Here is a 144,179-nt window from a genome sequence, read left to right as displayed (position 1 = left end):
TAGTCATAATTTTTTCTAGGTAGTCCTAATGAATTCAACAAATATTAAATAATGAGTACAGTGCTCTACTCATGGTCATATATATTATCTCCCCACACTTGAAAACTAATGGTATTTTTGAAGAATGAGCAACTTAAAATATTAAATTAGACAGGATCCCCCTTAATTATAAATTAATCTTTACTATGGGATGAGAATTACAGCCACTTATATCATGGCTACAACATAGATAAAATGAAAATGCAACATAAGTGTGGGGCACAGTTAGGGAAATACTGTGAAATACCTAGCTATTATCACTAATTATTTCAGGTGAAGTGGAAACTGAAATTTACATTTATATAGTTGTCTAAAAGGCAGGGGGCTTCAGGATTTTTTTTTCTTTTGCCATTTTCAGCAGTTTCCTGAAAATGTATTGAAGCAAATAGGAGAAAAGGCTCAAGGATACAGGCAAGGATGTGAGGGGCTGGAGTTTTGCCTTACATTGTATAGTGGATACCATGAAAGTCAGTTCAGATGCCCTCAGACCTAAGTCCTTACTATAAAGGTAAAAACACAGGAAGCGTATTTCTGTCTGTGTTTTACACCCAAATTGCTCCTACTTAGCTGCATTAACTGACACTTGCAGTTCAAGAAATTAGACTGTAAGAGAAGTTTAAGCCAGAACCCTCCCTGAGTGTCTGTAGCCAGGATCCCAGCAATCCACAGAAAGCATGATTGCCATTTTTGTGGGTGAGTCATCCCTGTTAACTGCTCACTACATAACAGCAATCCAAATTTGATGGCTTAAATGGCAGCCATATCTCTTTTGCAGTGGGTTGCCTGGTCATCTTTTGTACAAGCCATCTGGAATACATGAGTAGATCAGCTTATCAGAGAGATTAGAGGCCCAGTTATGCGGGGAATGACCTAAAATCCAAGCATGACTGATTCCTGATCCCCTGACAGTGAGCACTGAGTATGGCCACTGAGACCCAGCAACACCGTTATTCCAGCTCCACTGGTCAAGACAACTCCTAAAGTCAGCCCAGGTTTTAGAGTATAAGAGTGGGAGAGAAAACAGATTCTACATCTTTTCAAACATTTTACATCTTTGTTGTATTTATTTATATATTTGTGCATGTGTATGGAGGCAGATGAAGTATGTGTGCCACAGTGTGCATGTACAGGTCAGAGGACAACATTCAGGAGTCAGGTCTCTGCTTCTACCATGTGATGGCAAGTGCCTTTGTGGGCTGAGTCGTCTTTGCTGGTGGTAGGTTCTAACAACAAAGGTTATAGAAGAACTTGGGGAGTTGGCTAGTGTTGTGCAGTGCAAATCCTTTAGCATCTCTAGACTCAAGGGGTAAGAGTAGCAAGAATGTTACCAGAGCCCTATGAACCCTGGCACATCATGAAAGCTAGAGCTGAGAAAGAAAAGGCTGCCGGTGTCAAACAGGGATGCCTACTGTTTGCTGGTCTCAGGACAGCCCTTTGTCAGCACATCTTTCCAGCCACATGAGTGTAAGCAGAGGCAGAGAAAGCCTGAGAATGTCACCGTGAGGGTTAGGTTTCCAGGACACTGAATAAGATAGAGACTGGGTCTGCTGGGGGAATGAAAGGTATTCTGCTCAATCATATCATTTACCTGGTAGAAACACAGGGGTCTCTTTTCAAACATGGTTCCAGGGTTGAATACTCTTTTTAATTTCAAAAGACTTGCACTTGGAAGTATTTAGTGACAAAACACTCACTACTTTCACACCAGCTCTTTAGTCTTTGAGTTTCAGTGGCTGCTATAACATTCTTCTTTATACTTAGACAAAATCTTCCTTCAGCAAGCTTTCTAATTGCCGCTTTTCATTTTATTTCACCAGAATGACATAGAACATGTTCACTCTGGTTTCTAGGCTGGCTTTTCAAGTACTAGAAAGGTAGCTGTGTCACAGGCTAGGAATTTTTTTTCTCCACATGAAACAGCACAACAGCATTTGTTCAGAGAACAGTCTGATTTAGCCTGGCCCTTTCCTTCACCACCTGCTAGTTTGACAATCCTTCTAAACTAAGTTAGCCCTTAGGTGCACTCTGAACAGTAAAGCAGGTTACATTTATTTTCTTGCTTTTGGAAGGTCTACTTCTAACCAAGGACAGGGTTTTTCTCCCCCCCCCCCAAAAAAAAGTCACTTCATGTTGTTATCTGTAGCTCTCTACATCCCCTGTATCCCTTATTCTGTAAGGTTCTTCATTAAGATTTATTAGAATTCTCAAATAATTGCCGAGTGAAGAGTAAGCAAATGTACAGACAGAAAGATGGATCAATTGATAATAAATTGATAAATGGGTTTTGAGTGCAGCCAAAACAATATAAACAAACCACCAAAAAAAAATAAACCCTTTTAATGTGTTGTCACAGTTCAGGAACTTCCACAACAGCAAGGACATTTATTTAAAAAAAAAAGATTTATTTATTTATTATGTATACAACATTCTGCCTCGATGTATGCACTCACGCCAGAGCAGGGCACCAGATCTCAGTACAGATGGTTGTGAGCCACCATGTGGTTGCTGGGAATTGAACTCAGGACATCTGGAAGAGCAGCCAGTGCTCTTAAGCTCTGAGCCATCTCTCCAGCCAGCAAGGGCATTTCTAAAAAACTGGAAAAGTCTAAAGATCATGTTTACTAAGTTAAAGTAGTAAAAATAAAATACTTTGATTTAGAAAAATAGCAACAACTCCACTCAAAGCTGCGTGGGCCTTTTCATTTCTAATCAACTCTAACTAGCTATGGATGGCATATTTATTTTCCTATTTTATTTATTTAATTAATTAATTTTATTTATCTGTTTTTTCAAGACAGGGTTTCTCTATGTAGCACTGACTATCAGGAAATCAGAGATTTGACTGCTTCTGCTTTTCAAGCACCGAGATTAAAGGTGTATGCCAACACCACCTGGCTGAATGATCTTTAAATGTTTTTTGATATAAAATTTTTGGAAAATAGTATCAGTTTTATTTGATTTATGGTGTGAGATTTTTGAGAAGTCTCCTGAAAAGAGATTTTATTTTATCCATTGAATAAAAAGACATCACTAAGACACACACAAATCTGTCTTTATAATGAGAAAACATAGAAAGGAGCTATGAAGCAGACATATGTTATGCTTTTCATTTTCCTTCAGATTTATAAAAGAAAATGGAAGATTTGAGTCTAGGTAGACAAAAGAAAGCTGACCAACTGAAACAACTGGAAAATCCAAGTTATCACCATTAAAAATGAAATTGTCGAGAAGAAAAGAAATAAGCCACCAGCTGTAATTAGGCAAAGTCCAGGTGCAAAAGTCTGTTCCTGTTTTTCTAGCTTCTTAAGCACAAACCTGAGAGCTGTGGTGAACTGGTGGAACACGAAGGTCCGCCACTTCACCGCCTGCACTGATGCTGGCTACTCACCTGGGCTGCTGTGTGTCTGGAGGAAGGAACTCAGAGCATAGTCATAGCAACACCACTCATGAGCAAGGAAACAAGGAGTGAGGTTGCTTCAGGCTTCAAAAGCCTTCCCTCTCTGCCTTTTCTTTTCCATAACTTAAAACAACCGGTTCATCTGCCAGGTAAAAATCTAAGTAAATTCTCTACTCAACAATAACTATTGACATTAAGTGAACATAACATTAAGTAATTATTTCTAATGCTAGAAAGGAATATGTATGATGGCATGAGCTGGGTCATCTAATCATTTGGATTTGCTTTTTGCTATTAAAACTTTAATCAAAATACAACGTATGAAACTCAAAATGTAACTCACATCACACTTCCCTATTCACTCATTCTCTCAACAAGAGGATTCATTTTCCCAAAAGGGCCTGGAACAATGTTTTAAAAACATAAATACTGAACTATTTTTCATAATTCTTCTATAGCACTTTTTGCTATAAAATCTTCTGCTTTAAAAGAAAAGCTTAGCAATCATGTTCTTATTGTTTAGTATAAAAGATTGAACTGTCTCATGCTCAGCAAGTCTATAATTTCACAATCTCCATGTTTTTTGTTGTCTGTTTGCTGTTGTTGTTGCTGTTTTGTATGTAGGATTTGTAACAGAGCACACCACTTCCGTGTGGGAATGCAGTCCTTCAGTGGGATTGTCTACGACAGTTTGGCTTCACATTAATATGTGCCCACGTAGACATAGAAAGGAAGACAACTGGAGTCATTTCTCCTAAGGACTGACTCATAAAAGTGGGACTTAAAAATTCAACAAATGGTTTTGATGCTAAAAATAACTATGAAAATTGTTAGAATGTAGGTGACTAAGGGAAACTGCAGAATCTGTTTTTCTGTGGCTCCTACAGAACCGATGAAAACTTCTCTACAACAAGGACTATCCAGAAATTTCTTACCAGGTATACAGTCGTAGAACTTTGCTATGCAACAATTGGACCTACAAGCCTACACTGAAAGATGTAGAAAAAAAATGACTCAGAAAGTCAAAAATTATGACTGCCATGAAGTTCCACCTCTGTGTGTGTGTGTGTGTGTGTTTGTCTTAGTTAGGCTTGCTGTGATGAAATATGACCAAAAGCAAGTTGGGGAGGAAAGAGTTTATTTGACTTATGCTTCCTTATCACTACTAATCATCAATGAAAAGCAGGACAGGAACTCAAACCAGGTAGGAACCACAATACTTCTTCCTTTTGTCTAAATAAGAAGGTTCTAAACCGAATACAAAACTATATACAAAAAGAACAAATATCAAGTATTGACCAAGAGAAAGAAAGAGTAATAACATATACAAAAATAAAACTACAACCAACAGGAACATTAAGCAAAAAACACATACTAAACATGCGGGTTATAGGTAATTGGCAAAAAAAAAAACAAAAAAAAAACAGATTATTCCAACAGCTGTCCTATCCTGAGGGTCTTGTACCTAAAATGCCTTAGGTAAGATTTGAGAGGATAGTAACCATGACTATTTATCTAGTCTTCAACCCCATCAAAGACCTGAGAAGGAAAATAATATTACCCAAGAAAGCAAGAAGTGCAAGCAAGCAACTTCCAAAAGGTGTAAGAAATTACAGAAACAGCTGGCTACCTAAACAGTTACCCAAAGTCTCTCTGCAACGTTGGGGCAACCATCTTTGGCTGTAGGCCTAGAGTATCTGACAGACCATTATCAAAAGCAGGAAAATTCAAACATGTCCTACCCTGTCTTGGCAAGGTTTAGCAGTTGCTTCTCCTTGTACCCTGCTTGTCCAGATTGGACACCGTGCTTACTGTCAGCAGTCAAGGCAAGGACAGTTCTTTTCCTGATAGCCCAGTTTGTCAAGAGGAAAAAAAAAAACTCCACGAGGAGTGTCTTCAGTGCCCATCATTCTCTCGGGAGTAGATTGGTGTTGGTAGGAGCATTCTTGTCTCATGCCAACAGAATTCTAAATTGTTGAAACATTTAAATGTCATATTCTGAAGTCTTTGAAATGTTTGAAGATTACCTGTCTATGTGTAGTATCTCCGTGCATCTGGAGAACCTAATTAAAATAGCTGTAAGTATGACAAACATTATTAATTTGTAATTCGTAATAACCTATTTAGCTTAAAGACTAAAGTTTCACATTATAAAAATAAACAACCTATAAACAGATGTGCGTCATGAGGACAATGACCTTGAAATTGTAATAATTTATAGAAATATCTTGATCAGAGGTAGGAATATGCAATAGTGCAACCTGACAAAAATATCTTTAAATTATATCAATATTCAAAATATCTTAAGCAGAAGTAGAAACATACATACATACAGTACGGCAAAAACAATTTTACATTTGTGTACAAAGATACTGTAAAAAGAAATAGGAACACATACAACAAATAAAATTTTGAATTTGTATCAACATACAAATTATCTTAGATAATACAAAAATAATTTTACATATGCACTAATATACAAGAATCTATACCAGTGCAAATTGTCTATAACTAATTGCTAAAATAGTTTACAAGTAGATACATTAATCTACCTTATTATCTCATCCCATTCATTCCCCCTTTTTCTTTTCCAAAAGAGGCTTCCAAGTCTAAACTTCATGTTCCACTTCAAACCCTTGACAGATGACAATTATCCATAAGCCTGAAAAAGCAAAATCTGTTGGGTGAGGGAACATCGTTTTCTTAGAATTGCTTCCTGCTTTTTAGAGGGCAAAAATATCTCTATGGGATCCGTAAAAAACTAAAACAATGATTAAATCTCAAGAGGACTATATGTAATATTTGTAGACAGTCTCTGAGTAGTGGATAAGTTCTGGCTAGAGTATTGGAAGAAGGTGGACCATCCCTGGAACAGTTTTTAGCCAACCCTTTAGTAGTGTTTATCAGTTCGATGACATCATTATGAACCAGGTAGAATCATTATTGTGATGTGTAGGGATCAAGCTCAGTCCTCATATTTGCATGACAAGCACATTTTACTGACTGAAATGTTGCCCCAAAACCAGCCCAAATCCTGAGCTTCTGCAGGTTCTACAAACATACAGAAGATTCTCACAGTACAAGGATGGTCTAGGTTTCTTCCACATTTCTCTTTGAGTGAATGCAGCCAGCTGTGATAACTCAGCAGGGGTTTTTGGTGCATAATTACACAGGGGTCAAGTCACTCTCTCTTGTTGAGTCTTTTATAGTCTGATCTTCCCAAGCAGATCAGCCTTCTTTGGCAAAAAGCAAGACTGTGGAGAAGAAAACACATTTGTTCTCTTTACCAGTCAGAGCCACATCTTCATGAGTCTCTTTGGGGCATTAGGGGCCTCAAGTCCTCCTCAGCCCAGTGCAACAGTCCTGTCTTCCCTGCTTCAGTGGATGGAGGACCAACAAATCCTGTCCCTGACCTTGTGACTTGCATTTCCTTCAGCTGGAAAATTCTACCTTTCACATCTAGTCCCCTTCCCAGATAATTCATGTGATAGGATTGGGGAGAATGAGGATCCTGGAAATCCTCAGTCCTCGTGACTATTACATTGTTAAACTCACTCCCAGAGCAGGAGCCTCTCGGATAGGATTGTTCTTGTAGTCTATCTCTCTATCTCTCCAGCCTAATGAACCTGCCTCACAGAAAAAGCCCTGGAGAACCCCAGCCACTACATTCAATAGCTCAACTAGAGCCTCTAAACCTCTCCATTGTCAGCTGCCTGATGTGCCTTATCTGGGTTAGCAGATAGTAAGTTCCAGCACAACACAGGCCGTGTGTTCAGTCACGTTTTCTTTGTCCCCCACAGAAGTTAGCCTAGCACAGAGTATTCTCAAGCAATGGTAATCACTTTGAGAAATTGGCCTCAAATTGATGCAGCCAGGCTCAGACCATCAATGAACAAAAATACGTTCAATTGTCACAAGAAACTGGTTTGTCACATGATCCAGGGCTCTAACAGTTTACACCAAAAACTATTAAGATCTTTATCGCAGCATTCAGAGACAGTGTGTCAAATGGGAACGAATATGTGCTTAAGACAAAAAAAAAAATCCTCACCTCAATAACTAGAATTCCTTATAACAAAATTCTTAAGCTGTTTGCCTTCATGACCCTTGTGTCAAAGAAATTTTTACACAACCCTAGGAATATAGCTCTATAAAATAGTTATAAAAATTAAACATTTACTGATAATAAATCTTAAAAGTTCAAATTAAAAAAATTTCATATACATATCATTTTACTATTTATTAGAGATAAAAGACAAATTTGTACACTAACAAAATTGCATAAAGAATTAAATGGGAGCTCGAGGGATAGTTTAGTGGTTAAAGTACTAGCCACTCAGGCTTGACAGAACCAGTTTGGATCTGCAGAATCCACAAAGAAATCTAACCATAGCAATGTAAGCATTTACAACTTAAGCACACCCTGTCATGAGGACTCAGCTAGCCTGGTGAACACAGCAATGAACAAGAGAGGCCCTGTCTCAAACAAGGTGGAAGGTGAGAATGTCCTCTGATCTCTGCGTATGCACTGTGGCAAATGCACACCAACACACATGCCACATACACTTACACACATATCCATACACAAGAAAAATGCTGAATGCTGGCTGGGCATTTGCTACTACAGGGTATAGAAAATCATCAACATTTTTCGGAGTTGATCAGTATTTTTATTTATAATCATCAATGTTGAAAACATCACTTTTCACAAATTCATAGTATAAAAATGACAAGTGTGTGATTAAAAACATTTCAAAATTATTGCAAATTCCGTCTTGATCCTCAAGCCAAAATTCAGTTAAAGACATTCTGTAAAATCTAAGGCAGCAAATCAAATAGCAATTGATAAAATCAAATATTCTAAGAAATACAATTCAAATATGAACAAGTCAATATTCACATGCTAAAGAGTGAGTAACGAAAATGGCAAAGGTCTTTATTTCTATAATTAAACCATTATGTTTCTTTAAGGATGAAAGATTTATGCATGGGGCTGTGGAGGTGGCTCAGCCTGTAAAGCTGCCAAGCTTGACTACCTGAGTTGGACCCCTGGATCCCACATGGTAGCAAAAGAGAACTGAATTGTAAAAACTGTCTTTTGACCTCCACATGTGTGCTGTAGCATGAATGTTAATATGTCACACATAAATATATGTGAGAAAATCTGTACATATAGAAAAAAACAACAAACACTGCAATTTGAGATGCGCATCAATCTGCACTCTATCAAGGTTTTCCAGGGAGCATTCCTTGACCTTGCAGAGTGTGACCAAGTGCAGTGTAAACTGCGTCTGCTGCATATTCAGAACAAGCCTGCAGTGATGGCAACATTCAGTTACATGACCTATATATGGTTGAAACCCACAATTTAAGAAGCTATGACTTATAGAAGCCATAAAAATCTTCTCTTTTAGGGCTCAGAATATAGCTCATTTCTCTAGCACCAGCCTTCGGTTCAGCTCCCAGCACTGCAAAAATAAAGAGAAGGTAGGTAGGTAGATGGATGGATGGATGGATAGAGATAGATAGATAGATAGATAGATAGATAGATGAGAGAGAGAGAGAGAGAGAGAGAGAGAGAGAGAGAGAGAGAGAGAGAGAGAGAAAATTTGAAAATATCCTTTCTCTTGGCTGGAGACGTAACTCAGTGCATTGCCCAGAATGTGCAGGTCCTAGGCTCGATGCATACAACCGTGCATATACTATACACAGCACAATGATGATGTTGACGTGATAACTGCAGTGGTTTTTCTTGAAACTCCCCTAGTTTATCAACCAAGTACACACAACTCCCCACTCTTGCTCTTTTTTTTCCTTTTGCCTCCCAGATCTAACTTCTTCCCTTAGCACTGAATCATCCTCCAGAGCTCAGCATGTTAAGTTAAACACACTGTTGCTATTTTCCAGTTCACTTGACCATAAATTAGGGTGAGTTGTCCCTGAGGAAGGTCATGGCCTCAGACAGGCACCAGCTGTATTTCCTGGGTTGAGTTTATTGAGCCGAAAGGATAGATAGCTTTTCCTTCCCATCCCAGTAGCTTCCATCCAAAAGCAGATTGCCCCAATGTGGCTAAGCAAAAGAAAATTACAGAACATATATAAAGGCATGTACTTACATTTGCATGTACTTGTAAGATTTTCTTAAAGTTGCTAATTTCTTTATGTAAATGACAAATGTTGTAAGTTAAATATTTTGAACATATGAGGAATTTAGCAGAAAGTAATTATATTATAATTTAAATTATTTGCATGTGTGCATGCGTGTGCATGTGTGTACCCACAGAGGTTAGAAGAGGACACTGAATACCCCGGAACTGAAGTTATAGGTGTTTGTGAGACACCTGACATGGCAGCTGGAAACCAAACCCAGTTCCTCTGAAGAGCAGCAAACACTCTTTACCACTGAGACATCTCTCCAGCTCCCACAGTAAGTAATTCTCAAAAAAAGAAAAATAGCACATCAGTTAACCAAATAGAAATGCTTTATTTTTGAAGTGTAATTGAATAAAATTGTATAGTCTTTTGAGATCAGTATGTCTTTTGTGAATAGGCAGCTGAGCAAATATACATACAGTTTAAGCTATTAAATACATTTGATGAAATTATTTTAAGATTCCTCAAAACATTCCATGATGTTTTAAAAAATGGGCTTCCATTTAAAAATAATGAAGAGAGCAAAATTACAGGTATCAAATTTTATGTTACAGAATATAATGATTCAATAAACTATTTGATTTTGCAGGAAAACTATGCACACACACATTTACACACGCATGATTACAAGAAAGACACTTGGTTTATAACAGTGATGTTGTAAGAGGCCACTTGTTTATTTCTGGCTTCCCAGACTGGAAATAATCACACAGAAACTGTATTATTTAAATCACTGCTTGGTCTATTAGCTCTAAATCTTTATTGGCTAGCTCTTACATCTAGAATTAATCCATTTCCATTATTTTATATTTTACCATGAGGTTCGTGGCCTACTGGCAAAGTTCCGGCTGACAGCTCATGTCTTTTTCCTCTGGGACTCCATGGTGTCTCTCTGACTCTGCCTACTTATATATATCTTTTCCAGCCTGGCTATATTCTGTTAAGCCATTGGCCAAAAGCAGCTTCTTTATTCATTAAGCAATAAACACAACACATATACAGAAGGACTTTCCACACCACAGTGACTCAAGGTGGGCAAGGTGGTGCATGCCTTTACTCCCAGCACTCAGGAGGCAGAGGCAGGCAAATCTCTGTGAGTTTGAGGCCAGCATGGTCTACAAAACAAGTTTCAGGGCAGCCAGAGCCACATAGAGAAATCCTATTTTGAAAAACAAGCAAGCAAACAAGCAAACAGAAAAGACAGTAGCTCTGTATCATATACCACAAGTCTCTAGGACTTTTCAAAAACCCAAACAGGAGTCCAGATTATGACTCTGTGAAAGAATCTAACTCTTGAGCCTCAGTTTAGTGAGCCAACTAAAGATAACCCTTTCTTGTGAACTTTCTGGAAAGAATTAGAAATAGAAATTACATGGGAGCCTGTAAATCTGACAAAGCCAGTGTTTGGGAATTCCAGAGATTCACGCTGTGGGAAAAACCTCAAAGCTTAGGGAAGCTGTATAAACATTCTGTATCTAGAGATAAACAGATGGGGATCTTTATGACGTCCAGGTTCAGCGCCTTGCTGCACTGTGACTCATTTAAAGACGGCAAAGCATGAATGGAAAAGATGGAGTAGTCAGGACTAACAATACAGCTGCTTTCACTGGGAACAGGAAGCTAACATTGCTCATAAGTCAGTATTAGAATGTTGTGGAGACCCAAAAATGTGAGCCTATTTCCACGTTGACCAAAGGTCAGAGAGTTGGAACTTACCTCTAATCCTTCAAGGTTATTGTGTTTTTACCTCAAGCAAAGGTTCCACCTAAATCTAGGTCAGAGAGTTCTGCTCTCTCAAGGTTATCGTCAACAGGTGTGGCTAATAGCCAGACCTTGTATTTCAGGAATAGAGAGTAGACGTGTGTTTACCTCAAACAAAAGTCTAAGGACCCAACTAACATTCTGGTTCCTCTAAGAAGATATCATTGGCTTCCACCCCCCAAAAAAGGGGGGGTCAGTGGTATTTTAAGCATTTGGAAATTAAACATGGGTGGTTTTGGTATTCACTGGAACTCCCTCCTGGTACTATTCTGTTTTTCTGTCTTATTATTTTCATGTCTTTGTATTCTTTACTAATATTTCTAAATCCCAATGCCCCTACTGTGATGAGCGGTATTTTTGTAGAGGCTGTCCCCGGCAGAATATCAATCTCTTTAGATATTCTAATTAGCATAGTTTGGGTGTTTTATGTGTATATATGCTTTGTTATGTTGGGGATTGAAACCAATGCCTAATGTATGCCAAGCAAGTGTTCTATCACTGAGTTACATCACTAGCCCCAGATAATTAGAATAATTATGTTTAGAGAAACAGCTTGGCTGTATTCTTCTACTGTTCACATGGTTATAGAGCAAATGTATAAAAATGTATAGATGTTTCTAAACGCTATTTCCTTAAGAAAACAGAAAATCTATTAACCTACTTTGGGGAGCAATAGTAATATACAAACAATATGAAAGATCTGAATATACATTAACACATTTCTTGAGCAGGAGAAAAACCTGTCTCTGCTCTAAACAAAATTTTCTATATTTTGACTGTGTTGGGAGCAAGAAGGTGCATAGTTAGTATAACAAAAGTTGTATTTTATTATGCGAAGGGTCATCACACAAGGTTCACACTCTAAATTCCTAACTATAGTACTAAGTCTATAACCTCAAGACTGCTCACCTGTGCAATATACCTTAGCTGAAGGTCAGGTCTAGTCTCTAACAGTCTCTGATTCAAGGGTCTCTTCACAGCAATAGAAACTCTAAAGACACCGCGAATGGTTGTTTTTATTCCACTATGAATTAAGGATTTTCCACAATTGGAAGCTGTTTCTCCTCTTAAAGAAACAGGTTTCATAATTCCAGGTAACTGTTAACTATAGTATTACTTGGTTATTTTATATGAGTCCTTAGGGATAGATATTTTGTATTATTTCCCGTTTTTCTGCACTGAAATAATATTGTATGCATAATCTGGTGCATTTTCCTAATCAGATCTGGAGTATTTAAAATTAATATGCATTTCAGATTGTCTTCCAGAGAAGCATAGTTTAATCTTGTTGATAACTGTTTACACTATTGTCCTCGTGTACCTTGGTACAGATAGAGCAGCTAATGCCTGGGGACATTAACTTATCATTGAACTGTCAACACTTGAGCTCTAATTGGGTTACTTCTCAGTAGCCTTCACAGAGATTATACTTCCTTCATTACAGTACCTTTGTCACTGTACAAATTTATGATGAATTCAGAGTTTATACATTAGTATTCCACACATCTAAATCAGAGCAAACTACTCATCTTTTGTATATCCTACTACAAAAAGTGAATATGCTCTATGCATTTTAAAGGTGTTCATGTGTATTGCACATGATGTATTCTGGTGAAAGACTCATCTGCCAATGACTTCTCCAAAAGCTCAGGGGGTATAGTCCCAGTTATTGAGTTCCTCGCCCTGAATGGTCTCAACAATTACCTGATGAACATTTGTCAGATACGCATATATACTGGCAATTCTAAGATGTTCCCAGAGCACTTAAAATATAACAGAAAAACAGTATTCAAACAATTCTTGTTAAGTTAGCGGACACTCACTGCACAGTTATAGTGTGCCGTGCTCTGCACTAGTGCCGGAGACACAACAGTGAGAACCAGAGGTTACGATGACTGGGTTTGTGGTTCATCTATTCTAGAACTGTCCAGAAAGTTTCTCTCCACTTAGCATGTGACCAAGTCCTTACTTCAGGGTAGGACTGAAAAGGTTCTACATGTGGACAGCCACCAGTGCTAAACTGGCTGTGTAATAAGGAAAAACAGGCTTGGCAAGAAAGAAGGCTGATAGAGGGAGAATGTATCAGATTTCAATGGCCCAAATACTGATAAAGGAGTCTAAACTTTGTACTGTTTCACAGATAAGAAAACTGAGGCATGTGGATGTGAGGACGCTTCTCATGAATGACTGGTGCATTTGAATTCCATGGGCCTTTGGATTTGTATTTCAAAGAAAGAACTGCAGCTTAGCACTTTCTTCAAAGTATAACAAATATTTTACTTCAAAACAAACTTTCTCGTTAGAATTTTCCTCTGATTTTACCAGTTCAGACAAGCACATTCTCCTTGCTTAAAAACAAAAATACAGAGTCAGAAGAACAGGAACCTGCTTGCCTTCTGAACCACCCCCCTCATTAGGTTCCCAAAGACCCATTCCACCCACCCCACTTCACCTCACTGTTCACCTGACTACCAGACCCCTGCCCTCTTCTTGGGTGGTTTTCCTTTGCTCAGGTGCAGACCACAGCAGTCAGAAGAACAGGTGCAGGCCAATCAACCAGAAAAACAGGTGAACTTCAGAGACTCCCTGTGGAACCAGAGACCACACCTGCCACCAGAACCACAGATAGGCAGCACACAGTGCCCACAATCCCCACTTCCCTCCTCATCACTGTATCCTATCCCCAACTCTGGTAGAGAACCCCTGCTATACCAAAGGTTGAGCTAGCTGCCACAAGTTCAGCCCCCAAATTGGACAAAGACTTCCTACTGGATCAGAGGTAATGCCAGTCTCCAGAAATCCAGGCCACAGAACCAGAAACTAAGGAGCAATATGCCCATCCATCAAAGACAAACTCAGAAATCAGCATCTAGACCTATAATCACTCCAAACCCAGATGCCTAAATGGCAGTGTAAAAAGAATACAAAATTGGTACCACCAGAGTCCAGCTACCCTACAACAGTAAGACCTGAATATTCCAATGCAACTGAAGCAGAAGAAAACAACCTTTAAAAAGAACTTTATGAAGATGATAGAGGTCCTTAAACAGGAAATAAAAGAAGAAAATCTCTTAAAGAAATTGAGGAAGAGATGATCAAAAAATTGGAGGAAATTGCCAGGCGATTGTGGTGCACACTTTTAATCCCAGCAGTGGGAGGTGGATTTCTTTGAGTTCAAGGCCAGCCTGGTCTACAGAGCTAATTCCAGGACAGTGAGGTGAGGGCTGTTAAGCAAAAAAGCTGTCTCAAAACAAAATCAAAACAAAACAACAACAACAAATGAGGAAATCAATAAATCCCTTAAAGAATGCCAAGAAAAAAACAAACAGACAAAAGAAACTGTTCAAGACATGAAAATGGAAGTAGAAGCAATAAAAAAAAACCACAGAGAATTCTGGAAAAGGAAAATCTAGGTAAGCAAACAAGAACTATAGATGCAAACATCCAACAGACTACAAGAAATGGAGAAGAGAATATCAGGTGTTGAAGATTTGATAGAAAAATAGATTCATCTGTCAAAAAATTATTAAATATAAAAATTTCTATCACAAAACATCCAAGCAATCTGGGCCACTGTGAAAAGACCAAACCTAGAAACCCAGAAAATATGTTTAACAAAAAGCAGAAGAAAATTTTGTAGCCTAAAGAAGGGCATGTGTATAAAGGTACAAGAAGCTTAGAGAGCACCAAATAGATCAGAAAGGAAAATCCCTTTGCCACATAACACTTAACACGCAGAACAAAGAAAGAATATTATAAGTGGCAAGGGAAAAAAGTCAAGTAGCATATAAATGCAGACCTATTAGAATCACACCTATCTTCTCAATAAAGACTCAAATCCAAAAGGGTCTCTACACATATATCCTGCAGACTCTAAAGAGACCACAAAAGCCAGCCCAGACTACTCTACCCAGCAAAACTTTCAATCACTATAGATGAAGAGAACAAGATATTTAATGACAAACTCAAATTTAAACAATATCTACAAATCCAGTACTACAGAAGGTACTAGAAAGAAACCCCAACCCAAAGAAATTAACTATACCCAAGAAAACACAGGAAATAATCTCACATCAGCAAAACCCAAAGAAGGGAAACCACACACACACAAACAAAACAAAACAAAACAATAACAACCACCAATAATGACAACTAAATAACTGGAATTAACAATCACTGGTGCAAGAAACATACTTCAACATCAAAGACAGACGTTATGTCAGAGCAGAGGGCTGGAAAAAGATATTCCAAACAAATGAACCCAAGAAGTAGCTATTCTAACAGTCAAGAAAATAAATTTCAAACTAAAATTAATCAAAAGAGATGAGTAAAAATACTTCATACTCATCAAGGAAAAAATCCACAAAGACGACATTTCAATTCTTAACATCAATGCCCCAAAAGCAAGGGCACCCACATTTGTAAAAGAAGCATTTACCCATTGAAACTCACACATTAATAGTGGGAGACTTCAATATCCCACTCTCACCAACGGACAGGTCATCCAGACAAAAACCAAACAGAAAAATAATGGAGTTAACAGACATCATGAATTAAATGGACCTAGCATATCTATAGAACATTTCACCTAAACTCAACAGAATATACCTTCTTCTCAGCACCTCATGGAACATTTTCCAAAATTGACCACAAACTCAGTCACAAAGCAAGTCTCAACAGACACAAGAAAACTGAAATAACCCGTTGTATCCTATTAAACCACCATGAATTAAAGCTGGATTTCAACAACAGAAAGCCAGAAACTCATGGAAACTAAACAACTCCATATTAAATGATCACAGGGCCAGGGAGCAAATAAAGAAATTAAAGACTTCCTAGAATCCAGTGAAAATGAATGCACAACATACCCAGTCTTATGGGACACAACGAAAGCTGTGGTAAGAGGAAGTTCATAGCACTTAAGTGTCTTCACAAAGAATTCGGAGAGATCTCATACTAGCAACTTAACAGCACACCTGAAAGAAAGCTCTAGAACAAAAAGAAGCAAACACTCTTGTTGTGCAATGTTTTATTCTTTTTGTTTTTTTGGGAGGGGGACTCCTAAATAAATCACACACGGAGGCTTATTGTTAGTTATGAATGCCCAGCCTTAGCTTGACTTGTTTCTTACCAGCTTTTCTTAAATTATCCTTTCTACCCTTTCTACCCTTTGCTTCTGGGCTTTTATCTTTCTCTATCTTTGTATAACTTTTGTAACTTCTTTCTCCGTGGCTTGCTGTATAGCTGTGTGCTGGCCCCTGATGTCCTCCTCTCCTTGTTCTCTTGTTCTCTTTCTATTTATACTCTCTGCCTGCCAGCCCCACCTATCCTTACTCCTGCCTTGCTATTGGAAGTTCAACTCTTTATTATACTATCAGGTGTTTTAGACAGGAACAGTAACACAGCCTCACAGAGTTAAACAAATGCAGCGCAAACAGAAGTCACACACCTGAAAATAATATTCCCAACATTTGCCTTTTTTTCTAAACAAAAAATGAAAACTGTTAACTTGAACATAGTAAAACTTAGTAAGAAAATAATATTACCCAACACACACTCAGGAGCAGTAGACAGCAGGCAATAATCAATCTGAGGCCTGAAATCAATAAACAAAGAGAAAAAAACAAAGAATCAATGAAACAAAAAGTTGGTTCTTTGAGAAAATCAACAAGATAGACAAACCCTTATCCAAACTAACTAAAAGACTGAAAATATCCAAATTAACTAAATCCAAAACTAAAGAGGGACATAACAACAGATACCATGGAAATCTAAAAAATCATAAGGTCATACTTCAAAAACCTATAGTCCACAAAATTAGAAAATCTAAAAGAAATGGAAATTTTTTCCCATAGGTACCACTTACCAAAGTTAAATCAGGATCAGATCAAGAATTTAAATAACCGAGCAGTGGTGGCACATGCCTTTAATCCCAGCACTTGGGAGGCAGAGACAGGTGGATCTCTATGAATTTGAGTCCAGCCTGGTCTACTGAGCGAGTTCCAGGACAGGGTGCAAAGCAACACAGAAAAACCCTGTTTCAGAAAGAAGGAGAGAGAGAGAGAGAGAGAGAGAGAGAGAGAGAGAGAGAGAAAGAAAGAATTTAAATAGCCCCAGAGGAAATAGAAATAGATATAAAAACTCTCCCAACTAATAAAAGCCCAGGGCCAGATAGTTTCAGCACAGAGTTCTACCAGAATTTCAAAGAGCTAATACCAATACTCCTCAAATTGTTTTACATGATAGAAACAGAATAAACATTGTCAAATTCATTTTATGAGGCCACAGTCACCCTGATACCCAAATCATACAAATATTCAACAAAGAAAGATTACAGACCAATTTACCACATGAACATTAAAGCAAAAATACTCAATAAAATACTCAAAAACCAAATCCAAGAACACATGAAAAAGATCAGTCACCATGATCATATAGGCTTCATCCCAGAGATTTGGGGATTGCTTAACATATGAAAATCTGTCAATGTAATCCAACATATAAACAATCTAAAAGAAGAAAAACCCATGTCATCTCAGTAGATTCTGGAAAATCCTTTGACAATACCCCTTTATGATAAAAGTCTTGGGTATCAGGGATACAAGGGACATATCTAACATAATAAAGGCAATATACATCAAGGCAACAGCTAACATCAATTTAAAGAGAGAGAAACTCAAAGCAATTCTACTAAATCATGAACAAGACAAGGCTGTCCACACTTTCCATATTTATTCAATATAGTACTTAAAATTATAGCTAAAGCAATAAGACAACTGACGGAAACCAAGAAGATACAAATTGAAAAGAAGTCTAAGTATCGCTTTTTGCAGATGATATGATAGTATACATAAGTGAACTCAAAAATTCTACCAGAGAACTCTTTACACCTGATAAACATCTTCAGCAAGGTGACTAGATACAAGATTAACTAAAAAAGAATCAGTAGTTCTATATACAAATGACAAATGAGCTGAGAAAGAAACCAAGAAACCAACACCCTTCATAATAGCCACAAATAATATAAAATATGTTGAGGTAACTCTAACCAAGTATGGTACCTTAAGTGTAATTTCCCCCTATAAGTTCATAGGGAGAGGCACTAATTGGATGTGTGGCCTTGTTGAAGCAGGTATGGCCTTGTTGGAGGAAATGAGTCACTGTGGGACAGACTCTGATGTCTCCTATGCTCAAGTTACACTAAGTGAGATACTCAAACCACTTTCTGTTGCCTGTAGGTCAAGATATAGGACTCTCGGCTCTTTCTACAGCACCTGCATGCCACCATGTTGTATCATGATAAGAAACTAAACCTCTAAAAATGCAAGCCACCCCAAATTAAATGTTTTTCCTTTATAAGAGTTGCCATAGTCACGGTGTCTTTTCACAGCAATAAAAACCCTAAGACACCAAGCAAGTGAAAGATCTGTGATACAAACTTCAAATCTTTGAAGAAAGAAATTGAAGAAGTATCAGGAATTAGAAATACATTCCACCCTCATAAATTGGTAGGATTAACATAGCAAAAATGGTCATCCTACCAAAAGCAATCTACACATTCATTACGTATACTTATGTATACTAATGTAATTCCTACCAAAATTCCAACACAATTCTCTACAGAACTTGAAAGAACAATACTCAACTTCATATAGAAAAACAAAAAACCCAGAATAGCTAAAACAATCTTATATGCTAAAAGAATGTCTGGAGTGGAGGTTTCACCATCCCCGATTTCAAGCTGTGCTATAGAGCTGCAGTAATTAAAATCACATGGTACTGGCATAAAAACAGACACGTTGATTAATGGAATTGAATTGAAGACCCAGACATAAATTCGCACACATATGGATATCTGATTTTTGGTAGAGAAGCCAGAAATATACAATGGAAAAAAGAAAGCATCTTCAACAAATGGTGCTGGTCTAACTGGATGCCAACATGTAGAAGAATGCAAATGGATCCATATCTATTACCCTGCAGAAAACTCAAGTCCAAGAGTATTAAAGACCTCAACATAAAACCAGAATTAATAAAAGGGACCTAAAACTGAGAAGTTTTCTGTAAGGCAAAGGACATGGTAAATAAGACAAACAGAATCCTACAAAATGGGAAAATATCTTCACCACCCCCACATCTGGCAGAGGGATTATTTCCAAAATATATGAAGAACTCAAGAAATTAGACATCAAAATACCAAATAATCCAGTTTAAAAATGGGATACATATCTAAACAGAGAATTCTCAACAAAAGAATCTCAACTAGTTGAGAAACAAATGTTCAACATCCTTATCTATCAGGGAAATGCAAATAAAACAACTCTGAGATTCCATCTTACACCTGTCAGAATGGCTAAGATCAAAAACACAAGCAATAGCTCATGCTGGCAAGGATGTGGAACACTCCTCTACTGCTGGTAGGAATGCAAACTTGTACAGTCACTTTGGAAATCAATAAAGTTAAGTAGTCTAACTCAAGACCCAGCTATACAACTCCTGAGCATATACTCAGAGGTTTCTCCACCCTATCACAAGGACACTTGCTCAACTATGTTCAAAGCTGCTTTATTCATACTAGTCAGAAACCGGGGAGCTGGAGAGATGACTTAGCAGCTAAGAGCACTGATTGCTCTTTCAGAGGAACTGGGTTCAATTCCCAGTACCCACATAGTATCTAACAACTATATGTAACTCCTATATATAGATATATACACAGGCAAAAACAAAAATGCATATAAAAATTTTTAAATTTTTCTTAAAAGTCAGAAATCAGAAATAATCTAGATGTCCTCAGCTGAACAATGGATAAATAAAATGTACATTTACACAATGGAATATTTCTCAGCTGTTAAAAAACAATTACAACATGAAATTTTCCAGGCAAATGGATGGAACTAGAAAAAAAAATCATTCTGAGTGAGGTAATCCAGACTCAGAAAAGACAAACATGGTATGTACTCACTTATAAATGGATATTAGTTAAAGATAACCATGCTATGGTCCACAGACCTGGGGAGGCTAAGTAACAAGAAGTGTTTAAGGAGGAACTCAAGGATCTCCGTAGGAAGGGGAAATAGAATAGATATTGCAGGGGAACTGGGGGAGGATGGGGTTGGAAAAAGGAGGGATCTGATAAGTGGGAGAAAATATAGGGAGAAATGACTGGAATTAGGGGGCAATTCAAGGGCAAGGTGGAAACCTCCTCCAATGGAAACTCGTAATCCTAGCAAAGACTCCTAGTAATATTGGACACAGAGTCTGAAAAGGCCATCTTCTGTGAACAGTCAAGGTCTCAAGTGGAGGGACTGGAACACCAACCCAGCCACAGAATGTTCAGCCTACAGTTTTTCCTATCCTCGGGGTGTTCTGGGACCCTAAACTAGTAGAATCATCATAGAAAAGATCAGAGTCTTGCTGTGGGATGTCTTTCTGTACACTGTTAATATGTGATGCTCTCATTGGTTGATAAATAAAGCTTTTTTGGCCTATGACAAGGCAGGATAGAGTCAGGCAGGAAATCCAAGCAAAGATACAGGAGAAGAAGGGCAGAGTCTGGAAGATAGCAGCCAGCCACCTAGGAAGCAAGTCATGTAGAAAATGAGATAACATCATGGCTGTTATTCTTTTGGCCCTTTAAGGGGAAAGCCATGCCCACTCCCCCGGCGACCCCCCACCCCACCCCTGCCTCGCCATCTTGGATTCTCTCTCTTACTGGCCCCTCTTGGCGTGTGCACGTGTGTCTCTCTGTGTCTCCTCTCTCTCTCTCTCTCTCTCTCTCTCTCTCTCTCTCTCCTTTAAGTAATAAATGTTTAGTTTTATGCCTATTTACTGTGTCTATGTGCCTTTTACCTGCCGCCTGTTCACACCTGCCAGCTTGGGTGGCTCTCCCGGCCGCATGGCAGGACCAGCCCGCCCAGAATGAGCCATTACTCGTAAACCACCAGGGATCTTGCAGCTCCCAGAGCCTGCTGCCTGCCTACTGCTGCCTGGGACTTGTAAGCATTCTTTAAAAACCATAAAAAAAATGGCCCATGGCAATATACAGATTAATAGAAAGGGGTTAATTTTAATGTAAGAGTTAGCTAGTAATAACCCTGAGCCATCAACCAAATATTTATAAGTAATATTAAGACTCTGAATGGTTGTTTAGAAACAGCTGTGGGGATGGGCAGGACAGAAAAACTTCCAGTTATAGAGAGTCTTCATCTAGCAAGTGATGGGAACAGATGCAGAATCCCATAGACAAAAACATTGGGCAGAGCTTGGGGAATCCTACAGAGGAAAGAGAGGAAGGCTAGGAGAAACAGACGGGCCAAGGACACCATGAGGCCACAGTCCACAGAATCAACTGATAGGAACTCTAGGAGGCTCTCAGAGATCAGAGAGCCTGGATGGGTCTGACTTAGGTCCTCTGCATATATATGTTATGGCTAAGTAGCTTGGTGTTCTTGTGGGATTCCTAAAATTTAAAGCAAGTGTGTCTCTAACTCTTTTGTCTACTTGTGGGATCCTTTTCTTCCTACTGGGTCACTTTGTCCAATCCTCATGTAATGGTTTGTGTCTGGTGTTATTGTAGCATATTATGCCATGTTTGGTTGATGTTCCTGGAAGGCCTGCTCTTTTCTGAGAGGAGAGAGGGTATATCTCAGGGAGAGGGGATGGATGGGGGAGGAAGAATCTGGTGGGGAAATTGTGATCACGATGTAATGTATGAGAGAAGAATAAAAAATAAGAAAAATTTAAAAACAGGCGAAGCATAATCATTTTTCTCTTTTATTATCGTGTATTAATATAAATATATATTTCATTTTTAGAAATAGAAGGGACATGTCATTTACTAGTAGTGTCTTTGCCTAATGTGCACAAAATCCTACATTTTAACTGCACCATTGGAAAAATGGCTTTCTCGTCATCTTAAATTGAATTGTTGTTTATTTTGGCAATAATATATACACCAATGTAGGTCTGGTCTTTCTTGGCCACTGAGCAATTTCTTCAGTCAATCTGATCTTCCTTATAAGTAGACCATTTGTCACTGTGTGCGATGTTTAGCATATAAAGGGCTATGAAAAAATGACTACTGAGGAATGATAGCTGTGGCACTGGTGGACTTACGGTAACTAACCAGGTAGGCAGAGCATCCAAAGCTAAAGGTCAGCCAAATAGAAGTAACATCACCACTAGTGCAAAGTACTTCTTTGTAGATGACTGGATTATAGGCATTGTTTACCTGGAATCTCCAGCTCAGCCCCATTTCTCTTTCTCCACACCCCACCCTCTCAGAAAAACAGCCAGAAAGTCCAGTTCTGCATTCTTGGTGATGGGGAGGGGGCAGCTCCTTCCCTAAAGCTGCCAGTTGCCCAATCCCTGCCTAAAGTATTATAATTGGGCAAAAACCCAGTTTGTGGCAGATACATCATCACCCTGTGCCTACACGGTATTTAAGCTCCCTCCTTTAGATCAGCCATGTGATTTTTTTTCTACTCCTTTCCCAGGCTCCATCTCTGGGGGCTGGAGGAGTCACCTGGGAGTTGCTTTGCTCAGAATAATCCTGGCCTCTTACTTTTTAATTTGGCTTGATCTGGCTTACTGAGTCAGCAGAGAAACCTACTATTGGGCATCACACTTAATAGACATCCTACCTCATGATATCTAAACAGGACTAGTTAGAATCATGGAGTCTTAGACCCTCACTGGAGTGGAGGCATTTTCTTAACTAAGGTGAAAAGAACCAGCATTCCCTCGATCATCCTGGGTTAGAAGAAGGCCAATATTTATACAGCACCTAATTCTGGAGTGAGACATAGGCGTGGCTGTTTTCTAATGTGATAAAAATGGACCACTGGGCTCAGGGTAGACTAGCCTCCCACCTCGATCTGATTAGCAGTCTGAGCAGGAACCAGAAGGGCATCTGTGATAAAATAAATGCTCTTTCCAGAGCAAGAGCCCTTTCTTTCAAGTGAACTATGGTTAGAGTCTTAACTCACCTGGAAGGCCAAAGGCATTATGGTGAAGGTGGGACAGGACTGTCGATGCCTAAGAAAAGGACATAGCTTCTTCTAACATTGCCATCATTTCAGAAACACACTCAGGGCAAAGATCTTGTTTTTCCAGGGAACAAGTACTGGACTGGGAATTAGAATCTGTTCTGCTATAAGCTGCAAATAGTTAGCAGAGTGTTCAGCTTGCTAATGAAACCCAGTTCCTGAATGGCCCCAGGTAATAATTAACGACCCAGAACTCTATGGCAGTTTTATCTACAAACCTGTCACTTTTAGTCTCTGGTACAAAGGCATGCCCTGAACCCAACTAGTTTAAACCAATGGTTTTTGTTTTTCTTTTTAAAGTCTGTTTGCATTCCTTAAGACTCACCCTGTGCACTTGGGGCTGTAGGGAGTGATAGGAGAATTCAGGTGCTCGTGGAAAACCTGGCTTTGACCTTTCAAATAATGACAGAGTCTGGATTTAAAAAAAAAAAAAAAAAAAAAGTAAAAAATTAAAACTGTACGTATGGGAATAAGGACAGTTGGCACTTTATCCTCTGGCTTTTATGGGTTTTAGAATCTTACAGACTGGTAAAGGCTGGTCCCATCAACCCAAATTAAACTTTTGGAATCTACCTTTAAAAATAAAAATTTAGGTGGGTTGTTTTAAAAGAGAAGCCACTAAACTTCATTTTAAGTTGCTTTCCTCTGTAAAACTAAGCATTCACCACAGAGCTAATACTCAGCTGCGCTCGTTCAATCTTCTAAGGGTGCTTTTCAGTAAACATGGTGAGTCACTTATGAATAAAAGCAAAGATAGAATTCAGAGAACATGAAGCTGGGGTTGATGGCTATAGTCATATCTTAAGTGTTTAGCTGGCTCTATTTATGTTAATCCTTATGAATCTACTTTTTAAATTTTCCTTAAAAAAGCTTCCTACAGCTATCTAGCCCCACTTCAAGCATCAGTCTCTATGACTTGTTTTTAAAGAACCAACTGAGCAACCAGGTGCCCAAATCCATAAACAAACAGTAAACAGTGAACTCTTCCAGAGGACCCAGTCTCTATTGACTCTGCCCCTCCTCGTCTGAGTTCTCAGTTAGGTCATTCTGCCTAACTTTATCCTGTCTACCTTTTGGTCAAACAGCTTTTATTATTAACCAATAAGAGAAATACATACTCTCGGGGTACAGAAAGATCTTCCCACAACACACATTCACTCACACAGATGCACCAATCAATTGATCTGAAAAGAAAAGAAAAAAATCAAGTTACTCCCAACTGGATCTTGTCATCTTCATGGGAAGTGAAATGCAATGGGATGTGCAGATTTGTGAAAGCCTAAAAAGCTTTGATAATATCTAAATATCCACTTCAATGACTGCCTTAAAGCATTCTATTACAAACTTGGGGGCTCTCAATTGAGAAACCTCTTTTGTAATGCTCTGTGGATGGATAGCCATTTGTAAGGAAATGTTAATAAAGGCTTGACAGCTTCAGACAGTATAAACTGTGCTTCGCTGCAGTAAAAGAATTTATTCCTCACTCATGCTACACATCCAAAAATACTAACCAGCTGAAGGAAGAATCTGACTTCAGGTACAACCTCATCAAGACACCTCAAGGTAGACCTTAAGATACACCTTCTGGTGTTTGGGGAAGTGGCTCAGCAGTTAAGAGAATTGACTACTCTTCCAGAGGACCCAGGTTCAATTCACAACACCCACATGGCAGCTCACATCTGTCTGTAACCCTAGTTCCAGAGGATCCAATACCCTCACACAGATATACATGCAGGCCAAACACCAATGCACATAAAAGATAAATAAATATTTTTCTTAGGAAAGAAGATATACCTTCTGCTGTCTTCATTGTTCACTAAGCTCAAGGAGTTTTCATCATTGCAGGCTAGCAGCTATAAAACTCTAAGTTATGGGAACTAAGAGAGAACTTCTTCCTAGGAGTTCACACAAACAAAATCTCAGAGTTACTGTATCTGGAAAACGTGAGTTTCACAACCATGCCTGAACCAATCCCTGGAAGAATGGAGAGGGTAATGACTAAACACCATTGTAACATCTGGGCCGAAACGAAGAGGACTAATTTCTCAAGGCAACCTAAGAGAAGTTACCAGAGGAAGAGAGACTTTAGCAAAAAAAAAAAAAAAAAAAAAAAAAAAAAAACAAAACCACAAGCACACATGACAACTTCTATTATAAAGTTTGAGGCGCTGAGTGCCAATGACTCCTGTCTACACTTTCTGTATGTTGGAGGATGACAGTAATGTCCCTGTGTGATCTCTAAACAGTGAAAGAAAGGCTATTCAATTTATTTATTCATCCAACAAATGATATTCAATATCTATAATATTCTAGAAACCCTTCCTTGATGGGAATACAGTGTTGAACAAAATAGAGACTCTGCCTTCAAAGAGTTCCTAGAGACAAGGCCATTTTGTAAAAACAGGGGAGTAATGATCTGCATGGTATAATGGGGACATAGTAGTCACTGTTCTGTTGCTGTGATAAAATACCATTGCCAAGGCAACCTACAGAAGAAAGGGCTTATTTTGGCTTAGGATTCCAGAGGAATAAGAGTATGTCATGACGCGAGAGTATGTAACAAATATAGACAACACATTAGGAGCAGGAAGCTGAGAGATCCCACCTTCATAACCAATCAGAAAGCAGAGAGAGGGAACTGGAAATGGGCTATGAAATCTCTAGTGACATATTTCCTCCAGCAAGGCCATACTTCCTAAACCTCCCCAAACTCTGCTATCAACTGGGGACCAAATATCCAAATACTTAAGCCTATGGAAGACATTCTCATTCAAAACACCTCAAGGGGTATACACAAAGAAGGGCTATGCACAAAGGGATCTGGGACATCTGACTGTTGCCCCCCCCAAACCTGTAACATGTTTAGAAACCAAGAAACTTGTAAGAACCACAATATGCAAGAAGAATTGGTTTGTATATGAAATTTTGGATTCCTGAAATTAACTAAGTCAGGCGGTGTCAGTTATTTTTCTCCTTAACCAAAGAAGTGTGATTGTTCATATTTTTTCTCAAAGCAGACACAAAAGACCTAAGAACTTTTGTGTGTGTGAAAGAGACATCATTTCTGAATCTCTAGAAATACAGTCCAATCTAATTTTAAAAGCAGTAAAAAATATCTAATTTTTTTTTTCTGGAGAACAAGCTTATGTAAATAGTTAGTTTTCTGATCTAAAGATCAAAGTCTTGAATGCAAAGTCCTTGATGCCTCACTGTTAATCAGAATGTAAGATGAAACACATACTTGGCATTTAAATACTGTGAGATGAAGATGACCTTGAAAATGATTTTTGGCGGAAGTTTTTCAAGTGGAAATAATAAATGCCTCCAGGAGGTAACTGTCCCATATTCTTGGAGACAAATAGCCAACAATTTGCAATCCCACTTGCCATTCCAAATCAGAGAGCTCTCCAGGGATGGGGGCAGGTGAGTGTGAGTGAATGTGTTGCCATCTAGAATAAAGTCCTGAGCAGGCATACTAACAAGTCCACTCCTCCTGAAATCAAGGAAGTTGTATAAAATATAATGAGCTGCAAGAATTTGTTCATGTGTAAAATTTGGAAATATTCATAACACAAATTCAAGTGGGCAGTGATATTTTCTGCCTAGAAACAAATTCATAGTAGGAAACTAGAAAGTAGACATATATGAATTAAGGAAGTTTTTAAAACAGACTATTCTTCATTTTGATTAAAAAAAAACTGTATAGTGAGCATCTGTGATGGGCCTGGTGGTATGCTAGACAGTGTGTGTGTCGGGGGCTGTTTTACTTGTCCTTGCCTCATTGTCTCCCGGGAGAGATAAGCACATAAGCACAAAGTTACAGCACTGTATCACATATGCTGCATCAGACATAGTGCTGGAAGAGGGAACGGGTGTGTAAAAAGCTCTGTGGAAATGCAGCAAAGTCACTACAGAGGTCCCCTAAATGGAGTCATCAAGATATGCTCTATAGCTTTTGAAGAAGAGAATAATATGAGCAAGGCTGTACCTCTGAAGACTCCTGTGAGTACTGGGAGGAGCTGACTGGAGAGGATCTGGAAATAAGAACAGCACCAAGGGGGACATGGCAGCTAACAGCTAGAAAAATCATAGCAGGACCTCACAATTGGGCCAAAGGAGAGGGTGAGCGAAGGAGATGTGTCCACGACTGAAAGCTGGGCTGGCTTCGTTAACATGTGATTTATACAGCTGCATTCAGGAGAGCCCTGTGCTCTGCTGTCACTGTCCTTATTAGTAATAAAGGAATTACAAGTTGGTGCCCTGCTGGTCATGCCTGGGCTTCTGTCTAGAGGCAAGAGGTGAACCACATAGCACAGATGATCCAAAGGAGAAATAACTTATCTTGTTCTTGAAGGGTGGGTGGAGAGATGAGCTCAGTTTTGCACTTATATTTTTATTTGCCAGTAAAGGAACAACTTTGTGGCCTGTTAGAAACTAGGTGCAAATTCTGAACCAGATACTGGGGACAGATGTAAATTCGGGAAGAGAGGGGTGAGGTGGAGTCCCTGGATATGGATGAACGTGCGTGGAGAAAAGAAATGATGAAGATACAACCTTTAGGAGCATTGACGGTTAAGGGGTCAGAGATGGCCAAGAGAAATGGAAAAGTGTCAAATCCAGTAAGAAACATTCAGATTGTGTCCTAGAGTTAGGATCAGTGAGCTTCAGACTTAACGAGAGACTGTCTCAATAAATATGGAGAACAAGAGAACAACTGAGAAAGAAACCAGACCTCAACAGTCGTCCCCCATGCTGTACATGCACCATGTGCAAACGAGGTGGTCAGGAGAGCAGTCTTTTGAAGAGTGCTGAAGGCGGGACAAATCCTTTGCAAATGCTTTGCACACTAAGCAGGGGCAGGTGACCAGGAGGACTTGTCTGCTACTGCAGGAAAGACCAGTCTCAGAAAAGAGGAGCGGAATGGGATGGCAGTTGTAACTGGGGTAGATGAAAAGCTAATATAAACCTTTGGTCCAGAGCCCTGTAAGTTGATCAAGGAGAAAAAAGGTTTGCACTACTTTTCTGTTAATGTCTATAGATCTCCTTTCAATAGTACGGTACACTCTCGGTGCCCTGCAGGCTGTGTGTGCAGCCAGCCCTAGAAGATCTCAAGCATTGGAGAGGTTGGAGAAACTGCAGTTGGGTAAGTGCTAATTTGGTGAATAATTAATGCACATTTCTAAACTTGAAAAACGGCTTATTCTATGGTCTAATAATTATAAACTTCCCCAGGCCCAATCTAATTGCAGCTAAGCTAAAAACTGACCAGTAAACCACTTATTCCCTTCTTGAGATGGCTGGAAAACAATCAAGTCTGCCTGGCCTAACAACTGACTTATGCTCCCCTCATTCCAGGAACACTTATCCAGGGCAGTACTAAAGACAATTTTAAGGCAACTGAATTGGGATCTTAGGAAAATTTGGAAAAATCTCTTTCCCAATCTTTTTCCTTTCAAATCCTCAGTAATGCGAACCTTCTGTTTACCCTCCACTTAACCGTACAGTGCTATGGGACGTTTCCTGACAGCCCTCCTGGCAACTCGCCTTTTCCAAACGGTGAAGTTACTAGCAGGATTCTGTTTTGTAGTATGGGAGAAGGGCGTCTCATCAAAAACCTCCAGCTTCCTGACTGTATCAACCTTTCTACCCTGAAGTGGGAAAAGGAAATCAAGAACTTACCTGGGTTCAGGTAAGATGCGGGCTATTAACCTTGTGTATATTTGAACAGATAATTTAGAGCCAGGACTCCCTGGGTAACAAAGATTGTAGGTATGTCCTGAATAAATTCGTACGCAAAAAATGAGCAGCTAATGATGTCCTTCCTATGAAATATGAAGACACCACACATGAAGCACCCACGCAAAGCTCTAGCTGTTTCATCCTGAGATATCGGGTGATAATGCTCATGGGAGTTCAAGTTCCTAAAAACCAGGCAGGCAGACCCTCTTTCTAAAGGCTTAACCCAACTCACATTCCTCCCAGCGTTCGGTGCGAGAGTTCTTAGCCTTGGGCTCACTTAGTGACTCACTTCTTACAAATGTAAATGTAGGAGTCCGCGGTAGGTCCCACAGGCCCCCTTTGCTTTACTCTGCACACCTACTTCTAGAACCAGCCCCGACGCATCCCTCCCGAACGCGCACTGCTGGGGAAGCGCGCCCAGGAGTGGACCCGCCAGCCCACGCTAGGAACTGGAAGCGCCGAAGCCCTACTGCGACCGCAGACGCTGCCTTAAAACAAAAGAGGCGCCTAGGGAGGTGGGACCCGGACCTCAGCCCCCACCCCTTTACCACCACCCCCCCCCCCCCCCCCCCGCCTACTTGCTGCCTCCCGCCCCTCCGCCCCCCCAACCCACCCCCCCGCTCTCTGTGTGCGCATGAGCAGAGGCGCCTCCCCCGGTTCCTCCCAAGACGAAACTTTGTAATTCCCTTCTTTGGGCCGGTGGGCGGCCAGGAGCCGCTAGAGCACTCGCCCCGCTGGTCGAGGAGAACAAAGTAGCTGAACGACTTGACCCCTTCCTGGGCCCAGCACCCCGCTTCCGTGGGAGCTGCAGAAAATGGACGAACCCCTCTCCTCTCTCTCAACATTTGCCTTTCTCCCCCTCTACCTCTCCAGAAAGGAAGACACGAAAAAAAGGCAGGCAGCTTCCCTACTGCGCCCTCCCTCCCCGGCTGTGTCCCCTCGGCTGCAGGGACTGGACATGGGGCTGCTCCAGGTGTTCGCCTTCGGTGTTCTAGGTAACACAGGAGAAGGGCTTGTGGGGGCGGGGAGGGCCGGTGTGCTCGGGCATTGGGGAAGAAACCTTTAAACCGGTTTGCTCCTGCTTTGAAGGGGTTCGGGAGAGAGGGACTGGTTGGAAATGACGCCCCTGGGATCAATCGCCACAGCTCTCGCCGGGGTGGTGGTCAAGGACGCGCACGCGGAGGTCCGCGGACCCGCATCTCCGGGTTCTGCTCACAGAAACCGCGGTCCTGCGGACTTCCGAGGCAATCACTCCGGGGTTTTGCACCCTCTACCAGTTTGTGCTGTTTCCCCACCGCCGAAGGCTGGCTCCTTGGCTTGGCTGAGGATCCTCGAGAAACCCATTCCCCACAAAAGTGTCAGAACCCAGAACAGGCTTCGTCTTGGAAACAGTTTGGGGGCCATGTGGCTTCAATTAACTATCGCTGTTTGTCTCGGGGTGGCACCATGAAGAGCTGGGCCGGGTGCCTTGCTGGAATGGCAAAACGTTGAAGCCACTACCGAACTAGAGAGACACCAACCGCCTCTAAGCTCAGGGAATCGGCTTCTATGGCAAACGCTGTGCCTCAGCCGGGCGCGATCGCCGGTGACCCTGGCGCGTGCATGAGTACTTGTTCTTGTGTCCCCACGCCCACAGATCTCCCACACTGGCACCGAGGATGCGGGCACTGCCATGTGCACTAGAGTTCTCACAAGCGGGGGTGCAACGCTTGGCGGGGTCAGCCTCACGGCGCCCTGGCCCAAGTACGTCGAAGTGGCCGGTTCACAAGGTCCACCTTTAGCGGAGGGGCTGCTTGGCTGGGGCAGATCAGAGTAGACAAAAGAGTCGGGTGGATTTCCTAGGTGATGCACTCAGCTGACTAATGGTCAAACCTAATGACGTGTCTGGTTTTCTTTTCTCGTCCTTCTCTACTTGTCCTGACTTTCCTGGTCTCTCCTGCGCTCATTTCTCTTCTGTGTTTTTCTATGTATTCTCCTTTCTTTTGAATCCTCTCTCTCTCCCTGCCCCTCCTGCTGTTTTTCTTTTGCTCTGGCTTGTCCCTTGTTTTCTTCCTCCTTCTCCCTATTATAGCCCTGTGGGGTACCCGAGTGTGTGCTCAGGAACCAGAGTTCAGTTACGGCTGTGCAGAAGGCAGCTGCTACCCTGCCACTGGCGACCTTCTCATCGGCCGAGCTCAAAAGCTCACAGTGACCTCGACATGCGGACTGCACAAACCAGAGCCCTACTGTATTGTCAGCCATCTGCAGGTAAGGCGGGTCTGACCGTGGACTGAATCTCCTCCTCCTGGCCGACCAAAGAGGCATGCCCAGGAGACTTCACATCCTGCTGTCATTCAGATTGGAATTCAGCCAGCAGAGGAGCCCTGGGCTTATGCTGGTAGCTCACCCAGTCTTCCCAGTCTCAGTTTGCAAAGTCGAATCTGCCAAACATTTCCTGCCACCACCGCCATCAATCAGTAGGGGAAGCCCGGGCTGCAGAGAAACTTAGCCTCTGTGCCCTGTAGGGTCTTGCGTGTTTGATGTTGCTGCTGCTGTTTTTTCAATCCTTTTGAAAGTGTGTTGAAGATGGGTCAATCATCATCTTTGTGTACTGATCATTGGTGTTGGGTTTTCCATCTTTCACTTGAGTATAAGGATGTTCCATACTGAAGCCTTGTGAGGTGATTCAGTCAGGATCAGACACATTTCCTTACTGAAAAATGCCCTGGTTGTCATGGCATCGTGATGGTGAAAGACCAAAATGAAATTTCTGGGTGGGACATGCTTCTAAATGTGGACTCAGGTTTAGATTTCAGAAGCCATACTTATGTAAGAGCTAATATAAAAGAAAGAACATCATAAAATATCTTGAAACAGAATCTTTTTGCTTATTCTTTCCCCCAACCCCCAACCCCTGGGAAAAATTAAAACAGAGACTGGAAATGGAATGGAACTTCTGACAATAACAGAAGGTTATGGAGTGACTGTGGTTCATCAGGACAGTGACCTGGGATTGCTTAGCACGTTTAGTGAGGTGGGGTCACAATGTGGCAAAGTGGATTCCACTCGTACGCTTCAAGGTTTGTACAGAGCCGTCTAGACTGCTTCCTCCTGATTAGAAGAGAGGCTATAATTAAACTTTTTTTTTTTAAGTTCTGGTAATTGTTCTTCAGTACTAGTTTCCTTGACTACAAGTTAATGAAGGCAATTAATGTTAGCTTTTCTAATAATAGCATTTCAATTTCACCTAAGCTGTCTTGCTAACGTTTCCTTCAGAGGTCAGGGCGCTTTATCAATGGATCACCACACTCTGAAATCAGTTTGGGCTACAGTGAAAAGTGCACTTAAAAGCAAGTAGAGCCAGACTCCCTGGTTTGTATGATTAGCTGTAACACTGTAGAGTGCTTCTCACAGATCCCAAGGTCTTCTCTGTTTCTGAAATGACTGGGTATAAAATGAAAGCAGGGAACTGTAGTTCCTGATCCCTTTGCATCCGTGCCCTGATCGTTCCAGGGTTCCTATCCCCCACCCCACCCCCAATCTTCAAATCATTTTTGACAAGAATTTAATTAAATAAATACAACTGTAAAGATATAGTCTGTCTTGACTTTATACCACCCTTGACCAAATTCTGTTTTATATATACATTAACCTGTAGATATTTCAGCCTTAACACAATTTTTAGATGTAAAAATAATCTGTATTCCAGAAAAGAAAGGCACAGAGCCAAGCTCCATATGGGAAAGGAATCTTTAAACTGTTCTGTTTCTGGTTCACCACAATGTATTGTGACGAGTAGAGATCTGGTGCCAGGGTAGCTGTGTTTATGTGGATCCCAGCACAGACCTTCCTCCTCAGGACCTCTCCCCTTATTCTGAGGAACTTTGTGTTAGCCTGCTCACCACCAACCTCAGATGAAGTAAGAATCTGGCTGTCTGGACCCCAAGGACTCGATACTTTTGCCTCATATATGATCTGTGCTTCATGTATGTTTTGGAAAATTAGGCCAACTGAATTGGGTTTTGTTCTCTTTTCCCCCCTAATTTTCGGTTTGCATCATGTCAGCAAAGACTCTCTAATACCTGTTCTTACTACTGAGTAAGCTATTTACTGAGATTAAGATTTAAGCCTAGAAATTTAAGTTTGATTAAATTGGTAGCTTATGGAAACAATGCCCCCTTTTTTTACTCCTGATCTTAAGTTTGCAAGAAAGGAGGAGATAATTTTCCAGAGCATTTCAGACAATTCAATAAGTTTAAAAGTGAAAAATATGACATACATTTGCATAATTTTTCCACATTGACCTTTCTTGAAGGTGGTTGGTCATTTTTTTTTTTGTATTGTGGATTTAATGATTTTTTTTTTAATGAGATTGTTTCATAGACTCATGAAAATGTTGTGTTTTTAGGAGGACAAGAAATGCTTCATATGTGATTCCCGGGATCCTTATCATGAGACCCTCAATCCTGACAGCCATCTCATTGAAAATGTGGTCACCACATTTGCTCCAAACCGCCTTAAGATTTGGTGGCAATCTGAAAATGGTACGTGATTGGTGTGAGAACAAGTTCCATGGAGTGTGACTGACTGTTAACTGGGAAGCAAGTTCCCATGGGTATTTGTGACAGATTATAGTCTTGGCCCTGTGATTAGAGCCACTGGCAGAATACTGTTTGGAGCATTCAACTTGCTTGGTCAAATCTGACCCTCCTTCCTGAAGTTTGTGTCTTGTCAGAAGCAGTGTTTGATATTAGACCAAAGGAGTGTTCATAGGCCTCACCCTGAGGGGGCTTCTGGGGAGTGGGTGTGTGCTAAGGGGAGTGGGGAGAGAGCAAAGGAAGACTGCATACTCGATCTTACACAGAACACAGCAGTTTTTGTTACCAGCCCCCAAGAAAAGGCAAACGCATGACCCCTCCCCCACCTTCTAGCTACAGAAGATTCATGAAACAAATGATCATCCCATAAAATAAGTAATGTGATATGATTGTACAGTTTGTCAATGTGCCTCTTTGCTAGCAGTGATGGGAATTCAGCCTTTTTTTTCCTTCTTTGTTGGTCATTTGGCTTAATCAATCAATCTGTTAATGTTGTTATAAAACCAAATTTAGGGAATACAGGAGGAGTTGCTATATTGGCTAGTTAACCATGTAATACTAGATTTTAGATGTGTGTTTTGAACAACCTTGTTGCTTTATATGAAGCACAGGATGGCTCCTACTTCAGTCTTCAAGTTACTGGGATTACAGGTGTGTGCTACTGTGCACACTTGAGTTCATTTTTTTTTTTTTAATATTGGAAGAAGCCCTTGCAGAAGTGAACCTAAGCTTGGTTGTAAACAATGTGGAAACAACTAGATCTTCACTACAGATCCTATCTCAGGAGTTCTAAGGGGCCTGCAGGCGCCTGTCATTCATCTCATTATGAGGAGGAATTCTTTTATGGCTGTCAGTAATTGGCTATGAATTGTGTGTTTTCTAGAAGGACTTGGTTTCTAGGGAAAGTTGCATGTTCATTGATCATGAATCCTATTGGTTCCAAACTTGCTTGAGAGAGATGAACCCTCAAGAAAGCATATAGATTACTCTTTAGAATGGATTGTTTTTACAAGGAAATACACTGGTTGGTAGTCCAGTGTGAAAAAAGATTCAACCAATGAGTCCCAGAGGACTGCATAAACAGCATAAACCTTCTTATGAGCAGGGTCTGGGAGCTCTTCCTGACTACCCACATTCTGCAGTGACCCTGCAGTGAAGAGGAAACTGGGAGACAAGGATGGCCCCATTTTAGTTAAGAAATGGTAACATAGTTTTAAATGTAATTAGAGGTTTTTCTTTATGATGTCAGGAGTTCATTTGTTTCAATAGCTTCGAGGGGAACAAAAGATCCCAGATGCCAGATGCCAGAAAGATTTGCAAACAGTGAGGCCTGAGCTCTGTCACAGAGGGTAGATAAGATTAGACAGATGGGGCTTGGCGCCCAGAAATCACTGATTGTCCCTGTACCTTGTCATCTCTGTTGTCTGATAGTTCACAATTGCAGACTCTCTGTGATTGTGACTTTATCTCCTTTCTGTGTGTTCTCAGGTGCTGAGTGGTCAAAGGGTGAGGTTGAATCTAAGTGCTCAGATTCAGGGACTGGCGGGAGATGACTGGGACTTTTCTCACTCTTCAGAGGGATATGTTCTTGAATCTAAAGAAAATAGTTATGTTCTCCACAGATTTTTTTCTTCCCATATTAAGAGAAAGAAGAGCAAACCATCCTGCTTTATCAGCCTGGACTCTAAATGGAATGTGCTTTAGGGACACACATTGCTGAGACAGTCCCTTTGTTACAGGAATGGTGCTAGTCTTGCGTTGTGCTTTACATTATCTCTAAAGCCTAGAAAAGCAGAAATGTATAGTTGCTTAGCTAATGTTTCACTCAGAAAGAAATGTTTAGAGTAGTTTTGTACGATAGTTCTTTTTAGTAAATTAGATAAGGCTCATGGCTATGATTATGGTGTTTTTCTTTAACATTCCAACTAACTCACATCCGTTCCAGTGACCACTTTTCCCCCTCGGTCGACTTGGCCGTTTTCCAGCAGGCGTGTTTATTTCAAAAGGTCCTACTGACTTCCTGAAAATATACCAGCTGTAACATGATTCATTCTGACACATTCCCATCTTCCTGCATTCAAGACTTAATTTGCTTGAGAAGATGAATCCTAAAGGCATCTTCTTACAGGGACAACTGAACAGTCCTCCTAACCCCGGGGGCATCTTAGAGGTCCTTAGGGCCTTGGGGGAGGTGCTTTTTATCCCTGGAATTCCAATGACTTTGTGTGTGTGTGTGTGTGTGTGTGTGTGTGTGTGTGTGTTCAAGTGGGTCTCTTATCCTCAGGGCACCATGCACTGTGCAAAGGCTTGTTTGTTCAGGCTTTCCCCCTGAAAGGGAAGAAGTTTTTGTTTTTTGGGAGACAGGTTTATTTTCCTGGCTTGTTCTCCGCCTCCTTGGTAAGGAAAATGTTTTTCAAATGTAGAAGTGTAACCAAAGGTTGCTCCTATCAAGGATGCGTTTCCCTGAGTTGACATGTACTACCACACATGATACTCACCTGCTTTCGTTCCCATCATTTAGGGGAAAAAAAAGAATATTTGTGTTCCTACTGTACTTCTACAAACTGATCCCCTACTGTGCACTAGACGTGTGCCCCCTCCCCCATTTGGCTTAGAGGATTGGGGCAGTGGTTATGGCCACTAAGCAGACAGCACTGAGAGATCTTCTGCCAGATGTCTTGCAGCAGTGAGTAAATTCAGTAAGCTGAACTCTGGAATAATATATGGAAAACTAAAGAATCATTCTGGCTCATGCCTCACCTCTAAAATAAGTACAAAGGGCCCCCGTTAATAGCTTCAACTCCAGCTTTAAGACACAAGAGGGATTTGTATGAGGAGCTTACAAGTCATTTAGGAAGAAAGTCAGCTCTTCACAGACATCCCTCATTAGTCTTACCATCTCCTTTATTGCTTTAAAAATCTATAGGTGTGGAGAATGTAACTATCCAACTGGATCTAGAAGCAGAATTCCATTTCACTCATCTCATAATGACTTTTAAGGTAAGGAATCCCTCCCTTTCTCAAGAGCACTGTGATTTCTACATTCAGAAAAAACAATGTTTATTATGTGTTGGCATAATTGGGAACTTAAATGTTACTGTTGTCATGTATTGGGATAATTGAGGGGCTTTCAAACAGGGACATGGAAAACTGTCCTTCCTGCATTCTATTTTCATGTCAATAACTTCTCTAACCCAAGGTAATTCATCTATAAACTTTTAATTAGAGATCTCTTTATTTTTCCCATAGAGAAAAATAGTGTTTGGCTCCCTCCCAAATCTCATTTGCATAGTATATATCTGGTCCTTCAGGTTTATATTTTAAATGCTGAATTTGGTAACGCAAAAGAAAGTGTGTTATCTTAGGTTCCAAGATTTTGCAAAAGTGTGGGAAGAGTTTCTCAGTCCCTAAAAAAAATGCATACCTTCTTAAATTCAGATTTTTTTTCTCTCCATTTTTCTTTTCAAGATGTAAAATGACTCTAGGATCAGGGAGTGTCTCTGTACAAAGTGCCTTTGTTTCTTAAGCAGCTGCCTGGAAATGACAGACTTCACTTGGCTTAAAGTACATGTCAGTACACACAAAACTCATAATTTACTTACTCTCTCCAGATTAATATCACTCTTGAATAATTTTCTATTGGAGTTGGGGACCTTACTGGCATCTTCTGAGGTTAGGTAAAAAGGTTGGGGATCAATTCACCTCATTGGCAAGGAGGCACAGAACTTTTGTTTCTGTCTGACCCTCAAGCCTGAGGAGCCAAGGAACAAGGGCAGGCATGGGAATCAGAATGTGAGTAGGAGGGCGTCAAACTCCATGGTTCCCAGTCTGTGCACCTCACTCCCTGTTGTCCCTCAAATTAGCCACAGTGACAACTACTGGGGCAGGAATGTTAATAGTGACATCTAATACTGAAAGTGGCTGGATAAGGGCTGTCACTAGCTTATCAGGGACTCCTTGCAATATTTTTTTTGCTTTCATTAACCACACTCAACCTTAGTGGTTAAATTCAAGCTCAACCCCACATGAGGGTGTCATCTTCATGTTATGAGACTCTTTAAAATAGTCGTGATATTCTTTATTGATGTCTGTGGCCCTATCTTACTTTGGAGAAAGCATCTGCCTGACATACACAGATGGCTGAGTTCTTTTACATTCAGAGTCCTTTGAATGCATATTCTGTGGTTGAATTCAAGGGGGCCAGAGATGAAATTCTGTTCTATACCTAAAGGCTAGGTATAGTGCTAAAGGTTAGGCTGAGGAGCCAGTGCCAAATGAACCGTGGGTACATGGTACCAACTTCTGCACACTGGAGGAGGTTTGTCCTTCAGGTTCCAAGCTTCTGTGAGAAAACAGAACCTCTGGGGTACGGCAGACCTGGAAATTTGTGTTCTGCCTTTCCTGGCACATGTGGCCAGAGCTGTGACTTCTTTACTGTAAAATGGGAAGGAAAATGCCTGTATCAAAAGGTTGTCTGGCATGCCCCTGTACTCTGGGAACAGGGGCAAGCTTTCTTGACACCTTTTTTAAATGGTGATATTAATGTTAGCTTGTGTTATGACAAAACTTTTCCTGGGCAGACAAAATGTGCTCTTCTACTTAACCCAGATAGGGAACCCATGACAGACCAAAGTTCAGATGCCACCTAAGTCCAACTTAGTGAACCAGTAAATTTTATTGGAGTTACTTACAGGAGTATGTGTTGAGGGTTACTTTGGAGCAGAAATGACTCAAGGATAGTTGCATCACCAAGGACTGCAGCATAGATGGCAGCTCACAAAAGCTGGGAACCTGCAGCACGCTGCACAGTTTGCAGGCAACTCAACAGGGTGGCGAGTCCTTCCTAAGTGTCTCAATTGGTCCAAACCTCTTCTAGGCAGCTCAGCTGATTTCTGCTTGTCTCATAGCTGGTCTTGTCTGAGAGTTTTCTTTGCAGCTTGACTTCTTCCCTGGAAAAGGGACTCTTAGCTTTTATTGGGGCCTAGAGACTCTGATCAGTTTCAGGGACATCCTGAAGCTATTTTGAGTTGTTTATCTTCCTGCTAATAGAGCTTCCTGCGGGATGGATGTTTTTATCTTAGAGGAAACTATTACACAACAACCTGGCATAAGGAAAAATCTTCAGGGATGAGAAGGATTTCAGAGGGAAGAGACAGAAAAACTGCTCTTTGTGGATGAGTCTGAGAGCAGTGTACCTTTGTATGATCATTGGGCAGACTTACTCACTAGTACTTGCACTTACATGCTTCAAGCTCAGGGTGATGAGGGAAGTAAGAATGGAGAAGCAGGTCTAAGGAGCCTGACTCTTTGCTGAGGAATGTAAACTGTATAGGAAGTAGGGAACCACTGACCCAGAGGTCAGAGAAAAAGCTCACCAAGGAAATCAGGCATAGTGACACAAACCCAGCACTCTAACAGTTGGGTCTCTGTGGGTTCTAGGCCTGTCTGAGCTATATAGAAAGTTCCAGGCTAGCCTAGGCTACATAGTCAGACCTTGTCTTTTAAAATAGTTTTGGATTATAGAGCATTTTAAATTCCAGAAGCTCACCTTTTCTTTTTTTTAATTTTTAATTTTTTAATGATTTACTTAACTTTATTTTATGTGCATTGGTGTGAAGGTGTCAGATCTCATGGAACTGCATTTTCAGACAGTTGTGAGCTGCCATGTGGGTGCTGGGAATTGAACCCGGGTCCTCTGGAAGAGCAGTCAGTGCTCTTAACCGCTGAGCCATCTCTCCAGCCCCCTCACTTTTTCTTAAACATTTTTGAAATTTACTTGCTTCTACACTCTGCCACTCTTGCTGCTTTGGGAACAACTGTAGAGAGGAGGATCCTCTGCTTCCTGAGACGTCACTTGGATGCTTGAGAATCAAAGGTTGATCTTGAAGTTGAGAAGGATTGGAGGCAGGACAGGGGAAGGAAAGGGCTGTGTCCAAAATAGCCTAGAAGTACAAGTCCTTAGGAAGATGCGAGTCCCTAAAAGCATTGTAAATGGAAAAGAAGAGGAAGCAGGACAGAGATGAAAAACTTATGTTTATTCTCCCACAGGCTGGCTCGGGATGGATGGTTGCTAGATGGATTGGGTTTTCTTAGACTAGAAAAACTCACTCATGTGTTGTATACCCAGTGTTTTTGTTATAGACAGATGTTTCCAGTCCTTTCTGTTTATTATGTGTTCAGCAGCCCCTGTGTAGCAATAAGGGGCCTGAGAAGCTTGATGACTAAGCAGAGTGGGGGGAAGGTTTTCATCCTTTAGTTGAAGTGAGCTGTTCCGGTTCCCGCAGCTTCATAACTCCACAGGAAATTGGATGACTGGTCAATGTCACTTGGGATTTAGGAGTTTTCAGAAGTGAGAGAAAAGGAAGCATAGTTGGGACAGGCTTCTGTGTGTTACTTCCCTGCTGCCTTTTGATACTGGGACATCAGACCAGGTGTGTCCCTTCCAAGCCTGCTCTTGTGGTCCCAGCCTGATCTCATGGGATTGGCTGTACCTGTGTCATACCAGGTTCAGATAATCAAAGGTGCTTCTTATTCCCTTTTCAAAAATTCTTAGTCTACAATTCTCTTCAGTTTGATAAAGCATTGTTTTCTTCTATGCCTGGATACATAGAAAAGTAACTTCATCTGTTAATCAGATTAGATTATTTAGGAAGGTAGAAGGTAGGTTAGTGAATTTTTGTTAATTTCCAAGATCAGCACTCTGCAAAGGATTCGGTCAAATGATGATCTTATTTTACTTCTTTTACTTTGTTTCTTTTCCCAAGTGATGATTTTAATTCATCTTTATTTAAGTTTTGTTTCCTAGGTTGGCTAAATTTTCCTTTGATTTTTTTTCCGCCATGGTAATCTGACTTCCCCTTCGTAAAATGCACACAGCATACTCTTGGGTGTGAGGCATCTGCCTGTGCACACAGCATGCTCATGAGTGTAGGCATCTGCCTGTGCACACAGCATCTCATGAGTGTAGGCATCTACCTGTGCACATAGCATGCTCAAGGGTGTGAGGCATCTACCTGTGCACACAGCATGCTCATGGGTGTGAGGCATCTACCTGTGCACACAGCATGCTCATGAGTGTAGGCATCTACCTGTGCACACAGCATGCTCATGAGTGTAGGCATCTACCTGTGCACACAGCATGCTCAAGGGTGTGAGGCATCTACCTGTGCACACAGCATGCTCATGGGTGTGAGCCATCTGCCTGTGAACACAGCATGCTCATGGGTGTGAGCCATCTGCCTGTGCCTATTTTAGAGTTCTGTCTGCTTTCTCTCCTATTTCCACTTGAACTTTTTCCTCACACCCTCCTGAAATCTTCAACCTGTTCTGAGTATTTGTTTTTTTTTTTTTTCCTATTCCTCTGGCACCTGCTTTTCACCCGTGAGCACACAGAGCTCCTGTGCTCGGCCTCTTAGGCACTTTTCTAGAGTACTGACCTGTTTTCCCTTACCATCCATTCGCTTTGTTGGAGAGATTCAAGTATTAAGTGAGTGCAGTAACTTCCAAATTCTGTTTGCAAAACTGAGCACCATGCCCATGTATCTGGCCCCAAAGGAGCATTCATATAATTTTCAACGCAGCCACCCATGCCTTAGGGCCTTGTGTTTCTTTCCTGTCTTCTTTTTCACTACAGTCTAATTGACCAAATGTAATTTGATACATTATACTGTCATTAGTTATACAGAATAGTTGACTTTATATCTCTCTGTCCATGTTATAACTGTGGAGTTAACAGCCTTCACCTTTCTTTGGTTTCTCTGCTTCTTTTCATCTTCCATGTTTAATGACAATGCTATCATAGTTGTTTTTCTAAGTATAATCTTCATTTATTGAAGAAATCCAGCCTTTGAGATCCCAATTTGACATTGTCTTTTCTGTGAAATGGTCTCTAATTTTTCTATTATTTAAAAATGTTTCCTTTTGTGGTAAAGTATGCATAACAGATTTCCCCATTTTTACATGCATAACTCAATGATGTTAGACATATTCAAGATGTCATACTGTTGTCAATTTCCAGGACTTTGTCGTCACCCCAGATAGGGCCTCTAACTAGTCACTGAGCACTAATCCCTCATTGTCCTACTCCTCTTTCCTGTGACCTCGTTTCTGCCTCCATTTATTATCCTAGGTATTTCACATAAATGGAATCATAATATTTGAGATTTTGCATAGCTTATTTCACTTAGCACAGTGCCTTTAAAGTCCATCTGTGTTACAGTGAGTATGGCGTTCCCCTCCTTTTGCAGCTGAATTAATTATATTCTATTGTGTTATCACATTTTGTTCTTCCTTTACCAGTTTATAGGCACTTGGGATGTTGCCACTCTGGCTATTGTGAATAATTCTGCTTGTTTTCTTGACTGTACTGTGGTGTTTGACATATTGCACTATGATATTTTATGGTCATATGTATTCCTTATTAGACTATGCAGCATATGGATGGCATTCATTACATCTATTGAATGATTAAATGAAGAAGTGAAAGAGCAAGCATTCAAATTCAGTTCTGTCATGGGAACAGTGGCTAAATATACCAAAATATGCTAGTTACAAAGGCCTGTTTATAATCAGCTTCCAAAGAGAAGCAGCTTGTTGATCTACTAGGGTGGGAGAAGTGTTTCCTTGCAAGAACACTCTCCACAGAATAGTGTGTAGTGTTCAAAAGTGAGCTAAATCTGATATACCAACCACATGAAGTTGGGCTTTTGGCACACAATGCGTGACATTTTTGAAAAGGACAGATCAGCGATCAGAAGCACCAAACGAGACTTTTCTCCTGCTTTCAGACATTCCGTCCAGCTGCTATGCTGATAGAGCGGTCTTCTGACTTTGGGAAGACTTGGGGTGTCTACAGATACTTCGCCTATGACTGTGAGAGCTCATTCCCAGGCATTTCGACTGGCCCCATGAAGAAAGTGGATGACATCATCTGTGACTCTCGATATTCTGATATTGAGCCCTCAACAGAAGGAGAGGTTTGTATGTCTCTTTGTTTTAATTCTACTTGCTAGTCTACTTTTTGATCATTGCAAAAATACTAACCCTCTTATCTATTTTTAGGTGATATTTCGTGCTTTAGACCCTGCTTTTAAGATAGAAGATCCTTATAGCCCAAGGATACAGAGTAAGCTTGTTTTCAAATAAATGCTTAGGTGGGAAACAGTCGTCATGGAACAAGTATCTTCCTTCCCAGTGCCCTGCTACCAATATACTGATGCCCAGTCCTAAATTCACCTACATTTTCTTCATTTTTTATAGTCTTCAGAAGCTCTTCAAATTAACAGTAATCAGTCTTCACTGATAGGGAACACATTTTGATTATGTCAGCAGAATACTGACCATGCCACCTTATACTTTTTGTTGCTCAGCGTATTAGAGTATAAATTGAGTTGCTATAGTAAACCTCCCCCAAATACAGTTGCTCAAATAAAACAGGTGTTTCTTTTGTAAGTATGAAACTAGCAGGAGTGATTTTACATTTTAATTTTATGCGTATGGGTGTTTTGCCTGCATGTATGTGCACCATGTTCATTCCTGGTGATCTAGGAGGCCAAAAGAGGATGTCAGATCCCCTGGAAGTAGAGTTACAGACAATTGTGAGCCAACCATACTTGCTGGAAATCAAGCCCGAGTCCACTGAAAGAGTAGCCAGTGTTTTTAACCACTGAGCAATCTCTCTAGCACTGGAGGGATTCTCTAAGAAATACAGCTCAGTTGCCACAATTAGTTTTACTATATAAAATGCAAGATGATACCCAGTTAAATTTAAGTGACTGATAAATAACAAGTTCTTTTTCAAGATCACATGTAACATTTGTAGTTGGTACAAATGTGTCCCATCCGATATTAATGGTTAACATAATTTGCATCACTTGCTATTGGGGACCTACTTAAACTGTAAATGCGTTTTTATTATCCATTCAAATTTAACTGAGTATCCTTTATTATTTGCTAAATCTGGTAATCATAGCTATAAGACTATCTCTTTCCCTAGGATTATCCACACCAGCAGAATTAGAACACTATCACTGTTTTCTCATTGTAGAAGTCAAGTACAAAGATAAGACATGGATGTTGTGCATATCACATTTGCTCATTGCTATAATTAGTCTTGTAGCTAGAGCACAAAAGATACTGAGAAATATGTCTGCCTATGTGGCCTGTGCTCTGCTAAAACTCTTGGCAAGGGCTCTTATCCATAAGCAATAGGAAGTAAGAACACTGAGAAATATCAGAAATGCCAGTCATGGCCAGTATATGTAGTAAGGTGAGGATTGTATAGCCTTTTGATAGATGAATGACCCAAGTGTAGAGTTGGATAACAAGCATAAGGTGATGGGGCAGTGAAATGGCAGCTGGATCTTGAGTTCATATGATACAGTCCTTAGTTCAGAGCTCTTGCCACTATTTAACAGTTGTTTATATTACAGGACTGCATATTGATGTTCAATAATTAAACTCATTGGCTTCCATACCATTCTGTCATATTGTAGCAACATGATCTGGTAACATACTTAAAACTTTACCTTTCCCATCTTTGAGTGGAAATAGAAATACCAACCTGAGGGTTGTTTGAGAGAAAATGAGTCGTATATAAGTGACCAGCCCAGAGCCAGAGAGGAAGAAAGTTTTCAGATGATTGAAGCTGCGGCTGGTAGTGATGTTAACCTTATTGTCAGCAACAGCAGTTTGTCTTGCATAGAGCTCATACCTGTCAGAGTAAAAGAGGGAGATACCCTCCTCCCTTATTCTGCCTTGCTATGAGGTTACAATCAGTCAAGTAACTGTTCTTGTTGGTCTTTGCCCCTGTGCACAGCCCTCTTTATAACCAAAGTTTCATGGATTTCCAAGCTTGCAACATGAGAATAGAGTAGAAGATATCCAGGGGATGTTGACAGAAAAGTCTGCTTTCCAACTTAACTTAATTTGACATGTGTTCCAGACTGTTTTGGGTCTGTAGTTTACTCATTCATTCTATTGTAAAACAAGTATTTAATGACATATCCATGCAATCTCTGAGCAAGTCATGAGGCTATTGTTATAGGTCTCAACATCTGGTCATGACAAACAGCTCTGGAGTCCCAAGAAATACTTATGTTCTGCTTTGCAGGTTAAGTGTATGGGACTTGAAGAATGTATTAAATTTATGACTCAGTTCTCTTGACTACACTTGTTGTCCAGTGGCATCTGGACGTATTTCTAGGAAGTACCCATGTTAACTGTTGGTGCCTTTGATTTATGTAGTAATCAAGGGAACAGAATTTCTTTCTATCATTGAGACCTTGAAGACTCCCTTCAAAGTGATGTTCCTCTTAGAAATGCAGGCAGCTGGAGGCTCTGTTGTTCCTCCATATGGCAGGAGAGAGTGGAGGGCTGTTTGCTCTTCTGAAGGATTCTAATGAAGTTCAAGGGTTTCTAAATAGTCCAGCTGCCCTTCATGTTTGTTTTCCGGCCTCTTGTCAATAGTGCTCACTGTGTGCATGAGCATTTTGCAGATGTTGCCATTCAGCGCAAGATTGTGAGTTCTCTGTTTTGTATTTAATTTTTACAAAGAGCCTAAGTTTAATGCATGGACTTTCTCTTTCCAGCCTCAGCTATTTCTGTCTTCACTGTGTTATAACTATTTAAAATTGCATTTGGTCTCTTTGGCCATTCAGAAAAACCACCTGAGTAACAGGTTGACTGGCCCGTGGTCTATCTAGTCATATAGAATGTCACTGACAGCCCAGCTTCTGGAATAAGCTTAGGCTTATAGACCCAGGAAGAAAGAGGAGAGATAAAAGAAGACAAGTTGATTTATAAGAAACTTTTGTGTAGGAAAAACAATTTGCCTGACCACCTAGAGCTAAACCTTTTGTCCTCATGTCACAATACTGAATTAAAAAAAATATAAAAATGTTTTTCAAAAAAAAATGTAGACTACAGTGTTGCTTAAAACTTGATTGAAAGAGGTCATAAATTTGTGAGGGAGTTGAGGGGACTATGGAGGAGTTGGAGGAAGGAAAGGGAGGGGTAATAGAAATACAGTGCACATATATAAGTTTTAAAATACTAGTTTAAGAAAAGCTTGGTTGAGACATTATTCCCCTAGAGAGGGAGTTTTCTCTAGTCTTATTACTTGGATTTAAGAGGCAGTAAATTTCAGATAGTGTTTTCTCATTCAAAAATAAATACATATCTGTTTCTATTGTAGTTAGAATTGGCACCCAGGATAAACCCATTTCTACCTGAAAGGAAATACTGACTTTGACAGCAGTGGCTATGGGAACCAGGGGCATTGCAGTATTTTTAGGTTAAGTGACAGTGGGTTTGGAACTCCAAGACTGTAACAGACATGACATTTTTACTAATCGGGGGCTATTGCACTGTATTAACTATGGTAAGGGTTACGCCATCATCTCGTTCATTCAGGAGGAGTAAAGTTTACTTAGACTGTTGTCATCTGCCCAGTCTGTCCCTAAAGAGAAATAATGTAGAATTGCCACAGCATGCTTATCTGTCTGATGAGACCTTTCATCTTGGTGACCTTTGTAGATCTATTAAAAATCACCAACTTGAGAATAAAGTTTGTGAAACTGCACACTTTGGGAGATAATCTCTTGGACTCTAGAATGGAAATCAGAGAGAAATACTATTATGCTGTTTATGATATGGTGGTTCGTGGGAACTGCTTCTGCTATGGCCATGCCAGCGAATGTGCCCCTGTGGATGGGATTGATGAAGAGGTGGAAGGAATGGTAAGTGTCCTGTGGATGCTTGTTCAGTGATCTGAAAGGCAAAACCTGTCTTTAAGTCTGTCACATTTTTTAGCAGTTTTAAATTCCCAAAATAGACTTCGATTTTTGAGTCACATTAGGGGCTGATTACTGATTCCCTGTCTTGGAGAGTTGCTTAGGTTATGAGAATGTGAGCAAAAACTACTAGTTTCATAGACCCTTAATTGGCTTTTGAAATCTATTGCTTTAGGCTGTTGCTGAAGTATTTTAGTTACCAAGGATTAAAAAGTTGTGTAAATAACAATCCAGATTGATTTTCCATTAAGAAGATTAAGAAACCACAAGCCTCCAGGCTTTATGCTGGTAAGAACGAGGTGGCCTCAGCTCAGAGAGACTGGCAATTATAACCCAGGACCAACCACAGATACCTCTTAGAGATCAAGTGATATTTTCTCTTTGTCCTCTCCTTTAACTTTCCTTTCTTTGCCAACTTTATATTGTGTTCGCAAACTGAATACTTGAAATTTTAGATTTCATTTCTTTGACAAATGGTTAATATGCTGGTTAGTTTTTGTCTGGTTGACACAGGCTAGAGTACCCTGGAAAGAATGAACAATTGAGAAATTGCCTCCATCAGACTGACCTGTAGAAATATGTGGGGCATTTTCTTGCTCAGTGATTGATGTGGGAGGGCCCAGCTCACTATGGTGGTGAAACAAGCTGAATGAGCCATAGGGGATCAAGCAGCATTCTTCCAAGGATTCTACTTCAGTTACTGCCACCAGGTTCCTTCAGTGATAATAGACTGTGACTTGTGACTTGGAAGTGTAAGCCAAATAAACCCTTTTTCTCTCCCAAGACAGCAGCAAACTACAGCAGTTAGGCTGGAGTACTGTACTTTAATCCACTTAAGTGGTTTCCCAAAAAATTCTTCAAACCCTTAGGAGTTTAATACCACACGGAGACTCTGCCGTCCTTGAGAGATCTATCCCAGGCACCTCCCATAGTCTCTGGCCCTCCCTTGACGACAGGCATATGTTGCTTATTTTCTCTCTGTCTCTTTAAAACTAGTTAGTCTTTGTACAAAGGGTGCAGAATCTGCGTGCTCTGCCCTTCTAAAACCTCTACCTTCCCTTTACTCCAGTTGGAAGTCTTCATGAGTAAACAAGTTAGCTTTTTAACAGCCCGAAGGCAGGGATATGCTTCTAATCAGTACATCTTTCTGAGAATTCAAGACAGACTTCGCTTTGCAGCACAGAAATCTTTGTGACTTTATGTCCAGTCATTCTTGTGGCCTCAGAATATGCATATTCAGGCACTGAGTGTCTTGTGATGTGGACTGGCCCACTGCTTTTCAGTTCAGTGCAAGCCCTGGGAACGAGAGGGGCTTAAACAATCTCTACCTAACTGCCCTCTGTCAAAACAGAGAGGAGAGACCTGTCTGTCCTGTTCCCAAATTCCAGGCAGTAGACATCAGGGTTACGGCAAAGGGCTTATACCTGCTTGGTAGAAAGGATCTATTTATCCTTTGCAGGCTACAAGGGTCTTAAGAATGCGTTGGCGTAAAATGACATTCAGTAGTACATCCTGAATCTCTTAGAAAAATTAATTTGTGTCTTTCTGATAGTTTTCTTGCTTGAAATAAAACATGGTAAATGGTTGAAAATGGTTTTTTTTATGGTTAAGAAAAATTAAGTGCTTTGTTTAAAGGGAGGAAATTGTCACCTGGCACAATGTAAAATGCACAGTGGTTAGATCCGGTTCTTGGAGACCAGTGCATATGGCATTCTACACTTATTTTTATAGGTTTCTATTACAGTAGCTTTAAAGAAATTATTCTTAGATAACTAGTTCGAAAATATATTGCATTTAAAAATTCATTTAGTGTGTATGTGTGTCCCCTCACTCATGACCCACTGAGTTCATATGGAGGTCAGGCACAACTTGAGGAAGTCAGTTTCTCTATCCATGTGGATACTGGGGATAAAATTTAGGTATTCAGGTTTGGTAGCAAAGGCCTTTACCCACCAAACCATCTCACAGACTCTAGGTTAATTTTGTTGCTGTTATTTTAATTCTTAAATAATTACTTAAAAATAATTTACTTTACATTATAATTACATCATTTTCTTCATCCCTTTCCTTCCTCTCAAACCATCCTATACACACACACACACACCTCCTTGCTCTCTTTTAAACTTGTGGCTTCTTTTTTCATTAATTGTTGTTACATATATGAACATGTGTATGTATGTAGACATACATAAGACATACGTACATATCCCTGAATACATAAATACAACCTATTCAGTCTTTAAGTTACTTATATGTGTGTTTTCAGGGATAATCATTTGGTATTGGATAACCAGTTGGTGTGTTCTTCCCTGAGGAAAACCATTTCTCCTGCTGTAAGCATTCCTCAGTTGCCTGCAGTCCCTTAAAAAAAATTTCTTAGGTTGTTAATTTTTCTCATCTGAATCCTTTGTGTAGATATTCAGTTCACTGTCTGTTGTACCATAGAAACTATTCCAGAAACAAGGATAATTGCTATTATCTTACATGGATAGAAATTGCTTAGTTGAGGAAAGAAAATAAAAGAAGCCCTCAATGGTAGGAGCTAGAGGTGTGTGTGAAAGATTCTATCTTCTGCTGACTGTGGAAAAAGTGTGGCCGATTGTGTGTTTCTGACTTTGCTTCTCCTGGTTTGTAACTTCCCAGGTTCATGGACACTGCATGTGCAGGCACAACACCAAAGGCTTGAACTGTGAGCTGTGCATGGATTTCTACCATGATTTGCCATGGAGACCTGCTGAAGGTCGAAACAGCAATGCCTGCAAAAGTAAGTGTCAGTGGGAAGGGCAGTTGGGATCCACTTCTACAATGAATGTGTTTGCAGAGGGGAGGAAGATAGGGCCATTCTCCTGACTGTGAGTGTTCCAGAGCAATAATATGTATGCATTGAGTTAAATTAATAATAATTAGTATGTCTGACATTGACTTGGGAAAACAGCAATGGTGTCCATGACATTGCATCTGCTTTTAAGACAAGAGGATAACAAGACAAATGAAAGGCAAATATTGTATATTTCTGGTGTGGGTTTGAGGTGTCCCCCAAAGGATCATGTGTTGAGTGCTTGGTGCCCAGTTGGTGGCACTGTTGAGAAGTAATTGGGTTCCCAGGCCACTAAGTTGATCAATGGATCAGTCCCTTGATGCATTCCTTGCTGAACCTAGGTTTACTAGGTTAGGTCCTGGAGAAGGAGGTAGGTCTCAGAGGTATGCCTCTGATGATGTTTCTTGCTCCCAACCTTGTCTGGTTTGTTCTGCTTCCTGACTGTCTTGAAGTGAGCAGCTCTGCTATTCCATGCCTTTCTGCCATATCACAGAGCCAGCAGCACCAGAATGAGCCAGCTGTAGAGTATAACCCCCAAAACTATTAGCCAAAGTAAAGCCTTCCTCCTTTAAGTTGTTTTCACAGTAATCAAAGAAGTCTGCCTTGTTGATGGACTGCCCATGTGCTAGAATTACAGGCTGCACCATGTCTACCACTGTCATCCCCCACACCTCCTGCCATATTCTTCAAATATGAAACCCAAAAAGATTTCCTAGGAATGCATTGTCCAGCATGTCCTTCAGAATAGTAGAAAGTACTGCAATCAATTCTACCTAGTAGGGTGGTGCCAAAGGTACCTTCAGTGGAACAGCACCCTTCTCCTGTGTTGATCTCACTGAGAAAACAGCCAAGTAAATCAACTAGGTTGATCTCAAACTCAGAGATCCTCCTGCCTCTGCCACCACAGTGCTAGGATTAAAGGTGTTTGTCACCACGACCTGGCCTAGCAATCTTAAAGTTGCTAACTTGATTTGTGGTTTCCACTAGGATCAACAAGGGGCTATATCCTTTTTCATGACCAGAGCCTTCTCACTGATTGCTGTTCTACTCAAACTCAGTCCCCACTTTGTTAAACTTCCTTCCTGTTACCTCCATCTTCAATGGGTAAACAGATTTAAAAGTTTTGTTCTTGCCAGGCAGTGGTGGCACATGCTCTTAATCCCAGCACCTGGGAGGCAGAGGAAGGCAGATCTCTGTGAGTTTGAGGCCAGCTTGGTCTACAAGAGCTAGTTCCAGGACAGGCTCAAAAAAAAAAAAAAAAAAAAAAAGTTTTGTTCTTGACATTGGTCTTGTCATACAGAATGCAACTGCAACGAACATTCCAGCTCATGTCACTTTGACATGGCGGTTTTCCGGGCCACTGGGAATGTCAGCGGGGGAGTGTGTGATGACTGTCAGCACAACACCATGGGACGCAACTGTGAACAGTGCAAACCATTCTACTACCAGCACCCCGAGAGGGACATCCGAGACCCCAGTCTTTGTGAACGTACGTTGGGAAATGTCATTTATAGGGCCTGTTTTGTTTATTTGTTTTAATAATTTTTCATGCAGAATAATTGTTGTCAATATCCTCCTCTTGGAGCTCAGACTCTGAGCAGCATAGCCAGCATTGCTAATCAATTGCTGTCTAGGATACAGGGAGAAGCATTTACGCTAATCAAACCTTCTTAAGTTCTCTTTGGCTGGATTTGGAGAGTGGAAGAAAATATATGTGCTTACAAAAAACCATGGCCTAATTCCTGATGTCTTTAACTTGGAGTTGTTCTTCTCAGCATGTACCTGTGACCCAGCTGGTTCTGAAAATGGAGGAATCTGTGACAGTTACACTGATTTTTCTGTGGGTCTCATTGCTGGTCAGTGTCGGTGCAAATTGCATGTGGAAGGAGAGCGCTGTGACGTTTGTAAAGAAGGCTTCTATGATTTAAGCGCTGAAGACCCGTTTGGTTGTAAATGTAAGTTTGTTTGGGGCGTTCTCCAGGGATATAGTTCCATTTTACACTGAAATTGTAAAACTAAACAATAGCTTTGGACTCACTTGGTTTGTGCTTCTTTGTTCATTTTGTCTTTTATAAAGCATGTGCTTGCAATCCTCTGGGGACAATTCCTGGCGGGAATCCTTGTGATTCTGAGACTGGGTACTGCTACTGTAAGCGGCTGGTGACAGGACAGCGCTGTGACCAATGTCTGGTAAGTAAACCTTAATCTCTCAATAAGAAGTTAGTGAATATGGCATGGTTGTTTTGTTTTTTTTTTTTCTTTGGTTTTTCGAGACAGGGTTTCTCTGTCGCTTTGGAGCCTGTCCTGGAACTAGCTCTGTAGACCAGGCTGGTCTCGAACTCACAGAGATCCACCTGCCTCTGCCTCCCGAGTGCTGGGATTAAAGGCGTGCGCCACCATCGCCCAGCAATGGTTTTTTTTTTTTTTTTTTTGGTTGTTTTGTTTTTGAGGTAGAGTCTCAGTATATACTCAAGGCTGGCTTTGAACCCACAGTCCTCTCAACCTGCCACCCATGTCCTTGTATGGTATGTGTGTACCTGGAAAATAAGGAATGTGTCTCCTGTTATGAATTTTACCATCATCCATACAAGTTAATGCTAAGAGACCAATGAGAAAAGTCAAAATGAGGATGCAGAGTGAGTTATTTGACAAAGCACAACAAATAACGCTTATGAAGACAAGTGAACAGTTTTTAAAAGTGGCAATGCTAATTGCTAGTGAGGACATGATGAGCTAAGACTTGTTAGTTGCTAACAGAAATGCAGGTTGACTCATACTGTAAAAAGTGTTTCAGAGAAATGTCTCAGGAGCTAGTAAAAATGTACGTATTCCTAACCTAGTAACCTTACTCCCCGAGGCTCCCAGTGAGATCCTCAGAGAATTGGACAAAGGTGTATCCCTCTCAAGATTCATTCTGTCCTTATTAATTATGTCAGAAGGCTTGGAATCAACAGTGGGAAAGTAGTTACATGAACTTGGGGATTTCCATACAAAGTGATATCAGTTCCTGTGGAAAATGGCACAAATGCAAGGAAATGTTTGTGTTGTTGTACTAACAAACAAACCAGAGTAAGACAGAGACTTCATGTAGGAAAAAATTCATCAAGACTGAGAAAATCTGGAGGAAGTACACCAATAGCAGTTCAGTGGAATAGTATTTTGGGGGGAAGTGGGTGCTGGGCATTGAACCCTCTATTTTGCACATGTTGGGCTTTAACAATGAACCTCAGCTCTCGCCCTGAGTAGAAGATTATGAGGGTAGTTAACATAGATTATCTTATAGCTTCTGTGGCATTTTAATGCTGTTTTTATTTAGTTTTGCTTAGAGGATCCACTTGCCCCACACATACATGTATTTGCAACCCCTAAATGTGTTTGCTTGTGTACAATCCTGAGATGCTTAATAAATGTCTTGAAGTCTGGTTTAAATTAGTACATCTGAGCAGATGAACCTCTGTTTGCTTTTGAGATACAGGGGAATCTCTGTTGTAAGGAGGCCACTTGTTCATTTCCTGGCTGCCCAGACTCCCGAAATAACCACACAGAAACTCTATTAATTAAATCACTGCTTGACGAATTACTTTACTTAACTGTATTGCTAGCTAGCTCTTACATCTAGAATTAACCCATCTCCATTATTTTCTATTTTACCATGAGGTCCGTGGCCTACCTGCAAGGTTTCAGCGTGTCTGTCGCTGGCAGTGGCTCCACGGCTTCTTCTTGACTCTGCCCTTCTTTCTCCCAGCAGTCAGTTTAGTTTTCCCCACCTAGCTCTGTTCTACCCTATGAGACCAAGCCAGTTTCTTTATTAACCAATGGTATTCACAGCATACAGAGGGAAATCCCACATCAGATCTCTGTATGAAGAGACCTGGTATTTGCCTTTCTTTTTCTTAGAGAAGAAGCTCTCATTTTTTCCTGCTTTGCCCATGAACACAAATCCTAAAACCTTTCCTTGTGGGTCTTGTGACAGACTGAGCTGAAGGAAATGTAAAGACATGCCAAATACTTTCCATAACTGTTCTTACTGCCAGAGCCATTTGCATGAAGAAAACTGATCTCTGTACTGCTTGCTCAGAGCAGGACAGCACTTTCCCTCAAATGACTCAAAGATGAGTGTGTGTGTGTGGGGGGGGGAGGTTAACTAAGAATATTTCTACCCTCTGTCTGTTTTCATGGTTGAAAGCAATGCTTGGAATAACCAAGCATGCTGGAGCTTGTTCTTTGCTGAGTCTCTTGTACAGTCAAAGGAACCCATCTTTACATGTTTGATCTTTTGTTCTGTAGCCACAACACTGGGGCTTAAGTAACGATTTGGATGGATGTCGACCTTGTGACTGTGACCTAGGAGGAGCACTGAACAATAGGTAAGTGGAATCTTATTTGTACTCTGACCCAGGTGCCAAGGAAACTCATGACTTCTGGAAATCTGAGGTTTTGTTGCCTCTTAAGAAAGTTTGTAAAGTATGTTCATCCTTGGTTTGAGTACCTGCTAATCATTTGTACTGTGGTCTCAGTGAGTTCAAGGGTTGTTGTCATGCTAGGAGTTATTGTGTTGGCCTAGAGGTGGCTTAATGTTTGCAGAGGAGCCAAGTTTGATTCACCCGTGTGACTAAAAATGCATGGAATTCAAGCTCCAGGCTCTAACACTCTATTCTGGCCTCCACATGCACCTGAACTCACACACACACACACACACACACACACACACAGACACACACACACACAGACATAGTATACATGTGCATAATTAAACACTTTTAAAAAGAATAATTTTTTTGAATCTAGGAAATTTATGTCTTGATTTTTTAAATAATGCTGTTATTCAGTTTTGTACTTTTATTTATCCATACCTTTTAAATTATCGAAGCCATGCATGCCCATAGTTTATAAAGAAAACAAAAGAGTTCAAACAGTTCAAAGAACTATAAACTGAAATGCAAAGGCATTTTTTCTCCTGTTTTCTGTTTTAAGTTTCTCCTAGGTAATGCTAGATGTATCATTATTAGCAACTTCTTGTTGCTCGCTAAAAAGTTAATAACAGGCAGTTATGAGTTCAGTATGCCTGCTGAAAGTCGGTGTTATTTTCTTCTCTGTTTTAAAATGATGTTAGGTTTTATGTGTTCGGCTTTTTTTTTCTTTTTTCTTTCTGTGTATATATTGTATGCATACGTGTGGGAGGCAGCCTGCAGTTTGACATTGGGAGTTTCCTTTGAGTGCTCTCCATCTTCATTCTTTTTAGGCAGGGTCTCTCAGTTAAGCCCAAAGCTCACCTATATGGCTAGTCCCCTTAGCCAGCTTGCTCTGCAATCCCCAGGCTAGGATTCCAGGTGGATTGCCAAGCACTTACACGGGTTCTGATCCTCTTGCATACTGAGCCCTCTCCCCAGACCCCTATTTATATTTTAATAGACAACATCAAAGAGAAAAACCAGTCCATAATTTCCCACTTGCCTTTATCTTCATTTATCTGTATCCACGAGTGTGCACACACCACAGCACACATGTGGAGGTCAGAAGACAATGTGAGAGAATTGGTTCTCATTCTGGTGTGTTGGTTAGGTCATCAGGCTTAATAGCAAGTACCTTAGCCCACTGAATGAATCGTCCAGCCAGTCCTAAACGTGTTATCCTGAAACTTGCAAATTTTCCACTTGTAGAACTTTGTCTTACACTCATCCACATCTTTATTTTTAATAACGTTTTTATCTATCAGGTGAAAATGCATAATCAGTTTGGTTACTTTTATCTCTGTTTTTTAAATGTGTTGTGGTGAAGCTTTTTGAAGACATGTCTTGATAAATGCCTGCATCTCTGTAGATCAGGTTTCAGTGATGAAACTGCTAAGCCAGAGACCATACATATTTTCATTTTCAGAGAATGCCATATTGTTCGAGGTGGATTAAACCAGCTGGTTTCCTTTCTGTCTGTCACAGAAGTGCTGGCTCCCCTGGCCCCAGCCTCAGCTGGTAGCAGCAATTTCTTTTTCACTGATTTTTGTTGGCTTTTTGTTTTGTTATGTTATGCTATGTTTTGTTTTTCCAGAGACAGGCTTTCTTTGTGTAGCCTTGGCTGTCCTAGAAAACTCGCTTTGTAGACTAGGCTGACCTCAAATTCACAGAAGTCTACCTGTCTCTGTCTCCCGAGTGCTGGGGTTAAATGCTTGTGCCACCACTGCCTGGCTCTTTTTCACTAACTTAACAGATAGAAAATAGATTCTCATTTGGTTAGGAGAATCTTTTCATTTCTTTTCTTTGTAACTTTTAAACTATTAATAAAGTTCACTTATCATTTTAAGTTACTGAAATATGCTAGTTTCCTTTGAATTGACATAACATGTGAATCTCTACAGAAATATATAATATGTTTAGCCAGTTCTTTTTATGGGAGTTGAGTTAACCACAGTTGAGTACGAAAAGAACTTTGGTCTCTATCCCTGGACCCAACTCAGAACATCTGGCAGGGAGAGTGTAAGTGACTGCGAGGACAGATGTTTCCTTGTCTCCTCAGTCCTCCCTCAGAGAACATGCTGAATTCATTGAGCAAGCTTCGTGTGCTCAAAACTTGACTCTCTGACAACTTTATTTCCCAACTGCACAATCTGCTGGCAAGGTCTGAGAATGTGTTCCCTTTGGCCTTTTATTTGGGTTTGTTCTGTTCCAGAATACTCTGGGATACAATACAGCAGATGAATTCTCCCTCCAGAAGAACTCTGTTCTTAGAAACTCCTGAGGGGAGGCAGCTGGGATGCTCCCATAGATGCAGGGAGACTCCGGTCTGCCACGTATGCACTCCTGATTCCTCCATTGATAGCTGTCACCAACCCCCACCCACCCAGTTCTTCCTGAGCAGATAAAAGTGACCATCATAATTCAGGAATGTCTGGGGTTCCTTTACCCTACAAGGTCTCTATTCATTTCCTTTTCTCCATTGCACACTTGGTCTCCATTCCAACCTGTCTTCTAATTCCTCCTGAAAACTTCCAGCACCAGAATATGTTCATCCAAAGAGTCTGTGAAACAAAAAGTTTTAGTGAGAATTTTAAAACAGGTAGTCCTCTGTTGGGAGCTGTGAACCTCCCAGATCCTGAATTTCTGGTAAACAACTTGTAATGCTTGCAGCTGCTCTGAGCACAAGACCCTCAGGAATTCCTGATGGCAGGGGAGTGGTTTCTGGTGGGTTTGGCTGGGGCGTTGCTATCAGTTAAGGATCTCTATATAAGCGACAGTGGCGGGGGGGGGGGGGGGGGGGCATTCCTGTTTCAAGGATTCTGGCATCGAGGATGACCTGTGTGTCTGTCTGTCTGTCTTTGTGTGTTTCAATCTCCAGCCCCGTGCCCGGTGCACAAACTGTATGGTAGTGCATAGAGCGCAGACAGGTGTGGTGCATTCCAGTCCTCCAATCTAGCATGACTGATGAGACCCCCGTTTTCATGGGGGAAAGGAAGCCTTAATAGATACTTGCCACCCCGAAAGCCCTACAGAGTCCTCCAAGAGATGTTTCTGAAAGATTTTCTTAGACTTGTCCCTTAACCACTATTTCAACTAGGACACTTGCCCATGCAAGGCACCCTGGGAACACTTGCTGTATGGTTGACCTGTAGCACAGGAGTATATTTTAAACTTTATATTTCTTTACTTCTCTTTTAAAAACTGTTTTTACACTTTATGTGTGGGGGAGGGAGTAAGAGTACAGTCCTCAGTAAGTTGATTCTCTCCCACTACCATCGATCTCTGGGTTATCCCAAGCTTGGCACCAGGCACTCCTACACTCACCAGCCCTTTTCTGTGGACACATATTAATAATGCTAGATAAGTGTTGATTGAGTAAGAGAACTTGATAAACAAAAGATTTCAAGGTGTAGTAACTGCATACATACTTCTTAGGTGAAGCGGTTTCTAAATATGATATCAAACACCTTTTGGTTACTTTTAGCTAGGGACAAAATCTAGTACAAAAGTATTTAAAGTGAAAAACACTTCAAAACATTGTGTAGAACTAGCCAAATGGAATTTGAGTTGTACAGTAAAGGCTTTGTCCACCACTTCTAGTATGTTTTAAATATTTAAAGAACTCAGACCTAATAGTTTTAAGTAAAAGAACTAAACCCAAGATAATGAATTTTTGTCCAGATTGCTTACTTTAATGAATAAATAAGAATTAATGGCAGTGGCTGGTAGATAAACAGTACTTTAAATCAACATCTTTGCAGCATCCATCCAAATGTTCTCACTTAAATGTAGACCCTTGGGCCAGCTCTGGGCATCTAACCTGTAGCCCACCATGTCTTGGTAAGAGCTTTGAGCTCAGTCTTCCCTCTTAGAAGTACATCAGGAGGTGCATACTACCTTCTCGGAAGTTTCCAACACTCTCTTAAGATGTGAGGTCTCAAGAATGTGTTCTCTTTGACCTCTTTATTTGGATTTGTTCTGTTCCAGAGTATACTAGAATGCAATATAGCCTGTGGCCTCTTCCTCTGGAGAACTCTGTTCTTAGAAACTCCTGAGAGGAGCAGCTGGGATGCTCCCATAGATGCGGGGAGGCTCCCATAGATGCGGGGAGGCTCCCATAGATGCGGGGAGGCTCTGGCCTGCCACATTTGCACCCCTGATTCCTCCATTCACACTGTCAGCCCCCACCCCGCCCAGTCCTTCCTGAGCAGATAAAAGTTCTCTGAAGTTCCCAGCATTCGCCTGATGTTTGTTTAGCACTTGTTTACTCTGTATTTCCTTTAGCACCAGACTGAGGCTTGCAGCTGCTCCATCTGCAAGGGTCTGAAATTTACCAACGGTGAACCCAGAAGACAGGTTCCTAGACACTTTCATCAGCTCTCCGAATAATTGTGATTTATCTAGCTTTTTGTTAGTTGCTACAAGGGATGGACATTAAGGGGTTCCTTCTTGTTTGGAAGTGTAGTTGGGGGTGGTGGTGATACTACCCAGAAAGAATGGGTGGTGCTGGTCTTCAAGGTAAAGTAGTTCTTACTTGGAATCAATTATGGATGAGATGACTGTGCTGAGTACAACAGCTGGCCCTAATGCATGGTACTTTTTACACTTTAGAAATTTTCATTGTTAATAGAGAAAAGCTGAACTTACACTTGTCCTGCTCATTCATGTGTAACTAAAAGTAATTATATTCCACTAGAACTTTTAATTGTTTGTATTTGTGAGAAATCTGGGCTAAATCATCTTAACCTTGACCTATTGGGAAACCTAGAGCCTGTATTGACTTTTGATTGCTGCCAGACAAATTACCACACTTTAGTGGCTGAAAACAATATAAACTTAATATCTTGCAGTTTGGTAGGGCAGCTGTCTCTGTCTCTGTCTCTGTGGATTACAGACAGATGTTGGTGCAGGGTCCTTTGCTTTCAATGGACAATAGGGGAAAGAGAGTGTTCTCTGTTTATTCAAGTGTCAGGTAGTTTCCTTGAAGCTGTAGGGTGATCCTGTTTGCTGCTGGCTGTTACCTATAGGCTGCTCCCATTCCTTGATTTCACAACCTACTTCCTCTTTCCTCAAAGCTGTAGTAAGTCCTTGTGATACCATAGCTCTCTAACCCACTTCTCTGCTTACCTCTCCCACTTTTGAGAGCTCCTGGGAGTGGATTAAGTCCACCTAGATAATCCATGATCATGTCACCCATTCTGGGATTCCTGCCCTTCATCACATCTGCCATGCGTGGTCATGGACCAGCGGGTCCCAGAGAGGATGAATGTGTCTTTCGATGCCAAGCCTCTGTTTTGTGTTATCTTTCTGATACTGATTAAATAAACTCTGTATTCAGGTTACAGGAGAATTTGTAGTAAGAGTGCGAAAAATTGTATAGTATTTCTGACATGTGATTTTTGTTTGTTTGCTTGTTTGTATTTAGACCAGTAAAGAATAGTTACATGTCATCTTCTGTTGAGGAGGAGCTTGGATTTGGGAATGAGTTTCAAAAGCAGAATAAAGTTGAATGGCCTCATATTTGTTGGGGGAAGACTTAGCTGGGAGGAAAGAGAGGGTAAAGGTTAAGAGGGGGTGGGCAGGTCAGGTTCTTCTACTTCTTTGCTTTCATCATTCCCATCCTTTCTCTGCACATCAGAATCATCCTCCCCAAGGATCAGGGCCAAGTATCAGGGCCACATCTTCCAGGACGCCTCCCTTAATTTTCTCCATCAGGTAAATTACAACTTCCTATGTACACCCAGAGTGCTACTGGCTACATTTTGTCTTGGTTAATTGCTTTACTGCTTATCTTCCCAGTAAGATTCCAAGTTGTTTAAGAGAGAGACATCCCCCCCCCCCCATCCCATATTATTTATCCACAAATAATTAAGGGTTGCTTCAGAAGCAAGTCGGACTAACATATGAGGGCACTGGTACCAGCATGCACAGTGTCCAGGGACAGTATTTGTTTGCTAAATATTTGCTGAAGAGTACAAAGAGTGTGGCTCGTCTGACAGCGCAGGGCTCTATTAGGATGAACTATGGAGCTGCAGGAAGCCAGACAGAGGCATCATCACCTGACATGACAAGGTGCAGAGAAACACTTGTGGGTCTATGGAAGCAGGGCTCTAGGAAGGTGGATTGGGTAGTGATGGCTTAGGAAACTGCATGAAATGGTGGCATCATGGCCTAAGATAATGACAGTGACAGGAGAAGAAGGCTGCTAAGTGGAAAAACACACTGGAAGAAGACTTAGATGTTCATGTTGAGGAAGAATAAAGCTTTATCTCACACCATGAGAAAGGATTTAAAATCTGAGCATTTAAGAAGAGAGAATGAGAAGGGGGTGTGAATGATGCTGAGTACTTCAGGAGTGCAGCTGGGAGTGCCTCATCCACGGCTGGAATAATGGAAATGAGCGTAAAACTTGGGGTGTTTAGAGCTGTAAGGGTGAAGAACGTCTGTGGGGCACGGGACATTTACAAAACATTAGTGTGGAATTGAAGCTCTACTTAACAGTGGCAGTGATTCCAGTCTGTCACTACACTTGTGGTCACAGGGCTCAGAAGCAAGGTCCTTCTAGATCCTTCCATGTGATCATCTCTTCCTGGGATTATTGCTCACTTAGTCTAGAATTGTGTCACCTAGGAAAGACAAGCTCAAGGGTCCGCCAGTATCTCTCCATCTTCAGCTATTGTTTCTAATGATAGTGGAGCGCTAGTTACCTTTTTTGATTCATTTAGGCTCCCAGTAAGCATCTGCTGTAGTGGAAGTGGGTCCATGTGATACAATGTCTGATGGCTGAATTTCTGAAAATGACAGTTGTTGGTGGCCTAGGCTAAGAGTGCTGGGTCCTAATTAGAACAGGCTTTCTCTTCCTGGAACTGGTTCTGTAGCTTTAAGAACTCCTATTCCTTTGGGATAATGTCTTGCTCCTCTAGCAAGGATATCACTTGACAAACAAGCCTTGGCCTGTTCCATCTTCTGGAGTTGCAGCTTGCCTGAAGCTTGATTTTCCCTAAACTTCAGGCGCAGGGCTTAAGTACCATTGTAAATCACATCTTGACTTTTAGTGGAGTGAAAAGGGATGCCTGAAGCCAGGTGTGGTGATTCAGTCTGAAATCCCAGCAGTCAAGCTGAGTTAGGAGGATGGCAAATTCCAGGCTAACGTGAGCTATTTACAGAGACACCCATCTTAAGAAAAATAAAGTCAACAAAGGATACATATATTTGGGTTTTACCAGACTCATAAAATAGTAGCATGGGAAGAAACAAAGAAATAATCAGAGCAAAAGATAAATACATTACAGTTTATACAGTTTCATTTATTACCTAAAATCATAATATATAGTAAGAATTTATCTATATTAAATCTTTTTTCTAACTTTCGTTCATTCTTTTTCTATCCATTGTTTGCTGAATGTATTCCCTGTGCAGAGCATTAGGCCTGGGTGGGTGTGGGCAGTTGAGGTGTGAAGACCTAGCTGGTGGATAGAGATCTGCTAATGATTATGATAAAGGAAAAAGCAAAGGTTTTATGTGCAAGTAAGGAAGAATCACATTCTTAAAAAGCATCCATTGGCAGTGGTTGGGGAAATTAAATAATGTTAGAAGTTGGTCTAGGCTCTGAGAAGCAGATGTGAAGACTCTGGGCCTCCACTTTAAGGAAGTGACAAAGCATTGTAAACAGTATGTGTACAGAAGCAAGGCAGTGACATGAAGAAGGAAGTCTGAGCTATGGAATGGGGCTGGTGGTCAGGAACTGCCACAGCAGGGAAGATAGATCATCCTAGGCTAAAGGACCAGCCTGAACCACAGGAGGAATCACAGTCACTAGTGCATCTGAGAAGTTGCAAGTAGTGCAGTATGACTGGGGAGAACTGGGGAGACATTAGGCAGACAAGAACCACACTAGAAGACATAATATGCCTGTCTATTGTGCCAGGAAGTCACATGGTGGATGCCTTCTAGAAAGGTCCTGAGGGGCAGCTGTATGGAGGAATTGTGTTAGGTTCTATATTTGACAAGGATTCGGTCTTAATTAGGGTTTCAATCGCCGTGAAGAGATACCATGACCACAGCGACTTTTTCAAAGAAAACATTTAATTAAAGTGGCTTGCTTACAGTTCAGAGGTTCAGTCCATTATCGTCGTGGCAGGACATGCAATGTAAAGGCAGGCATGGTGCGGGAGAGATAGTTAATCCTTGTTGGTATGGAGGCAACAGGAAGTAGACTCTCACTGGGCACAACTTGAGCATATATGACACCTCAAAGCCTGCCTGCACCATGGCACACTTCCTCAAACAAGACCACACCTACTCCAGGGCTACATCTCCTAATAGTGCCACTCCCTTTGGCACTATTTGTTTTCTTTCAAATCACCACAGATACCAATTAGAAAACTGTCACATTTGCTGACAGAGAACAGCATGGCCACTGGGAGGGGAAGGGCACAGTAGTTGGCTCTCCATGACTCTGTGGGATGGGATGCCATCAGCCCAGTGGAGAACACAGGAGGGAGGTAGTGGTGTGTTGTAATAGGAGAAGTGGGGCTGCGTCCCCAGCACCCCGGCCGCCTGCTAGCTTATGCCCCGAAATAATTACACGGACACTGTATTCTTTTAAACACTGCTTGGTCCATTATATCTAGCCTCTTCTTGGCTAACTCTCGCACCTGGACTAGCCCATTTCTAATAATGTGTGTAGCATCCCAAGGTGCGCTTACCGGGAAGATTCTAGCCTACGTCCATCCTGGGTCGGAGCTTCATCACGTGTGCCTCAGAGAGCAAAGCTATCATGTCTGCCTGGGAGAGGGGAGCATGGCATCTCTGAGCTCACTTCCTCTTCCTCCCAGCATTCTGTTCTGTTTACTCCACCTACCTATGTTCTAACCTATCAGGGCAAGCAGTTTCTTTATTTAATTAACCAATGACCTTCCTCCATCATTTCCCCTTTTTCTGTTTAAACAAAAAAGGAAGGCTTTAACTTTAACATAGCAAAATTACATATAACAAAAACAGTTATCAAGTAAAAATTACAATATTTACATCTATTTTATCTTTATCATAACAAAGGAAAACAACTTAACTATCTATCTATTCTTCAACTGCATCAAAGACTCCAGAAAGATATAATATTACCTAAGTAAACAAGAAATAAGCAACTTTCAAAACTCTAGAAATGACAGAGACATTTTGCTGCCTGGACAGTCACCCAAAGTTCCTCTGTACTGTCAGGGCATCCATCTTCGGCCTACAGGCCCATAGTATCCCGAGACGTTTCCATGAAGCAGGAAATTTCAAAGTCAGTTCAGTCACTATCTGTTGTGTCCTGCAGAATGTCTTGCAGACTCCTTCATGAATCAGGAACCCCAAAAGATCATCTCACCTTTAGGCAAGTTCAGTAGTTCTCTCTCTGCGGGTTCTCTGTGTCCAGTTTATGCAATAGTCCAGGCAAGAGCAGTTTCTTGCCCAAATGGCTATCAGACTCCATAAGGATCCTCTTCGATGCCCATCTTCCTCTTGAAGGAGATTGGTGCTTCCAGGAGCAGACGTGTCTCATTGTCAGAAAAACCCTAAGTTATTAAAACATTTAAAATGCCATATTCTATAATCTTTGAAAAATATGAAGAATGCCTATCTAAAATATATCTATGTACATCTAGAAAATCTTAACTAACATGACTACAAGCTTGACTATTATTGATTATCCATTAACAACCTATATACATTACATTTTTAAGTGAACTACACAATCACAATACCTTAATCAAGATCAGAAATACATATACATATAACAAAATTGACCTTAAATCTCTATCAATAAAGCAAAATCTATACTAATGCAAATTATTCATACCTATATCATATCCCCCTTTAAATGTTAAAGAACGTTTATAAACCATATTTGGGAACATGGGTGCAGTTTTTTCTCTCCAAACTGCTTCCTGCTGAATGGGGGCATCGTTAATTAGGTCTTTCATGGTATAACCTGTGTGCTAGTTTCATCTCAGTTGGCAGTTGAGCGAAGCAATTTTCTGAAGATGTTCACAGCAACCCTTCGGGAGGGTGTGGTCCATCATATCATATTGGGATAGAAGCAATCCACAGACTCTCACCCTCTGTGAAAACAAAATAAGAAACTCCTTTCCAAAGCATCATGTCCTTAGATCCAAATTTCAAAGTCAAGGCATTTTCAAAATATCTATGTTGGATTAGTTCAGCAGCATTTATAAGCAAGTATCTTTTAGCAGCTGTTGTTCCTTCCTCAGCATTCAAACAATTCAAAGAGAGCATAATAGCATACAGTATCAAAATTCTCTGTTTATTTTCCATCTTTGTATGGCTTTATTTTAACTCTATTTTGTTTATTTTTACTTTTATTTTATATTCTCTGTATATCTTTGTCCTGAACTAGCTTTTGTAGACCAGGCTGGTCTCGAATTCACAGAGATCCGCCTGCCTCTGCCTCCCGAGTGCTGGGATTAAAGGCGTGCGCCACCACCACCCGGGCAAGTCACTTTGTATCAGACCAAATCTGCCACTGTGGCGGCTTTTGTTTTTTTTTTTTTTTTGGTTTTTCGAGACAAAACCGCAGGTACTTGAGCTTCCACTAATTCAGGCAGCTGGGTTCCACTGCAAACTTAGCCAAGGCAGGCAGGGAGGGGTTAATTGCTCCAGCGAGCAGGCGGGGCAGAATGGGCCTGTGTGGCCGAGTGTATCTCAGACTTGGCACTGAGGTCCGAGTCATGGACTAAAAAACGGCACCCTGGAGCATGCTGTGTTAGCTAGCAGGCTACGCGCTTGAGTTGGGTGCCAAATAGCCCTACGTTGGATGCCAAAATGTAATGGCGTAAACGAATGCAGACAGATTGTAAAAATATATACAGCTTTAATGGAGAAATAGATTTACAGAACCACCGTTCAGGCAGAGACCAGGAAAGCAGAAGCGAGCCAGATTTATAGGTAAACATTAGCCCGAGGTGAACACGCCCCCTAAGGGGCAGGACTTATCCCTACAGTGGTGCCTCTTTGGATGGGTTGTTCCAAAGAAACTTGGAGAGCTGAGTTAAAGATTTCCTTCAGGGAGTTGGCTATTTGGGTCTGAGGTCAAAAAAGAGTTGTAATAAAAAGAAAAGCAAAAGAGGGCTGTGGAGGTGGCTCAGTGGTTAAGAATACTGGCTGCCTTTCTAGAGGAACCACCTACATGGTGGTTCACAGCTATTATAACTGCAGTCCCAGGGAATCCAATGCTCTCTGATGGTCTCCATCAGCATCAGGCATGCATGTGGTCATATGCATACACATATAGGCAAAACAGCCACTCACATAAAACAAAGTGAAGGGGGGAAGAAAAGCAAACAGTGTAAGTAAGATTCCAAAGCAAGAAAATTTGTGATGTTTATAAGAAGTTTCCGTGTCATACAGAAGGAGCATAGGAAACAGAGGCAACTGAAAAGACCAGGCCGAGAATACTCAGGGTCATGTGTTTAGACTAAGTTTGGGATTCACTTACAGGTATTGTTTTTTTTCCCTTATACGTCATTTTTTGAATGAAATAAAAATAGATTGCCCCATAATAAATTTGATATCTAAACATAAGAACCTGTCTGCGTCTCCAGTGAGCTCTGATGAGCTGTGCTTCCTCCTCAGCTGTTCAGAGGACTCTGGCCAGTGCTCCTGCCTGCCTCATATGATTGGGAGGCAGTGCAATGAGGTGGAATCTGGTTACTATTTCACCACCCTGGACCACTACATCTACGAAGCCGAGGAAGCCAATCTGGGGCCTGTAAGTAGGGGAGCTTCTGGAAGCGTGGGAGAGCAGCACTGTTACCGACTACACAAGCTTTATAACAATGTCATTTAAGAAGTATCTCTGTAGATTTTGTCAGCACAAAATAAGGGTGGGGACATGCTGTCATATTTAAAGGTAAGTCAATATAGAATTCACAAGTAGACTTTGGAGAGTTCTATAATAAGGCTTTTGGTTGGTGTGTCTACAAGTGTAAGTATTTTACACTATTCTCTCATTTGTGCTTCAAAATTATTGTAGATCTGACATCATGAAGACTCAGACATATTTCACTTACCACCCCAAACCTTTCTGTTGTAAAATGTATGTCTGGCATTTAAGCGTAACTGGTTGACACAGATGGAACCAAGGTATTTTTCCTTGTAGTAAGGAGGCCACTTGTTTCCCAGCTGCCCAGAAGCTTAGACCCGAAAATAATCACACAGAAACTATATTATTTAAAACACTACTTGACCCATTAGCTCTAGCTTCTTATTTTCTAACTCTTACATCTTAATTCAACCCATTTCCATTAATCTGTGCATCACCACGAAGTCGTGGCCCACCAGCAAAGTTGCGACACGTCTGTCCCTGGAGGTGGCTCCATGGCTTCTCCCTGACTCTGCCTCCTTTCTCCCAGGATTCTGTTTAGTTTTCCCTGCCTAGCTCTGTTCCCCTATAGCTCTGCTGTAATCCCAAAGCAATTCCTTTATTAACCAATGATATTCACAGCATATAGAGGGGAATACTACATCATTTCCCCACGTGACTTGCTGTCTTGAGCATTCTCATAGTATGGCTTCTGACATCCAATAAGAAAGAAACAAGCTGCCAGAACTACTTAAGCTCTAGACTGCTATCCCCTAATACTCTGTCAATCACAATTCCCTGGGCCAGCATAGTTTACAGGGAGTGAAGTATTGGCCGTGTCTCTTGGCAGGCAAAACCCCTCACAGATACTAAGGAGGACTCAGTATGGCCATTTTTGGAGATGGCCAGTCACAGGTTCTATGTAACAACTGTGGGCAGTCCACCAGAGTGGAATCATCATTTGGGATCATATACTCGCCAGTAAATCACACTCCTGTTTGTGTACTCGTCAAGAGAGCAGTGGAGGAGAGAGAGTGTGCTGCACTAGATACTGAGCTGGCCATGCAGAGACTTGTGGAGTACCTCAGCACTCCTAGGGAGGCTCGACAACCATGTTCTTATCTTTGATTATCAACTAATTATGTTGAGTGTGGTATATCCCAAACTTTTGACTTCCATCTCCCTTGTCCCAAGACGACTTCAACCATAAAAGTAAAAGCATCTAATTACCTGTTTATGTGAGAGGGGGAAAAAAACAAACACACACAAACCTAAAAACAACTTACTATCTTCAGGGCATTTGTAGCTAGGAGACAGACAATAGTCAGTTTTGAATTACTGGACATCTTTGGCTATGAGGTGTAGGTGAATTCCATTTCATACAAAGAATAACTAGTGTCATTGTGTCCCCAGGGAGTCGTTGTGGTGGAACGGCAGTACATTCAGGACCGGGTTCCTTCCTGGACAGGACCTGGCTTTGTCCAAGTGCCTGAGGGGGCTTATCTGGAGTTTTTCATTGACAATATACCATATTCCATGGAGTATGATATCCTAATTCGCTATGAGCCACAGGTAAAAAAAAAGCCATCAATATACATTGTGTGGGGGATCGAGGGGACTGTTACTAGGTAAAATTTAGCCCTAATAGGTACTAGAATGTTCTGTGAAGATGAGTTTGCACTGACATAAATACTGGCCACTGGTTTTTCTAACCTTCTCTGTGTGCCTTTTTAAATCCAGCTTCTTATTCAGCAAGAGCTGATGTTGGTTATCAAAGCTATCCTCCCCCTGAGGCCTGGCTGCCCAGTGTTGGTCCCCTAGTGTTGTGAAAGTCCAGAGGTGACATTATAACAGAGATAAAGTTGGGAAACGTGTATGGGGGAACTGAGCCAGGGTTTCTAGAGTATTTCCTAAAGACTCAGCTCCAGGCCTTACAGCATGAGTGTTAATCGTTAAGTGCTATTTTTTTTTCTTTAGAAATGGGGTCTTGTTTTGTAGCTGAAGCTAACCGTGAGCTCAAAGTCCTGCCTCAGCCTCTTCAATGCTAGGATTACGATGTGAGCCAACACATGCAGCACATAAGTAGAGTTTGATAAAATGATTCAAAGGGAAGAAAGGAGATGAAGGAGGGGCTTGTTGAGAATCAGTCTTAATGCTAGAAAGGATATGGTCAGAGGTGTGCTTGGGGAAGTGTCAGGATGAGAAGAGGCTTCTGGACTGTGTATTGAGCAGAAGGTTGTCGTTACATGAGCTTCTTGAGAGTAGATAGCAAAGGCATGTCGGAAGAAAGCAGGTTTTCGGGCTGGCGCTGGTCAGGAACAGAGGAAGTGTTAGGGATGGGAAAGCATCTGTGAGGTTTCTGTTGAAACTGAGCCACAGTGGAGAGATCTTCCGAACTGAACTGAGTGCAGTGGGCTAACACAGAGTTCCTTTAGTCCTTTGTTTCCTGTTCTAGCTGCCGGACCACTGGGAGAAAGCTGTCATCACCGTACAGCGACCTGGAAAGATTCCAACCAGCAGCCGCTGTGGTAACACTGTTCCTGATGACGACAACCAGGTGGTGTCTTTGTCACCAGGCTCAAGGTCAGTGTGACAGTGGGGTCCTACAGACTGAGTCACCGTTTCAGAGTGAGGCACTGGCTGTGGAAAGTCTTCTGTTGGCGTGGTCGCCATAAATAAGCTTTTGTTTTACTTCCTGTTATTATTGGAAGCTTAAAAGTTGTTTTCTGTTGTTTCTCTCTTGTCTTGGGGCAGATATGTCGTCCTCCCTCGCCCAGTGTGCTTTGAGAAGGGAATGAACTATACAGTGAGGTTGGAGCTGTCCCAGTACACAGCATCTGGCAATGATGTGGAGAACCCCTACACGCTCATTGACTCAGTGAGTGCCAGGTTCTTGTCCATGTAAGAGAGCCTAATAGAAAGTGCCCAGCTGCTACCGCAGTATTGTGTGGAGAGACAGCTCTGGGTTGTGAGGCTGAGTGGGCCCTTTTTGCTTCCAGAGTTTCTTTGTTTATACGGTAAACAGTCAGCGCTCACTTCTGGATTGAAAAAAAAAAAATTCTGACTAAAACCCCCCAGTCCCTGAGCACAAAATCCCACCAATCTCTGGGCTCACTCCAAGCTGAGGACTTGAAATCTCTACCCTGGAAAACTTCTTCCCCAAAAAAAACCCTATATAAGCATGACTCCTGCTCAGTTCCCTGCTGCTTCTCACCCAAGCAGACGCGGCCACTTCATGTCTTTCCCAATAAATCTTTGTGAGGTTTGTTGAATGGTGTGACCTTGTGGTAGTCCTTGGCTCCTGATTGCCAGGATTCTTTTCCCTTCAGAGCTGCGACACTTCCATCAGAGAAACCTTTCCTTCAGAGCTGTAACAGTTAAAATAGCATTCTACCTTTCTGGGAAGGTTCAAATCATTTCCCCACAAATCTGTAAACTGCTTCAGTAATAGTTGTTTCAAAGCCCACCAACCAGTATAAAGTTTATCTCATTTTCTAAGCAGAATATTTACGATGAGGAAGGTTTCTGCTTTATGTCATGAGTGTTATTAGCTTCTGTTCCAAAAGCAGAAGGCTGTGGGGTTTTAGCATGGGTTCTTGCTATGGTTGATAATGTGGGCACCTTCATGAGGTCATTGTGTTATTCTTCCCCCATAGCTGGTTCTCATGCCCTACTGTAAATCCCTTGACATCTTCACTGTTGGAGGCTCAGGAGATGGGGAGGTCACCAACAGTGCCTGGGAAACCTTCCAGAGGTACCGGTGTCTGGAGAACAGCCGGAGTGTAGTAAAAACACCGATGACAGATGTCTGCAGAAACATCATCTTCAGCATTTCTGCCTTGATTCACCAGACAGGTCTCGGTAGGTGTTACTTGAGCAGCTACGGAGTCTGCAGGGTATATTTTTGCACTAAGAGGTACAATGGGGTACATGCCTATGCTTCCTTGTGACACAGCATGAAGGAAGCAGTATCTTTAACCTGAGCTTGACTTTATTTAACAAGTATTTTAGTTTAGTTGTTTAGCCTGGTGTGATAGTTGAACACTTTTAATCCCAGTGCTCAAGAGGCAGAGATAGGCAGCTATCAGTGAGTTTGAGGCCGGCCTGGTTGACATAGCAAGTTTCAGGACAGGGCTCTATAGTGGAACCTTGTTTCAAAAAAATAAAATAATAAATAACAAATGCTTTTGTAATTTAGCATCATCAAAGATGGAATCTGCATTAAAGAAATTTTCGAAGGGGGTAAAGAGATAGCTCAGATTCCTTGCAGAAGAATCAAGTTCAGCTTCCAGGGATCCAGAACCTCTGCCTCCGTGGGCACCTGCATTCATGTGCTCTTACCTAACAAACATACACATAATTAAAAATAATAAAAATAAATCCTAAGTATACACAGTATGTAAGGATGTAGCCTGCCTATAGGCTGTGGACATGAAGGACTGAGAATCAGGAAAGCATCACCTAACTAAAAGTTATGTTTTTTCTCTAGGAAAGGTTAGACCAGCTTCCAGTGATCACAGAGGTTTAATACTGTCAGATATTTGAGCTCTTAATGACCTCCTGCCTACGAAACCTGCTTTGATCTGCTAGGGCAGCTGACTTGTTCCCTCCCAGTCTGCACAGGATGAAGTTTTTAAACTGGAATTTTCAGAACTAGAGTAGAAAAGGGGTCGGGGAGTGTTCAGGGAGAGAGATAGGTGTGACGTTCTGCTCCCATCATCAGCCTAACCATTGCTCTTTTTCCTGCAGCTTGTGAATGTGACCCTCAGGGTTCCCTAAGCTCTGTGTGTGACCCCAACGGAGGTCAGTGTCAGTGCCGGCCTAATGTGGTTGGAAGAACATGCAACAGGTGTGCACCAGGCACCTTTGGCTTTGGCCCCAACGGATGCAAACGTAGGTGTATCACAGACTTTGTAATGAATTCTGGGATGGTCCTTGGGGATTCCCTGACTTCCGAGAGCAAGGCTCAGCTCTGAGCCTGATCGCTGTGATCACTATGGATCAGGGCTGTGCACATGTGAAGGCATGTCTGTCTATTTAATGAGTTCTTTGTTTGCCTTGTCTGCAGCTTGTGACTGCAGTCTGCAAGGATCTGTGAATGCTTTCTGCGATGCTGTCACGGGCCAGTGCCACTGTTTCCAGGGCATATATGCTCGGCAGTGTGACCGTTGTCTCCCTGGGTATTGGGGCTTTCCCAGCTGCCAGCCCTGCCAATGTAACGGTCATGCTGAAGACTGTGACACGGTGACAGGGGAGTGTCTGAGCTGTCAGGACTATACCACTGGCCACAACTGTGAAAGGTATGTGTGCACCACCTCCTGAATGTAAAGATAATACTTTGGGCATGGAGACTGGAACACCTATAATCCCATTTCTTGTGGGGCAGAAGTAAGAGGACCAGGAGTCTAAGGCTAGCCTGGGCTACATAATGAGGCTTTGTCTCAAAAAAAGAAAATGACACCATCTTTGGCTAAGTAAATATTATCTTGGACAAACGACAGAATTAATCTCTTGTAGGCTGCAAATGGTTCTTTCATTTTTGGTCATCCCAGCATTTTCTAACAGCTCACTCGTTTATCTAGCACAAGTACAGCTTACACCTGGTTTGTGCCACGCACTGCTTTGGTGCTAGAGCTGTGGTGATCACAACCACCTGAAGTCTGCTCTTTGAGAGTGGCCTGGCAAGTCAGCCTTGGATAGAAGAAACTCCCACTTGACACTTTCTGGCTTGGATAAGAGTTGAGAAATATTCTTCTCTAGTTTGGGTCAAAGCAGAAGCCTCATCCAAGTGGGACTACTCACTTCATATAGCTTTGTTATTCAAAACATTGTATGCACCCAGTTTCCTGGAGACATTAAATATACAAAGTAAAACTATTCTCCAGTTAGCAGATGTTTTTTTACCACTGAATAGTACTCTAATGTGTATATATTCCACACTTTCTTTATCCCCTGCCCTTTCTTAAGGAGGGAGGGGGAGGGAGGAGAGTGAGTGGGGGAGCCAGAGGGGAATGGGAGGAGGGGGGGAAGTGTAAATTTTTGAATGGAAAAATAAAATAAAATAAATTAAAAAAAGCATGGACAACGCACTGAAGTAGAAACCCTTGAAGGTGAACTGCAGGCCCAGCTCTGCTAATTGCTTTAAAACTGTGGGAGAATGAATAAGAATTTCTGTATGTGTGATAGCCAGGTTCAAGCTTTTGTGTTATATGGGAAGTAAAAAGCACCCTAGTTAACATTTACTTTGAGGTCAGCAGTCTTCCTTGCTCAAAGTTGGGAGGTTGAGTCAAAATGAGGCTCTGTATCTAGGTGTATAAGCATTTGCAAAGCATTCAGCCCTCACAGATCTCCAGTCTTAAAAATTCTGGACGTGATGGGTTTGAAAGCTAGGAACATCCCTCTTTCTTGCCCAGGTTTGGAACCACATAAGAGATGGACTCAGGGGTCACAGCTGTAAAGCATCCCTATCAGTGCTGTTGGGTGAAAGCTGGATTTCAGGATGGCTTAGCCCCATGACCATGATTGTCTTGCTAACTGTATCTCCTCTACCACCCCCATCCTCACCCCATCCTCCATACTCACATACAGGCTAAGAAGAATAAGCCATGCAGACTGACTCCCTAAGGCAAAGAGAATGTAAAGCCAAGTGTCCAGGGCAGGTAGGCAGCCCATGGACAGTGAGGTCCACATAGGAAACTATTTCTCTGAGTAACAGTTAGTGAAGATCATCACGATCATCCAAGGGTATCATCCTAAATACATTATCTTGCAAGTGTTCCCCATATCAGCCAGCTTCAGCACCACCAGGAACCTTGTTAATCAAAATATTTGGTTCAGGAGCCCAGCAACCTGTTTAAACAAAGTCCTTCATGGGATTTTAACTAAAAGTTAAGAACGTCTGTTGCTGCTCTAAAAAGTTCCTTGGAATAGGAAAAATGAGGAATCATGTCCTCAAACAAAATACAGTTTCCAAACCTGTTCTTATGACTGGGTCAGGGCTCAGTGTCTTCTGCACCCACCACAGGTGCCTGGCTGGTTACTATGGTGATCCCATCATTGGGTCCGGAGACCACTGCCGCCCTTGCCCTTGCCCAGATGGTCCTGACAGTGGACGCCAGTTTGCCAGGAGCTGTTATCAGGACCCCATTACTTTCCAGCTTGCATGTGTCTGTGATCCTGGTTACATTGGTAAGTCATACACACAAAGGCGATGGGAGAAGACGCGTCTGAGTTCATTATTAGTGAGAAAAAGATGAAGGCTGAAGCAGTAAAGTTCACCTTTACAGTCCTTCATTAAAACTTAAGGGATTCAGGAGCATATGGGGCAGAGTTGATTTGGTGTGCAGGATAATGGAGTTAAAGCAACAGGATCGCCACCATTTGAATACATGACAATTCTTAGGAATACTTTCTCAGTTTTAAGTACAATAAAGATTAATAATTTACTTTTTAGTTTTTTCTTCCCATAACTTAACCTGTAGTGAGTGTTTGGAAGCCTTGTGGTGGCCCTAGGGCAGGCTAAAAAAAGATCGTCAGGAGATACATCACAGAGCAGGATTGGTCCTTGCTGAGTGAAGCTAGCCGTGTGTGTGTACGTGTGTGTGTGCGTGCGTGTGTGTGTATGTGTGTGTGCATGCATGTGTGTGCATGTGTGCGTGTATGTGCATGCGTGTGTGCGTGTGTGTATGCGTGTGTGTGTGTGTGTGTGTGTGTGTGTGCATATGTGTGTGTTGGAAGTTGTTTATTCCAGCCATGAAGCTGCTGACCAACTTCTGGATAGGCTCATGCACAGCCCAAGAAGTATTTCATGCATGTGATTTTAGGGTTTCTTAAGAAATGGGGCCACCAAGGAGGAACTTATTTTCCTGGCTCTTCATAGGGATCACTGATTATTTCTAGCTAATGCTTGGGTTAGGATTTTTAACACCCAACTACACTTTCATGGTCTCATTTCTGCTTAGCTCCTTGCCTTCTCCACCCACCATGCTGTGGCATCTAAGCCTGCTTTAGCAGTGTTGGGGAGCACAAAATACTTTTCCTTCACAGCTAGAAGTCTGTTCCTTCTCTTTGAGATCATAGACTTGGTAAATTATATAGTGATACTAATGAGTGATTGCTTGTTTGGTCCCCAGGCTGGGAATGCCAGTGGACTTATGAGCGTGATTTTAGATAGGGTAAACTGAATATTGTGCTTGGTTTTATTTTCCAATAGGCCCCAGATGTGATGAGTGTGCCTCTGGGTTTTTCGGCAATCCCTCAGATTTTGGGGGGTCATGTCAGCCTTGTCAGTGTCACCACAACATTGATACTACCGATCCAGAAGCTTGTGACAAGGAGACAGGAAGGTGCCTCAAGTGCCTGTACCACACAGAAGGGGACCATTGCCAGCTCTGCCAGCATGGATACTACGGTGACGCTCTTCGGCAGGACTGTAGAAGTAAGATTCATACAGCGTGCCCACTACAGGGATCTCCACCACCACAACAACCCCCTTTTTTTAAATCAGGATTTTGCTGTTGGGGTGCTTATTTCACAGGGAGAAACGCTGGTTCAGTGAGGCAAAATTTCATAATCAACAAATGTAAGATGAGACTGGATTTTTTTTTTTCAATCTGTAAATCTTTATTCTTTGGCAAGACAAATCTCAAGATGTGGCTGTGTGCCAGGGGAAGTTGTGGCTGTCATCAAGATGAATACCATGCAGTAGAGTGCGTGGTGGTGTGGTCTTTCCATGAACTTGCTGATTGGGTGGGTCTTAGAGACCTAAATTACCACTGTGGGTGGGCTACACCTTTCTGAGTAGGCCTATCGCCTAAGGCAGAGAAAGAAGTAACAGCAGAAAAATCATTCAGACCTGATTATCTGTCTTGTCAGGAGATCAGCCAGGCTTTCTGGCTGCAAAGCACACAGGCATTGTTTTTGTTTATAAATAAGTGGAATGTTGGGGACCTGCAGGGCTGGATTCCTTAAAATCTTTTTAGCTTACAGGGCTTGTACCTGCTGCTTCTGACATATGCTGTGGCTGCTTCCTGCCCAGAGTTTGAAATCACTTAGTGTCTCAGTTCCCCCTGGTGTATTTTTATAATTTCCAATTAAATTTTTAAAGTTTGAAATCTTTCAAATTTTGAATCTTTTGAATCTATGTATCATGAAAATATTCCTAGGCAAGTAAAAATCTGTCATTACATTTGTGTGGACTTGTCTGTCACCTGCCTGGGAAGTTTCAAATGCATAGTTATCATGAGAACTTCTATAGGATGCTAAGTTCAGGTTTGTGTGTGTGGTTTTTGTAAAGATTACTTTTAGTTTTTTCTTGAATGTCAACATTGAGATTTTGAGAGAGCAAAGCTTAGCTGTTTAGATGGAACTAACCTCTGTATGCTGTGAATGTGATCAGATGTACATTTGATCATGCTGTTCTATTTCAGAGTGTGTCTGCAATTCCCTGGGCACCGTGAAGGAGCACTGTAATGGCTCTGACTGCCACTGTGACAAAGCCACTGGTCAATGCTCATGCCTTCCCAATGTGATCGGTCAGAACTGCGATCAGTGTGCACCCAATACCTGGCAGCTGGCCAGTGGGACCGGCTGTGAGCCATGCGATTGCAATGCTGCGCATTCCTTTGGGCCATCCTGCAATGAGGTGAGGGACTGTGACTAGGGGTGAGGCCTCTGAGATGCCCATCAGGTGACTTTGCCCCATATGGAGGAAGGCCAACATATGGCACCCAGATTGATATGCGGATATATACTGGCTGTCGGCCTCTGCTTGTCCTCCTTGACTGAGACAATGTGATTGTACACAAGGTCCTCATTTAACCCATCTATAGCATTTCAGTATAGTGTGCAGTCATGGAGGCAGACTCACATATCATTCCTTCCCTTGTCTGGCCCTCAAATCAGTTTCCATAGTTGATTCGCCTTGCAAGGAAATACAGAGCCATCCGCAGCATAGCACGTGCTGGCATAGGCTAAAACTGACACACCCCAGAGTTAGATGAGCAAGAGGGGGTCTAGGATTGGTGTCAATCTATGGAAAGACTGAAGATGCTGAAATCCTCCCATGCTAGAAACCTTTCCAAGCCCCTTACAAGAGAGCAGCTAGGAAATGCTGGTGTGACACCTTCTCCCTAGTCTGCACTACAGGTGTCCAGGTTCCACTTCTGTCACTTAACTGGGTTGGGACAGGTTACAACTAGCGTCTTCACTGAAACCACCTGACAGGTCTTCTGTTTGGACTGCAGTTCAGCGGGCAGTGCCAGTGCATGCCGGGCTTTGGAGGCCGTACCTGCAGCGAGTGCCAGGAGCTCTTCTGGGGAGACCCTGATGTGGAATGCCGAGGTGAGGCCAAGCCCCAAGCTGATTCTTTGGTTGGTTGGAGGATGGGGATCTTAGGTCTGCAAGGGCCTTTGGTAAACTCTAAAGTGTAGTCAAAATGACATAAGTTTGTGCTCTTTTTTTTTTTTTTGAAAGAACTAATCTAGCCTTAATGGATAAATGTGTCTAATAAACAGAGGGTGTGCTCATTTCTTCAGCCCCACACCAAGGGGAGTGTCATCTCTCTTGGTACACAAACAGGCAAGGACATGTGCACACCCTACAGTATACACAGTCTCAGCGAAGTGAGGCTACATGAGCCATGCTTGCCAACAAACTGATCTGTTTCCTTCTCTGAGCAGTATTCTGTGGACGGCTCCCTTAATCGTGCTTGCATAGATGTGGTTACTCCAGTAAGCCAGTCAATTCCAAGACTCAAGCAGACTCTGAAACAGGCTGCTAATACAGCGCCCACCGGTGAGATTAGAAGGGGGTGATAGAGAACCCTGAGTTAAGTGAATATGGTTGGAGTTCCAAGTCTTTTCAATGTGATTCAAACCCAGATTCTCACTCAGGCAGAGAGTTCTTAATAGAACTTACAGCCGAGTGTGGTAGCTCAGCCTGTAAATGCTAACACTTGAGTCTGAAGCAGGAATAGCAAAAGATCTGGGCCAGGCTGGTCAGCATAATAAGAACCTATCTCAAAGAGCAAAAACAAACAAAAATCCCACTTATTATAACTCCATGAGTCAGAAGGATTGCTTAATCTTTATATCATACCATTGTTTTAACCAGGCAAGTTATTTTTCAGACCTTAAAAAAATATTATTTATTTATTTATTAATAAGCTGTTTAACCTGTCGTCCATCTGTTCTCAACTTTTCCTTCCCTATGTTTTAAGCATATTTTTGGGTAAATCTTCCATATAGTTGACTATCTTACATGCTTCTTGATGTATTTTTCTTGTAGGTCCTTGTATAACTCAAAATGTAAAAATGGCCTTTTCCTCTTTGGAGTACAATGATAACAAGAAATAGCTCTTCAAGGAGTAGCTAGTTCTTCTGTGTCTCCTATAGATGCTAGAGACCTAGACTTCATGCCTTAGAATAGGAGGGTGAAATAGTGGTCCAGACCTGAACAAATTGCATCTGATTTTTCAGTGAGGTGAGGTTTGCTGGAAGGTTTATATAGACATTTTAGGTAATGGTTGTTTCGCACAGGGATGATGTTCTTTTGTCCATAAATAAGTACATACCCATTCATAGTTCTCTAACACCCCATGTTGTTTCCTAGACAGGTTTGACTTTCTTGCTTTCACTAGAAGGTCCTGAAAGCATCACTGTAACGCATCACTGGGCATACCCACTCTGTCTGCTCTTCCCTTTGTATTTCCTTTTTCTCCTTAAGATAACAGACTTGCTGTAAAGACACTACAAAGATTATTATTCTGGCTTGGTCCCAGTGGCTCAAGGGCAGCAGGACGGCAGGCAAATGGAGTGACCCCATGCAAAGAGCTCATTGATGGGGCCACTGCCTCATTCAGTTCAAGCAGTGCCACATGTACCTCTCTCTGTATGGTATTGATCTTCCTTGTTCTCTATCTTTTATTATATAAAAACATACATAGTTTTCATATAATACACATAGAGTTTACTTTTAAAAGTAAATCATCTTTCCACATTTGTCACTCTTAGATCCCTTTAGCCCAACCACTAAAAAGTTGTTTTCAAGCCCCTTGGAAATACAGTTTCTGGATGTGGGCTCAAGGAAAAAACACCCTAAGAGAGACTGATAGGACCTGGATATACAAATTCTGTTTTCCCTTGCTTCCTCCCAAATCATGCCATCATTCCAACCTCCTCTATTTCAGATGGAACCAGGAAGTTCCATCTCCTAAAAGGTCAAAGTCTAGGGTGCTTGACCTAGTCGTTCACACTGGCAGTTTGTTCATCACTGTGTTTTTTAACATAACACTCTACATTGTCTTTCCACAGTCTCTGAGATGGGGAAGTGGGGGTTGTAGAAAGGGAGAACTAAGCAGGCTCTTGGTATTCAGGAGCCAAAAGAAATGTATAGGACTCTAGCCCCCATTCAGGCAGGCCCCTAAACAAGAATCTGAGACTCTGACAAAGACTCAGAATTTACAAAGCCCCAAGAGAGAAGCCTGGAACTACCAGGATTGGAGAATAGGGTTCATTGCCAGCCCTGGAGCTGTGGGTGGCCTGGGTGGCAATAAGACTTTGTGTTGGCTGAGGGCAGGGGCAGCAGTGTGGAGTGAGACACAGCTCAGGGATCTTGATACTGGAATGCACTGACAATGGGAGGACCCCATAGAGCATCAGATATTAAAGACCACACTCTTCTGGTATTTCATAGTGAATTTCCAATCTATTCTCAGTTGAAACAGTTTGTTGGAGGGCACAAATTTGGACTTTTTGCTCCCATCCAGAAACTGCTTGTAGAAGGACTTAGGTCATAGTTAAGTCATCTCCTTATGGGAAAAAAATGTAGTTATGTGAAAAGCAAATGATTGGAGCCTCTGGCATACAAATGGTTGAATGTTCCAATTGTTCAGGCAGCTTGGGGCTCTTGGCCTATTGTGCCAAGTCTGAACAAGCCCACCACTGTGCTGGAATGGAAAGACATCTACCCAGGGCTGAACGTGCTAGTTCAGTGTACAGCCTGAAGCTTTGTTCTGTATCCCACAAGGGTCGAGGTCACAGGAGGAATCTTTCTGTCCATTCATAGATGGCAAAGGGAGGAGTGCAGTGCCCTTGTAAGGCCACAGGTTCCTAAAAGGCAGTGGCTTTCTAATCAGTGAAACTGCAATGTCAGGGCATAGGTGTGGGCTCTGGGTGGTGGGCTGGGAAACTCTGTGTTACAGTGTTCACCCCCTGCATGGGAAGACCTAATTTCCATTCCTCAAGACCATAAAAAAAAGAGAAGGAAATACCATACATTCCTTGCCTACATATTCATTCTTCCACAATTACTCCCCTCCCTGCACCCTCTACTCTTTAAGATAGGCTGGCCTTGAACTCCTAATTCTCTGTTTTTGACTTCCCAAGTGCTAGAGTTATAAGTACACACCACCAAATCCAGCCTATCTTCTTTTTTGTTACTTCCATTGTGACTCAGGAAATAAGACTATGTTTGAGCTTTTAGAGAACCATAATTCAGTTATGAAGAAGGTTTGTCTTGTATAATCCTAATGACAGAACACATGTACCCCCGAGTTGGGCTACACTTGATAGGTGAGCAAGCTATAGTCAACACAGCAACTAACCCAGATTTATTTACCCTGTAAAGCTTTGCATTCATTTCTCGATAACTTTCTGTAGCTCTTTTGTGCTCCAATGCCAGACTTAATAGTACAGACAGGCAGAATGGCCAGCAAAACCTAACATGTTTACTCTTTTAGTCTTCATTTAAAAGCTTGTGGACTCCAGGAATGATGGGAGCTGGAATCAGTTGTCCTTCAACTTTCATTCCAGACTTGAAGCTTTGTTACCAAGGTCAGAAAAAAGAAAGGGATTGGAATGTCAGAAAGATGAAAACTGCATATAAAAGAATGAAAGTATTGGCCGGGCGGTGGTGGCGCATGCCTTTAATCCCAGCACTTGGGAGGCAGAGGCAGGTGGATCTCTGTGAGTTCGAGGCCAGCCTGGTCTACAAGAGCTAGTTCCAAGACAGGCTCCAAAGCTACAGAGAAACCCTGTCTCGAAAAAACTAAAAAAAAAAAAAAAAAAAAAAAAAAAAAAAAAATGAAAGTATTAAGATGTCCTTTTTTTTTTTTTTTTTAAATATTTGGAGACTGCCATGGCACACAGAAGGAGGTCAATAGACAACTTACAGGGGTCAGTTCTCTCCTATCTTGTTACTTCTGGGGATTAAACTCATGGTCGTCCCTGTAGCCCTTTGTTTTTAGTGAAATGGTAACTTCCATGCAAACTGTCAGCAAATCTTTAACTTGTAGCAAAGGCTGTGGTGATGCTTATGGGCAAAGCCAGGGGTAGGGTGTGGTAGGAAGTGGGGGCAGCAGATACCCACTACTTGATTCTCAAGTTGCATCATTTCTATGTTCAAGATCAGAAAGAGAACAGTCATAGTAGATGCACAGTGGAAAGTGAGTAGGTAGGCCTGACAGGGTCCACCTGTAATCCTAGCCCTTGTGGGAGGTAAATAATTCAGAGCCATTCCTCACTACAGAATGAGTTTAAAGCCAGCCTGGGCTCCATGAGGTCTTATCTCAAAAGGTGCTCTTGCCTAACCTGAAGGCTCTTAATGGGCTATTTGGGGAAAATGGGGTATATAAATTTTCAAAGAACTATTTTAGTACTGAGCACTTTTTAAGCATAGTATACACCCCTTCTTAATTATGTGGATACAACAAATAACCTATGCAGATGAATATAGCCTCTGTTATAGCTGATGGATCTCAGGCTCAGAGGTTAAGTGGCTTGCCCAGAGCCATACCTCTAATGAGGGCAGAACCAGGACCACAGGCAGGCCTGTGGAGCCCAGGGTCCTTGCTCTTGCCACAAGTCTGGTGCTCCTGCCAGCAGCTGGTGTTGAAAGAGAGGAAATGACTATCCTAGCTAGAAGACAACACAGACATCATGTCACAACATGCCTATGAGAAGGACCCTCAAGAAATGATTTTAGCTTGAGTTCTGGGAAGGTTTGGTTTCACCAGGTAGTGAGATGCTTTAATGTTAAGTCAATGAAAGTGGATTCTGTTCAATGAGCAGAAAGAGGAGGCTATAAGGAAGCAGGAACCTTACATGTCCAAGAAATAGGTACATAGGTGAATTCCCATTGTCAGAGAAGTTGGTTAGTGTTTTCAGTGGTTTTTAAGTCTGTGCAGTATTGTTTGTGGATCTACCTCTTAGAAATCATGATTAAAAAAAAAAAACAGGGCTGGAGAGATGGCTCAGTGGATAAGAGCATTGCCTGCTCTTCCAAAGGTCCTGAGTTCAATTCCTGGCAACCATATGGTGGCTTACAACCATCTGTAATGAGGTCTGGTGCGCTCTTCTGGCCTGCAGACATACACACAGGCAGAATATTGTATATATAACAAATAAATAAATAAATATTAAAAAAAATAACAGCCTTAGTAACAGAACAGCATATATACACAGATAATAATGGAGTTAGGTTTTTGTCATTGTTGCTGATGATATTTTCCTTACTAGTTTTTAAAATACACATGATTAACACTTTTTGCATATATACATACATACATACACATACACACACCACACACACATACATATATACATACATATAATGGCCAGTTTGGTTAAAACAGCAATAACAAAAACCCAGGCTGTTCAAATGTAAAGATTACATCCTTTGGGCAGGTTTTATTCCCAGGTATTGAATCCTTAGCCATGACAGCAGCTCCACTTCATGTAGTAACATCCACCTCGTGTTCACTTTTAGCACATTCCCAGCATGGTAGTCTTTCTGCCCGTGGTAGCAGCTGTCAAAATGCTGTAAAAGTAGTTGCCAGCTATAAACGTACTCACAGAAAACATGCAAGAATAACTTTGTGATAGTTCTTCAGCAGTGACAGGTATGACATGGATCTAGTTCCAGTGAAGGCATCTGTGTTGCCTTTATGGCCCTCATTTTGTCAAAGGAGATATAGTTGTTAACTGGATATGGGCAAGGTCAGCATATTTGAAATAACCACAGGCAGCAGATGTCTGAGCAGTTTACATCCTGCCACAGTCAAGACCATAGACCACTGTAATCCTTCCAAAGGGTCTGAGCAGTACACGAACTCACATAAATGTGTTTTAAACTGTTCCATCCCCTAGTACCACACCAGATCAAACAATATAGAGTTATTTTAAGGGTTAATCCAAGCAATCATTTGAACAGTATAGCAGATCCTACCCAGAAGTGAACACATCTACTGTCTACCATTTAGAAGACCATATCTGTTTGTCCCTCAAATAGGCTCGCTCTTTCTCTCTCTCTCTCTCTCTTTCTTTCTTTCTTTCTTTCTTTCTTCTTTCTTTTTAGCAGCCAGGTCAGATGTATCACAGGTAGAACCCGCTATGATTAATTAACCAGAGACAGTCTATCTTTCATTCATCATCTCCTTCAAATTTCTTTACTTCATTCATCCTATCTGGATAAAGGGATTCCCTATCTCTATCTAAGTGATAAGAGATGTCCAGTTTTTCATAGAGTTCTTTGTATTTGTTGTGGCAGACATCACGGGTAAGTTTCCAAGCTTCTATAATATCTAGATGTTTTACTCTGGAGAGAGACAGAGTGAGCAAGAGAGAGCACACATATGTGTGTGCACGTGCAAAAAGACAACCTTCTCTGCCTTTCCATAGGGGCTGTCCACCTTGTTTTTTGAGACAGGATTTCTCATTGGCCTGGAGCTCACCAACTGGGCTTAGCTAGCTGGCCATCAGTCTCTAGGAGCTATCTCCCAAGGGCTGAGTTATAAGCCATCACTCTTGACGTTTTAATGTGGGTACTAGGGATCAAAGTTAGGCCCTGTGTTTATACACCAAGCACTTTACCTAATGCACTCTCTCTCCAGTACCCTGGAGCTCAGCTCTTCTCCTGAATATCATACTCAGTATGTAGTTCTTATTAAAGGGCCTCAAAGGTACCCAGACTGGCAAATCTTTCAGGTAACCTGGAAACTTCTCTGTGAGCAATGAGCATGCCACCTATGGTTCCCCAGTATCCTACATGGGGTAGTCTCATAGTCTGAAAATTCAAAGGGGCAGCACATATTATTTCCTATATAGAGGAATGGAGGCGGCCCACGTGCATCTCTAGCTGTGTTGGGAGAGTGCCAGCCAACTTCTAAAGGCATAGTTGAACTCTGTTTATGGGGAAAACAGTTAACTGTTCAGAAACAAAAAATCTTAATGAAACTAGGGTCTGCAATTTCAACTTTTTCAATATAGTCATCACTTAACAGGTGTGTTTGGTAGTATTTCTGGCAATTTCTCAGGTTAACTTTCTGTTCCTTGGCTTTGAACTTCTCAGAAATACCAATAACACTTTTTAAAATTTTTTATTTATTTTTGTTTTATATGCATTGGTGTTCTGTCTGTGTGAGAGTGGAACTGGAGTTACAGCAGCGAGCTGTGTGGGTGCTGGAATTGAACCCAGGTCCTCTGGAAGAGCAGTCAGTGCCCTTAACCACTGAGTCATCTCTCCAGCCCTACCTATAATACTCTTATGCTGATAGTTCCCTGACCTGTGTTGCCAACTTTACCATCAGCAAAGACTTTCCAGGACTGGATATGCAGCCTTGATGGCAAAACCGGTCTTCTTGTTGACCTGTTGATGACACTAGTCATATATTCTGTTGGTCTCTTCCTTTCTACTGAAGACTATTTTGATATTGCAATTTAACCATTTTCTTTAATTACTCAAAATTGAAGTCCCTTAAATAGTCACGTTTTGTTGTAGCAGCTACACTGAGTCACCAGCCCATCCAGAAACTACCTGGCTTCTTTAAAACACTAGGTTACTTTGCTTCTTGTGTTCCATTTTACAGATCTATTAGATGGTGGGAGCTTGGGAGAAAGCTGCATATTACCAAATGAAATGGAAACTTGTTCTTAAAACTTAACAGAAGTGTTATCTGAACTCTTCCTATTCACTTGAAAAACTGACAGACGTAGGCTTGGCCAGGCCTTTCCCTGGTCTTTTTGGGTCTCTACACATTCCACTGTAAGAACCCACAGTGAAATGATTTAAAGCAAAGTTCGGCCTATTGCACACCTGTGACTTTAATATGCTGCCTGCTCATCCAACTCCCCTGGCTGACCTGGAACTCAGATATCTATGCCTGCTGGGATTAAAGGCGTGTACTACCACAGCTGGTTGAAATCTCTTTTTAATCTTCAAAGGGATGATAACCTCACAAACTGACCATGAGATTCTTTAATTTTTAAGGAACGTAGAGAACAAATGGTATAGGAATCATACCTAAAGTGATTGACAGCTTAAGCGGCTTCTGGTTTGATAAATCATTGCCTAAAAAATGCAGGGAAACAAAATGTCTGGTGCTTAGAAAGTTGTGATCTGGGGATTGTTCATTTTAGGTTTATTCATTTTAGTTTTCTGTTGACCAAGTTACTGCCTGGTACTCAGTGCTTTGTTTTGTGAGCAGGTAAGATTAATTATTCAGGTGCTATTTCTTTAGGATAAGGCTTCTAGCAAAGGGCTCACTCACATCAGGATGTAGTCTGAATCGTCTATTCTGCTGTTGGAGGTGGGAGCTCAGACTTAAAGAGATGCAGAAGGGGGATGGAGGCCAAGATGGGCTCCGGAGACGCAGAGTTGACTCCTGGCTTGGTCTTTTCCATGCTGTGAGACTTGAAATAGGTCATGTAGTGTTTCTACCTTGTTTCCATTTCAGAGAAATGGTGATAACTATTTTGCCTAGCCCATAGGGATGGTGTGAAAATTAAATGGTGTGATATATATAAAACATGTCTATAATGCTTGTGCTGTATCTGTTGATTTTTAAATTACCATTACTCTTATTAAGAAAGAGTCATCAGGGTTGAGTCATGTATGCTAAGTCAAGCCACTGTAGGCTGTAACAGTTTGAGGATTTTAATTGCCTACTTTTGTCACTGATGCTTTTAATGTCAACTAGCATTTCTGTTTCCTTTCCAGCCTGTGATTGTGATCCCAGGGGTATTGAGACCCCACAGTGTGACCAGGCCACAGGCCAGTGTGTCTGTGTGGAGGGTGTTGAGGGTCCACGCTGTGACAAGTGCACCCGAGGGTACTCGGGGGTCTTCCCTGACTGCACACCCTGCCACCAGTGCTTTGCTCTCTGGGATGTGATCATTGGTGAGCTGACCAACAGGACCCACAAATTCCTGGAGAAAGCCAAAGCTTTGAAAATCAGTGGTGTGATTGGTCCATACCGGGAGACCGTAGACTCTGTGGAGAAGAAAGTCAATGAGATAAAAGACATCCTGGCCCAGAGCCCAGCGGCAGAACCACTGAAAAACATTGGCAATCTCTTTGAGGAAGCAGAGTAAGTAACTAATAAGCTGAAAATCACTCATGAAGGTTTTTCAAATTTTGAATAACCAAGATTTCTCAGGGTAGTACTTCTGCTAGGTTTTCTTAGTTCAGTTACTCAGGCTCTGGGCCCCTTGCTTATCAGCAGTGTTCAAGGTGAGTAGAACAAGTGTGAGTTCAGTGTTCCACTTCGGTCTGTTGCAGCAAAGCTAGATTTGAGGCAGACGGTCCGTAGAGTCTCGGCTTTGATATGTATGAGGCTTGTGAATGTGGGTAGCATGTTAATTCCTGAGTCTCTCTCTTGCCATTGCCCAACAATGATTGATCTATGCAATGATAACACACTCAAAGAAAAATTATCACCCTAAATTGTCATTTTAAGTATCGCTAATACTAGGGAACGCCCATGGTCACAGATAAGACTCTTATTCCCAAATTATTTTTCTGTTCAGCCGCTGTCCTATGAAAGGCACCATTGATGTAACCATGAAATGCCTGCACAAAAGCAACCTCGTCATTGGGCCTTCTCTTGATATTCATTTCTTTGATGCAATACTATTTCTTTTTATCAATTAAAGCAATATGAATTGAGTGGAGATACAATTGAGGGCCATGTTTCTACCCTGTATCCTAGCCTTTTCCCTGCCCTCAATATTTCAACTACTATTAAAAGGAACCCCAAAACAGCAAGCAGTAAGACTTAGGAATTGAAGGACAAAAAGGAAAATGGAGACGGGTGTGGTGGCACAGGCCTTTAGATCTCAGCACTAGGGAAGCTGAATCAGAAAGATCACAAATTAGAAGCCAGCCTGGGATATATGGTGAGAACAAACAGAGAACAGCAACAAGGAATATATAAGTACACTCTTTGGGCTGGAGAGATAGCTCAGCACTGAGAGTACATCAAGCCTTAGGTTTGTTCCCCAGTCCAGCAAAAATATCAGTATATTTGAAATTATTGCCTATTTATACATGTGTAGACATGTTCCTGCTATGGTATACTTACGGAGGTCAGCGGGCAGCTTTTCCCAGGTCATCAGACTTAGCAGTAAGTACCTTTTTACCCGTGGAACCGTCATCTCACCAGCCAGGTGAGATGGTTCAGCCAGGTTTATTTTAATAGCAAGATTTTGAGACCTGAAAAGAAGTGGAAGCCTTTGGAATCAGTCAGTTAATAAGAGTGAAACACTGGGGGAAATTATCACCAGGAAAATCATTCTACAAATCCTATAATCTTTTTCAGTGCTTGTTCTTTGTGTTGGGTCATTCATGGTATCCTTTCAGCTTAAGGAGCATTAAAAAAAATACTTATTTATGTATTTGGAAATTCAAGGTATACCCAAGCCTTGGAGCACATGTAGAAGACAAAATTTGGAGGAGCCAGTTCTCTTGCTACCACACGGGTTCTGGGGTGGAACTGGATTTGTCAGGGTTAGCAGCAAGCACTTTGCTGACTTGACCGTCTCATCAGTTCTTAAGTAGCATTTAAAAAAAAAATGCCCAAGGTTTTAGCTTTTTTCCTCTTAACGTGTGTGTGTGTGTGTGTGTGTGTGTGTGTAGGTGTGTGTGTGTGTAGGTGTGTAGCCTTTGTGCCATGGAGCACATGTTGGGGTCAGAAGACAACCAGTGGGTAGTTAGTTTTCTCCTTCTACTGTGGGGCTCCTGGGGATCGAGCTAAGGTTGTCAGGCTAGTAAAGTTTTAACTGCTGAGCCATTCTATTGGCCTGTTTTTAGAATTTTTACACCTTATATGTTTTGTTGTTGATTTCTTTAAGAGACAAGACAGGGCCTGTATAGTCTGTTGCTTAATGGACCCAGATTCTTGATCTAAGGTGATTATCCTCCCTCAGCATCCAGAGTAGATAAGAAAAGACTTGCCAGGATGGCTGCTGGGTGATTTTACAGAACTTTACAGTGACTATCATATTTCTGAGAAGACATTAGATTCTTTGAGGTGAGCCAGTAATCCCAAGAGGTCATGTCTTCTTGAACATTCCTCTGTAGTATGTGTGCACACAGACATCATATATACACAAGTAGGAGAGGAGATGGGTCTCGAGTCCGTGTTTCATTCTCTAGAGATGATCACTGCTTTTCAGCTTTTTCTAAATAAAAGGGTATTGTTTTGTGGACAGAAGCGACTTCTCTGATGCAACTTTGCTTGGAGCATAGAATATTTGGAAAGCTGCTTCTGGTGGCTCCTGCTATCTTCATGATAGGTTGCAGGGCTTTCTCTCATCACATTCCATCTTGAAGGAGAATGCTGAGGTGAGGTGAGGTTCAGAAGAAAGGGTTTTGGCAGGTGAGTGGGAGACATTCTTCGGCACTGGGTCTTGAGTCTGTGACTTACAGGGCCTGTAGCTGCTTAACATCAAGAGCTGGCAGCCTACACTGACCCTTGCTCATTTTACATCAGAGTCTTGGAACCCTCCACCACCACTACCACCAAGGAGCTGAGGCTTCTTCACTTGTGTTTTTCTCCAAAGTATTTGGTGACAAGCTGTTAGCTCTAATTGTCTTTTGTAGGAGTAAATGTAGAACATAGAGGAATTTGGTGAAAATGGAGGGAGAGGAACTATACTAGTGGCCAATGTGGTGAGATTTGACAGTTTGGGCCAATTTTTACTTTTCTTTTTACAGGAAATTAACCAAAGATGTTACAGAAAAGATGAGTCAAGTAGAAATGAAATTATCTGATACAGCTTCACAGAGCAATAGCACAGCTGGACAGCTAGATGCACTTCAGGTAGAGGCAAAGAGCCTTGACAAGACTGTGAAAGAACTGGCTGAGCAGCTAGAATTCATCAAAAACTCCGATATTCAGGGTGAGGACTTGTTGTGCAGGAATCTCAAACTTGGATAATAAATAACCCTCTTAATACTTCCTAAAAAAATGTTTTTTTCTAACAATTTTAAATCTTTTGTTATTTTAGTCTTTGGCAAAATGGGGCTTAAAGTTTTTGGCTTTCCAATATAGTACGTGGGGGCAAGGTGTAGCACAGGCTACATTGAGTTAAAATGTGGTCCATTTCCCAATTTAACTCCCTACCCTTTCCTTAGCCTTGTGAATATTAAAAACATTAAGTTGTTAATTCTGCAAATCCTTTCACATTTGAGATTACTGCTTACTTAAGAAGTAACTTTTGAAACTATTTTCCTTACTAATATCATGGGCTGTATAAGACTCTCGCCAAAGAGCAAAGGTAAAAATACATTAATGACACAATTCTGCATTATACATTTTGTTTTCGTAGGTTCCCAAAGCCAAAATTTATTGTGTTCTTTTTTGCATATAATAATCATTTTAATAGACCCAAGTAGATAAAAAGAAACAGTCATCTGGTTATCTCCAGGCTGCCCAAGACCGGGATTTAGATGTTTGACTTTGTGTAGAAACAGCATGTGCATGATAGCTTAGTTTCTCATTTTCACCCCAGTGTTTGGCATCCTCCATATTTTGACCAGGTACTAATGGGACAGAAGAGATTTACTGTTCATTAAAGGGAATTTCTACTTCTAAATTTTTTTTTCTTGAATCTTAAAGCTTTATAATATAATTCAGGGCCACAAGATACCAAATATGGGCCCTGGTTGGTTAAGAACCAGGAACAAGGAGAATAATTGTAGGCAATCTCACTTCTTGCCCTAGGTGCCTTGGATAGTATCACCAAGTATTTCCAGATCTCTCTCGAGGCAGAAAAGAGGGTGAATGCCTCCACCACAGATCCCAACAGCACAGTGGAGCAGTCAGCACTCACCCGAGACAGAGTAGAAGATTTGATGTTGGAGCAAGAGTCGCAGTTCAAGGAAAAACAAGAGGAACAGGCCCGCCTTCTGGACGAACTTGCCGGCAAACTGCAGAGTCTAGATCTGTCAGCTGCTGCTGAGATGGTGAGGCTTGGGATTTGGTCTCATTTTCTGTGGTCTCCCAGGAGACTGAGAAAACAAACAAAAACCTTCCACCTTGTCTTTAGTATTGCATTTGCAAACCTGCTGAGGTGACTCCAGTGCTCAAGGTGCTGGGGTACAATGTGGGTTAGCCAGAGCGAGTGCTTCCTAGCTACTCCTGCCTCTAGCTGTTCCTCTGTGCGACCACCAAGAGTCAGGACACCCCCCATCGTCTGTATTAGCTGAGGGGCTTCTTACTGAGATTGGACCCTTTTTATAATGTGCCCTAAAACAAAACAAACAAACAACAACAAAAAAAAAAAACCTTGCATGTTTTCCTTTGAACTACAATATCCAAGTGGAAGAATCAAGACTTGTTCAGAGACAGACTTTGCCAAGTTTTTCCATCAGTGTTTGCTAACATCCTTTGTTCCAGTAATATTACCTGGTAAGGATTAAAGTCTGAACTGTCCTAGAAAGCAGATTAATTTCTTAGATGCTTTTAAAAAGTAACTCTGGAGCCATATGAAAATGAGTAGTGAGCTTAATGAAAATCAGGCAAAAAGCCAAAAGAAAGCCAAGCCAGTTTTTTTCCTCCAGTTTCCTTATTGTTTTTCATGGGAGGGAACCAGAGAACTGAGAGCTAGTTTTACTTACACACCAATATTATTTTCTAGTTTTTCTCAGCCTAGACAGAGGAATTTAAGAATCAGGTAGAAAGCCTGCAAAGAAGATACCCATTTATGGGGTTTGGGGTACCCATGCCTACCAACCACCCACTTCCAAGTTCTTTCCATTACAAAACAACAACCTAGCAAGCTGAGCTGCTTCTAACATACTGGAGACGGTGAAAAACTCTACTAACCATTCCGTAGTTGCCATAGTCCCTCTTGCCCACTACCCACATGCAGTCTGAAATAGTCAGCAATTTTATGGATACCTGCAAAGTTTAGAATTCATTATTGCATGATGCTTTACCACACAAATTTCTTAATGCAATTTTGTTGAAAAGAAAAAGAAGGCCTAGCTTCAGCATTACTTACACATAAGACTGCACAGCTTCCCACATTTCCACATAAAATACTAGTTTTCTTCATCTTTCAGGATTCCTTCTTTACAAATCCTAATGAGAAAAATTAGTCATTTAAAAATCTCTACAAATTGCAGTGAGGTGCAGCTAAGTTTGCTAATGGGATTCAGCTTCTTAACGGAGGGCAACTTAAGAGTGGGCAGTATGTAGGTGTGAAGGAATGGCTCTGGCCTTCTAGATGAGCATCCTGTCTGTGCAAACTTTTCTGATAAGACACAGTTTGTTTTCTTACTCTTCTTGTCATCAGTATCCTATGAAAGATTTCTGTGGGCTCTGTACTGCCATTTTCTTGTGAAGGGTCTCCATCTTTGTGTCCCTCAGGCACTTCTCATCCTTCATAGAGAAAAGCTCAGTCATGCTGGTTTTTATCCCTGCTCATGTTTGCTGAAACAGAGCAGATCTGCTGGGTTGCCAGCCTGTTTCTAGAAACAGCATCCATAAGGCTCTAAGTTCAAGTCTTGAGTAGGACTTTTTTTCTTCCGTAGCAAATAGACTATAATTACTCTAAAGTGTTTTATGGGCTATAAACCCGATATGTGAAAGATCCATGTTTTAGTTGTTAACATATGTGGAATTATAGTTATTTTACAATTATTTGGACCAAAGAGTTCACAGTATCTCTACTAAAAACACTGTGTCTTTAAAACAATACTTTCCTGTTTGGAGATATTCTGGTAATTGCTTCCCATTGCAGTAATCCCTACCTCTCTTCAGTACAATTTCCATAAAAGTGCTAAATATAACTTTCTTCCTGCACAGCCCTTTCCTATCATACAGCATGCTTGGAATTTCTGTTTGCATCTGTGCGCCATAGCCATGTGATGGCCTTTAATTTTCTGGCAGAGGAAAAAGGACTCAGTGCTAGACGGGTGGGGTGGCTAAAGGAATGTGGAAGAGCGACATCCACCTTTGTTCATACAAACTGTCTCCCTTTCCGTCTGAAATGTTCTAGCACTTTCGTCAGTTCACTCCTGCTTCCCCGTCTACATTAAATCCTCAGTACTGTCTGTCCTTTAGCAACTTTTCTCACTACATCTCATCTGTTCTTGATGATGTGAGTTACATGTCAAAGTTATGTACCAGATAGCAGACCATATTCACCAGAGTACTTGGTGCTGGGCCTAACCAGTTTCAGAGTTCCTTCCCATCCCAGTCCAACTCAGTTCTGACTCTCATACTGACAGAACTTGATAAAGCAGAACTCATATGCTATCCCTCAGCATTTGAGTAGAAGACATGGAGATAAGTTCAATGGAAGCAAACTGGCTGGCACCTACATTGCAAACACTTTTTAAGTATCCTTGCCGAGGTCCACCTGTGTTCTCTGGGTCACCCAGCTGTTCTGTTGCTGACTTACCCTGAACTCCTGTGCCTGACCCTTGGCTTATTGCAGACCTGTGGAACGCCTCCAGGAGCTGATTGTTCTGAAAGTGAATGTGGAGGACCCAACTGCAGAACTGATGAAGGAGAGAAGAAGTGTGGGGGGCCTGGATGTGGTGGTCTGGTCACTGTGGCCCATAGCGCCTGGCAGAAAGCCATGGATTTTGACCGTGATGTTCTGAGTGCCCTGGCTGAAGTGGAACAGCTCTCCAAAATGGTAAGTCATTTAATGGACTCAGGTTTTGTTGTTTATTGGCTTGCAGTTGTAGAGAGGATTTGAAAAGAAAACAGTTCCACATGCTGACCAAATTCACTGACCATTGTGAAAGCTGATGTTTCTGTGTGGTCAAAAAGGTGGCAGTGAGGTTCTTACTCCAACTAAGAATTTACTTTCTCTTCATGGGAATAACATGTATGTTAGGAGAAAGCAGCATAAATTTTAGATTAATAATTTGAGAGACTGTATTATTGTTGTACCTCACAATTGGGCAATGTTCTAAAGTGTCTCGTACCCTTCTTAGATCGCCAAGTGTTTTAGAGAAGCCAAAAGCAGTTTTGAAACATTTTTAATGCTAGCCCTAAGACTACTGAACAGAAATTTCAATTCCTGTGCATATTGAGTGCTTTTAGTCCACATAAAAGCACAATATTTTGTTTAAAATATTTAAAATAGGAATTTGTTTCTGTGTTTGTCAACAATACTTTTTATACTGTTTGACATTCTGGGCTGCTTTAGATAGAGCACGAAACTTTCATGCACGGCTTCTTCTTCATGCTTAGGTCTCTGAAGCAAAAGGGAGAGCAGAGGAAGCTAAGCAGAATGCTCAGGATGTCCTGTTGAAAACAAATGCTACCAAAGAAAAAGTGGACAAGAGCAATGAGGACCTGAGGAACCTCATCAAGCAGATCAGAGACTTCCTGACTGGTAAGGAGTGTTTCTGTTTTATGAGACTTTCAGTTATTTGTTCCTACAAAGTTCTGTTTGAGAGGCAACAATTACTATCTGTGTTTCAGTTAAAGTAACAGAAAATATCCCTGTTAAGAATTATCTTCATTTCAAGCTGAGCATGTACGTACATGTCTGAAATCCCAGTACCTGAAAGGTAGAAGCAAAAAACAGGCATCAGAATCACCATTGACTACATAAAAAAACTACAGGAGATGCAGCCTGCCTTAAAAAGGCGGGGGCGGGGGGAGCATTTTAAGAAACAATTGTATATATGTACATATGTGTACAAAGATGCCCATGGAGGCCAGAAGGGGATATCAGATCCCCTAGAACTGGCATTGCAGGCATTTGTAAGCCGCCCAAGTGAATGTTATCTCCAACTCTGGTACTTTGATGAGCAGTAAGCACTCTGAACTCTGTAGACCTCCTTTTCTTAGAGTATGTGTTGTAAATAACCTTCCCACGTGTTCTGTAAGCACTGCCACACCAAGTAGCCTACCAAGAAGCCAAAACATTTACCCTGAAAACTGAATTACAACTTCTATCATTAGGACCTTGAAGGAGTTATTTTTGTAATGCCACCAAGCCTTTGTCATCTATATTCAGAACCTCACAGTCAATGTTTTCTGTGGAGAAAGAAATCTCTAGAATCTGGTCCAAATTTTAAGTTTGATTATAGTTCAGATGCTATCAACATGGATACTAATGGGTTGCAAGAAAACTTATAATTGAATCAGAATTAGTCAAGAAGAGTATTTATGATCTCACATAATAGTCCAAAAATAGTGTAACTTCATGGGTCTGGACTCATTCACTTTGCCTTTTCTTTCTTTCCTACCAACTACATTCTTGAGATAGCCCCATCATTACAAATTGTAGTCTGACATGAAGACACTGGCTGATGGAAGAAGAGGACCCCTCCCTACTCCTTTGCTAGCCCTTTTAGGAGGAAAGAACCCTTTAGGCATTTCCTTGCATCTCTCCAGAAATTAGCCATGGCCCATACACAGATGCCACTGGAAGTGAAATGTGACTCTAAAAGCGGACTAATGGGAACTTGGTGTTCATTTGATCCGAGGAACACTGTCCTGTTGAGAGAAATGACTACTAAAAACTGCTTCCCAATGACAATTGGAAACATGATGTGGAACCTGTAACTCAACCATGTATTTTTTTTTTCCTCACTGTTTAATTCCTTTGGGGTCCATATTTATGTTCTTAGACAGTCAAAAAATAAAAACAGATCTAACCTATATAATTAAAGCTTAACAACACATAGGAAAATCAAGCTCCAGAGTTTTGCTGAAAATAGACTGCCTTGATTCTTGTTGCACTAACTCTCCCTTCCAGGATTTCCTAAATTTAGATATCTGGTAAGGAATATCATGGTTTTTATTTTCTGTTGTTGTTGTTGTTTTTGAGATTAAACTCTCAACGCAGTCCTAGCTATCCCTATTCACTATGTAGATCAGGCTAGTCTTGAACTCAGTCCTGCCTCTTACAGATTGTACCAACCTCATGTTAAGTGTGAAGCTTTGTCACCTTGCAGCCCCATCTTTAAATGCCGGCCTCAATTTTCCATAACCTGAAGCCACAGTTAACCCACAATGCTCTCTGCCCATTCTCCCCAGCCCAAAATGTCTTTCAAAACCTGTGTGGTTCCTCCTCTTCCATGACCTCTCCAGCCTAAAGCATGGAGGGGCTTGTCTCTGAAATGGGAAGATTATATCCTTGCAACCTTGCAAGTACTGACGTGCTGCAGCTGAGTGAACCAGCCCTGATTTTTGTCTTGACTTTTCAGAGGATAGTGCTGATCTGGACAGTATTGAAGCAGTTGCTAATGAAGTACTGAAAATGGAAATGCCTAGCACTCCGCAGCAGTTACAGAACCTGACAGAAGACATTCGGGAACGAGTTGAAACCCTTTCTCAAGTAGAAGTTATTTTGCAGCAAAGTGCTGCTGACATTGCCAGAGCTGAGATGTTGCTGGAAGAAGCAAAAAGAGCAAGGTATCTGAAGACACATTGGCAATCTGGGTGGGTGGGTAGGGTGTCACCTGCTGTAGCTAGCCTGCTATAAAAGAGAACTTTAACTAATGAAGGGTCTTCCAGGAGGATATGCTTTCAAAGAAAATGCTATTTTCCCAAGAGAAAAATGTTTCCATGTTAAAAAGCAGTGTTGTTCTTCTGCTCAGCAAAAGTGCAACAGATGTCAAAGTCACTGCAGACATGGTGAAGGACGCGATAGAAGAGGCTGAAAAGGCCCAGATGGCAGCAGAGGCGGCCATCAAACAAGCTGATGAGGATATCCAGGGAACCCAAAACCTGCTGACATCGGTAAGGTATTTAGAGCTGAGCTGTATGGGGAAAACACTCACATGATGTTATTTAAGGACAAGAATTCTTGTAACACTAAAGATTATTTTGTAAAAATAAATATAAATTATTTCTTAGTGGAAAATACTTGTATGGGAAAAAAATAAAAGGGCTCTGAGACACATTAAACCCTTTTATTTTTCCCTTATCCAAAGTGAAAGTTTGTCCGAAACTAAGCACTATTGCTTCAAAATTTTAACTATTAATTAATTTTAATTATTTACATTTTTTCAAGTTAATGGTACATTTTAGAGGTTGAGAATCTTGAGTTTGATTTGCAAATTGTGGCCTGTTTCTCTGCCAACATCAGCTTTGTTAAACATTTTGCTTTCAGTTAGTTTTGTGGGTAATACTAAGTTTTGTGAAACATACTAAGCTGCTTCTAGGTTTTAAAAGACAGTGTTCATCCTTCCAATGAGATCAATTATAGACCCTTACCAGTGGTCCAGGTATCTTTTCTTCTGGGGTAACTCAGTGTTTCTAGTATTCCTAGTCTCTGTGTCTTCAGTTACTAGTTAACTCCCACTTCACTACCAAGCTGACAGGAATTTCTTAAAAAAAAAAAAAATGACTGGGAGCTATCATTTTCCTTTCACAATAATCTGGAATTTTTATTGGAAATCCCTTCTCAAAGTTGCTCAATTGTGAATGTTCTTTAGCTAAACACATCAGATTGCCTGAAGGTGGTTCTTAACATCAAGAAAAAATTCTTTATCAGTCGTAGCTTAAAGCTGGGCAGTGGTGGCACATGCATTTAACCCCAGCACTCAGGAGGTAGAGATAGGTGGCTCTTTCTGAGTTCGAGGCCAGGCTGGTTTAGAGAGTAAGTTCCAAGACAGCCAGGGATGTTACACAGAGAAACCCTCTCGAAAAAAAAACAAAAAATAGTAGCTTATAGATCAGCAAACAAAAGCGAAATACGACACAGAAGTGACTGAAGCCGGGCACTTTATCTAAGCCAGTGTCCTCAACCTTCCTAAAGCGGCAACCCTTTGTTGTGGTGACCCCGAGCCATAAAATTATTTCATTGCTACTTCACAGCTGTAATTTTGCTGTTATGTATTGTAATGTAAATAAATGATATGCAGGATATCTGGTCGCAACCACTGATCTAAGCTATCTTTAAACTGTCAATGCTTCTGGTCTAGTGCAAAGCAGCAGAGCAGCCTCAACTCCCCTTAACTTGTAATGATTAACATTACACCTGTAGATTGAATCTGAAACTGCAGCCTCTGAGGAAAGCCTGACCAACGCCTCCCAACGCATCAGCAAGCTTGAGAGGAATGTGGAAGAGCTTAAGCGCAAAGCTGCCCAGAATTCTGGGGAAGCGGAATATATTGAAAAAGTAGTATATAGTGTAAAGCAGACTGCAGACGATGTTAAAAAGGTGAGTAAATATTTGTAACATCAGAGCTAAGTTGACAAATAAGAACTAGTTTTTCACTTTGCCTTCCTTGACATTAATAGGATACAGATATCCCAATGACTTATTTTAAAGTAGCAGTCTTTAGAGATACATGAGAAATAATGAATTATGGGATCCATTTGTAAACTTAGACCCTCAGATCTCTAAGCTTAGGGAAAATGGAATTAATGGGACCTGGAGTGGTACTCTCAAAGCATACACACTAGACTGGTATTTCTGTTCTGTAGCTCACAGAGAAAGGTCTTTACGACATAGCGAATAGCTGGCCACTTGAGAATAATTTAAAGAGAGAATGGGGAAAGCTTAAGAGTCCCCTCCAGAAAGGAGCAGTAGGAAATCAAACCTCACTTCTTGCCAGGCTTATTTTGAATTCACTACCTTTTGCTTCTCATTGGAAGGCACTGTATTTAGCAGATTTCTGGTTTACACATATATTTCATTTCTAAATTTACCTCCAAAGACAGCTTTTTAAACTTGGGAGTAGAGTCAGGGTTGTTAAAACTGCTACATAACCTAATTCTGATTTCTTCCTGTTGGAAGAAAAAAAAACCTTGTTCTTAAGCTTTTTGGTATTACAGAAAAGTAATTTAACTGCACCTGAGTTGGGAAGAGAGGCAAACCCTAAGAAAAATTACTTGCCAGTGTCAGACAACTCTTTCCTGTTGTTCTATTGACCTGTAGTTCTGAATACACAAATCTCCCGAATAATCTCATAAACCATTGAAAGAAAAATACTGATTTTTTTAAAAAAATTTATTATGGATACAGTGTTCTGCCTGCGTGTTTGCCTGCAGGCCAGAAGAGGGCACCAGATCTCATTATAGAGGTTGTTAGTAACACCAAGTAGTTGCTGGGAACTGAACTCAGGAAGGGCACCAGTGCTCTTAACCTCTAAGCAATCCCTGTTGAATTTTTTTTAAAGCTATAGGAATGAATTTACTGTTTGTGCCCATCATTCCAAAAACCCGTATTCTCTACTTTTATTGTTTTTTGTGACAGTCTATATTGACCAGACTGGCCTCTCAAACTCCTGTCTACCACCTCCTTATTCACCTTCTCTTTATGTGTATGTGTTACAGGCTTGACCTCTTCTTTCCTAAACCTTTCTGTTCCTTCTGGTTTCCTGATGCCCAGTGTACTTTTGTATGGCTTGTTGAGCTCATTTTTCATAGTAAGTGCTCATCCAAGTAAACAGGGCTAAGCCCCACAGTAGACGACTTACAATTTCAAATTTTCTTTGCAATGTTTTTAAAACTTACAACTTAATATGAAGCCTGAGTACTTTGCTGATCCTTAATCCAGACTGTTTGCCTGTCCAAAGATGTCTTTGATCTAATGCTACAGGATTTAACTACTGACATTACATTTCACCTGTCTTAATATGAACTGCAGGCTCTAGATGGAGAACTTGATGAGAAGTACAAGAAGGTAGAGAGTTTAATTGCCCAGAAAACTGAGGAGTCAGCGGATGCCAGGAGGAAAGCTGAGCTGCTCCAAAATGAAGCAAGAACACTCTTGGCTCAAGCCAGCAGCAAGCTCCAGTTGCTGGAAGGTGAGTCTTGTCTTCTGGTTCATTGTTCTTTATAAAGGTGAAAAATCTATTCAGTTTTGGCTTAGGTTTTGAGTGGTCTGGCATTGAGATCAAATGCTATAAACAATTCATATTTAACCTTATTTTTATCTCCACAGCCTTAGAAAGGAAATATGAAGACAATCAAAAATACTTAGAAGATAAAGCTCAGGAATTAGTACGACTGGAAGGAGAGGTCCGTTCACTCCTTAAGGACATAAGCGAAAAGGTTGCTGTTTACAGCACCTGCTTATAACACGGAAAAAGGGCTGTAAGGGCGCTGCAGTGACCAAAGCAAACTAACTACATATGAAAATTGATGCAGTGATCTTCAAAATAACTCATCTATTTAATGTTTTTATCCACCCACTTTTGTATGGAGTTAAATAAAATACATTGGTTTTGTATAAATAGATTTACTATAATTCTTGTTTCTCTTATTGTTTTGGTCTTCATGAATCCTGCCAAGAAATGTTACTTTCTCTGTAAAGATGGACTTGTATAGCACTTTCTTACCTTTAGAAAGACACTAATTTCTACTATATGTATAAATAAGTTAACAATATTCACCCGTGTTTTAGGTCAACAAAACTTTAATCCTTTTAAATCCCCAGTGGAGAATCCTGAGTGGAATTTAAACAGGGAGGATATAGAGTAGCTTTCTTTGTGGCTCCAACCATTTCTAAACATCAGAAGGAAAAACTCTTGAGTGGTAAAATACCGAAGGGCAGGACTTCGGTGATTTAGACCAGTGTAGGGAAACTGTTCATGGTAATGGAGCAAAGCTACTCAAACACACAACTTACACTTAGTTTTTATATTATACTTTATGTAACTTCACAATCAAATATTCCAAACAAGCACTTAGTCCAGAGCATAAAGAAAATCATTAGCATAAAACAGGTGTGTATTCACAACATAGTAGCTGAAAGAGAAGGCTAACAGCCCAGCCTTCTGTTCTTCACACATCCTTCTTAGACCCCCAGACCTGACTAGGTGCAAATAAAGCTGGACATTGATAAAGGTTATGTAAATAGCTATAAAACCTAGTAAATACCAAAACAACCACACTTTACCATGTCTGGTTTATCTATTAAAAAAATGAATAGATAAAAAAAATAACACACTACTCCCCATGTCTTTTCCACCAAAAGCCCATACACACACACACACACACACACACACACACACACTCTCTAAATCAGCTCGGTGAATAGGGCTGTTCCTATAAGGTTCTTGCATAACACCCCAGACACTGAGAGTTGAGCAGATTACAGCAAGGAGACTTTTAAAGCTTGTTTTACTCTTAGGCCTTTATTCACCCAGATTTTATTTATATTCTCATATATAAGAGTCCTTCAGTTAGACAACTATTACTTTTGTGTATCTGCATAGCTAGGGGATCATATTATGTTTTACTATTTCCAAATTAGAAAATTCCATGAGAGCAGGGGGCATGTTTGGGATTTAAATAAACCATTTAAAAATACACAGACTTCACTCCCCCTATGACAAATTAGCATGTACAGCACAAACCCTCTGCTAGCTGTGAATTCTGAACAAAAAAGTATGAAGGCACCGCAAACACAGAGGAACAGCAAAGCAGAGTGTCCTGGTTTTAAAATAAGCTTTCACTTGAAAATTAAAAGCCAATTTTCTATAGTTAAGTAACCAGAATTTGAGAAAAATATAAATAAAAGAGAAAATGTTAGAAACTCCCCAACTCAGTAGAATTCTGGTACAAGACAAAACTTCGAACTATTTCAGCTGCAAACTGCTATCAAACAAGAGTTTAGAGTTGAGCCAATTTAACTTCCTGATTAAAGGAAAAATGTATTTATAGAGAGGTTTGTGAGTGAATCCAGCCTTGACAAAGTACAGGCATTACCCTAACAGCCCTAAAACCTAAAGCCTGAAAACTAGTGAAATCTTTCCTTTGAACTACAATTCCACCAGGTGGTGGTGCTCACACCTTTAATCCCAGCACTCATGAGGCAGAGGCAGGTGGATCTCTGTGAGTTTGAGGCCAGCCTGGTCTATAGAGTGAGTTCCAGGACAGCTAGGACTACACAGAGAAACCCTGGCGAGAAATACCAAAACAAAAAAGAACAGCAATTCCACTGTGCAGCAATATTAAAGCATCTGAATGGTCACAGTACTTGCATTTGTTTTACAGATGATCACTAAATGTTTAGCCTGTACGTTATACAATATTATTAGAATCAGTATTATTCCAAGTTTGCTTAAGTCAAATGAATATCTTGTTTGTATATTTATAAGTAATTTACAATTTTCTTTTTAGAAAACTGTACTATCAAATTTAGGAGCTACTCAAATTTAAAATGAAAAATTTAGATGTAATTATATAAAGTGGTACTTAGCGTTTAGTTCATGGCTATTCTTGAAATAATTATTTTAACATTTTGCCATTTAATAGCATCAGTAAATACAATTTTGTAGCACTTTTTTTTGTTGTTTTTTAAAGATTTTGAGACAGAAGCCAGCTTCTCTTGTGTATTCCTAGCTATCCTGGAAATTGCCTTACAAACCAGGCTGGCCTCAAACAAAAAGATGTACTTGCCTCTCTCTCCTGAGCACTGGAACTAAAATCATGTCACCCCACTGACCAGCTCTGTTCACAATGTGAGAACATTCAGTGCTATAAAAGTGGTAAAGAATAAAAAGTAAAAGACAATCAGAGGTAGTTCAAAGAATTAGAACCATCTTAATATGCACTCAGAATAACCAGTAAATAAATATTAAGACATGTTTATTTTGGTATCTTCATTTCCTGGTATAATCATGAGTCTCCATTTAATAGTTTTGTATACAGAATCTTCATTTGGGCAACTGAATGCCCTTTAAACTTACAGGTCTTACTACAACCTCAAAACACGTAATTCTATCTCTAAACTACCAGGAATTTGGGAGTTAAATAAAATGAGAGACAATCACGTTTATTTACATAAGTTGTTTGTACATATTTGAATCTTGTTCTAATCACTGACTCGTTTCCAATATGAAAACCAAATTTAACTTGGTCAGTTTTCTTGAAGCTGTTCACACGAATTATCCAGCTCCTTCCCTGTAACAGATTCACCTCCACTGAATTAGAGAGAAAATCCATTAATGCCAATTCAGTAAAGTTGAATCTCACAGACAGAATAAAAACACAAGTCAAAAACTTTCCAGGATGCCACTATATGTAGCTTTCTATCCACATTAATACACTGGAACAAAATATCTAAAATAAAGGTACAAGGTTATTCCATTCTGTTTAACCCTACTCAATACCTTCCAGAAGTTTCATAATTTCATCCTACAAATTCCTGAAACTGAGAGATAATCCTGTTCAAAAATGTAACCTTGACAAAAGCTTCCAGATTTTAGGAAAAACAATCTTCTAATTAAAAGTTGATTGGTTTGCCAAAAGATGCAGCCAGGTTTGCTTCTCTAAAAGCCTCGGATAAAGTCTGCAAGGGAAGCAATAAACAAACATGAAATAGTTGTGGGACAAAAGAAAACTTGGCAGTCATCAAGTCTGTGAAGTTGTGCAATAATTACCGGATGTGCGTGGCAGACTCTAGCTATATCTTCACAAGAAGCTCCGTATTCCAAAGCCAGGGCCGCTTCATTCACCATTTCTCCAGCACCCTTTAAAATTAAAAAGCAATTATGTTTCCAAGGCAAAAATAACAATATGCTAAGATTAACAAATCAGGTTTTTAGGCTTTCAAACCTTAAATTTTCTAAACTTCTGCCTATTATTACAGCAGTTGGAGAAGTCAGACAAGAAAATCTTAGGAGGAAATGTAACGGAGCAGCTTGGGCTTTGAAGCCAAATGGCCTAGGTTCTGCCACTTTGCTATTTTTATGTGTTTCATGCAATTTCATTGCTTAAAAATTAGCAACTCTCCTATAATACTGTAAGTGAAATATTAACAATGAGTTTGTAAGTTATGAAAAGTGGCATAGGAAACATTCAAACACTGTTAACTTTACTGTTCTGCCACTTATCAGGGAATATACACTTCATATTCACAGAAACCTAAGCCTTCCCTCAGGAAGTAACATTGGGCTGAGAACATGCGGAAGTCTGGAAGCAGAGAGCTCTATACCAATGGTGTATTATGCATATACACAGGCCCCAAACTGCAAACCAAATTTGGCCTGCTATAAAAACGAAGAAGGCTCACGTTCCATGGTAAGAAATTAAAGAGTGGGGCTGTACAAAGGACTTAGCAGTTAAGCACTGGGTGCTCCTGCAAAGGACTCAGATTCAATTCTCAGCACCCACATTATGGCTCATAACTCTAGTTCCACTGGACCTGATTCCCGTCCTAGCCTCAGCGGGCACTGTGTTAATGCAGTACACAGACATGCATGCAGGCAAACACCCATACACATAAAATAAAGTTTAAAAAAGAATGAGTAAAGAAGACGATCAGAAAGATGAGGTCAGAATGGAGGGTGCAACCAGTATCCGCGCAACCTCATCCTTACAATCTGGTTGTCAGGCATCACTGGAGGGTTTTAGGCAATGAGACTGTGCAAGTGCTGTTGAGATCCATTGCTAAAGGCAAACTTTCAATGGCAATAATAAGCAACAACAGAATGGAAACAGCAAGTGTACTAAATTTTACCTATTAAATGATCCCCAGAAATCTTACTGGGATTTCTCTGACGTTGCAATACTTACTGGCCCCAGAATATGTGCTCCCAGTACTCGATCTGTTGATTTCTGTCCCAGAATCTTCACCATGCCGTCTGTGTCAGCATTTGTCTTGGCTCTACTGTTTGCCGCAAATGGGAACTTACCAACTTTGTACTCAATACCCTGTGGAGAACAAACAAGTTGGTTGCCATTAGTGAAATCTTCACTACTTTTGCTGAAAAATCAAAGGAGTAAATATCTCCTTATGATCCTAACAAAGGAACAAATACATAAGCTATAACATTCTAAAGAGTTACTAAAGGCAAAGATGTAGGGCTCTTTTTGGTTGTTGCTGTTGTTTTCATTTTGTTTTTGTTTTTTTTTTTTTTTTTTTTTTTTTTTTTTTTTTTTTTTTGAGACAGGGTTTCTCTATGTAGCTCTGGCTGTCCTGAAACTCATTCTGTAGACTAGGCTGGCTTTGAACACAGAGATCTGCCTGCCTTTGCCTCCCGAGTGCTAGGATCAAAGGCATGCGCCACCATGCCTGGCAAGATGTGTTTTTCTAGTCACTGGGGCCATTAGTTCAAATCCCATGCTTAGGATTACCTCTTCTTTCAACTGCTCTTCTGATTTGCCAACCCAAGCGACCTCGGGGTGTGTGTAAATCACCGACGGCACACAATTATAGTCAATGTGCACAGCACCGCCAGCCATTCCTTCAACACAGATGATGCCTTCATCTTCTGCTTTGTGAGCCAACATTGGACCAGCAACCACATCCCCAATAGCATAGATACTACCAGAAAAAAGAAACAGTAAACTTCTAAAATCTAAACAGGTTAATAAGTCACCAAAAAGACAATCAAAAGCCAGAGTTAAGTATCCAATCTTTGAGCCACCAAAAATTAAATTAGTTTTATTTAAACAGTCTTATTTTCAAAATAGTGTTTGAAATAAATTTAAAATTATTAAAAATGCTCAACACTTGAGAGCCTAAGAAAGATAGGATCACTTGAATCTAGTTTAAGACTAGCCTGGACTATAGAGCAAAATTTCATCTCTACATAAGACAGTTAAAATGTAAATAAAATATTTTCAATAAAATATTAGTAAGTGATGCTAGAGAGATGGCTCGGCAGTGAGGGGCACTAGCTGCTCTTCCAGAGGACCCAGGTTCAATTGCACCATCCACATGGCAGCTCACAGTTGCCTGTTAACTTCAGTTCTAGGGTATCTGACACTCTCATGAACGCAAAACACCAGTGCATATTAAAAAAAAAAAAAAATTAGCAATTGGGGCTGGAGAGATGACTCAATGGGTAACAGCACTGGCTGTTCCTGAAGAATACCTGGGTTCAATTCCCAGCACCCACACAGTGGCTCACAGCTGCCTGTAACTCCTATTCCATGGGATCTAATATCCTCTTCTGACCTCCACTGGGACCAGGCACTTTATGCAGCAAACAGATATACATGTAGGTAAAACATTCAAATCATAAAAATAAATAAAGATATAAATTATTGGTAATTAAAGGATTTAAGAAGTCTTCATTACTACCATTTTTAGCTTGGTAAAATTATTAGGGTAGAAATGCTATGTATTCCAACCAAGTGGTGGTGGCGCATGCCTTTAATCCCAGCACTCTGGAAGCAGAGGCAGGTGAACTCTGAGTTTGAGGACCGCTTGGGCTACAGAGTGAGTTCCAGGATAGCCAAGGCTGTTACACAGAGAAACCTTGTCTCAAAAAACAAACAAAAGAAATGCTACATATTCCTTTACAACACACACACCTCTTCATGTGTCATTTTTTATCTTTATAGAGAGCCAAAAATATTATCATGCACATTAACATTTAATGAAGAAAACAGGTAATTATCAACTTACTTTGGAATTTTAGTTTGGAATCTGGTATTGACTGGAATTCTACCTCTGGGATCTAGTTCAATTCCAAGCTCCTCTAGTCCCAAATTCTGAGTAAAGGGCCGCCGACCGATACAAACCAGGAGTACATCACACGTGATAACTTCAGCTTTACCACCAGAAGCAGCTTCAACACTAAACAATCAACAGCGGTAACTGTTAAACACAAGCCTGCAGCGACAGCTGAAAGGAGCCATGATATTTCTACTATCTTTATTTAATCATAAATATGAATCATGAAATCAAACATACAAATTCTTAAAAGTTTATTCTTAAAATCTTATAAAACCACGTAGCGTTAACACAGTAGTAAGAACATAGGTCTCGCCAGGTGGTGGTGGCACACGCCTTCAATCCCAACACTCTGACGCAGAGGCAAGCAGAACTCTGAGAGTTCGAGGCCAGCCTGGTTTACAAGAGCTAATTCCAGGACAGGTTCCAAAGCTACAGAGAAACCCTGCCTTGAAAAAGAACAAAAGAAAGAAAACAGCTGAGGATGCAGCTTAGTGGTGGAGTACTTGTGAGAATGCTTGGGATTTGGTCCCCAGTACTGTAAAAACGTAGAAGACAGGCTGGGCAGTGGTGATTCACACCTTAAATCCCAGCACTTGGGAGGCAGAGCCAAGAGGAACTCTGAGTTCTAGGCCAGCGTGGTCTATAGAGCAAGTTCCAGGACAGCCAGGGAGGAGTCTTGAAAACATGACAAAACCCTGTCTTGAAAAGCCCTCCACCACACACATACACACACAAAGACTTTAGAAAGACCCATGCTCAAGTATTGATTGGCTCCATCTATCAACATGACTATGAATAAGTTATTTTGTTAAACTAGGTAAGTATTTAATGAGTGCCAGATATATGCTATCAATTTAAGTAATACTATCATCAAATTCCCCGTGTTATCTGTCTGAAGGGCTGCATAAATTTTACTAAACACAAGGATCTTTAAATTTTATGAACATATACAATGAAAAATAAATCACAACGACACTAGCTGATTAGGTTTCAACTTATTCATAAATTTTAAATGGCGAATTTGATAGGCAATACTGTATAGTACAATGCAGTAAGATGGGTCTAAGTTATAAAAAGTCTAGACTACATTTGTTAATCTGAAAATCTAAGTGCTTGTTTGAGACAAGTCAGGATGATTTGTCAAAAACAAACGTAGCATACTTACGACACGTCAATTTTTCCATCTGACTTCTTGGTGGCACCAGTAACTTTTGTATTCAGTTTAAACTTAAATCCTTGCTTTTGAAGAATCCGTTGGAAATTTTTAGATATCTCCATATCAATTCCAATTCCACCCACGTGACCCAAAAATTCAACTGCTGTCACATCTGCACCAAGTCTTTGCCAAACTGAACCCTGAAATTAATTTTTAAGAAAAGTCATAAAAAAGTTTCCAAAGCAACATTTGCTAATTATTGCAAATAATTTATTGTATTGTCTTCTTTACAAATGTTTATGGGAAGCTCTAGAGGTTAAACAGATAATTTTATCTATTTATCCACCTATTTATTCCACATTTATTGGGCACCTACTTATTATAGCCCAGGTACCACTATAGCGGCTAAACATCTGTTACTAAATGACAAAACTTGGTATTTCTGGGGATTTTACAATATGGTAGAGGAAGGGAACAAATAAGTAAACTTCGGGCTAGAGGAATAAAGTGCCATGAGAAAGAGAGAAAACAGAGTCGGGGCCTTTGGACAGCATGATTACAGAGGCTTCAGTCTGAGTAACATTTACACGAAGGAGTAAAGGAAGTGAACTGTAGCAGTGACTGAGAGAAGAGTGAGTGTTCAGGGCAGAGGAGAAGAGTAAATACAAGAGTCCTGAGATTAAATAAGTAGGATATTGATCTCACTGGCTTTGGACAAAGTTGTAAATCCAGGATTGGGCCCAGTTCTGGACCTGGGTTAATAAATCTCTCAGCCTTCATCACAGCAGCTTCTTTGTGCAGTAGATGGTGATTAATACAGAAACATACAAGTGGTCACTGTGCAGAAAAATAAGAGGCTATGAAGTGCCCAGCTCTAAATCTATAACACATCCCCTCCCCCAGGGCTCAGGAATCACTGCAGAAACTGAGATAGAAAGGTTTTAAGAGCCATAAGTAGTAAACAAACATCTAGCAAAACACTATTTTCTGGTCATGACAAGGCTGTTGTACACAGGAACTCTTAACAATTATAACTGCATGCATAAGACCCATACAAAATTAAAACAGTCACTATCTCAGTGTGGACAGGAAAGGAGCTAAAAAAAAAAAAAATCCACCCATAGGCGGGAAGCTATTGGCAACTGACAGTGCTGGGGGAGGGATAGTAAACGTTCTTCAAGGATGCTCGGGTAGATGGCCCTACACCATGTACATACAGATAGCCCTGAATGGAGTCAGTCAATTTAAAAGAGGACACATGAAGTTGGGAGGGCAAAGTGATGGACCGGATACGAGAAAATTTGGAGTGGAGTAAACAGAGGGTGGACATTATCAAAATATATGCATGTAAGAAATTCTCAAACAACTAAAAAACGGAAGTATGTTTTTACTACTAATAATCACTAAGGTCTGCAAAATATTAAGATGGCTATGAAAATAATTTCTCAACAAAGGAGAAATCCTTACATTTGTACTAAAATATTGACTTAAATTAAATACTGCATTTTAACTAGTATGGCTTTGACTTCTCAATGATTCATTATCAAACAACATAAAATTTGAAGTTAGGACTAGGAGTAGAGTTCAGTAGCAGAATGCTTGCCTGTAATGTGCAAGGTTCAAGTTCTAATCCTAGCACTGTAAAAAAAGCAAAAAGGTAGCCTTTTAAAAATATATTATTTAACATTTCATATTAAAATCATCCAGTAAGTTTAAATGGCAAGAGTATCTTTCTAATAAAGTTAGATTTACAGTCATTTACAAATTCCATGCATATTTTATGATGAGAATGAACAGAAGAGAAGGTACCATTGGGCTATAAAAAATCCACAAATAAATATATACAAAATGAATCATGGATATAATACCCAAGACCAAAACTTCCAGAACAAAGCACAAGAGGTGCCTTTTGTGACCCCAAGTCAGAAAAAGATACAAAAGCAGAGCACAGTCTTCTTCCCAGCAACTAAGAGGTAGAGGCTGGGAAATCATGGCTTTCAGACCAACCTGACTACACAGTTAAGATTATATCTCAAAACCAAACAGGCAACTACTAAGCTAGCTTTTGAAACGTAGTCACCGTATGTCTACTGAGAAATAATAAAAGCTAAATATGAATACTTACTACATACCAGTAATGTGCTGGATATTAAGGACACATGGTGAACAAAACAGCTATGACCTCTGTCCTGTGTTTATGATTTAATGAAATCAAAGGGATCAGGTAACATCAAGGAAGTAAGATAAATTATAAGAAACAGAACAGGGGCTGGAGAGATGGCTCAGAGGTTAAGAGCACTGACTGCTCTTCCAGAGGTCCTGAGTTTAATTCCCAGCAACCACATGGTGGCTCACAGGCACCTGTAATGAGATCTAGTCCCCTCTTCTGAACAGCAAGCATACACACAGACAGAACACTGTGTACATAATAAATAAATCTTTAAAAAAAAAAAGAAAGAAAGAAAAAAAGAAAAAGAAACAGAACGAACGGCAGGAGCACCAAAAAACCTCCGCTCTCATGAAATGAGGCTTAAAATACTGCAAGAACTGAGAATTGAGAAATATCCCACCAGGTGCACTTGAGGGGCTGAGGTGGGTCTCTATAAACTCAAGGCCAGCCTCATCTACATAGCAAGTTCCAGGCCAGCCATGGATACACAGTGAGACACATCTTAAAAACCAAACCAAACTAAACTAAACAAACAAAAAAAGAACTATTCCAAACAGAATGTTTACCAGTAGGTGTAATGTTTGCTCAGAACTAATCTTCAGATATAACCAAAACACAGCATAAGAGGAAGAAGAGTTGGCCCATAGAGCTGGAGAAATAAACCAGTAGTACAAAGGGCTTCTCCTCAAAAAACACTACCATTAGATTTTCCTAAACAGTCATTCAAAGACTTCAGCTAGGTAAGGGAAAGGACATGATTAAACATATGTTTAGAGCCACTGTGAAAACCAGTGGCTATAATTAGAAGTTAAAGTCAGGAAGGCCTAGAATAAGACTTGATGTTGGCCTTGGAACCCAGGGAATGACTATGTACAAAAGATCAAAATCAGGGGTAACTCCTAGAGTTCTTATGGATGCCTCTACAAGAATAAGTAACAGCAGACACACTGAAGAAAAAAATGTTACATGAGAAATGAGTGTGGCTTTGTTTGGTAGGAAAACGAAGAGAGAAAAGTATTATTGTAACTGAACAGAATGCCTACAAAATACATTAAGTGGAGATAATGTGTATTTAAAAATAAAAATCCAGCTGGATGGTGGTGGCACGCGCCTTTAATCCCAGCACTCAGGAAGCAAAGGCAGGTGGATCCCTGTGAGTTCAAGGCCATCCTGGTCTACAAGAGCTAGTTCCTCCAAAGCTACAAAGAAACCCTGTTTCAAAAAAACCAAAATAAATAAGTAAATAAATAAAAATCCAGAAGCAGAGAGTCTTAAGCTATAGATTTTATGAGTCCTTGGGTAACTGAGATGACAGTGAAAAGAACACTTTGCGGACAGACCAATAGGGTCAAGAAAGAAACTAGCAATGGAATCTAGAGTAGCACAATTCAAGGGCCTGAAAAAGGGAATCTGAGTAAGTATTTGTTTAAAAAAGTAACCCAGAGGGTAGATGAAAATCCAGCACAGGATAAACTGTGAGAAGCTAAGAAATTTTCTAAGGCAAGAAATCATAAAGCCGACAGCTACCAAACACAGCAGCAAAGAAAACAATCTAGTGGACTGAACAAAATTCATTTGTGTTCTTTTCAGGAGCAATTTCTTAGCACAAAAGGCCATGGTCTGAGGATTAAATAGAAGGTGATGAAACAGAATATGAACTCTTTTGAAAAATCTGATGAAGAAAAGAATGTGAGAGAAAAATTAGTAACTGAAGGACAAGCTCAAAAGAGGACTTATTCACACAAACATAATCATGTGTCTGCAAGGAAATGCACCTGAGCATGTGTGTGACACCCAAGTAAACAGAGGCATGTTCAACTGTAAATCAAAAGGAAAATAGCCAGGAGTGGTAGTACATGCCTACAGTCATAAGACTCAGTTGGCAGAGACAAGAGGACTACTCAAAGTTCAAGGCCAGGCTGATCTACACGTATATTCTAAGCCTATCAGGGCTATATGAGACCCTCTCTCAATGGGGGAAGAGGGTGGACAAAGTAGACCAAGTTTAAAGAAAGAAGAGAAAAAACCTACAAAACTAAGTCACTGTGAAGGCAGAAAAACATGTAATAAAGTATGAAAGAAAGGTGAAGAGATTACTCTTAGGGAAAATGGTATCTTCACAGCAGCAGGAAGAACAAAAGGAGAACCCTAAGACAAAAGCATTTCATCCCATGCTCTCTCCTATGTGTTACACAGGAAGTCCCATGTGAGAGAGCAGAGACAATGTGCCAGCAAACGTAGAACAAGAGTGGGGAACGAAGTGGCCATGGCAGAGAGCAGAACTCAGCTAGGGAAATAATGGCTCAGCCAGGCTGAGGTTATGTTGATATCTGTGACTTCAATAAGAATTTAATACAGGCACCGATCTGAAGGGTCTACTTTCCTCCAGCGGCAGAAGATAGCAAAGGAAGACCGATAGCTAAATTCAACCAAGACAATAGTTTTTGATTTTTCCCCAAGCACATATGTCAGAAAAGTAAAGTAAGTCAGCCAAGCCTGATGGTAGAGCAGGCCTGTAATCCTCTTACCCAGGGGGCAGAGGCAAGGATATCATATGTTCAATGCCTACTTGGGCTACCAAGTGAATTAAAAGGCCAGCTTTGGCAACTTACTGAAAAGTTCTGACTCAAAATAAAAAGGAAGGAGAGGGCTGGGGATACAGGTTAGTAGTGCAGGGCTTGCTTGAGGCCTGTATTAATAACTAACACTAGTCCCTATGTTCAATGCCCAGTATAAAATAAGGCTAAAGTGACTCACTTAAGAAAACTTAGAACAGTTAAAAGTAATAGAATGTGGAATCTAAACTGATCGGGAAATCAGTCAAGATAGGAAAACACAGCTAACAAAAAAAGGCTACTGACTTTCTGAACTAGAAAAATCAAGCAGCTAATTAGAGTGGGAGTAATTAAGAGAAGCGTGTGACCAGGGTAAGTCTGAGCTGAGGACAGCAGAGTAGAGCAGCCATGGACAGGAAGGTGTGATGGTCCTGCAAGAGGACACCTGAAACAAAGGGAAGATTCCTTACAAATATGTGGAAACTTGCTAAGTAGCAGACAGAAGGTATAAAATACTATTGTGCTCAAACTGTAAGTACTTTGGCATTTCTAAAACATGTTAGAGAGAAGGGAAGAGTCATCGCATACGTTATCTCAAGGAGTATGGGCTTTAATGAAATGCAATTTGCTCAGAATGAGAACTATTTTTCAGTATGTTGACGGTTATCAGATTAAAAAAGATCCAATGATCAGAAAGGGTGAGAAAACAAAGAAGCAGACTATAAAACAAAGGACATACTAAAGACTAATGATTACTAAATAAGTTATGTTGGAAGAAAAAGTATATTAGCTATTATTAGAAGTTTTAAGCAAAATTCAATGCTGACTGACCTAGAATGTTATATACAGAATCAAATAGAGGTAGGATTTTTGTTTTTTTGTTTTTTTTAAGATTTTTAAAATTTTATATGAATGGGTGCTTGCCTATATTACATCTGGGCACCAGGTTTTAGGGTTTTGGGTTTTCTTCCTTTCGTTTTTTTTTTCAAGACAGGGTTTCTCTGTGGCTTTGGAGCCTGTCCTGGAACTAGCTCTTATAGACCAGGCTGACCTCGAACTCACAGAGATCCACCTGCCTCTGCCTCCCAAGTGCTGGGATTAAAGGCATGCGCCACCTCGACTGGCTGGGTTTTCTTTTTTAAGATTTTTAAAATTTTGTATAAATGGGTATTTCTCTACATGTATGTCTGGGCACCATGCGTATACCGGTATCCTCAGGCCAGAAGAGCACAGATCCCCTAGAACAGGAGTTACATATAGCTAAAAGTCACCATATGAACTGAACCCAGGTCCTCCGCAAGAGCAGCAAGTACTCTTAACCACTGAGCCATTTTTTTTTGTCTACTACTTTTAACATGCCCAATCTTGTCCTTTTTTTTTTTTTTTTGAGAGAGAGAGATTCGATTTTTAATTATGTGTGCATGTGCATGTGGGTATGTGTACACAAGTATAGACGGTGAACTCCTGGTGCTGGAGTTGAGGTGGTTGTGACCTGCTTGATAAGGGTGCTGGGAACTGAACTCTTCCAGGTCCCCTGGAAGAACAGTATGTGTTGTTAACCACTGGGCTAACTCTCCAGCCTCCCAAGAGGTTTTAAGCCCCTTTCAGCTCCACAGAGGTAATATAAGAAAGATACTACTTACCAATTCTACACCAATTACTCCTGCACCAATAACAACCAACTTCTCTGGAACTTTTTTTAAGGATAAAGCTCCTGTAGATGACACTATAGTATCTTCATCAATCTATAAGAAAAGCAAAATAACTTGGAAAAACCTAGTAAGTTATTAACTGATCTCATGTCATAAAAGATTATGTCATGGCTTCCACATATCACAATTTCATCAACTTTCTTTCAAAATGCTAATTTGAAATTTTATCATTTGATATTCCAAAATAAAAATGGTTAATTTTAACTTTATATTATGTGCTTTATTGTGTATACATATATATGTGTGTGGAGGCAAAAGGTCAACCTCAGCCATCATTCAGGAGCCCATGCCACCACGACCAGCTGTTTACATAGGCATGTAACAAGCACTTTATCAACTGGGTGATCTCACCAGCTCTTTTTCTGAGACAGTCTCACTGTGTAGTCCTCACTCCTAGACCAGTTTAGCACTGATCTTGTAGCAATCTCCCTGCCTCCTCCTCCTAAACGCTGGGATTAGACACTCACCACCATGCCAGGTTTACCTTCATATTGAACTCAAATATATTATAAAATATTCTATATCTGATCATAATCACTGCAAAATGAGAAGTAACTCTGCAAGGCTAAATGGCTGCCTAATTACAGTGTTTCAGTCAGTAATTACTCATTTATAAACAGAACAAATTTATAAAAAACCTATCTTGTAAGAAAGGTTGTAAGAGTTAGAAGACATACATACCGTGATTCCAGGAAAAGGAGTGACCTCTGAACCTGTAGCTATAAGGATGTTTTTTGTACCAATAACCTGAGTGCTGCCATCGGCTTTTGTAGCTGTGACCTGATTTTTGCCAGTTATCTTTCCAAATCCATTGACGTGAACAACCTTTATAAAATAATATTTATATGCTTAAAATGTTTTTCTGATAGAAATAACAGGAACAGTACTCTAGATAACACAGAACATAAAATACTTCCTTAATAATACTTAACACATATAGCAGCAAAAATACTGTCTTCTGGACATCTGTTTTCAGGGCAGTGTTATTTTGGATTTTGTTCTTTGTACGATTCAGATGATGATAAATGCATTACATCATTTTTTAAAATGTTTTATCACTATTTTAAATTAAGTATCACACAGAAGGCCAAGATCATAAAACATCACTCTAAAAGCATAAAGATTTCATTGGTGTAAGAGGTTCTTCTGTTCATGTGTTGCTTTCATTGATTAATGAATAAAGAAACTCATGAACAGAAGAACCTCCTACACCATTTCCCCTTTTCTGTTTAAACAAAAAGAAAGGCTTTAACTTTAACATAGTAAAATTACATAAAACAGGTATCAAATAAGAATCACAATTATAATACTTATATTTACTTTATCTTTTATCGTAACTAAGGAAAACTATAACTATCAATCTATTCTTCAACTCCATCAAAGACTCCAGAGGGATATAATATTACCTACGTAAACAGGAAGTACATTGTAAACAACTTCCAAAACTCTAGAGTTGACAGAGACATCTTGCTGCCTGCACACTTAACCAAAGTTCTTCTGTACCGTTGGGGCATCCATCTTCAGCCTACAGGCCCACAGTATCTAGCAGACTTTTCCATGAAGCTAGAAATTTCAAAGACAGTTCAGTCACTTTCTTCTGTGTCTGCAGAATGTCTCACAGACTCTTTCATGAAGCAGGAACCCCGAAGGACCACCTCACCTTTAGGCAAGTGCAACAGCCATCTCCCTGTGGGTCCTGCATGTCCAGTGAATCAGTCTAGGCAAGAACAGTTTCTTGCCCACATGGTTATCAAACTCCTTAAGGAGCCTCTTCGATGCCCATCTTCCTCTTGAAGTAGCTAGTGCTGCCAGGAGGAGACGTGTCTCATTGTCATGAAAAGCCCTAAGTTATTAAAACATTTTAAATGCCATATTCTGTAGTCTTTGAAAGATATGAAGAATGCCTATCCATCTGAAATACATCTCTGTACATCTAGAAAATCTAACATGACTACAAGCTTGAATATTATAGATGATTATCTATTAACCTATATTTCTTAGTTATACATTATATTTTTAAATGAACACAACTGTAATACCTTAATCAAGATCAGAAATACAGATACATATAACAAAACTGACCTTAAATTTATATCAATAAACCAAGATCCATACCAATGCAAATTATTCATATCTATATCATATACCCCTTTAAATATAAAAGAACATTTATAAACAATATTTGGGAATATGGGCGTAGATTTATCCATACTGCTTCAGGCTGATTGGGGCCGCTGTTAATCAGGTCTTTCATGGTGTATCCTGTGTGCTAGGTTTATCTCAGTCAGCAGTTGAGTGAAGTAATTTTTTTTTTTTTTTGAGGGTGTTCACAGCGACCTTTCAGGAGGCCTTGGTCCATGAAACTATATTGGTGTAGAATCAATCCACAGGTTCTCATCTTCTGTGAAAACAAAAGAACCTCCTTTCCAAAGCAACTTATCCTTAGACTCAAATTTGGAAGTCATGATACCTTTATAATATGCATGCTGGTTTAGCTTAGTAGCCCATACAATGAAATGTCTCTCTGTACTTAGCTCCTTCACAGTCAAAAAATTCAAAGAAAACACAATAATATACAGAATGCAGACTCCCTGTAAATTTTCCATTTTTACGTGGCTTTTTATTCTTTACTTCTTTTAATCTATGACTATCTGTACTATGTCTCTTTAAAGACTTTACCCTTTCTTTTAAAGCATTAACTTTATTTTATGACTCTCTATACTCTTTTCCTTCTCTCTACCAAGCCTATGTACATTTATTTAACACTGTGTCACATATAGAGGTCTTTTATATCTGAATCTGTCCTACTGTGAATCTGTAATTCTTTACTGTCTAGAAGAGCTTTTAAAATGTTAAGCAGCTTGGTTGTTGGCTCCGCCTCTCTCCAATTTTAAAATGGTGGAAGCACCACCAGTGCTAGTTCTGGGGCCACCAAGCAGAAGCCACGCTCAGCAGTCCAACCTCGAGAATGAGCATGCATCACATAAACCCTTTTTATCTGAGTTACAGCCAAATCTTCCACGCAGAGCACTGGGCAGCCTGGAAACATCTCTCTGTATGGCGGCGGGAATCCACCATGCTCTCTGGCCTGCACAAGCCTAGTAGGCCTGATCCCACCACCGGCAGGGGCAGGAAGAGCAGAGCCATGGGAATGGTCCCAGCTACTTTCCTCGCAACCCCAAGTGGGCAAACACCCAGGCCCACAAATGCTCCATAGTCGGAGACTGCATAGACAGCAGGGCCCAGGAAGCCTCGTTTTAAAATAGCATGGCTTTTTTTTCTGCTGCTATTGCTAAGTCAGGAAAATCTCTCTGCTGCACGCTGCCAGCAAACAGCAAAAAGCTGTGTTAAACTCTGTTTTTTCTTTTTCTCGAAATTTTTTTAAGCTCTCTTAGGTTTTACATGGAATTAGATGGCCACATTGGGCCACCAATTGTCACATGGCAAGGCATACTTGTTTGTCTCGGTTGCCCGGCTAGCTTACACGTGAAATAACCACACAGAAACCATATTCATTAAAACACTGCTTGGCCCATTAGCTCTAGTTTCTTATTGGCTAATTGTTACATCTTAATTTAACCCATTTCTCTTCATCTGTGTATCGCCACATGACTGTGGCTTACCGGCAAGAATCTAACCAGTGTCCGTCTCAGGCCGAAGATCCATGGCTTCTCTCACTTTGCCCTTTTTCCCAGCATTCAGTTCTGTCTTCTCTGCCTACCTAAGTTCTGCCCTATCAGGCCCAAAGCAGTTTCTTTAATGATTAACCAATGAAAGCAACACGTGAACAGAAGAACCTCCGACACCACTTCATGTCTGTCACTCTGAACACTGAACACCGACTGACCTTATTTTGTTTGAATAGGTGGGCAATTCCCCCTGTTAAGGCTTTCACTGCAGAACTCTTCTGCTCCATCATCTTCTCTAAATTCAAGCGAACTTCTGACACTGAAATTTATTAAAAAAAATCTTGCCATTATTTAAACTCTGAGAGCAATGTTTTCAACTAATCAAGATCTGAAAATATTCATCTCAATGTTGATAAACTATATCAAAGACAGTATTCACTTTTAAATTTTAATAACTGTCATAACCACAGCCACAAAAGCTAAATCATCACATCACAATAATAGATCCAATCAAGCACTGTTAAATGTACATCTATGTCAAAAATGCAGACCAAAATAAAAATGTTCTATTCCATTACAACATTCTACAAGTAATTTATGACGGTTATTAGTCTAAAAGATAGTTAAATAAAAATGGCAAAATCACCTGAAATTATAAAGACAAACGTTAAAATTTCATGAAACAAAACAATTGAGTATATATTTGAACACTTCAAAATACAAAAGCTTTATATGAGTTTAGTTCAATCAACTAAATTTTAAAATTTATTTAACTCAGAATCCTAAAGCAGCAATATAAGATAAAAATGTTCAACTCAACAGAACTCAGAGGAAAATACACAGCAGTCAGTCGATGCAGCCAACACAAATACAGACTCTTAGACATGGCAAAGCTTGCTTACAATGCAAGTCTTCTGACTAACATCATGGTACTGTCACAAAGTGTGACGTACTTGCTGCAGTATATGCACTTCTCTATATGCTGACTCCCTACAAAATCTCTTTCAGAAACCTATTACTGCTAAAAAAATGTCATGAAGTACATTAAGTCTATCTTCTGGAAGTTTCTGTCAAATACAACTAGAAAAAAGGGGGGGAGGTAAAAACAGCCCTCCAAAACATGGTAAAGACAATACAGACTAAATGCAAATGCTATAAACAAGCCTCTGTTCTCACTAAACCTCTCCCTTCTCTCTCTCCTCTAGCTCTTTCTGTTCTTTCAACCACCAACAGCTCTCCTTCCTTCAATCTTACCCGTCAATAGCAAAGTACTCAGAAATCAAGCCTTAGCCTTTCCCACATTCAAAAGTTGTGTGGAAAAAATGAAAACTGACTCTTTACTGGCACCAAAAGATAGAACTTAGGAAAAGCTTACAAAGGTACAGAAGCTGTCATGGTAGAATTCTGAACCTAAGTATTCTTATGTAAATCTCTCTAAATTTCGAGATATTTATCTCTCTCATCCTTGAATAAACATCTGTTCACACATACCAGTTCTTAGCAAGAAGAGTCAAGCATGACTGGTACTTCTAACTATAAAAAGTATACTTACTTTCAATTCCCCTAGATGCAAAATCTTTTCCATGGGCCATATGGTAATAATGAGAATTATTCAGTAAAGCCTAAAAGAAGTAAGGCAAATTTACCAAGTACTCATAAACAGACTCTATAACGAACTTACAAGATGACATTTTCTATTTAGAATAGTACATACTATGATACGAATTCATCTTTTCTTCTCACACAATTAGCAAAAGATAAACAATGGAGACTAAAACACACACAAACAAGAATAAAAAACAAAACAAAGTTATTATCTTTAAATGTAAAACGAAAAGAACACATTTCAAGGTGGCAGGTCAAAAGGCAAAAACAAAAAAAAAAAACTTGCTAACTATCTTTTTACTGGCAATGGAAAGCTAAAGAAAGAACAAACCCAGAACACTGGAGTCTGGAAAAGGAAGACTCTCAGAATGTATGGTAGGCTATGATAGCATTCAAAGGTTTACAAAGGAAAAGGCTTATAAACATACTCAGATTCCTTTTAAGACACTGTATTAGATTACCAATCTAGTCTCAATACATCTCTGCAGTCAGTAGTAGCTAATGAAAAATAATCCTTGCAACATTTGAAACACATGCTCACCTTTGAAGGAATACAGCCCACATTCAAACACGTTCCACCTAGTGTTTCATTCTTCTCAATGCAGACTGTCTACAGTCAAAGAGAACATTACTTAATTACATGTAAATACATATTTCATTTCACTAAAGTTCAAAATATACATGTCTAAATTGCTCTGCAAAGCAAGCTACTCAAGCTGTGCTTTTTCAGACTAAAAGAACCCTTTGAAATCTATCATCTGAATCATAAAAAAATGAGGCTAACACCAGAGTGAATTATTTTTAAATGATTTTTGTTCAATATTAACACATATATGTTTCTACTGTTATCACTATATCCCAAATGTATTTAGAAACCAAAATGAAGTATTTCAGAAGAAAAATAGCTGACTTTTCTATACTACAAGATTACTACAACCAATAAAGCCCATTAGTCACAGATTTGGAAATAATCTATAGTTAAAAAAAATAAGTTCCTGAGCTAGAAAGGTGACTCGGGACCTAAGTTTAATTCCCAGAACCCACATGGCCGTTCACGACTGTCTGTAAAGGCTTTCATGCCACTTTCAGGCCTCGGTAGGTCCTGCAGTGCACAAAAACATACATGCAGGAATATAAAATGCCCAAATGCATAGGTTTAAAAAATTTTTTTTCTACCTATTTCCCATCTGCAAAACTTTTTGTGGCTAAAATAAGCTTGGCCCATAATAAAACAAAGCAACTTCTACATTGGGTATATCTTACCTTAAAGCCTAACTGGGCAGCTTTGATGGCAGCAACATATCCTCCAGGGCCAGAGCCAATCACTGTCACATCAGCATCAACTGCAACAAGAGGCGATTGATACAAAGTGGTAAATAACATTTATCAAAAACTCTCCAAATAATCAGCATGTTCTATACAGCATTATTTTACTCCAAGATATTTGATGTTTTTTGATGCAACAAAAAAAATGGTACAAATTTTGAAATCCCACTTTTATCATCTATTCATTATAGCATATGCAAATACAACTAAGTCCTAGAATACAAACCTTATATCCAGCTGCCACTTACTGGTTATTGTATACCAAATGACATAACTCTTCTGTAACACGAGGAAGACAAGGACAACATAAACACAGCATTTTCAAGAAAAAGTAAGAGGTTCAGAAATGAACTAGTTTAGAAATGACTAGCCCAAATTATCTAGCAATTAAGCAGAGACAAATTAAGCGGGTTTTTTTTTTTTGTGGGTTTTTTGTTTGTTTGTTTGTTTTGTTTTGTTTTTTTCCTGGTTTTTCAAGACTGGATTTTTCTGTAGCTTCGAAGCCTGTCCTGGAACTAGCTCTTTTTTTTTTTAATTTATTTATTTATTATGTATACAGTATTCTGTCTGCATGTATGCCTGCAGGCCAGAAGAGAGCACCAGACCTCATTACAGATGGTTGTGAGCCACCATGTGGTTGCTGGGAATTGAACTCAGGACCTTTGGAAGAGCAGGCAATGCTCTTAACCACTGAGCCATCTCTCCAGCCCCATGGAACTAGCTCTTGTAGGCTGGCCTCTAACAGAGATCCACCTGCCTCTGCCTCCCAAGTGCTGGGATTAAAGCCGTGCGCCACCACTGCCTGGCACAAACTAAGCTTTTTGACTCTACATCTGGTTGTTTTGCTTTTTATTAATATAATCCCATTCTTTTATTAATATAATCCCATTCTTTAGTTTCAACCTTCATAAGTTAAACTCCCAAAGGGCAAAGCTTTAAACCATTAGCAACATGACTTTGGGTGAGTAATCTGACCTGCTTCACTTTAACCCTTGATTTGCAAAATAACCACAGGGAAAAAATTTATAGTCATAAAACAGAATTTTGAGGACTAAAAGTAGTTTGTAAACTGTCAATTGCCTTAACCTCTAAGCTATTTTGCAAGCTTCTCCCATAAATATGCTATATCCCAAACTGCTCATCATCTGAAATCCTGAACTAAAATTATTCACTTTCTGACCATAATCTTAAAACCTTTTAGTCCTCAAGAATAAAATGAGGACTAAAACAAATCTGGGTTCGGGGCTGAAGAGATGGCTCAGTGGTTAAGAGCACCAACTGCTCTTCCAGAGGACCTGAGTTTGATTCCCAGCACCCACATGGAGGTACACAACCTTCTGTGAGAATAGCTATACCACCAAAATAGAAACAATCTCAATGTAATACCCATCAAAATTTTAATGTAACCTTTAACAAAAATAAACAAATAGTAGAATAAGAAAAGAAAAACAAAAAACAAAAACTCCTAAAACTCACATGGGAGCACAAAAGACCCCAAATAGTCGAAGCAATTCTGAGAAAAAAGAGCAACACCAACACTATCATATATCCTATACTATAGAGAGCCATAGCAAAAAAAAAAAGGCGGGGGGTACTGGTGTGTGCACACATCCACAAAACAGACATGTACACCAATGGAACAGAATATGAGATACAGAAATAAAACTATGCAACTACAGAGCTGGGAAAACTGGATATCCAAAGTCTTATTTCTTACAAAGCTCAAAGTGGACTAACGACCCTCACATACGACTCTGGCACTACTAAAGGAAAATACTTCAAGACAGGCTGAACAAGGATTTTCTGAAAAGTGCACCCACGGTCCAGAAAATAACATCAAGGACCAACAAATAGCTAGGCAGTGGTGGCATACACCTTTAATGCCAGCACTGGGGGGATGGTCTATAGAGCAAGTTCCAGGAGAGCCAGGGATATACAAAGAAACGCTGTGAGAGGGAGAGAAGGAGGGAGGGAGGGAGGGAGGGAGGGAGGGAGGGAGGGAGAGAAAATAGAGCTGACAATGGGTTGCCTAGAAGTGAAGAGCTCCTGCACAGAAACCAAAGCTAGAGAGTTCCCGAGAACTAGCTATACAGGTGACAAAAGATTGATTGATATCTAAGACAAAGAATTCAAAAAATTAAATCAAAAATAATATAAAAATAAACTGACAGTTCCCATGGAGGAAATCTGCTCAAAGGCTTGCTAAGCTTGCTTTCTTACAATAGCTCACGACTACCTGCTACAGTGGACTTGACCCTTCCACGTCAAGATGACAAGATACAGGCATGCCCACAGACCAATCTTCCCAGACTCTGGTTCATGTAAGTGGACAAGAACTAACCAGCATGGTCCCACTCCATTAAAATCTGAGTGTCTGCTCAAAGATTGCAGAGAAAATAGAAGGCAACAAATAAATCTTAACATTCTCCTATTACATGATACCCAGGACTGTTCTGTGACCTCCACAAATCAACTGTGGCATACACACAGGCACTCTCACACTTAAACATATACAAAATTAAAGAGTAAAATATTTTAAAATTTAAATTTTATGGGTGAGTCCAATAAACAGATCACTTCAAATATTTTTTGTACTAGGAAGTTAAATACCTCACTAAAAGTTCATTTATCCCATTCCAGATGCTTATTAAAAATAAATATATTTGCAGGGCAGTGGTGGCACATACCTTTAATCCCAGCACTTGGTAGGCAGAGGCAGGTGGATCTCAGTGAATTCGAGGCCAGCCTGGTCTACAGAGTGACTAAGACAGTCAGGCCTGTTACACAGAGAAACTCTGTCTTGAAAAAACAAACAAACAAAAAACAAACAAACCCCAAAACGTATTATTTTATAGAAAATTCAAAACTGCAAGAAAACATTAAGAAAATTATATATCACACAGCTCCCTTTTATGTATATAATGGTAGTCTTAAAAAAATTGTTCAAATGTCATCATCATCATGAAATTTCAAGGCAGCCAACACAACCTGACCCAGCAGACAAAATTAATTCTTAAAAGCTGTAATCACATGAAATTTCTCATCGCAAAACCCACCTGTGGCTCTCCATTACACCTGAAGTAAAATCCATACCACCCTGTCTGGCTTAGAAGAATTTAAATTTCATGATCTGATCCCTGCCTATGACTTTATTTTTGGGGACTTTGTACATCCACTTAGTCTTCTTGCTTTCCCTGGAGGCTCACAAATTAAGTTCCATTTCACACCTTTCTTACTGAAGCAACCTTTCACTCCCTCATCCCCTTCTTAAACACCCCCTCACCTTTCCTTGACATCCTCTCTAGGCTCCTAGTAAATTGTTTTCATTTTCAGTTACTTCTCCAAACACTTGTTACTTATGTATTGCTCTTAAGAATGGATGCTACCTTGTTTACCTCTTGTAACTAAGTGTTCAATCAACAGTAAATTAATGTATAGATTAATTCTAACACAGAAAAGTTATTCTAACACTCGATTTCTTTTACATAAAAACAGAAAGGAACTGTCAACTAATCTGATTGAAAACTGCTGCATCAAGTACTTACTTGGTTGATCTGCATAAGTTCTTAAAGGCACCGAAGAAACTCCTTGTAAACCATGAGATATCCGATTGAAATGGCCTCTCTAGAAAATGAAAAATAAGACAAAGAAAACTTTCCTGTTAATTAAAACATAATTTTTACAATGGGCTGGTAAGATAGTTGGATAAAGAAGGCTCCTGCAAACAAACTGACTTCCCAAATTCAATCCCTGGGAATCGTATGATGGAAGACGGGAAATGATTTCCAAAAAGTTGTACTCTAACGTTCACACATGCACACTCTAGCTAGCATGCTAACGTCTACACATACATTCAAATACATACATGTAACTGACAAGGTTGATGAAAGCAAACTGGGGCAAATGGATCAAGGACTTTCTGTTACCACACAGGGTATTCTATCAATTTTCCCTCTTTGTCAATAATATTAAACTTTCACCATCTTACCTTGCTAGATCTGCCCTATTAAGAGTATTCAATGCATTGTCTAATCTTAAACTTAATAAAATGTACTCACTGGCTTACAATTTTATTAAAGTTTCAGAAAGCATGGCTGATTTTGATGCCAAAAATCATTTTACTATTCTAATTAAAAGTCTGAAACTTTGAGTTGTTATTTAAATACTTCAACAACAATTATTTCACTTGTCATGCGTTCTAACTAATCTATTTAACAGTCTGTAATCACAACAGTTATGAGGCTGTTCTTGAGCCACTAATATGAGCAGAAAACTAAACTAGGAATTTACCAACAGTGTCAGTGCACCCACATTCTGGAAGTCCCACAAACTACAACATACTCTCACTCTCTCAATACTTATACCTACCATTTCCTAAGACCAGTGAGACAAGGAAACCAACAGAGTTCCACCTGCTATCACAGCGAGCAAATCAATGGAAGGCAATGACAACATATACTCTGAAATAGCAATGTCCTTTACTTGAAGGCAATCTCTGCACTTGAGATCAAGTCAGCCAACCAAAGAAGAGCAAGCTGTCTGTACTGAGTTTTAGTCCCGGCTCAGATTCTCCCTAAAAGTACATTTTGCATGTTACATTAATTTTTGAGGACACAGACAACTCAGGCGTGAAATAAGAGTCTGATTTCTGTATTATCTCTAAAGTACTCGCGCTACCCTGCCACGACGCTGCATACATTCAGTTTGGAAGTCTCTAACTGACAGGTGAAACGGGAAAGTGGTTTGGATAGACCAATGCAATAATTTAAATTAAAAAAAAAATGTCCCAGGGCCTGGCGGATGGCAGAGGGCACTAGTTTAGAGACGCGAACGCAGACAGGACCTTAGAGCAACACCCAAGGCTGTGTTGGGGCTGACCACGTCTGGGCCATTCGCCGTTTCAAGGTTACCTACGCCCCACAGGAAAGTAGGCCTGGGTCTGAGCTGGGGTGAGGCAAAAGGTATAAAGGTGCATACGGCGGGTGAGAGGGCTGATTTGCTCGTTCCCGTGCCCGGGTAAAAACCTAGGCCCCTCGGTCCACGTCCGGAAGTGCGGTGTAGGGCTGCGGGCAGTCATTCCCCAGCAGGGCCCTTCCCGGCCCCGGCCCGCGCTCCCCGCTGCCTCAAGAGGCCGGGCTGAAGCGGCACAGAGGCGGGGCTGCGGCCGTTCCCGGCGTCAGGCCGCGTCCAGACCCAGGAGCGGGCATCTCGGCGCCCCTGGCCCAGTAGCACCACATGCAGGCGGCCCTCACCTTGGCCAAGGAGCAGTACACACGACTCCAGCTCTGCATCTTCCCTTGGTCCTGACCCTACCGACGGGGCTTTCACCTCCGCTGAGCCGCTGGTAAGTTTAACCAAGGTCTCCCCGCCCTGCGCATGCGCGAGAGCAGTACGTCATCGCCCAGGAGCAGCGCGATTGGCCCGAGAGGCGGAGGAGATCTGCTCGCTACGTCGTACACTGTCGTAAAGAACGCCATGCTTAGTGGCAACTGGGAGTTTGGAGACTGTTGCCAATGTATCTAGAGTAGAGGTGCAGTTAAATTGGAAGACAGACTAAAATAAAAATGTTTGCTCAGTGAAGCCTACAGAAAGTAAAGTTTAAATAAAGAAGAAAATTTGATAAGCTCATAGTTGTGTTAGGCATTCGTGGACACTTCCCAAAGACTTTTATCTCGCTTTACAAAAACCGTATGAAGTATTTTCATTTTCTGGATGGAGCCCTGGGAACTTAAACAAAGACAGCAACGGAGAGATAACCGCATCCTTGAGGACAAAGACATTGGTCTTAACTACTGATTTATAATCTACTTTCAAAAGTCTTGTAAGGGATAGATGGGCCCCAGACTTGGGCCTTTCTTCACCAACACCCTGCTCTGAAAACGATGCTAACAAGAAAATAAAGGAAATAAACTACCTCCTGTTTCTCTATTTTGTAAGCGTGCCTCCCCTGTAGGGCAAACTAGAAAGGGTTGGGATGGTGGGTGAGATACTAGGTTTTCATGGAATATCATGCACCTTAAAAGATTGATAACTTGTCTATAGGTTTGAGCACGGAGGCGTAAGGTATGATTCCCACTTTGTAATAACTGTCTCTAGCAAGAAAACTTCTCTACGTTTCCCAAAAGTTCACAAGCCAGACAGTCTAATGAACTCCGTAGAGTTAAACATGGATATTAGAGTTAGATGGAGATGACTCCTTCCTATCTATGCCCATTTTTGAGGGAAAAAGGTGAGAGTGGATGAATGAATGAATGAATGAATGGTTTTGACTTTATGAAGAAAGCTAGCTGTTACCAAATATTCACACACACACACACACACACACACACACACACACACACACGTGCCTGCCTCTTTTCTTGAAAGAGTGTCCCATGTGCCACAAACTGCCATCAACCTCCATACGCAGCTGAGAAGGACCTTGAACTTAATGATTTTCCTGCTTTCATTTCCTGAGTGCTGGTCTACCACCATGCCAAGTTTATGCGTTTGGGTGATGGAGATGGAACCCAGGTCTTCTAGTGTGCCAGGCAAGCACTCTTCCAACTCAGCTACATCTCTAACCCTTGTTCTTCGCTTTCATACACTTACGGAGTGTTCAGAACCCTTGTTCTGCCCTTTCATACACTAGCAGAGTGTCCAGCAGGACAGGTAGGCATTCAGAATTGCAACTTCCTTTTCCAGGTTCCATACAACTATATATAGGCATATGACCAAATACTGGCCAATGCCCTTCTTTGTTTATTATATGTTAAATTATTTCTGATAATCTTTGATGGAACAATTCTCATCATAGTGTATTTAAGCCAAGTCCAAAACTTATCACTTTTTAAGTTAAAAAGTAGACTTGATTTCACCTTCTCTTGAATATGGAACATCCTTAGGCAAATGTTTCTTCTAATGAGTAAATTGTGCCACAAAGACATGTGCTCAACTATGTTCATAACAGCATTGTTTGTCATAGCCAGAAACTTGAAACAACCTAAATGCCCTTCAACTGAAAAATGGAAAAGGAAAATGTGGTACATTTACACAATGGAGTACTACACAGCAGAAAAAAATAACGACATTGAAATTTTCAGGCAAATGGATAGATCTAGAAAACATATTGGGTGAGGTAACCCAGACCCCAGAAAGACAAATATCATATGTACTCACTCTTAAGCGGCTTTAGGCATAAAGCAAAGAAAACCAGCCTACAATTCACAATCCCAATCTAGACAACAATGAGATCCCTAAGAGAGACATGCATGGATCTAATGTACATGGAAAGTAGAAAAAGACAAGATCTTCTGAGTAAATTGGGAGCATGGGGACCATGGAAGAGGGTTGAAGGAAAGGGAAGAAGAAGGGAAGGGAGCAGAGAAAAATGTATAGTTCAATAAAACCAATTTTAAAAAATATAAGATATTGGGGGATTAGGACGATTTTAATCTTGCCTATCAGATTACCGTTGTGTTAATATTAGTTGCTTTGAACACTCCTCCAGAGATGCCTTTAGGAAACCAGTCATAGAGAAGTCACTGTTGCTTGTTCCCAAAACACAGCCCCAGCTTCTGAAGGCACTGCCACACACAGTTGTTTCAAATAGCAAGTGGTTAATTTTTTTTTTTTTTGCCATCACCTGCCATTTCCACCCTGGCCAGAGCAGAGACTTCACTTGTTCTAGACCTCCTCTAGAACAAACATGGTTCTTCATTTGCATGGATATCTATGATTGGTACAGACACCCTTGGCACACACCCCTCTGGCCCCTGGCTGTATAACTAGATGATCTTTTTGGTGTTGAAATTTCAGGGCTAATAAAGGACTTCTCTGGAGTGCTCTTTTCTTGCCTACTTTTGATCTTCAGCCTTAGTAAAGCAGAGTCACAGAGTAACATGAAAGAGAAAATGATAGTCGAAAGAGCACAGAGACAGGCAGCTGTGACACTGGCAGTAATGACAAGCAGCTGAAGAGTTCCAGAGAGCTGCCAGGCATTGGAGACCCAGTCTCAGACACATTTTATTAATAACTGAGAATGACAAGACCCCAAATCAAGCTCCTGTTACCCTTGCTGTTGTAGGGCTGAAGGTCCCAGCACCCGGGGCTGAATGAAAGCCATGACAGTAGAAAAAGCTACCTACTGTAGTGTACTGCTGTCTGCCTCGACCACACATGACTTCAATGGCTCACAAGTGGGTGGCTGTAGCACAAAACCACAAGCCTTCAACCTGAGTTCTGAGTGCCATAAGTCTCTGTGTTTTAAAGACACGAACAATACTGGTACCTAGCTCTTAAAAACTACAAGCCTCTGGTTTTGGCTGGCAAGCCTCTAGGCCTTGGGCACTCAAGGGTCTACCAAATCCCAGCACAGGAAAAGCTTCTTGCCCATCCCCCCATGATTCTTATCCATGAAGAACAGAAACACCCAAGCCAGCTACAAGGCCTTTAAGAGCTATTACTCAAGCTCCCTCAGGCATTTACAGATCATTTCCTCCATTGTAGTGTAACAGGGGATGCCCACACAATAGAGTTTGAAGGATCCCCTAAATGAGTCTTGGCCTAAAATAATTCTACTCCATCTAATCGCTTCCTTAATCCCTATCTTGAAAGCATCCCATTAAGAGATTCATTGATATTGTCCCTTTTCCAAATGTTCCCTATTAAGTTTACACTAGCTCCAAGTTCCGCCTTGGGGAAGAGTCGCTGACAGAATGAACATCTGCTGATTGTTCCTTCTCCAGATGTTCTCTACTAAATCCAGGCTGGCTCCAGGTTTCGCCTTAGGGAGAAACGGCAGATGAGCAGACGTCTAGAAGCTCTGCGCTGCAGGGTCTTCATCCCATGTGCTCCATGTTGTGTAATGGGGGTCTTCATCCCATGTGCTCCATGTTGTGTAATGGGGGTCTTCATCCCATGTGCTCCATGTTGTGTAATGGGGGTCTTCATCCCATGTGCTCCATGTTGTGTAATGGGGGTCTTCATCCCATGTGCTCCATGTTGTGTAATGGGGGTCTGTATCCCATATAGTCTGTTCTTGTGTAATGGGGGTCTTCATCCCATGTGCTCCATGTTGTGTAATGGGGGTCTTTATCCCATGTGCTCCATGTTGTGTAATGGGGGTCTTCATCCCATGTGCTCCATGTTGTGTAATGGGGGTCTTCATCCCATGTGCTCCATGTTGTGTAATGGGGGTCTTTATCCCATATAGTCTGTTCTTGTGTAATGGGGGTCTTCATCCCATGTGCTCCATGTTGTGTAATGGGGGTCTTTATCCCATGTGCTCCATGTTGTGTAATGGGGGTCTTCATCCCATGTGCTCCATGTTGTGTAATGGGGGTCTTTATCCCATATAGTCTGTTCTTGTGTAATGGGGGTCATAATCCCATATAGTCTGTTCTTGTGTAATGGGGGTCATAATCCCATATAGTCTGTTCCTGTGTAATGGGAATCTTAATCCCATTTATTTTGTTCTTGTGTAATGCGGGTCTTAATCCCACTTTTTCTGTTTTTGTGTAACAGCTCACCAGTGGATTTTCTTCTGGGTATCTGGCCAAAGAAATAAGGCCCCACCGAGTAAAGGGACTATTCTGGACTCAGGGAAGGAGGACTGGAGCACAGTGAATGTCAAGTGTACATCAGATAAAGGGCATAGACATAAAGAAAATAAGAAGCCAAGTAGAAGACGTTAAAGAGAACCAAACTGATGAAGTGCTTTCCCAGGGCAGCCCAACAACTACCTGAGTATGAGTCCTAACCACAAGAGGGGCGGCAGCACTCCATGTTCCCTAGTGTTTGCAAGCTTATTTATCTAGTCACTCCTCCACTGATCAGGGAACCAAAAGAGAACTAAGTCATAACCATCCCATGACCTTGCAGCATTTAGAGTCTAGTGGGACAGTAGTTCCATAACTAGATGGTTCCATGACAAGTGACGTGAAGAAACATGTTGACCTAAGAGGACTAAGTCTCACTGATGAATGAAGGCCACTTGTTTGTTCCTGACTGCCCAGAACAGCAATAAACACACAGAAGCTGTATTAATTACCACCCTTTTTGGCCTATTAGTTTATGAATATTTCTAGCTCATGCTTATCTCTTAGCCCATTTTTATTGCTATAGTTTATATTTTATCATGAGGCTTGTGGCCTACCGGCAAGGTTCCATAAGCAGCTTGTGTCTTTCTCCTCTGGCAACTACACGGCACATCTATCTATCTATCTATCTATCTATCTATCTATCTATCTTCTAGTCTGGCTATATTCTGTTAAGCCATTGGTTGAAATCAGCTTCTTTATTCATTAAACAATAAAAGCTACATATGTACAGAAGGACCTCCCACACCAGTCCCACAACACTGATCAAGTTGGGGATGGCCAGTTCCCCTGAAGAAGTGGTACCTAATATCCAAACAAACAAACAAACAAACAAACAAAAAAGGTGGTCCAGGCAAGGACAATGAAGTAAGTGTTCTAAGCAGAAACACCACCATCATCTTCATTCTCTATATGGGATCCAGATGAGAAAGGGCATTGTAAAGATGCTGGACTGATGGAGGTCTGGGTTCTGGGTCTTGCTGCTCCTTCACTTTCTGTGTGTAATCTGCCATAAGCCATCTTTTGGCGTTGCAGACTCTAAGACACCTCCAAGCAGCAAAACTTAAAGTGCTTTTATCTGAGCACTTGTAAAGAGATAGTTATAGAAGACCATAGAACATGGTAGCCTCACGCCTGTTGGAACACTTATTACAAAAAGAAAAGATAAACTAGGAATTTAGCTCAGTGTTAGAGTCCTTGTCTAACAGACTCTAGGTTCTAGGTTGTATTACCAACCTTAAAAAAAAGACAAAAATAGAAAGTATTGTGGAGAAAAAGTAACTCATAAATTCTGTGGATGGAAATGTAAGCTGATACACATACTATTGAAAAAATAAAAATAGAACCATTATTTGATCCAGAATCTAACTTTTGGGTATAGAGCTAAAGGAAATAAGATCAGTATACTGACTGGATGATAGTGGCACATGCCTTTAATCCCAGCACTTGGGAGGTAAAAACAGGTGGATGTCTATGAGTTCAAGACCAGCCTGGTCTACAAAGCAAGTTTCAGGAAAGCTTGGGCTGTTACACAGAGAAATTCTATTTCAAAACACACACACAGAATCAATATACTGATGAAATATTTGTTGGCAGAGGTTTCTGGACCACCTGGTCCCGGAGTTGATCAGTCCCAAAGAAATATACAGAGGTCTTATTAATTATAAACTTGTTAGCCTAGTAACTCAGGCTTTCTTATTAATTAATTCTTACATCTTAAATTAGCCATAGTTCTTGTCTGTGTTAGTCACATGGCTTGGTACCTTTTATCAGCAAGCCATTCTCATCCTGCTTCCTCTGGGTCTGGGTGATGACTAAAGACTAAGCCTTTCCTCTTCCCAGAATTCTCCTGTTCTGGTCACCCCTCCTCTACTTCCTGCATTGTCACTCTACCTATACTTCCTGCCTGGCTACTGGTCAATCAGTGTTTTATTAAAACAATACAAGTGACAAATCTTTACAGGGTACAAGACCATTGTCCCACAGCAAATATCTTTATTTACATGTTCACCACAGGCATGAGAAGAAGGAAATCCTATAATGACAACATACAGACTATAGAACAATTGGGCATCATGCTAAACGAAGTAAACCATGCACCCAAAGACAAATACTGCATGATCTTATTAATATATGACTCTTAAATGTCAAATTCATAGGAGCAGAAAGTAGAATAGAACAGTCATTGTCAATGTTACAAGGGCAGCATGGGGCAATGTGACGAGATGTTGATGAAAAGGTACAAACTCGATCTTTGGATGAGTTCTAGAGTTCTAGAGACCTGGAGTACAGCATGGTAACCACAGGTAACGATCTCCATGCTTGGAATTTTCAGTGAGAGCAGACCTTCCATGTCATCCTCACATACAGAAAAATGTATTTATTAGTTGATAATTTCACAACACAAATCCATATCAAATACGTTTTCTATTTGACAATTATACAAGAAAAAGGCACTTTTTCTTAAGTGAGAACAAGTCACAATAACTACCTATAACAAATATTTATTACTTGATTGTTCTGTTTCCCCCTCCACTCCCACTCGGTCCCTACTCCATATAGTATATGTATGTGCATGTGTGTGAAGGCCAGAGGCTAGCTTTGGGTGTCCTCTTGCTTTTCACCTTTCTTTGCTTTTGTTGTTGTTGTTTTGAAATAGGGTCTCTCACTGAACTTAGACCCCATTGATTGGCCAGAATAAATGACCAATGTGCTCTGGAGATCTGCCTGTCTCCTCCCACAACCTTGCTCTCAGCATCAGGGTTACAGATGTGTGCCACTAAACTTGTGTGCTAGGAGTCTAAAATCATGCCCCAGCACCATACTTGGGTGTTTTATATTGGAACCATCTCTCCAACTCCTCTTTGTGCCACCCTTAATTTGGGTTCTGGCAAATCCATCTGATTGGCAGAACTATGACTTTTTGCCTACTCTAGTTGCTTGGAATACAGCAGTGATGGCAGCAGAGCTGCAAAGTGGAGTCTTGTAGATGAATGTGATAAGGTAGTTCCACCCCAGCTCAGGATTGAGTATAATAAAGGGTTCTTTATTTAGAGGTAGACTCAGATCAACAGTCCTCTGCATGAGCGGGGAACAGGAACTGAATCCAACAGCCAAAAGAGAGAGCGAGTTTGCCCAAGCTTTATGTCTGCATTTATAGAACAAGAGACCATGCCCAAGTGGCCTCGTAGCTTAAAGGCTATTGGCTAAAGAAGTTCCCACAGCAGAGTCTGTAATAAATTCCACCAGCAGTGATAGAGGTTCCTATATAAAACACCTAAGTATGGTGCTGGGGACATGATTTTAGATCCCTAACACACATGTAAGGCTGGGTGTGGTAGCATACGTCTGTAACTCCAGTCCTGGGAGTAAGATTGAGGGAGGAAACAGGAAGATCTCCAGAGTACATTTATTATTCAGTCTGGCCAATTAATGGGGTCTAAGTTCAGTGAAAGACCCTAACTCTCTCTGTCCCCTCTCCCCCCTCTCTCTCACACACACACGTGCACATGCACACACATTTACATGTACTAAAAAAAATTTAAGGAAAAAAACGAGTGGTACAAAGGAATCAAGCTAACTTAGAACTCATGATGGCAGAGACCAGCAGAGAGTCTAGGGTAGGAGGGTGGATGTGGCAAGAACAATGATTTACCCAAACTTCCTATGGAAAAATCTCAAAGGACCTCCAGCTTCTGCCAGTTTGACAACACTACTTCTCAAATCTTCATATTGATTTTATGGCTATGGGATTGACCAGTAATGAATTATCCCTTTTGTTCATAAATGAATGATCTTTCGGGAGTCATTTGCAAACCATAATTATAATGGGCATGCTACCATTTATTGGAAAGCTACTATATTACAAACTTTAAAGAAAATACTGCTCCTAAAATCATAACTGCAAGGCAGGTATGATTAATCTTGTTTTATAGGAAAAGAAAAAAATACCAAAGAATTTTAAAAACATACCTAAGGTTGTGTGGTCAGTAAATGTCAGACTCCAACATATCTTGCCTCAGATCTTTCGACAAGTTTATGCCTGGTTCCTCATTCTAGACACATTTCTAATTGCCAAGCAACATACCTGGATCCCTTTGGACTCAAGAAGTTTGGGGTGGGGCCTGTGCCCATGCATGTGGAGGCCAGAAGTTGGTATGTGGTAACTTCCTCAATCATTCTCTATTTTATGTTTTGATAGAGGGTTTCTCACTCAACCTGGAGCTCTTCATTGTCTGGTTGACCATAAAGTCTCTTCCATGATCTTCCTGTCTCCACCTATCAAATGTGGGGTTACAGACTCACACTGTCATGACCATCTTTTAACTGGGTTCTGGGAAATCTCAACCACTCTTGTCCAGCAAGCACTTTACCCACTGAGCTATCTATCTCCCAAGCTTCTGCTCTCATACTCTTGGGTTTGAAGATTTCGTCTCTGGCATTGATCTACCATACCTTCAGTACAGATTTACCAGGGATAATATATCACTTATTCTGAGCAAAAGCAAGCAAACAAACAAGTACCAGAAGAACGGGCCCAGTGGCTTTAAGACTAATTGCTACACAGTCCATTGCTCTGTGCATTTGCTGGTTTTTTTATGCTTTGTATCTTAACCATTTTCTTTTTTTTCTGAGAGACACTTTTTTCTTAGATTCTTTTTAACAAAATTTCTATCAAAATAATCTAAGTGGTGATTGATTGACCAAACAATAAATAACTATTTTGTTAATAGTGTCTGTAAGAATTTAGTCAAAAGCTACTAGCACCAACTTCCCAGAAGGGGGTAGTATTACTCCACTATGCCTTTTGCTTATGGTTACTGAGGGGAAAGTAGAAAGTTTCAAAATGGAAACTGTGTTTTGGTGTAGGAACAGGGTTATCATAATGCCATAAAAATAATTCTAGATACAAGGACAGACAGAAACCAAAACTAGGTACAAACTATCATTTTTCACACAGAAGAGGATGCAAGAGTTATCAACAAGACCCCCTGATTGTGGGGACATCCCAGTCTAGTTGAGGAAGTGACTACATGTACAAGCAGTTATAAGAGTAATCAGACAGTGTGCCAGCCTGGGCAGGACTTCTTTCATTCACACACACTACACCTTCAGGCTCCTCCACCTAGTGTCACCCAAGTGACCTACTCCTTTGCCCCTTTTGATGGTTTTCATTTAAAGTCTTGTGTGTATATGAGTGTTGTACTTGCATGTGTGTCTCTGCACTGGGTGCAGGCAGGGCCCATAGAGGCCAGAGGAAGGTGACAGATTCCTTGGAACTGTGAGCCACTGTGCGGGTGCTGGGAATCAAACCCCGTTCTCTGGAAGAACAGACAGAGAGTAACTACTGAGTCCTCCCTCCAGACCCCTATTCCACCTCCCTGATCTGCCTGCCGCCTTCACCTCTCTCACAGCCCCACCCAAATCCTTTTTCTCAGGGAGGTCTGTATGGACCATTCTAATGTGGTCCAGCAAACCCTTCTTCACCCTGTACTCTCATTCTCCCTGCCTTGCTGCTTCTCTCCCATGAAAACTGTCATCCTCTAATTCATTTGTTAACATTGTCTGTTGCCACCAGCACCTAAGTAAGTTCCAGGGAGGCTCTGATTCCCGTATATTATGCTCGCTGATACCCCCCCCCCCGTACCCAAGCTAGTTCTTTCCACATTAAACACTTTTAAAATGTTAAAGTTATTTATAGGAGGTGGTGTGTGTAGTTCATATGAAGGTCAGAGGATAACCTGGTGAAAGTCAACTCTCACCATTAGGGTCTGGGAACAGAACTCAGGTAGTCAGGCTGGGCAGCAAGAGCCTTTATTCAAAGAGACATCTCGCCAACTACCTCCCCACTACCCAACTGACTTATGAAAGAAAAAGAAAGGAAAGTGTCATGATGGGCTAAAACCCCTTAAAGGGTGGTGAGGATTTTATTAGACAGAGAAGAGACACCAGGGTTAACGTGATCTGTGAGGCACAGAGGCATGAGAGAAATAGAAATGAGAGAGAGAGAGAGAGATGGATGTAATAATTTCCAGTATGGCAGACAAGAACTATGTAGGTCAGGCCTACAGCTAGAAATATTCCTTCTACAATTCTTTCACTTGTGCCTGGGATTATTTTGCCTGTCTCTCTAAATAATGCCTTTCTCATATATGATAATGATGCAATTAATAATGATGATGCTTCCATTGAAGAGTATTAGAGAAAACTTACAAATCATGTATCTGGTCCAGAGAAAGTACTTAAAAACAGAAGTTATTCTAGGACTATCACACACACGGGGCACTTGTCAAGCAAATGAGTTTAAGTGTTTAGCAAATGAATTTTAAGTCACTTGACTTCTTCTATAAAGGGTAGAGAAGGTGGTTCTGAAGTGTAAGGCCTTCGGGGGTCCTAAATGTTGGGACTAATTGAGTCCTGGCCTTCAGCTGCTCTTCCCTGCTAGAGCCTTCTAATTGAAGTTACTAGAAGCTGTGCCTAGCCTAGAGGATCAGAGGGTGGGATTTTCACCTGTTGGCCATTGACTGCAGGGTATTTAAGCCTCCATGGTGCTGTTAAAGAGGGGCTTTTGTACCAGCAATTGGAGGTCTGTGTGTTGGTCTGTCTCTGCATGTGTTTCCTCAACCTCCAGCCCCTTGCCCGAAACCCAGGAACTGGGTTCTAACACATAGAGTGCGAAGGGGAGGGGGTGGGGCACGGTGCACAGCACTAAAGATGAGTGTGTTTATAGAGTGACTTTGCACCCCTGGGGAATTATGCAGACACTAACCCTTGTCTACATAGAGACAACGTCAATATCATCAGCCTATCATTTCTGCTAATGAAGTAGGAGACTTCTGCTTCTGTAGGATTAAGCTCCTATTTGAAGCTCCCAAGTCTGATAAGTGACTAATACAGAATTCATAGTCAGGACTTCAGATTCCAAACATGGCCTTTTTTTGTGTGTATGGGATTTGAACCAACACAATTATACTGATGATTGGCTCAACTGATTGAAAATGAACCAGTTTGCTTAACCCCTCAGCAAAGCTGAGATAAGGCGAACTGGGGAACTGAAGTGTGTCTCTCAAACCATTTTCCGCCAGCTTTGCCTCTTCACAGTCTTTGTCCTCACAGAATTAAACCTCTCCAAGTGGAAACAGCACTTGAGGATAAATACCTTGAAAATTCTCATTATTTCTCTTTCACTGAAGGAGTTCTTCTTAGCCACCAAAAGACTGAAAGAAAAATGAAGTTAAATGATCACAACATTTGGGGCATACAAATAAATAAATACATGTTAAGATTATGAGTTTATTATTACGCACAGGATTAATGGAACTAGAGATAAAGTAGAAAAAAATTGAAGTGTTAGGAAAACTATTAGGGTACTGGAGAGATGGTTCAGTGTTTAAGAGCATTTGCTATTCCTGCAAAGAGCTGGTGTTCCATTTCCTGCACCAGCATGGCAGATAAGACCTGTCTGTAACTCAAGTTCCAGAGGAACTGACATTCTCTTCATTATCTATGGGCATGTCACGCATCTGGTGCCATACATACAAGCAGGCAAAACACTCATACACACAATAATAATAATAATAATGATAATAATAATAATTTTTAAAGACTTGGCATGACAGTTTTAAAGAGGAACAGAGGAGTATGTTTGAAAGTGAATCAGTTAAATGCAGATTAAATGGGGACAATGTGTGAGCTATAACTACCGTACAAACAAACTATTTGGGGGACTATTAAATGGGCTTTATAATACAGAGCTTCTTAAAGTGTGGCTCCTAACTGAATGTAGGGTTAGGATTGGAGGTGAGGACCACCATGCTCAGATGGTGTGGATGTTAGGATCCAAATTCAGTGTCTCACGCTTGCTTAGAAAAGAACTTTACTAGGTGAGATACCCAGTCTCTTTGATATCTGTCTCTTAAAGATATCTTCTTAGATATCTCTTCTTAGAATGTTTGACTAAATATGTTCTCATTATTTTATAGAAGTGCTTGTAGCTAATTATTTTTTAATTTAAAAATGTATATCTTACTTTATATTGTAGATATTTTGCCTGCCTATATGTATGTGCACCATGTGCATGTCTGTTGGGCTCCCTGGAACTAGGGTTGTGAATGGTTGTGAGCCACCCTATGGGTGCTGGGAGCTGAACCTGGGTTCTCTACAGGAGCCTCTGAGCCAGCTGCAATTACTTTTAGTTCAGCTTTTTTGCTTTGTTTTGCTGATTTTCTTTTTTCTTTTTCTTTTTCATAACAGGGTTTCTTTGTGTTGCTTTGACTGTCCTAGAACTAGCTATGTACACCAGGCTGGCCTCAAATTTGAAAAGATCTTCCTGCCTCTACCTCCCAAGTGCTGAGATTAAAGGTGTGTTCCAACACTGCCCTCGGTTTTATTTTTTGAGACAGTCTCATATGTAGCCATAGCTGGTCTGGAGTTCACTATGTGAAAGAGGCTGGCCTCAGACCTGCAGAAATCTACCTACCTCTGCCTTCTAAATCCTGGGCTCAGAGGTGTGAATCAGCATGCCTAGCCTGGAGCTTGTCTTTTAGGAAGAAATGAGGAAGTTCTAACCCGTGGTAGTAACTAGCCAAGAGGTCATCCTGTAGTTGCCACATTGTATACAGTACTATATACAGTGTCTCGAAGAATATAAAATTTTGGTTTTTTAAATTTTTTAAATTTCTGGAGGTACTTTCAAACACAGGTCAAATGGATAAAATAGCAAAACAGCCTTCATGTGTCTCTCATCCAGCTTCAACAATGACAAAACTGTGGCCAATGTTCTCCCATTTTGTCACTGTCTACATTCCTCCTGCTGTTTTACTTAATGCAAATTTTACTCACCATACCATTTTATCCATAAATATTTCAAGGTACACCTACAAAAGAGAAGGATTTTGAACCAGACTTTAAAAAAAGATCATAAATTTAAATTTTTTCTATGTCAGCAAATAATGTCATTGTTCAAATTTTAAGGTCTTATAATAAAATTATAATTTTCTTCAAATATATCAAGCAGTGTCTTTACAAGCCATAAAAGTGACATTATCATCTGATTATTTATGGTTGACCAATGTAAAGCTTAGGGATATAAAAGCATCTGCTCCACTTGCTTTCTTAAGAAGAAGTAGACTCTTTTTCGTGGCGCCTCCTAGGCGGTCGGCTGTGCGAAGATGAAGTTGAATATCTCCTTCCCAGCCACCGGCTGCCAGAAGCTCATCGAAGTGGACGATGAACGCAAGCTTCAGACCTTCTATGAGAAGCGCATGGCCACGGAAGTGGCTGCCGATGCCCTGGGTGAAGAGTGGAAGGATTACGTGGTCCGAATCAGTGGCGGCAATGACAAACAAGGTTTTCCCATGAAACAAGGTGTCCTGACCCATGGCAGAGTGCGCCTGCTGTTGAGTAAGGGGCATTCTTGTTATAGACCAAGGAGAACCGGAGAGAGGAAGCGCAAATCTGTCCGAGGATGCATTGTGGATGCCAATCTGAGTGTTCTCAACTTGGTTATTGTAAAAAAAGGAGAGAAGGATATTCCTGGACTGACAGATACTACTGTGCCTCGTCGGTTGGGACCTAAAAGAGCTAGCAGAATTCGAAAGCTTTTTAATCTTTCTAAAGAAGATGATGTCCGCCAGTACGTTGTCAGAAAGCCTTTAAACAAAGAAGGTAAGAAGCCCAGGACCAAGGCACCCAAGATTCAGCGTCTTGTGACTCCGCGTGTTCTGCAACACAAACGCCGGCGTATTGCTCTGAAGAAGCAACGAACAAAGAAAAACAAGGAGGAGGCTGCAGAATATGCTAAACTTTTGGCCAAGAGAATAAAGGAAGCCAAAGAAAAGGGCCAGGAACAGATTGCGAAGAGGCGAAGGCTGTCCTCGCTGAGAGCTTCTACTTCTAAGTCTGAGTCCAGTCAAAAATAAGTTTGTAAGGGTAACAAATAAATGATCAGACCTTGAAAAAAAAAGAAGTAGAAACATTTTCAGAAACAGAAGGCAGGAACACCTGCGATGGGTAGCTGACTGACGTAAACTGTGGATTTGGAGGACAGGATTCTAATGCAACACACAGTGGAAAATCCTGATAGACATGCGTAAGATGATCCACAGTAACCCCATGAACATTTCTTATGCTCTGTGATGCATCAAAATTTGAAAAGAAAGGCATTTAAGAGCCTGTGAAGAAAGGCTGCCAGAGAAACACCAAACGTCCAGTTTTGTTTATGTGGGTTGTGATCTATATTATGACCAACAGAGGGCAGCAATGTGACAGGCACAACACAACCCAGCCCTTTTTATTGAGCTCAAACATCTCAGCAGGCCTCTCTCTGACTGCTCCAAAGGTGAAATTGGAAGCATCAAGGAAATAAAGATGCCTCTAGGATACTGTTTCTCAAAGTATGTCTCATCTCACCTTCAGTTTATTGTGGTGTGGAAGCTCTGTTAAAATGGTCACTTTTGATGTCTCAGTGTGAGTAAAGAATGTAAAATTCTCAGTAAAGTTGATTACACGTTAAAATAATATTTTTTAGTTGGTTAGATAAAATCTCTCTCTCTCTCTCTCTCTCTCTCTCTCTCTCTCTCTCACACACACACACACACACACACACACACACACTTCTTGTTGTGTGGCCTACACTGATTGGCCTTGAACTCATAATCTTTCTGCCTCAGCCACTTGAATGTTGATTAACAGCTGTGAACCATACTCAAATCCCCTAATCCTTTTTTATATTTTAAAACCGTGGCTATTACAACAATTTAAATTTATATATGTGGCTTTTATCCGTCGGCACATTTGTGGCTATCACTTTATCTTTATTGGACATCTCTTCACTGAAGACTACAGATAGGACTTGTTACTCAAGCCTGGCCAAATACTAGTTCATGGTCTTAAAACACAGGAAGAAGACAGCACACTTCTGCTCCTTTTAGATCCTCAAGTGGACACAGAGACGAGTCGTTGCACTGCCTTGCTTCAAGCACATCCCTAGGATAGAATAAATGGAGAGAAATTTAGACCAAATCAAAAGAGAGAAGTAACATCATGATGATGCTGATTCATGAAGTAAAGCCATGCTTATACTCGGTTCTACGTTTTCACTGTTCAGTTGTAACTAGCTAACACTGTTTTGTATGAGAAATGTTGAGTGGAACTCTGTCTGCTGCAACGAAACAATCCCTAACTAACAATCTTGGCATTAGTGAAATGACAAACAAATAATTAAAAACAAAGGTGGAGGGGCTGGGGAAATGGCTTGGTTGGTAAACAAAGGTGGAGGAGCTGGGGAAATGGCTTGGTTGGTAAAGATTGTCAATCAAGCATGAGGATGAGAGTTTAGATCTCCAGTATCTGGGTAAATAGACCTCACTAAGCAGCACAGCCCTGTAATCTCAGTGTATCAAGGCAGAGACAGCTCACTGCCTGGCCAGCCAAGGAAAACCAATGAGTTCTAGGTCCAGCGAGAGGTTCCATCCCCCTCAAATAGGGTGGCAAACAACTGAAGAAAGCATCCTGATGCCCCCCTCTGGCTTCCACACCCACACATACATGCATGCACACCTGCATGCGCGCACACACATGAATACACATACACACATGTGCTGCACACAAAATAAATAAAGAACTTGTTGTTCAAGGTAGTAAAAGCTGAGTAAGTCAGGATACATTAACATGATATTTGGTGATAAAAAGAATGAAAAGTCTTGGGTAGACCTCGAATATTCTCTCTGCCTAGTTTCCATGGCTTGGGATCAACAAGGAGCATTTCTTTATCTCTCTCACTCAAGAGGATTAATTTTCAGGGTTTCTCTTATCTTAAAGAAGGATTTCTTGAAGTAACCAAAGTAGCAAAGTGCTGAGTGCTTGCACTATGTTAACAAAAGCTGAGAAGAGACTGTGAAACCATGAGAACACACAAGGAAAAGGCTAGTGCTTTCCTGGAGGTAGGGAGTAAACAAAAGAAAACGGAGAGTGGTCTCAGTTTTCTAACTTGGGATTGACACACAGTGTGAGCAGGTGTCTGGTTTTAGACTCACACGTTTATTTCTGTGTTCTCCTAGTGGATGAGGACACTCCCAGAGCTATTTTTTGCCAGTTTTTCTACCCACAATACACCTTCCTGAAGCCCCGAGCCCCTGAAACTTACCAGTCAAGAACTGAATACCAGTCTTGACCCCACCTGCTGTGGATGCTCTTAAAGATCTCCCAGAATGCCCAGCTCCTGCTCCACTCCACTCCACAAGGCAGCAGCATGTTTGAGTGCCCAGCAAGTATCCAGCAGGGAGTAAGCCAGTCTCCTTTGTAGCACAGCCTGCAGTTGGGTGTCTGTGTGTAAAAACATAAACTCACCCTCCTCTACCATGCAGTAGCGGATGCATTCATCTTCCTTCTTCCGTTTTCTATTGATCATCAGTTCTTCTCAAGTTCTTCTCAGTTGGAAGACTGTTGCCTGTAACTGGTGTGGGAAGTTCTTCTGTCTATGTGTTACTTTTATTGGTTAATGAATACATCTGTTTTGGCCAGTGGCTTAGCAGAATAGAGCTAGGTAGAAAAACTAAACTAAATGCTGGGAGAAAGAAGGCAGAATCAGTGAGAAGCCATGTAGCGGCTGCTAGGAACAGACACCTCCACTGGAGCCTGCTGAGACGTTGCAGGTAGGCCATGACCTCATGGTGATGCACAGATTAATGGAGGTGGGTTAGTTTAGGATATAAGAGCAAGCTAGAAATATACTTAAGCTATTGGCCAAAGAGTATTGTATACAATATTGTTTCTGTGTGATTATTTTGGGTCTGAGCTGCCGGGAACGAACAAGCGGCCTCTGAATACATGTAACCTCCAGTCCAGCAATGAAAATGGTTACCCTGTCCTTGGTGTGCCTTAGCGTACAACTCTCATTTCCCACAACAGTGCTGCAGGCCAGCCAGTTCCCCGTGTTTCCTCCTCAAAACCTACCCTCCTTCTCTGGTTATCACAGCTTCCAAACATTAAGCACTGGCTCCTGAGCTATCTCAGTGTCAGTCTGGTTTAGTATGCTTGTCTAATCCTGATTATGCTGGTTAGTTGTTTTCTTCAACTTGACACAAGGGTCCTCTGGTAAGAGGGAACTTCAACTGAGAAAATGTCTCCATTAGATTGGTCTATCGGCAAGTCTGTGGACATTTTCTTGATAAATGATTGATATAAGAGTATCTCGTCTATGATGGGCAGTACCATCCCTGGGCGGGTGGTCCTGGGGTGTATAAGAAAGCAGGTTGAGCAAGCCATGGGGAGTGAGCCAGTGTGTGCAAGTCCTCCATGGTCTTTGATGCTCAGTTCATGCTTCCATATTCCTGCCTTGAGTTCCTGCCCTGACTTCACTCACTGATGGACTGTGACCTGGAGTTGTAAAATTAAATAATTCCTTTTCTCTCCCAAGTTGCTTTTTATTATGCTGTTTCTCACAGCAACAGAAAGCAAACTATAACTCTGGTCCTTTTTGCCTGAGTCAGTGAGCTCATATATGAAGAGAGATTCTAGCTCACTAACAATCACAAAAATGAATGAGATATTGTCCATATACCATATAGAATTATTAAAGATTCAAAAGATACAAAACCTTGGAAAACATAACATTGCTCCATTTCTATACACTACTGGTGTAATCATATTGGTCTGACTGACCTTTCTAAAGAACAGTTTGACGTCAGTGTCTTTACCACCAAATAAATTACCCAGAAATTAGATATTTCCTCATTTATACAAGAAAGATATTTTCTTTGCTGTGAAAAATTTATAAAGATACAATGTCACACTGAAATTGGAAGGCAGACTAAATAACTACAAATTATGATAAAATATATAGTATTATGCAAACATTAAAAGGAGGAATAGATATGAATTTACATATATGGAAAGATATCTCTCATGTTGTTAAGTGAAAAAGAAACCAAGGTATAGAACATCATCATACAGTGTCTACACTGGCATGAAATTATATTGACATATGTATACACAAACATTTATGTATTGAAAGAGATATAAAAGGTATTTATGAAAATGTTCTTTAAAAATGTGATTTGGAAAAAATTTAATCACGACAATGTAAAACGTATTCGAAAAATAGAGAAGCAGATATGCAAAAGCATTTCTTAGGTATGTGATACTAAGCCACCCAAATTAAATAGGATCAGAATAACTAAACCTTTAAGATTGCTATGTAGGAAAAATACTGTAAGCATCATTGAAAAGCAAATGAAAACCAGGAAAAATATTTACTAATACACACAAGAGAGGCTTACTATTACTATTCAAAGGGTGCCCAGAAAAGGACTAAAGAAAAGCAAACCAAAATTAATGGTTAAGCAACAAAAAAGACAATTCACAAAGGACAGACTCTAAGTGGTCAGAAATACACAAACTCCCACCAAACCCCTAACCCCCATGAAACACACCACAAACTCAAGTGGGTAGATACATTGAGATGGGTTTAATTCCTAGAATTAGCCTGCTGCTTTTTTGATATTTCCCAGGCTTATAGACAAGAAATTTGAGATCCAGGCAGCCACCCTACTTGCTGTCATAGCGAGTAGGAGACGGAGCAGGAGAAGCGGGCACTCCTGTCAGAGAGCACCTGCCAGTCAGTGTGTCTTCCCAGTGCTGCCCAAGCTAAGTGCTCATCCATGGCACTCCGATCCTCAGGATGCCAGGGTCTTTCCTGAAGTGCAGGCAACATTCCTTCCCAACTCTAACCTCCATCCTTTCATTCATTTCCACATGGAAACACACATATACACAAGCATTCAAACACTATGTTGGTAAACAAACGAGAAGGACCTGCCTCATTCTTATTATTTGGGTTTTAGGCCAAATGTTATCTGTAGGGAGGCCTTCTTTGATGCCTCTAAGGGGTGTCCCTATTCTCTCTCTCTCTCTCTCTCTCTCTCTCTCTCTCTCTCTCTGTGTGTGTGTGTGTGTGTGTGTGTGTGTGTGTGTGTCTGTGTGTCTGTGTGTCTGTGTGTATTTGGTTTGCTTTGTTTTTTGAGACAGGGTCTCTATATGGCCTGACTAGTTTGGGACTTGCTATATAGGCCAAGTTGGTTTCAGACTCAAGAGATCTACTCGCTTCTGCCTCCCAAGACTGTGATTGCAGGCATGTACCTTCATACCCAGTCCTTTTGTGTTTTATTGATTATGTCTTCCAAATCACTTACCACTTCCTATAATTATTTCACTGGTTTATTTTTACTCTTTCACTTTATCAAGTTAGAAAGCGTCTGCTTGCTCTCAGAAAGTAAGAGTTTTGTCTGCTGTACCCTCAGAGTACAGAACAGTATATTGTATATAACACTTTATAAATGTTTACTAAATAAATAATGATAGGGCTGCATAGGTGACTTAGAAGGTGAAGTGGTACAAGCCTGTACTCTGAGTTCAATCCCTGGAAGCCACCTAAAGGCTTAAGGAGAGCTGGGTGGTGGTGACACACACCTTTAATCCCAGCACTCGGGAGGCAGAGGCAGGTTGATCTCTGTGAGTTTGAGGCCAGCCTGCCTGATCTATAGTGTGAGTTCCAGGACAGTCAAGACAGTCCCACAGAGAAACCCTGTCTCAAAAAAAAATGTATAAGGAGAGAACCAACTCTACAAAACTGTCCTCTGATCACACCGTGCACCCATATACGTACAGCATATACATATACATACAATAAAAATAAGATAAAAATGATGGAATTAAGTATCATTCATCTTTAGTTTTCCAGAATTTTTTTCCTTCTTTAGGTTAAAGATTCACCTTAATCCTCACTGTTCTTTTCAATCCCCCTGCCCCCATTCTTTCCTCTTTTGTTTCCAAGAAAAACAAATCAAGTCAGATTAATCTGAAACTGTTCTGACTGGAAAGCAGGAAGAGATTTGGGTAATAGCAGGACGAGTTAATATCATCTCTGCTTGCCTTTTATTTAACTAGAGAAAGAGAATACACGAGCCAGAAGAAGGTCGGAGATTATAAGTTACATAAGGCAGAGTATAATGTAGTTTAGCATTTATTGAAGGGTTCATATGCTCTCAAAACAGGATCAATGAACTCTCACCCCGGAGGATTTTTGTTATTCTTCCTTTACACACACCTAAACACACAAACAGTTATGAGAGAACACAACAGTGTTTAAAAAGGTGTGATTCCTGAATTTTATTTTTTTTCTTCTGAATCAATCTT

The 144,179-nt window shown here is 40.8% G+C and overlaps 3 protein-coding genes across 4 annotated transcripts; 2 read left to right on the top strand and 1 right to left on the bottom strand.

Moving 5' to 3' along the window:
• Nucleotides 1-29,817: 29,817 nt before the first annotated feature.
• Nucleotides 29,818-98,083, top strand: Lamb1 (laminin subunit beta 1). Of its 2 annotated transcripts, none has more exons than XM_041658581.1 (33): nt 29,818-30,131; nt 31,208-31,383; nt 33,524-33,659; nt 36,640-36,713; nt 42,500-42,688; nt 42,774-42,837; nt 46,248-46,450; nt 49,148-49,268; nt 50,623-50,811; nt 51,098-51,277; nt 51,400-51,512; nt 53,610-53,689; nt 65,408-65,543; nt 67,050-67,208; nt 68,092-68,219; nt 68,391-68,514; nt 69,293-69,497; nt 70,386-70,529; nt 70,705-70,936; nt 72,661-72,824; nt 73,849-74,073; nt 75,065-75,279; nt 75,881-75,977; nt 84,630-84,999; nt 87,627-87,811; nt 88,636-88,877; nt 91,358-91,561; nt 92,125-92,269; nt 94,095-94,302; nt 94,488-94,629; nt 95,879-96,055; nt 97,487-97,646; nt 97,784-98,083. In XM_041658581.1, the coding sequence occupies exons 1-33, from the start codon at nt 29,951-29,953 to the stop codon at nt 97,918-97,920; spliced, it is 5,505 nt and encodes a 1,834-aa protein (XP_041514515.1). In that variant the 5' UTR covers nt 29,818-29,950; the 3' UTR covers nt 97,921-98,083. The 2 variants fall into 2 exon arrangements, with proteins under 2 accessions (XP_041514515.1, XP_041514516.1); XM_041658582.1 differs by lacking the exon at nt 29,818-30,131 and adding an exon at nt 30,780-30,879.
• A 2,334-nt stretch (nt 98,084-100,417) lies between these two features.
• On the bottom strand, nt 100,418-123,785 carry Dld (dihydrolipoamide dehydrogenase). The gene is made up of 14 exons (XM_041658363.1): nt 123,660-123,785; nt 121,953-122,031; nt 118,345-118,424; nt 117,623-117,691; nt 117,029-117,098; nt 115,695-115,795; nt 112,529-112,672; nt 111,779-111,880; nt 105,420-105,610; nt 104,204-104,374; nt 102,925-103,114; nt 102,364-102,501; nt 101,229-101,318; nt 100,418-101,137 (listed from the first exon to the last, which is right to left on the bottom strand). Exons 1-14 carry the CDS (start codon nt 123,696-123,698, stop codon nt 101,072-101,074), a joined length of 1,530 nt encoding a protein of 509 aa, XP_041514297.1. The 5' UTR covers nt 123,699-123,785; the 3' UTR covers nt 100,418-101,071.
• A 13,370-nt stretch (nt 123,786-137,155) lies between these two features.
• Nucleotides 137,156-137,938, top strand: LOC121452391 (40S ribosomal protein S6-like). The gene has a single exon (XM_041658510.1). The coding sequence runs from the start codon at nt 137,156-137,158 to the stop codon at nt 137,903-137,905; it is 750 nt and encodes a 249-aa protein (XP_041514444.1). The 3' UTR covers nt 137,906-137,938.
• The last annotated feature ends 6,241 nt before the right edge of the window (nt 137,939-144,179 follow it).

The sequence above is a fragment of the Microtus oregoni genome, unplaced genomic scaffold (genome assembly GCF_018167655.1).
Source record: "Microtus oregoni isolate MIOR12 unplaced genomic scaffold, Mior012 000009F_ref0000495, whole genome shotgun sequence".
Taxonomy (NCBI): Eukaryota; Metazoa; Chordata; class Mammalia; order Rodentia; family Cricetidae; genus Microtus; species Microtus oregoni.
This window is presented reverse-complemented; position numbering and strand designations above follow the sequence as displayed.

Bases quoted from the DNA above. Each gene is read 5' to 3' on its own strand.
- LOC121452391 (XM_041658510.1), top strand. From the start codon at position 137,156: ATGAAGTTGAATATCTCCTTCCCAGCCACCGGCTGCCAGAAGCTCATC.
- Dld (XM_041658363.1), bottom strand. From the start codon at position 123,698: ATGCAGAGCTGGAGTCGTGTGTACTGCTCCTTGGCCAAG. The intron at 118,425-121,952 runs GTAAGTACTTGA...CTCTTGTTGCAG, and splicing joins AACTTATGCAGATCAACCAA to TTGATGCTGATGTGACAGTG. The intron at 101,138-101,228 runs GTAATTATTGCA...CTTCCCTTGCAG, and splicing joins GAGTCTGCCACGCACATCCG to ACTTTATCCGAGGCTTTTAG.
- Lamb1 (XM_041658581.1), top strand. From the start codon at position 29,951: ATGGACGAACCCCTCTCCTCTCTCTCAACATTTGCCTTTCTCCCCCTC. The intron at 31,384-33,523 runs GTAAGGCGGGTC...TTGTGTTTTTAG, and splicing joins GTATTGTCAGCCATCTGCAG to GAGGACAAGAAATGCTTCAT. The intron at 94,630-95,878 runs GTAAGGTATTTA...TTACACCTGTAG, and splicing joins CCCAAAACCTGCTGACATCG to ATTGAATCTGAAACTGCAGC.